Source organism: Sebastes umbrosus, chromosome 4, assembly GCF_015220745.1.
Source record: "Sebastes umbrosus isolate fSebUmb1 chromosome 4, fSebUmb1.pri, whole genome shotgun sequence".
Classification (NCBI taxonomy): Eukaryota; Metazoa; Chordata; class Actinopteri; order Perciformes; family Sebastidae; genus Sebastes; species Sebastes umbrosus.
The window spans coordinates 19,754,985-19,882,394 of NC_051272.1; the positions used below are offsets into that span (position 1 = coordinate 19,754,985).

The following is a 127,410-nucleotide window of genomic DNA, read 5'->3' on the forward strand; positions in this document are numbered from 1 at the left end:
AGAATATGTCATGATGTACTTTGTAATATTCTAAATATCATTAATCAATAGATGAAAAATAAACACAACACAGACACGGGGATACCACAGAAATTATAGTCTTGTAATTCAATGTATTCACATTACAACATCCACATGGTTCAGTTTGTGACAACTTCTAATGATCTTCAAATATATTCACTGTATGATACATAATACCAATATAGGCACTTCCAGTAAGTCTGGCAATATTGAAGCTACAGTATAGTGTCTAAATTACAAAATGGTAAAAATAAATAATGTATATCTAAAAGAGTTTTTGTAGTTTTAAAATTTCTTTACTGTACAGCATATATGTATATTGTACAAAATGGAGCGTCAACCTGCAGGAAAGTTAATTATTTGACTTTCACAAATACTGTGTGTATTTGGACGTATTCTTCCTTGTGTAGGTATTAGTACATGTGATAAGTGCAAGGTACTAGTGAGAAGAAAGCAATTATTTAATCATGTGTCAACTATATAAAAATACTCATCTCTTTTTTTTTCACATAATTGTAAAGCTTGTTTGGTTCCCATGGTTACAATTATGCTACATGTGTGAATACATATGACAATCAAATAAAACCAATTAAAAAAAAAAACACTATCGAAAGCAAGTACTGACTTAAGACTGGTGTGACTGGGGGCAAAATGCATAAATAGTCCACTCTAAAAAATAAAAAAGAGATTACCAGCAAACTAACACAGTGGAGAGAATCCCGTCACCTCTAAAGATGAAAGGCGTTGTGTGAGTGATGGACGCTCTGCTACCGTTGACAGTGAGGATCTGTGATCTGCACGCTGAGCACATGGCAGATCAAAGAGGAAGCGCTAGGAGAAATATGCTGTAGGACCATCTGCGAATAACAATTACATCTGAGTATCTGAGAAGAATTGAAGAACTACTTACTGCATCACTTTACCCTTCATTATTTCATCATCTCTACTTGTGAGTAGCCTCTACTCAACAGTAAACGCCAGCCAAATACAGGACGGAGTCACATTAGAGAGGCCGATAGAAGAATTCAAATAGACACAAACACACACTATCTTGCTCTCTCTCTCTCACACACACATTGTATTTATACGTTCACAAAGCAGGAGCTTTGGAGAGCTTCAGTTGATGGAATTATATATATTTTTCTAATTCTGGACCACTTTAGCTAAGATGTCTGTTGTATTGAATAGCTTGCCGATATAACATTGGTGATATCTCATGAGGTTTTTCAAAATGCTGAATGAAATGTATTCATTGAATGTTTCCACTGCTCAACTTCCTCCCGTGACTAAAAACATTTTGAGGAACTCATTGCGATTACGACGAAATCGCATACTATGCACTACATACCCAATATGTGTACTATCGTTCAACATACTTTTGTGTGAATAAACAGTAGTATGTATCTTTTCGGCCGCACTGAGCAGTAATTTACGTCGACACTTCCTGAGCACCTGATTCGACTGTTATCAGGCCATTAAATACTGTAGGTGTTATCAGTCGCTATAAGCACCATAGATGTGCTTCAGTAGGGGCCTACTACGCCTTCTACGTTGATGTTGTTAATGATGATGATGATCACAACAAACATAAAAAATCTGCTTCTATCCACCCTTTGCACTGCCTGTTGGCAACTGTGTCCGATCGGACTTGAAGCTGTTGTTGGCACTTACTCACGTTGTTCCTTACTATCTAGATCCTTGCTTGTGTTGTATGAAGTCTCAGATGTACGTCGCTTTGGACAAAAGCATTTGCTAAATGTAATTGTAGAACTGTAGAAAAGTGAAAGTGAAACTTAAAACCAACATGTTCTAACACATACAACTGAATGAAACGTCACGTTTTGAACACAAACAAAAAGGCTTCTTTAGGTTTAGGCAACAAAACTACGTCTTTAAGTTTAGGCAAAAAAAAAGGTTTCGGGAAAAACATTGTGTTTCGGGTTAAAATACCTATGAACACAAAGACAGCTACACATTGTTGGTTTCACACGGGGTGCAAACTCCAGTCTCCTGGGTGAAAGCCCTGTGTTTTGTGTCCCATCCATCATCCCTGACCTCCATCCCACACTGTCTATAGTACAGCACCTGACTTCTGCTTCTGCTCCTGTCATATTTACTACGGTCGTTAGAGGTCGCTGTTGTTTTCATTTATACCTTCTTTCGGTGATCTACCATGTGAATAGATGATAAAACCTACTAGTGGGTGTAGTAGGCCCCTATTGACCCACATCTATGGAGCTTATAGCGACTGAAAACGCCTATTTAATAGCCTGACAACAGTCTAATCAGCTGTCCTGAGAGCCTCCTTGCCGGTTGGAGACGTGTAACCATGGTAACCTTTGTGAGAATCAAAGTGTGAATTAATTTAAAATATATATTATGCCGAGCAAAGTGAAATTTTATACCTACAGTTAAATTGAAGTGTTATTGACGTTACAGAGCTGTCCGTCAACGTCTGCTATTAGTGTCGTTGTCACTACCGCATTGCATTGTGGGATATTTATGCCGCCGTAAAGTCCAGCGATGCATACTGTAATATTTCACCGGAAATAGTATGCAATTGGCGTACGATTGGTTTCATATTAAGGTTTCGGACATACTAAAACAATCTCACGTTTAGCGTACTAAATAGGATGCAACCAGGGTCCAAGTTAAGTTCCAGGGACTTTTTTAGGGAGCCTTTTTACCCCCAAAAAAGGCCCTGATCGGGGGGTAGTACTACTGCTGTGACCACCAGCAGCCCTCATCACATGTCATGTTGTTTTTTCATACGTCAGCGGACTAATTTGCCTAATCTTCGCAGGTCTTTATACCGTGGTGGAAACACAAACAACAGTGGGCTGAAGGAACCTTAAGTTCCTTGGGTAGTAGTAGGAAGTAGGAAGTTTCCTTCGGCTATTGTGTCTGTAATGATGATTAAAGCTCATTAGGGATGAATTGCAGGCAACATACAGAAAACATTTTGTGTATGAGATACAATGAGTGAGGCAAACCATGATCATTAGAGTCCAAAAGAAATGTTCTGATTCAGTGGCTGCTAACAAGTTTGATCTGATATAAATGATGCCTCTCTAATCAGCGGGTCAACCAATTAACTTCAACTTGTGTGGCCTGAAAGCTGCAGTTCCTGAGTTCCTCCTCCTCCTCCTCCCTCCACACTGTAGCAGAGAGCAGTTAACAGGCCATTACGGATGTTGTGCTCCATTCACCACAGCCAGGAACATTGGGCGTTATTAGAGTATGTTAATGCAGGGTACAAGGACATGGTGTTCTACAACCAGCCTGATTTCAATCACAGGAAAGCACAACCATATCCTGTCTACAGGTTGAGCTGTGTGCTGTGCAGCTTTTTAAAAGATCGGTTTGGAGGAATGAGATTATAGAGGAGAGCAGTATGAGATGAGATATCGGTGAATTCAGATGTGCATCTAGGTCATGAGAACTTGACAAGATTAGCATTAATTAGCGTTAATTCATAACATATTGCCTCGCTGCACTCGTGTGTGATAGAAAGTTGACCTGCCAACTCAGCGTGGAGCACTTTACTTATTCAACTCAAAAGCTACTGATGGTCTCGCAAACACTTTTTCTATGTAAATGTGAATTATTGAAGCAAAGTGGGATTTTGTCTCCCACTCAAGCTACTGTGCAGCTGGTTATGTAATTGGTTCACCTCGTGGCTTTTTTTTGGTTGAGGGGATATCATGTGACTTCAAGTCTTGTGCAGTAATGTTATTTTATGTTAAATTCCATTTAAAAGAATACGTTATAGAAGTGGTGTTTTTATGACTGTTGGAAACTCTTGGAGAGCACTTTCTCTTTGCTGTTTGAATCATTGATTTCAACAATTAAAAGTGCAGTGTGTAGGATCTGGCGGCATCTAGTGGTGAGGTTGCAGATTGCTACCAACTGAAATTTCTCCTGTGTGCCAAGCGTATAGGAGAACTACTATGGCTGACGTGAAAACGTGAAAGCGCGAATGGCCCTTTCTAGAGCCAGTGTTTGGCTTGTCTGTTCTGGGCTACTATAGGCTCATTCTAAGGTAACAAAAACACAATGATTCATATTTTCAGGTGATTATACACTAAAGAAAACACACTTATTAATGTTATATTCCATTTCTGCCAAGAGATTTTTACACACTGTTCCATTAAATGTCTGGGGTGATGATCGCTCAAACTAACATTTAGACATTGTTTTAAATTTTGATCTTGAATTTAAACATTATTTTCACAGTGATCGTGAAGCAATAAGAAAACAATGACACAAAGATGTGTATTATGGGTAGACAATGTCATGACTGACTATAATCACATTGGGCTATTAATGCAGTTATTTTCAACCATAAAAAAGCAATCATGGAACAAAAAATGTTAGGGCCAATGTTGGGCAAAATTCCCATGGACTGAGTGTGAGTGACAGACTACTGGGTGATGGGAAATTCCAAATGACAAATTTGATGTCTCAAAGAGTAAAAGTGTGATTAAATAAGACCTACTGCTGCCATCAGCGTCATCTTAGCCATTACTGAGAAGGTAACTCACTGCAATACATATCCATTTCATTAAAGAAAGAGCAGTCTTTTCTACTGGCCTTGAACCAAACACTCTTTTATCAATCTTGACTAGCTTTCAAACTACATTTTTCTTGTGTGTACATTTCTTGCAGAATAATTTCCCTGTGTATCATCACAGCAACAGATGTGATTTATCAGATTGGACTTGCAGAAGACTCTGACTCTGTCTGCTCTTAACTCTGAGAGAATGAATGTCTCCCTGAGGTGCCAGGAGAAGAACTCAGACAGATTCACTGTGTTTATCTGCAAAGATGTTATAATAGTCAAAGGGGTTGTGACATAAACTTCACCCTTTTATGAACATTTTCTAAACTAGCTTACTATCCCTGCATGTTTGTAACCATAACTGTAACTTACTGTCCTCACAGGGGATACAGATGTTTACTTTGAATCTCAACAGTTGAGGTTTTCCTGAGGGTTAAAGGTCAGCATCATTTGCAGGTTTTTACATAATGAGGACTAGTGAGATATAGATTATATTACAGCACACTGAGTCCAGATACAGAGTCAGAGAGTCAAAAATGGCAAAGAAAAGACAAAGGACAGTGTATTAAGCTTGTTTCATGCTTGCCGCATTTGCGAGGGCCGTGAGTGTCCTCACGGCCAAAGTGACGCCACACCATCAGACACACCACTTCGTGTGGGTTCTCGTCCGTCTGCGCACATCGGAATTTTTCTGACTATGTGGACGCGGATGGGCGGACAAGATGGAGAACTTTGAGGAACTTTGAGAATGTGTGTTTGCCGCGAGGAGAAACCCACTCAGATCCAAACGTTTCCTCCTCACGATTCCACGTCAGCTCATGTCTGTGCGTCCGTCCTTGCGAAAGAATAACCAAAGCTTTAGTTAGTCTACCTACGGCCATTTTCAAAGAACTTTAAAGGAATTTACATTTTATTTATTTTAAGGACTGTTAAATAGATTATGCTTTCTGGTTCTTTATGTTTTTTGAATGCAGGGTTACCTGTTTGGTTGTTTTTTTGAACACTTTGGTAGTATTAGTGTATGTTCTGTGTACTGGTCTTTGGTCTTGTATTCAGCACAGATTCATTTCCAACAACCGTCTGCTGCTTTGTCAGTGCAGGCCTCTGGACTACAACATTTGGGACCCTGTAATGACCATATACTACATGTATACTGTATACATGTATACTATATTTACCTTGGGGCTGGAGACCAGAGATGGCACAAATAAACCTGCTGAATCTATCTATGTCCTCTGCGGACAGATTGTACATTTGAGTGCACTAATTTAAACATGCAGACACACACACATTCACGCACACGAATACAGAGTGTAAGGAGCCTCGAGCCTCCTTCCTTAAAGTAATATGGCTACACCTAATGGTATAAAGTACTTAATTTGGCAACAAATGTAAAAAAAAAAAAAACAACATTATTTGATTTCATATGCTAAAGCCTACGGGTGAGTAATTAATTTTGGCAGAAGTTGAAAGGAATAAAAGATACGCCAATGTTCCTCATTTGATTGACTCCCTTTATAATCCATATATAGAAAAAGAAAACATATTGTGGCCCATGTGAGGCCTCAAAACTCTTGCTAAAATTGAAACACAAGTACAAGTAACTGTGATGTCTATATAGAATTGCATTCAGAAAATAATTATGTATAAATTGGCAGCAAATTTCTGCAGTCCCGTGTTACCACGTTGGGTTGAGGTCTGTGCGAGCAGTCTGCCTCTTCTCTTGACAGTAGCAAAAGAGTCTGTATCCCAAAGTACACAAAGAATCCTGTATTGCAATATGGAAAGCTCCGTTAAATGTTCGGTGAAACCAGATATTCAGATAAAATGTGTAAAGCACAAATTTTCCCACCCTGTTTTTTTCTGTATAGGCACACATTTCCCAAACATCTACAGTGTTGTGTCTAAGTGATGTGCTGGCAAAGACAGGAGTCAGTCGATAGGATAAGAAAACAAGAAATACTTCTTCACGTCCTTGCCCAAGGGCTGTTTCACTGTGGGTCCCCCTCTGCTAGTTCCTCTGGAGGTTTAGAGTCTTCCTGCGGAGACGCGGGCCACTCTGGTTCCTCCACTCCCTCCTCTGGATCCTCTCCTTCTACTAGCTCCTCTCTGCTGCCCGGCTCCTCTTCCTCCTCGTGAATGGCCAGGATTGGCTCGGCTACATTGTTTAAATGGACGGATTCTGCTCCTTGGCCCTGTTTCTGGGCCTCCTCTGCGATCACCTTCTTCCACATCTCGTGGTTCTCCAGCAGGTGGTGGGTGATCTGGCAAAAGACTTTCCTTCTCTTCTTGGACGTTCCTTTTTCTGGAAAAGAAAAGTGTGATTACATTTTTTTTTGATGACCAAATTGAAAAGTAACTTACAATTGCAGTCACTCATTAGCAAGCAAACCCACTGCCTCTAGTCTCTGAACAATAATTGGTCTCTCTGTCAGACCATGTGGTCAGACAGTTACACAAGAGCAGTTTCAGATGCCTCCACCAGTGTCACTCACCACTCTTAGAGCCATTTAAGATGTCTTTCTTCTCTGTTTCTTTATTTGACAGTGACACACAATAAATACACACTGCAACATGTACAGTGTTACTCCCGGGCTGCTCTAGAGAAAAACAGCACTGACTTACCTTTGTCTTATCTCTGAGTTCTCAGTAGCATTTACAGTAAACAATATTGTGATCAGAGGCTTTGTAATCCGATGTTGAACTGCAATGTTTTTTAAACTAAAAAAATCTGCTAAACTAATTTATTTTCCAAAGCTACGGTCTCCCCCGGGTCCTCGGACCGCGGCCAACACTGTTTTGCAAGACGGGCTTCACTAGTTATAACTTTGCGGTTTGGGCGCTTCCGTGTAGTTTGTGTTGGAGTCTTGTCTGAACAGCGTAGCCACATGCGAGCGCGCATGGGACACCGACCCGCAATGATTTATACGTGTAAGAAGTTACAAACAGTCCCTTTAAAGGACTTGGGCCAGTTGGAGTGTAATTGTCAGGTATTTTAGCAATGCTCCTGCGTACCATTAGACCGGCGCTTTCGTACCACCAGTGGTACGTGTACCACAGTTTAGGAATCACTGTTTTAGACCATAGTGCTTACGTGATGCTTCAGAGCTGGTGGACGTGTCTTCCTCTGCAGTGTCCTCATCATCCTCCTCCTCCTCCTCCTCCTCCTCCTCCTCCTCATTCTCCGTGATCTCCGACTCCTCTGGGTTGGGTTCCACCCATCGTCCAGGCATGAGGCTGGCTGAGTCGTAGGAGTTGCACAGCGGTCCAACGATGTGTGTGATGAACGATTCCTGGAGTTTGGCCAACTGCGGTGCCGCTCGGTCCATGAAGGGGCTGACGGCAAGGCCCTGGCTGGACTCCTCATCGCCCTACATAAAGCATGACCCACATTAGTGCACGAATGCCAAGACATGGCATGATTCAACGTTTCAACACGAAGAACGGAGTCATTCAGGCCACAGTGAATAAGTGGGGTAGATGTCAAGCCTACGTCTTTCAGCTCCTAAGTTATTTGTTTCACAATAAGCGATAGGTTTGAGTCTTAATAGTGGAAGAATGGGAAGGTTGGTGCCTCCTGCATCAGAGAGGTGAAACAAAAAAAATCATTTGAGGCAATGTCAGCACTCAAAACATAGTGTGACAGCTGGAACAAAATAGTGAACCTTAAAGCGGAGTCAAAATCCTCCATGAAAGACATTTACACAAAGGCCTAAAGAATATAAGAACACAGAATATAAAAGTGGGGCAGCAGCATCTATGACGGCCGTATGGATGATACGGAATAACAGCTATTGTAAGGTTTCCTGGTTGCCTTGGTAACTGACCCCAGGTGTCATCCCATACACTTTACATACTTTTGTTCCAGCAGAGCAGCAAGCTGCTGATGTAAAGCATAATGAGTGTCGTCAAAAAGATGGGATCTGAGATGGATCTGCATCTTCTTGGACTTTTTTGACAGCTGTCGCCATGACTACATCTTAAACAGATGAGTTCAGAGGTGTTGCGAGGTCAGCTTTCTCATGTCTTTGAGATATGTTTAAGAAACAGTGTTATGAACACAGTAACCAGTTGTATGCTAACTGATCTCTCCAAATAAATACAAGGCAGTTCATATTTGGTAGTAGGACATATGGTATATAATAAGTGTAAGCCTCTGTAAGCCCAGAGATTTATCCAGTATTGTGATACAGATTCAAACACACAGATCCTGGTTCACACATCATAATCAATTTCATAAAGCCTGTCAGCATTGCGAACAAATCTTACCCTCGAGGCTCTGTCGACATGGTTTCTATTGCTCCATGACGTGTCTGTGTTATGATAGTGTGTATGCATTGTATAATGTACGTGCCTGAACATGTTCTGTATTGCTTTGCTGCTTCTTTTCAAGGTTGTTGGTCTCTCAAGGCTGTCGGGTTAATCAGAGGCTGCTGCTCCACCTGAATGACAGTTGCCTGGGCAGCCTGCCTGCGTCACCACATCTAGCAACCCTAAAACTATTGTCACTGAAGAGCATTTCTGCTGCGAGGCTCCCCCATAGACCACAGAGAGGCTTAGAACATGCTGATTGTGTCACCTATCTGAAGTAGCAGGGTACATAAGGCCAGGCCTGAGCGTGACCCAGAGGCAATTAGCTGCCATTCAGTACCAAGGGGACATACTGTACTGTAACAAAGGTCACTGAGGGCGGCATTAGGCTGAAGGCATGACTAGATTCAGGTGATTATAGCAGCACTGTACACTGCGACCTCTTTATTACGTACGCCTGTACAATCTAATGCAATCCAATACAACTGTTCTGCCATAAAGTTTACTTTTATTACGATGTTTTTTAGTCCTAGAGGTGTTAATTCAACTACTTGTTTTAGCATTGTAGTCATAGTTAGTGGAGAAGTTGTACTGGACTGCATAATATTTATAATATATTTCAGCCTCGTTGTGTATACTCGCTTCATGCGACCGTGGTGTAGTTCGTTTATAGCCTAACGTTAGGTTTTTACTTCTGGTGATTGCATTCGCACTTCAAATATTATAAAAGTGGTCATTCGTGAAGATTATCTTGCTGAGCAAAACGTGTAAGTATTATAAACGTTTGTTTGCCACAAAGCTTATTTTTTGCAATAATCCAAAACCCAAAGGAAAAATCCCATTGGCTTTTTGTGGAGGGAACCTACAAAAATACATCACCCCTTGAGCACTCAACAAAAAGCATACACTTGAATGTGGTGTATTTTGGGCAATGTCAACAAAAACTGAACATTACGAACTTTTGTAAAGGTAGAATTTATGGCAGAGTTGTTTTGTTGTATTGAATTGCAATATATTTTATGGGTATACCTAATAAAGCGGCCACTTAATGTATATTAAAAATGAGGTCACATTATTTTATTACAATGACAATAAAGCAACACATGCGTATAAAGCATACATGTGAATCATTAGCACATTATTACAGTCAAATTTACAAGAGACCTTTACTATCTCTACCTTTCCTTTGGCTTATGTAAATAACATTTAAATGTATAATGCAAAAGTAGAACACATAACCGAACCAATGCATAAATCTTGTCATGGAAATATGACGGCGCCTCACACAATAACAGCTCCCAGTGGGAGCGCTGCCATTATTATCTCAATATGTCAGAGAGACTGAATGGAAAATGAATTAGAGGGACCAAAAGCAATCAAAGTCTACGCGGAGGAAGAAATAAAGAGAGGAGGATTGTAGTTTAGCTTCTGTACTTGCTTCTACGAGTTTGAGACTAAACTCAGCATGCTATCAGGAGTCATCCTGTTCTGCTCATCTCTGCTATTTGAGAGAAAACTGTGTAATTAATTCAAGTAGTTTAAATATATTTACCCCTTGTCTATGTGTATGTATGTGTCTGTGTGTCACCGGTTAGATTTTTAGGTCGGAAGAATGACGAGTGACCTTAATTTGCATATTAAGGACCTTCTGGTTGGTTCTAAAGTGAAGGTTCAGAGGTCGGTTTCAGGGTTGAAGTTAGAATTATGAGTAGGATGGGCATGTTAAGATTAAGATACTGCATGTAGTTGTGGTGCTGAAAGGATAAGGTTTGTGACATTCTATATTTATTTTACTCATTATTTTTAATAAACAAATCCCATGAAAAGATCAAAACCAAAAATGCATTAGTCTCTCTATCAGCTTGTTTGTGGCTCTTAGCACCATGCCCATTCGTTGTGCAAGAAGTAAAGCTAAACAAATAAGATCAGAAATAACCGTAAGACTTCATTTTACAGGTCCGCAAATTTCATGGTAATTAAGTGATAATTAGCAAGTAACCTGTTAGAAATTTCTTTGGAATTACTGCTAAATTACCCCAATGTTTACCTCTAAATTTATCGAATTTCCCAATAGCTGGTAATTTATTTAATACATTTCCAGGAAAAGAATACAGAGTTAATTGATCTGCTTTATTTCCATGTCTGAAGTTACTTGCTAATTATCACCTAATTACCATGAAATTTGCGGACCTGTAAAATGAATGATTTAATTTTACAGAGGTACTTTATTGGATAGTGTGTTATACTGCGCAGGTGTTTGTGTTGTTGTGTCCCTCCTGCACGTAAACAGTACATTGATCTTTAGTTTAGCAACTACAAACGAGGTCCAAGTTCCCCTCAGAGACGGTTCACACACCTGTTCATAGAACTCGTTGACGATGCCCTCTGTCCACTGCAGATGCAGGTCCTTGCACTTCAGAGGCCCATTGATGTCAGCCAGCTTAATGCACATCTGGCAGACCAGCAACCTGTCGTTCTCGTTGGACCAATCAATACCTGTGGATGGATCATCACCCACCTAGGGGATCAACAAAGAGACATGTTGACATTTAACATATTCAAATATGATGTGAGACAGCACGTGATATGTAGATATTATGTAAATGTGATGCCATTGATCTGTTGTTCACAGATTGTGTATTCATTTTAATGTCTAGAGGATTTATTAACCAGGGAGAAGACATACAGCCAAACTGGGACGCACTGTGGATTACAAACTTAAATGGATAGTTCGGGTGCTTTGAAGTGGGGTTGTATGAGGTAGATGACGTAAAATCGGCACACCCCCAGTTTGGGGAAGCAGACAGTAGTACCAACACGGAAGCAAAGCAATGTACTGCTATCAATAGCATATAATCAATATCAGTTTAAGTGTATGCTATATTTTGAATATTTTCATCGCTTTACGTTGCCGTCAGACAGTCCTTTTCGACGGGGAACAGAAGCCGTTTTATCCATCTATGCTCACGCCAAAGCCACCATACTCCATTGAACATTTCTTTAATTTTACCTCGTTGAACACGGGGGCTGCTGGTCTACCACTGCCTCGATCGGTTAGTTTGTTTGTGTTATAGTGTGACTTTGGTGAATCCAAATTAACCAAAGTTACACGATAACACAAACAAACTAACTAACTGATCGAAAGCGGTAGACCAGCAACCCTTGTGTTCTCCAAGATTAAATTTACTTTTTATCAAAAGGAGCCTGGTTGCTTTGGCTACAGCATAGATAACAGCTTCAGTTCCCCTTCGGAAACAAAGACTCCTGTCTGCTTCTCCGAGCTGGGGGCGTGCCGACCGTCATCTACTGTAGGTAATGAACTATGGATAAGTACCTCATACAACCCCACTTCAAAACACCTGAACTATCCCTTTAAGGCTTTAATTGTAGCTTCCACCTCTATCATGTGTTACATCAGTAGACTTATCCTGATGAAATGTGGTTTATTTAAAAATGTATATGTTTTAATTACTATGCTTTAAATACATTATGACCACTAACAGTTTGTGTAAGATATAACTAATTATGCAATTCATGAAATGTTTGATTATCTTTTTTTTTTTTTAAAGTTATTTTTTTGGGGGCATTTTCCATTTTTATTGACAGGACAGTGGATAGAGTCTTGAAAGGGGGGAGAGAGAGAGTGGATGCGGAAAGGGCCACAGGCTGGATACGAACCCGGGCCGCCGCGGTCAGGACCAAGCCTTAATACATGGACGCCCGCTCTACCAACTGAGCTAACCCAGGCGCCCCTGAAATGTTTGATTATCAACTAATTTCTACAGATGTGGCAGTTAAAGCTTGCTTTAACCTCAACACTTTGAATTAATTTGTTATTTCTAGTTATTCTTCATGAGCTTCAGATCGGACTCCAAGAGTCTTATCATTCTAACCTAATAATTCAGGACGCTGAATAGATCAAGTGAGAAACTTGATGGGTACTTCGCAGAAAGCTAATTTGCTTCCAGGAAGAGCAGCGCACCACAGTGAGACACACTGCTGTTACTTTTACTGCCAAGCCAGCAAGCTCAACGCTAGCTGACAGGCCCTGGCCATCGAACACCCCCACTGTACTAATACCCACAATGGAAAAACCCAAGACCCTCAAATCCAAAGCCAACAATCTGTCTGCACTTAAATGAGTTCTTGAAAAGCTGCAGGAAGCTTCATGTTGTTGACATGAGCTGAACGTACTGCGAGTGCTGCAATGTTCTGCACAAACAGACTTGTTCCTCGAAAACCACTGGACATTAACCTTTAAATAAAGCTTTTCTTTCAATATTAAAAGAGCTGATGTATGAATGTATGAGAAAAGCAGCTGAGACCTCTACAGAATACACTGGACTGAATAATACTGGTACCATTGAAAGTTAACCAGACAATTAATTATTCTGCCAATCTAGTTTCCAAAGACAACAAAATATAATTACTATTAAAAGTTAAACTTTTCACTATCTGAGGAGAAGTATTCATAAACCGGTGTTGACCTATAATCCCGAACCCACAAAATTACTTATATTATAGGTCAATAAACAATCCGAGAAGTTTTTAAGTTCATTGTCTAATCTACATTTTCAAGGGATTTAAAGGTGCAGTGTGTAGGATCTGCCGGCATCTAGTGGTGAGGTTGCAGATTGCAACCAGCTGAAACTTACATTTTCCAAGCGTGTACGAGAACTACGGTGGCTGACGCGAAAACGCGAATGGCCCTATCTAGAGCCAGTGTTTGGTTTGTCCGTTCTGGGCTACTGTAGAAACATTACGGCCAGCTCTGTGAAGAGGACCCGCTCTGTATGTAGATATAAACGGCTCATTCTAAAGTAACGAAAACACAACAATTCTTATTATCAGGTGATTATACACTAAAGAAAATATACTTAATATTATATTACATTTCTGACAATAGATCCCCCTAATTTTGACACACTGTTCCTTCAATCACCATATTCATAAATTACAAACTACAGATCTAAAAGTCACATCTTTTGAATACTTAATATCAAACAATATGGTGTTTTTAGAACTACCTTGGCATTGAACTCAGCTAGGAAGTCAAAGTGCTTCTTTAGATCAGTGGCCAATATGGCCTCAATGACCAGAAAACGGAAGCGCTTGAACTCCCCGTGGTCCAGGTTGACGAGGAAGTTGAACTCTGGCCGCGACATGAAGAGGTTCCAGGCTGAGGCAGCGTGGTGGTTTTCCAGAACGGATCGATCATTGTAGAGCACCGCCTGCAAACACACAAGCACTTTACATTTACATAAACAAGTACAGAAATGCCTGTATATGATTCCAGCAATCCTGCACATGCAGTACTAAAAAAAGAGACACGATGATGTATATCACTGGTTCCCAACCTGGGGGTCCCGACCCCCACTAGGGGTCATCAAAACTTCACGGGGGGTCGCAAGGCCCTCTTGATTTAGGGGTGTAAGACAACTTTCTAAAAACAGTTGGGCTTTATCGCAGCATTTCATTCATTTCTGTTAGGAAAACTAAATTAAATTGTTATTTTTAAAATTTAGATTATTATTTAAGATATAAACAGGATAAGGGAACGGTGAAGACCTGAACACAAACTATATTCACCTTCCCTCTCTGCTAAACAGCCTCGTCCTGCATTAGAAAAGTACGCAGTTAAAACAACCAAAGAGCTATAGAACAATGGTGAAGTGTCAAAACTAAGAAAACACTGAATTTGTTAAAAAAGAAACCTATTAAGTATGTGTGATTGTTAAAAAAAATTAAAAAAAACATGATATAGACAGAAATTGTATTAAAAGTTCCTAAAAATAACAGGAAAACTCATCTCTGATGACATATTCACAGGAAATAATCTGCTCAAAATTCATCCAAATTGCTTGTATTACACAAACTTCCCGCAGTTATTGTGTTCACTATTTGGGTGAATTGTACAGTTTATCAGTTGTTCTGTACTATTATTGTTATGTATTGAATATAATATGAAAAAGCTATGAAATATGTCAATTAGTCAGTTTACTCAATGATAGAAAACGGGTCCCTTAAGGAAAAAGGTTGGGAACCATTGATGTAGATGATTAAAATGTTGCTAGAGTTTTACACAAAACACCATATGCTTCCAAAGTATTGTCAAGAGAATTAGAGCCACTGTACTACATGGCTACTCTCTGATAGATAAGCATTCTTTCAGTATTATGACAGCATGTTTACCCAAATTTATGACGTCTATCCAGAAAATACTCGATAGATCTCAACAGAACTTTACAAATCCAATGCTGACATTTCCTCCTCGTTGCTTGTCAATTTCTAACAAGCAACGAGGAGCTACTGATTCTGCTGTCATCAACTCATTATTTGCTTCAGCTCTGCCGGTGCAGTTTGGCAGTGAAATAGACAAAGTAGAAGAAAATTGCCAATCAAAATGATCATCTTGTTGATTACAAAGAAAAACAAGTATTGTAAAAGTAAATCAATCAAAGTCACGCAGTTCTCTCTACAACAGGCTGAATAGCATGAGTACCTGTGGGGCGCTGGTAGCCACGAGGAAAGCGTTGGTCCGTCCGGGGTGGTCGTAGTCGTGCATTGCGGCAGCCACATAAAGGGCCATGAGCTCCAGAGCCGGTATGAGGCCTGACAGGCAGCCGTAACCGTCTTCTGACACAGTGTATGTCTTTGAAACCAGGAAGCCCATATGACTGTGTGTTATTCCACTGTCAGAGTCTAGCCGTGGGGGGACAGACAAAGAGAGGTGAGAAGCAGCGTGGCACACATGAGGCACTCTCGTGTGCACATGTGCCTAAACACACACACACACGTCTAAAGCACACACACATGCAGTAACACACACTTGAACATTCAAATCCACTTATATGTGGATCAAAGGGATGGCCCTAGTAAGGCGTACAAATGAGGTTATGGAAATATGGGTGAGAGGGAACTCTAATCTGCCTGCAATTTCATGCTGTTCCAGACTTCAAATAGTGTTTGGTACGTAAATGCAAGTGCCAAAAGCCTGAGTAAGATAAGACAAACTGGGAGTAGGATAAGAACACACACTCCTGCAGGTTTGATGCTCCGACATTAATGAGATGGCTCACAGTAAAGCTGCAGGCAGATGGAAAGATCTAAATAAAAAAGTCTGGCCTACATATAGACAGTCTTTATGTGGCTTAACAAAAGTTAGAAAAACTGAACAAAAAGGTGTCGGGAGCTTATGTGTTCTTATGTGACATCTTCCAACACACTGTTATGGACTGAAAGATTCACATACACACCAGCACTCACACCAAATGTCTGCATGTATGTACTAATGGACCCACCTGAGTCACTGGCTGAGCCGTGGTCAGTGATGAGGCTGGGCAGACCGGGAACAGCCTGCGTAGTGAGGTACCAGACTGCATGAAGCACATCTGTGGCGTGGACCCTGTTGTGATCTGGGTCAGGGAAGAAAAAAAAAGTATGTTCAGTGTGTGTGATCTCCTCCACCAGGGTGCACTGTTAGGCTGCTTATGTTCCTTGTAACAACATAAAGGTTACACACACTCATATATGATGGGATGACGTTTCCCTCTAGTGGTTGCTTTCATTGTTACAGCTGCAAACAAGGTTATAAGTAAACTGATGCAAAATGAAAAACATGAGGAGAAGGAGAGAGATGTTCGATCTTACATGGTATGTCTCTGTAACCATTCTCAAGGGCATGGAAGTAGTTCATGAATTCATTTACAGGGATCTTGAAGGTGTCAAATAGGCCGGTGTCTTCAAAGAGCCTGTAGGAGACCTGAAAGACAAACATCAAATTGTTAAGAGAACTGTGAACTTGTCTGTGAACATCACCAGGCTTGAATAATCAACACATTACAGTTATTAGTTGTTTTATTTTAGTTTTAGTTACTTTATTAGCTACACATGTACAATTTAATGCAATCCAAACACCTGTTCTGCCATAAAAGTTTACTCTTATGATGGTTTTTAGTCGTCGAGGTGTTAATTCAACTACATGTTTTTGCATTGTCGTTATAGTTAGTGTGGTGGTGTTTGTAATATTCTGTATGTAAATACGGTAGACAACAAATAAGAAACATCTCTCAAATAGAGCTGTCAAACAATTAAAATATTTAATTGCGAATCGCAAATTAATCACACATTTTTTATCCATTCAAAATGTACCTTAAAGGGAGATTTGTCAAGTATTTAATAATCTTATCTACATGGGAGTGGGCAAATATGCTTGCTTTATGCAAATATATGTATATATTTATTACTGGAAATCGATTAACAACACAAAACAATGACAAATATTGTCCAGAAACCCTCACAGGTACTGCATTTAGTATAAAATATGCTCAAATCATAACGTGGCAAACTGAAGCCCAACAGGCAACAACAGCTGTCAGTGTGTCAGTGTGCTGACTTGACTATGACTTGCCCCAAAACTGCATGTGATTATCATAAAGTGGGCATGTCTGTAAAGGGGAGACTCGTGGGTACCCATAGAACCCATTTTCATTCACATATCTTGAGGTCAGAGTTCAAGGGACCCCTTTGAAAATGGCCATGACAATTTTTCCTCGCCAAAATTTAGCACTTGGGGCGTTATTTTTCTCGACAAACTAGTATGACATGGTTGGTACCAATGGATTCCTCGGGTTTTTAGTTTCATATGATGCCAATATCTTCGTTCTAGCTTTAAAACTGAGTCAAGGTTGGTGCTCCCAGTTATGCTCACCTGACTGAGGATCCGTCCACATTTCCCGTTGGTCTTCTCCATCAAACTGAAGATGGGGAAGTTCCAATTATTTAGCTGACTCGTCAGAGGCTCCAAATCCTCCATTACTAACGGCTCTGGAGCCAGAGTTGGTTTGTCCTGTGACAAAAGCGGTAAGACAAATAGATACGATGTTAATGATGTATGTTCCAATATGACTGTGTGATTGTAGGTTTGTTGTTGTGTTTCATTAACAGTCTGGCCTTACTGTACCTCAGGAGGTATTAGTGGGTGGAGGATGACATTCTGGGCTGGGTTTTTTCCTTCCTCTGTGTCCTCCTCTGTATGTGCTACATCACTGCTGTCACTGTGGTTGGCTTCGTGGGTGCTGTCGTAGTCTGATGACACCAGCACTTGGTCCTCCGCTAGTAAAAGACATAAACAATGATAAGTCACACTGCGGCCTACAGTGAGGGAAACCGATATCCACAATGAAACTGATGCCACATCTCTGGTGGCAGCAGTGCTTTATACAATTCAGTTCAATTCAAAGGGGCTTTATTGGCATGGGAAACATACGTTTACATAGCCAAAGCAAGTGTGAAATAAAAACAAGTACGTACAATAAGTAAAGATCTACTACAATAAAGAAACGTGTAAACAGAGCTGTGTAACATTGCAACATTGAAACCAAATATATAAATAAAAATAAGTAAAGTTTAACTTAAAAATACAAACAGAAAAATGTTGCTCTTAAAGATATATACAGTATATACAGATACGTAAAGTTAACTTAAGATAAAAATAGAAAAATGTAGACTGCATTTAAAAAATATAAATACAAATAAGTGAGAACTGTGTAAACACTGCAACATTTTAAGAAATGTACATATATACAGTAATCTTAGGTTGTATCATCACAAAAACTAGTATGTCTGCACTTTCAAAGCTGGATTTCTGACTGATCAGTTGTTGAGTACTGGTGCAAAATGATGACTGAGTTAAGAATTTCTTGCCCTGTGACTATTGCTGCAACTAATAATTATTCATTATTTCATCAATATTTCATTGTCGATTAATGTGTCCATTATTTTCTCGATTAATCGATTAGTTGTTTGGTCTATAAAATGTCAGAAAATGGTGAAAAATGCCAATCAGTGTTTCCCAAAGACCAAGATGACGTCCTCAAATGTCTTGTTTTGTCCACACCTCAAAGATATTCAGTTTACTGTCATAGAGGAGTAAAGGAACCAGATTTAAGAAGCTGGAATCGAAGAATTAAACTTTTTTTCTCAAAAAATTACTCAAACCAATTAATCAATTATCAAAATAGTTGGCAATTAATTTAATAGTTGGCAACTAATCGATTAAACTTTGCAGCTCTAAAAAATAGAGAAAAGCTTCCAGATACAAGAAACACTGGAAATGTCACACCACTACAGAAGTGATTAGTCGGGACAGTCATTTGTTTGTTTGGGGTTTTATGCAGCTGAACAGTAAGGAACATGCCTTTTTATTCTTTTGTTTTGAATATGTGTACTCTATATATTAGGCTCCTATAGCAGTACATTGTAATGGGCACAGGCATACAGTATATTAGTATAGTATATATTCACACAAACACTTTTACTATGAGGTAGTGTTGGTAATGATAGGAGGAAAGAAGACTGAGAGCATACCTGACCGTGGTATCCTGTCTCCCTTGTCTATAGACCCCTCCCCATGGCTCAGTCTGATGTATGGTCTCCCACAGCTGCAGACAAGAGGGGGTTAACACGTTAGAGATAAAGTGCAGGAAAGGGAAGTGTTTCATTTAACTCCATAGCGTATGTTGTAATGCTTTGGTATTTGCAGATGGTGCTGTGCTGCATCTTTGACTACTGCATATACATGTCAAGAACATGTTCAACCTCTATAAGACAACATACTGAAAGACTGTTAAATGTCAAAAAACGACACATTATCAGGGTCAATTTTATCCTCTGTTCAGACATTCACATACAAATATGTATTAAAACATCAAATGCTAGAATCTGTTTTGTAGTTTTAGCAGGATAAGATGAAATTTTAATCGGAGTGTCTATTTGCACCCAGGTGAGAATAGTCAATCGGAAGCTATTCAGCTATTTACACCTAGCCAAGCTACTTAATTTAACAATAGTTAGCTAGCCGAATGGCTTTCTGCCCTTTTGGCAGGATATTTAGTAGTAGTAGTAGTAGTAGTAGTAGTTGACTTGTTATTTTCAGTTTTCAGTCAGTTTGGTTAGGTTTTGGCAACAAAACTACATGGTTAGGTTTAGGAAAAATATACATCCAGTACATATACACATTCAGTATCTAATGTGTGCCCGGGTCTGGTTGGCTACGGACAACTCAGTGCTTGTCTCTACCATGCTACATTCACCCGGGTGTAAACAGCCACATTAGCTATTCCTCCCTGGGTGCAAATAATACTACTGGCTACTGACACCTGGGTGCAAAAAGCATCTGCCAATTTTAAATACTCTTGTGAGGTGTTTATCAGATTTCTATGTAGTTAGTTTTGTTTGGCAGAACAGATGGTTAAAAACCAAAATCAACAGAAAATGCTAAAATAAAAAACACCGGGGGACAAATGCAGAATAGTACTGTACATGTGTGTTTGTTTGCAGAAAGCAGAATGTGAAAGCCTTCGCTGTCTGTAGCCGCGCCAAAGAATTGGGAATAATGCCATTCCCTACATCTGTCTTTGATGTCGAATCAGTCGGCAGAAGTTGTCAAGAAAAAAAAAACTTAATGAGATTCCTACTGTGCTGTCCCCACATGAAACAGACGCTGTGCAGATGCTTCGAGAAGAATACTCATTAATGGAGTTAATGGATGCACACATTAACACAATGCAACGAGAATAAACAATGGAACAAACTGGAAACAGTTGCTGGTACTGGCGCTTTTGTAAATGACTCACTAGAAAAGTGAGCCCACCCTCTTTGAGCTTTATGACGAATCAGTGTCAGCCTCCCCGAGCTGCTCTCAACAGCTTTTCCATGTTTCTCCATTGAGGCCGATGTCAGGCTGGAGGTGGTTCCAATTAAAATACCTCTCCCTAAATGTTGTAAAACCTGCCTTCTCAGGGCAGGAAATGCCTGCCGTTAGAGCACGGTGTCACAGGGAGCACAAAGCCCCGTAGTGTGTCTATCTCCTTCTGATAAATTGTTTCTTGAACACTTTTGAGCTGCACCCAGCCCGCCTAATGGCCCCGAGGCCCCAACAAAGGCAGTCCTGTTGTGTTTGCGTGGCCAGGTTGGACCACGGTGTGTAATGCCTAGCAGGTGTGGAATATAAAATAGTTTGATAGTTTGGCGGGCGAACAGTTAGTATATTATTGTCAGGGGGGTCTGGGCAGGCAGCAGTGCTTGGCTTAAAAGGTTTACTTTTAATGAAAGTTGAAGAACTGGCAGACACTCGTCCTATTCTGCTAATGCAGCAGAATGGCCTCGGCTACCGACATCGAGCCTTCAGCACTGAATGTAAATAAGAAGGTTTTCCCCGGACGAATCTGTCAGTCATGTATCAAGTGACTCCGCTTTTATCACAAAAAGCCTCTTAAGCGTAGTTACAGTAGTTAGCACTGTAGTTACAGTAATTTAAATGTCCCAGTGAGATGTACCTACAGCATGAAGAGAAAATACACTTTCCTGTATGTTTTTGTTTCAACACTCTCTCAAAGAAATATATTTTTTTGCCTGATACTTTTGAGAAGAATAAAACTGCTGCCTGCAAATATGTTTGTTCCCGTGGTTTGGATAGATTTAGGCAACAAAAACATTTTGGAAATTTAGGAAAAAAGCATGGTTTCGGTTAGATATTGAAAAAAAAGTACTTTCTCGTGCGTCAAGTCACTGTGGAGTTTTTTATACTTTAACCAAAACCATAATTTTTCTCCAACCTTGACTAAGTGCTGTGAGTGCTTAAACACAACCATCAAGACATTAATGATACTGTTGTTGCTACAAGTGGTTACCCTATTTAACAAATTAAATATGTTGTCATTCAACGTTTTACGGATAGGTTTAGGGCCGCAACTAACTATTATATTATTTCAGTTGATCTGCTAATTACTTTTTTCGATTAAAGCTGAAGTAGATTGGAGCAAATATGATTAAAAAAAGTTGTTTTTATAAAACAGTCGCTATATCCTGACAGTAGTACATGAAACAGGTAACCTGAAAAAAATCATGTGCCTCTGTGTACTCCGGTGTCATCCCGTGCTCCTAACCGCATCTGCAAGATTTCACATACCGGAGGAAAACAAGCAGTAAGAGCTGATCTGGGATCTTCTGTCCATCTGCCGTCTATGAGAGCCGGCTGTCAATCACTCGCGAACTCCGACCAAACGGTCAAACTAGGCAGCGCTGATCAAATATGCATCAATTTTATGTTACAGTAATGCCTATATCTCGCCTCAAATGTTTTCAGAATCATCTTGTAGTACACGGTTTAGCTGTAAAATGAGAAAGTTTGTGACCTGTCAGCCAAACGCCGGTCACATGACCGGAGCACAGCCAATAGGAACGCTCTCTCTCTGAAATGACCTGTGATTGGCCAAAGTCTCCCGTCACCGTTTTTTCTAAACGTGCTTTTGCTGTCGTAAAATTAGTAGTTTATAAACATAATGTGTGGGACACAAGAATAATGCAAAGGTCAAAGGTCAAAATTGGTTTCTTGCCTTGCACATAATTTTAACAAATATAAATACAGCTAAGGTCAGTTGTCAAAGTCAATTGGGAGTGTTTCTCTGAAGTAGAAAAATGACTCCTGTTCTCATACCAAAGCACCATGGCATTCTCCAGAATAAACCTTCATCAAGTTAATTATCCTGCAATAGGAAATACTGTCGAAATTGTCTGCTTTTTCTGAGAACAGTCTCCTCCTTCCATGTTGCTTATCTTAATAGTTTGGAGCCATGCAATAAGCTCCGGCTGGCCTCTCCGCTGCAGTTTACTCCCAGTTTTTATACTCCGCCACTCGCAGCAGGTTGACGGATTACCGTTGGTTCAGAGCCCAAACGGACAGTGTCCAAGCCACGATAAACATAGCAGCCATTATTTCTGCTTCCAGTAATCTACCTACTCTCCAGCCAGATGACGTGAAGAAGATAACGGCATAGTGGCCGGGGCTGAGGGAAATGGAAGGTATTCAATCGCTCCCCTTTTTACCGGGTCCGTGTGATAAAAGAAGCTGATATTGTAGCTTTGAAGTTGGTGTTATTCCTTCTTAACAATGTACGTCACTGAAAGCTGACATGATGGAAAAAGGAGGGAGAAAAAAAAGAAGCCTAATGTCCTAATTAAGATTGTACAGATTTGATGATGGAGCAGAGAGAAGGCAATTGAAGCCATGTGTTCACTTTCTCTTTCCCTCTTCCCCAACCATTTCTGCCTCTCACTTTTCTGATGGGACTCATTACATATCAGGAATGATTATTGGTGTTTTGTTTGATCTGTGAATAAATTCATATGTTACTGTGTCTTGGCCAGCTCTCAAATGGAATAACAAATACACATTACAGTGCATAAATTACAAAAACACTCCCTCCTACTCCCCAAAACTTGTGATTGTTGTGTTAAAGCCCACTTGAGAGATGATGTTTTGGCAGGTTGCCGATTGCTAAGAGACCATCACAGGTTTCTCCTCAACAACAGCATGTAGACGTCAATATGGGCCCTGTTTAAGTTTAGCCTTAACCAGCTCTCTTTTTCATATTAAGCATCTGGAAAAGAGCCAGATGCACTGAAACAAAATGTAAATTAAGTGTTACTCCGAAGAGAGCTCTCTCAGCTGCAGTAAACCAAACCCAGAGACTCTCTGTACTCTCCAATTGTGTCTGTATAACCCCTGCCAGAAGAAGCAGCTGTGACAGTGTGTCTAAGTGTGTGTGTGTGTGTGTGTGTGTTAATTGTGAGGTTCTGGTGACTGGGGAGAGGCCCAGGTGTTTGTTTATACTCACACCACCATAAGTGGCCATAGCGGGGGCCTGCTGCTGGGCTGCTGGGCTGCTGGGCTGAGCTTTAAGAGAGACCAGGCGACGGGGCCTTTGTGTACAGAAGCTGCTCCGTGTGCTTACATTTACAGAACTTGTTCAAGTATCACGCTGTCATTGTGCAAACAGACCCAAACAGGCCACTGACAGACAAAGCCCACCACACTGTACTTTAGAGGGCTCGAGACGCAAAACAAAACAGTGTGCAGATGTTTTTTTACTCAGCGCAGTAAACAATATTATTTAGAACTGAAGGTTGGGTATACTGTAGTCACCAGATGTAGAGTTTTCTAGTATATTACTAGGGCTGTCTTGGTGAAGGAATTTACCCTGCGGTGATAATGATTGGCTCCACAGCATCCCACTGTTGATGTGGCATGCGGTATTATTGCAAGTTTTGTTTTTTTGCAAATTACTTTATTTTAGGGATGCACCGATACCAGATCGGATATCGGGCCGATGCAGACTCAAATAGTTGGATCGGGTATTGGTGACAATGGGGCCGATCTATTCAATTCAATTCTATATGTATATACCATAGTATATATTATATACTGTAATTTGAATTCCTCTATAGTTTTGACTAATTTGTTGTTCCATTAAAAAAGTTTACACCTGAATTGTAGTTCCTGTTAATTTTGAAGATTTTTTACCAAGTGGCTGGAGTACAATTTATTATTTTAATACAATTCAGTAAATTTTTATCTAGCCTAGATAGATAAATAAGTGTCTGTAAGTCTGTAAAATATCAGAGGCACAGCAGTCTTTGTTTTGTCATCATGATTAGTGCCAGGTCACGACCACTATGGAGATAAGTGATGTTAACTTTTAGTGTTTTTATCCTGCGTTTGCTTCGGTCGTATCGCATCTCCATGTCCCATGTTGGATTAAATTTGTGTTTTTTTTGTATTAACCTTCTTCTTTTTTTGTTGTGTAAATATTTTAACAAGTGTGTTATTTATTGATTGTTTATGACAGAATAAAAAAAAACTAAAACAAACCACTAGTTTTTTTTTTTTATCAACCAGCAGATACACAATGTGACAGTTATGTTGTTCACAGATACATAATGTGTGCTGAAGACTCCTCTCTGACCAAAATTACATAAAAGTGTGTAACCCTGTGATGAAATCTTATTTTCTCAACACATTTTATCTTTAATTGTTCAGTAACAGATTTGAATAAATAATTAAAAAACATAATTGTATCTCAGAATATAAGTGCTTTATCATTAGTATGAGTTATATGAGGATGTCACAAAGAGCTCTTTCAAAAGCATCTCTACAATTCAAAGAATATGTTTGCTATGAATCACTTAGAAGTTCACCCCTACAGCAGGCTAGATGGACAGATTGTATTTTATATATTTTGTTACTGATTTGATGACAACATACGATACATAGCCAAAAGTACATGGAAACTTGAACACAGTACTTGATCAAACACCTGAACGTGACCCATGTGATTGTTAAACATCTCATTCCAAAACATGAATCTGCTTTATATCGGCTTCCCACAAGATTTTGGAATCAGACTATTGGGATTTTCTCCCATTCAGCCACAAGAGCATCAGTTATGTTGGGCACTATGTTGGGAGATAAGTCTGCATTCATATTCATCCAAACAGAGTTTGGTGGGGTTAAGGTCTGGGCTTTGTGCAGGGAAACCTGTTTGTGCACGGGGGCACTGCCATGCTGAGACAGGAAATGGCTTTCTTCAAACTGTTGTCACAAAGTTGGAAGCAAACTATGGTCTAAATTATCACTGCATGTTGTAACAAATATGAGGAGGCAGCGGTGTCTACATACTTTTGGTCTTAGAGTGAATTTATGGAAGCAGTATTTTGTATATTAAACACACTGCAGTAGTTCTTGGAGCAGGTCAGATGTCTGCAGAAGAGTCGATTCATGTTCCATACACATTACTTTGACAATAGCTAAGATGAATACATTGTGCAGTTACTGTGTCACATGATCCGTCCGGATAGATGCAGCATGAGTATACTGTATATACAAGCTATACTCAGTACAATAAGCCAGTATCCTCCTTGACTTAGTCACCAACATAAACCCTTTGTACACCTGACCTGATTGGACAAACTAACCACCTCCTGCCCTGTGATTGGTCTTTGCTTCTAATTTACAAACTAAAAAAAACAAACAAAACATGACAACTCTTCTGGAAACATCAAATGTCTGCAAAACTATCCACCCATAATTCATTTCTAAATTAATCTGAAGCGGGAAATGGGCCATGCAGTTGCAGAGTCATGCCTCATTTTAAAGCGGCGTGTTAGTTGTTATCTAAAAGTTCACTGATTGGTCCAGTACAGTAAGTATGTGAGCGAGCTGATTTGAATCTCAAGTTCCAGACATAAAGCTTGTAGTGAAAACTAAGTAACTCATGAGATGTATTTTTTATTTTGGAAATAAAACTTCATGTATTAGAATGAAATATTTCTTAATACTAGCCTTAAATATAGAAAGGGAAAAACAAGATCTGTCTATTGTTGTTCTGTATTTCTGTACGTACACTTCCAAACAAATGCAACTGAACAACACGGAGATCATCATCTGTTGAATCTGTTTCCAGCGCGTCTTTGAGTCAGGCATCAGACATGACTTTCTGACATTCTTCTATTCATTAAGCTCCAGCTTCAGTTTAGAGATCTGACAAAAGTTCTTTTGCAATATTTGAAAAATAAACTAACTTTGTACAACAACACGTCACACATATATAGACAAACCTACACTACTGTATTAATGTCCCCCTAGTTTGCACACGACAAGCATCCGCGACGCTGCCTGGCAGCCCAGAGACGCAGTGAAGCGTCTGTATTTGCAGACAAACGCTGATCTCCATGAGAGGACTTTCATGCCCGTGACAGAAACTCAACAAGGGAGAAAGTGAATCAGGTAGATGAAACACGAAGAGACTCTTTCTTGTTGAGAGAGAGTTAATATTTTAACGACAGGGAGCATGTGCTGTCTGGTACCGCTTGTGCATCCGCATCATTGTATGCACGATAACTCATATTTAAGTATGTGCAGACATGCACAGCTGAAGATTTTCAAGCTGAATCTGAATCAAAAAGCATGAGCTGTACTAAGATTATCCAAACATAACGTCACAGTAATCACAACGTAATTGTAAGGAATGCAATCTCTGCACTGATCACAGTAAATTATGCTGAAATATTTCACTTAGTAATCATAACTACTCTAATAAATTAAGAACCTGTGTTTATTCTAGATTTAATGCCTCAATGTGATTTACTAGCAAAACAAAAGGCAGCAGAAACAAACCCAGTTATTTGTTTTGTTTTCAACATTGTTGAGTCGTGACATTTCTACTGATTCACTGCATGTGTATTAGTCCTGTCTGAACACAATGGGCCAGATTTTTCAACGGCTTTTGCAAAACAAAATGCATCCAAGCATAAACCCCAGCACACAAATACAGTACATGCTTTCATGCACACACAAACCCACTAATGCACACAAACACTCATCATCACTCACACACAGCCTGCAACCTTCTCTATCCCACATCTTTCCCCTAAAAATTATGCAAAATACATGTGTGTATGCATGTATATGTGAAAGATGAAGATGGAGTCATGTTTTTTTTTTCCTTCCTTGTTCTCTTTCTCTGTTTGTATCACATTTTGTACCGATTTATGATTTTATTGCAATAAAAGTATATGTGTTAAAAACCCCCACAAGAAATAAAAACGATATCACATGCATATAGAACCAAGATACTTCTGTGTTTCGTGCTATCTTTAGCGCAGTGTGCTGAGAGTTGATGTGAGTGTCTTAGTTATTCAGGTTAATGCGTTCGCCTTTGGGGCATATTTCCTTTCTGGCTCCCATGCACACACATCCTCTTCCGAACTGCTGCACCATTACTGTTCACTCACTCTGTCTTTGGTATAACTACAGCCACAGTGCTGGGAATAAACCTCTAAACCCTTCAGAGTGATGTGTCATACTGTGGTAGCCATTGTAAGAGTCCTCCTTTACCCTTTAAAACTCTGACGGCCTGCCGGCGGATCCAGATGCTATCCTGTCTTTCAGAGTTTGCTGTGGGAAGATACGGGTATCATATGAAACTAGAAAACCTAAGGAATCCACTCGTACGAACTGTGGTGAAGAGGAGGTTGTGTTGCTCTGGCTCTATCTATCTGGCGTGGAGAGGAGGTCGTGTTCTCAGGCTCTGTTTGGCAACGCCGGGAAGTTGCTTGACATCTCCCTGGATCCACCTTCTCACATATGTTCACATTATATGTATTATTTTTTTTTGTCATATGGATTGTCTACGTTGTATTTTCATTTTGCTGTTACTCTGTACACACGACATCTATTGCACACCCTTCTCTGTTGTTCTTCCATTTTTTTTCCCTGTTAAAAGGTCTTTTTTTGGTTACGTTTTTCCTTATCCGATGAGAGGGTCGCACTGTAAAGGACAGAGGGAGTCGTATCCTGAACAGATTGTAAAGCCCCCTGAGGAAAATTTGTGATTTGTGATTTTGGCAATACAAATAAAATTGACTTGAGTTGACTTGACTTGTCATAGTAGCATGTCGGGAAGATCGCTAAATAACGCTACTAAATTTTGGAGAGGAAAAACTGGAATGGTGATTTTCAAAGGGGTCCCTTGACTTCTGACCTCAAGATATGTGAATGAAACACATTTATACTGCAGATCCAATGAGCCCAATTGTATTCATGTGTGATGATGTTAGTCCCCAGAGTAGCCATTTCATTGTTGTGAGACAATTTTTAAAAATTTGACTTCATTGTATAAAATGACCTGTAGTGACCTCTAGGATAATCACAGCCTCTTGAAACTTTATAGTCACAAACTAGAGACCTAGGGCATTCAGAGGATGAGCTTTCCTAAGAGATTAACAATATGGGGGTTTCTGAGCAGTTTACACGACAGAAGTGCTTGCCATTCAATCGCTGAAAAATGCAATTCTTGCAGAAATCTCCAAATGTCAAAAGTTTCTGTCGCCAAATCACAGCATGGCTTTTTCTTTAGTATTCTTCAAGGTCTTGGTGTCTTAATGCGGTATTTCGGAGGGACTATTGATCATTTTGATCAATTCTCAAATGGTAAAAAAAGTCAAATTTAGCACCAAATCTGTGTAACAAATGGTATCAACCCAAAAATTGCTGCAACAATTTATGAGACATAATAGAGTATGGGAAAGACCATCATATATTTCTATCATGTTCTAAACCCTTATACACTTTCAATATTACATTTAATTGATTGATTCATTTATTAATACATTTTTAATTTTAATTAATGACTACAACAACTTCAGACACAGCGCTGAGCTGCATCTCAAATTAATCTACAGGTTCCCAGCTTTCAGATGATGTACACCACTTCTATGTGACATCTACTGTTGACTATTTATCTCCCCCTGAACATCCCCTGTCCCTTACACCTCTAAAGAGAGGGTGGAATGGTAAGGGGTTAAAGAATTCGTACCATAGTTGTATATACAGTACAATGTTGCACAGTAGGATCTAATTAGTATATTGAAATACAAAATTCAAGGCTTTGCAAACTTTTTCCATATAACTTCGTCTAAAGAAGGAAATAATAATACAAAAAATAATGTAAAAATGGAACTGCATTTGCTAAATCTGCAATTGGAGCACAAGTTAAAGTAGGTTTCTGAGGATAGGAGAGGTGTATGCTGTCATTCAGCTGTAGCTCAGGTACCTGCAGGTGAGTGCTTCATGGTAGGGTTTGATGCTGGCGCTGCGGTCCCTTCGGACGGGCCCGGGCTCGATGGTGGGCAGGCCAGTGGCGGAGGTGGTGGTGGTCCACGTGGAAGAGATCCTCCTCAGAAGACCAGGGTGGAGACTCCGCCTCAGACGCTGAACACACACAGGAAATATACAAACACAGTTAACACTACAGGAAAACCCTTCTCATCACTTTTTTTATAAATGAATAAAATTCTCACCCTTAAGTAACCGAAGGAATAATAATAAAACATGGCTGTAGTTGTGTTGGCTTTAAAAGTACTCCCACCTGTGAGATAAGGTTAATGCTAATTCGCTTTGTCTGTAGTCAAATTGATCATCCAGATGAGACAGTTGTTTTTCTTGAATCTGCCCAAGATGAAACAAATGATGCAGCTGATATAACCTGCAAAATCTTTCATGAGGCACGTTAATTTTTTCCTTCATTGGATCCAAAGAGAATCAACACTGACTGGAGGATACTGGCATGCAGCTGTGCCAACGATGCCCCTCATGGTTCATTATTAGATACAATGTCAGTATTGCGTTGCACAGACACATTTCATCATAGGGACTCTGCCTCTCATTCTCTCTGTAAGTCTTCCTTTGTTTCATTCTCTCAGTCTTTTTCTTTTATCTGTCTTTTCTTTGCTCCGTCTCTGGGATTCCCAGTGGTCTGTGCCCTTGTGACGCCTCCATCTGTTCGGTGCCATGCAGCAGCTTGGCACAGCAGCGCTAAACATGGCAGGCGTTCTCTCTCTCTCAGTCCTCTGCAGGGTGACCTAGTAAAGATCGCCTCAGAATCCTGAATGAGCCCATTCACAGCGAGGCGTCAGCGCAGGCACACACCGTCATACACGCCGTCGGTTTAGGTCACTTTAGTGGACATTTCACTGATTTCCAGTTACTCTGGAGGCAATACCATCAAAATTGCCTGATTTTAGCATGTGCTGAATTCAGTTGCAGATGAACCAATTTGTGAAGGCAAATGCATACAAACAAATACACACACATACCTACGAAAGAGCCATGCACAATCAGCACATACTATACTATATGTACACACACGACAAAGCACACTTAAGTAAACAAAACTGCAGATATGCAGATCCACAGAACCACACAACATCCTGTGTATGATGGTGTCATGATTAGAATAATGTATTACAAACATGTGTTGTATAGTGTATACTAAAATATGCATTTAACTCCTGATTTTGAAAGTGGAATAATGGTGCTATGGTATGATTTTGCAGCACCATAGCTGCGTTCTCTAATGAAAGCCCTGCAGACACACTCCAAAAGCAGAAACACACATGACAGACACACACACACACACACACATCACCATCGGCAACAGCTTGGCAAAAACCAGGCCATCCTCACAAAAAAAAAGAAAAGAGAAAGTACAGCTGATGCCTGCTGCTGTCAGTGTTGATTGAAGTCTATAACTGGACTTATCTCTATAACTGTTTTGATCAATTTAACTTCAACTATTTCCTAATTAGTTTTAGTTTGTTTGTTCATGTTTTTGTACAGTATGTGCTTCTAATGCAGTGGCTTTTTGCAGCACAGAGAACATGCCCCGTGTTGCACAGAAAATGGGGTTTCGGAAAAGGGCTTGAAAGGCATCAGCATGCACCACGATGGACATCAAACTCTTAGCCAGGAGGCAGAAAAGCAAGCGCAGGGCTTTCCACTCCCGCACACTAACCACCTTCACTCCTCCTGCTATTCTCCTGCAGTTAGAGCCGGGCACGTCGTCTCCGGGGAGTCTTAATGAGTGCAGCCTCACACGGCCGCTCCACGGGCGCAGTTTGTCTTAGCTACTTTTACAAAGTTCAGACGATGTAAAAACAAAAAAACACCTGTCAGCCAAGCGATCGGCTTGATGGCGTAGCAGCCATCGACCACACGCCAGCTACCAAGACAGCTGGGACAGGTATCTCCCTCAGATTTATAACAGGATCCATAATTGTGGTGGGGGGTCCAGTTTTGTTGACGCATACTCGTCCCTCTTTGTGACCTTTTGAGAGATGCGTTCACCTTCATGTTGCTTCTCCTCTTCTACTCACACACACTCTCACACACACACTCACACACACACTGTCTGGCTCTGCACATCTGTCATGTTGACACAGCTGTGGCTATGAAAGGGAGAACAGTGCTCGGAGCAGTAGACGCGCTCTATTTTTCTTCACTCAACTCTATGAAAATACACTCCTTCATTAGATGCTAAAAGCTCCGAGAGCAGGAAGCACTCATTAGCTGAAACACGGGCTAAAAGATTAACATGTGTGTGGAGCGCTGTGTGGCGTATAAATCATTTGGCCTTAATAAAGTGGACTGCATTTCCATCTAAGGAATATTTCAGTGGTTTCCAAAAAAAAAAGTTTTACGACTGACTTTTGATATTTGGGATGAAATATCTTCACTTTCATCTAGACTTCCTGCATATCTTACCAGTTACATGTAAATCATGACACATTTATGTCCTTACCTTATGGATGGATGTCTTCTCTCCTTTCTCCGGTCCCTCCTCGGAGTCGGAGAAGATGTAGGCATCGCTGGGGCTAAGCAGGAGGGCAGGGCGCGGCCGGTGCAGCGGCTGGAAGGTGAGCTGGGTGGTCAGCAGGTTGCTGACGGCCCGCAGTGAGGTGCAGGTGTTGGGGGGCAGAGAAGGGTCAGCCAGCAGGTCTGAAATCAGTCCGTGTGCCTCTCCCATCACTGCTATGTCCACCATGACGGTGGTGCCTGATGACTGTGGGGTGACAGAGGAAGGAGAAAATAAACATCACTGCTGCTGAGGCTAATGGGAGCTGATGCTAATTAATGGCTGGATGTGATATTATGCAGCTTCTCGGTGGCAGGCGTGAAGAGCAGGTGCGTAAACTATGTCAACAACTCCCGTGTGAGGACGTAATGTGGTTAACGGTGACATTGGCATCACTTGTGTTGTTTATCCTACAGAACTGGAAGTCAATCTACGCTGAAGTTATACAGCAGTTTTTGCATGAAGACAAACAGTTTTAACTCTTTTCTTGGTGGAAACAGACAAAGTGTATTTAGTCTAATACGATTGTTAAGTACAGTTCTGAGGTATTTGTACTTCAAGTTGCACTAATAAATATTTTTTTATATAAACAATGGGTCATATTACTTTTACCGTTTTTTCCATACACATGTGCTGGCTTGACTCAACTCGGTTTGACTCGGCACATCAGACCAGCACAGCATGAGTTTGCATCTCCATTACAATAGGGCTACCCGGTTGAAGGTGTGTGAGATGAACATTTAATTTCCTAAATATTCTTCACAGTAAAAGTCCCCCGTTATTTTGTTATTTAAAAGCTTTTATTACGAAGCAGCAAAATAAGGAAATGTTGGGGTTTTTATGTGTAATGTGACAGGTCTTGCCCATAGATAGAAACAGACAGAGAATTATAACTTGACTCTACATCTTCCCTCATCTCTACAGAGTGTTTTGGCATCTTTAGCTCATTGTTTTTGTTTTATTGTTTTGGCTCAGTCTCATCAGTGTTGTTTTCGCCTGCAGCAGAAAGCTGATAGCTCATTGTTAGATGTGTTTACAAGTGCAGTAGAGCACACTTCTGGCCAAATGCAACTACATTGATGATGCTGACTGTGGTTAGATATACACACTAAACACTGCTTTTTAGTCTGATATGAAGTTACTCTTAATATCATAGTATATAATAATATAACACAAATGGAGCCATTTCGCCTGCAGAACGAATACTTTCACTTTTGATACTGTTATAATTATTATTTTGCTGGTAATTATAAAAAAAAAATTCTTTACGTAACATTTTGAACGCAGTACTTGTAATGGAGTATTATTGCATTGCTGTATTGCTACTTTAACTTAAAGGTGCAGTGTGTAGGATTTGGCGACACAACCAACTTAAACCTCTCCCATGTGCAAAACGTGCAGGAGAACTACAGTGGCTGATGCGAAAACGCGAATATCCCTCTCTAGAGTCAGTGTTCGTTTGTCCGTTCTGGGCTACTGTAGAAATATGGCAGCTGACACCGTGATGAGGACCCGCTCCGTATGTAGATATAAACGGCTCATTCTAAGGTAACGAAAACACAATTCTTATTTTCAGGTGATTATACACTAAAGAAAACATACTTATTAATATTATATTCCATTTCTGCCAAAAGATCCCCCTAAATGCTACAGTACAAACTGTTCCTTTATGTAAGAGATCTGAATACGTCTTTCACCACTAGTCTTTCTTTACTATAAAACATTATATCACAGCAACAGCTACGGCTGATACAACAAAGACTGATTTGAAAACACAGTCTGCATTCAAAAATGATGTGGAGCAATTGTCCAGCAGTTTACAGAGAAGGTATTATATGAGGACACAGCCATAACCAAATCATGTTTCAAAAGTGCAAAGGGAAAAACAAACATGGCACAAAGTACAACAAATGATACCTATAAACAGTACCCAAACACAACAATATGAAAGTAAGAAAACAATAGACAATTTACTTTGGACCACTACCATAGGGCATATATTCAATCACAGTGCCGGACTGAGATTCTGCCAAGCTTTGTAAAGTGTATTATAAGTGTTGCATCACACGCACGTGCACACTTACATCCACTCACACATCAAAGACTTTACTTTCCACCTTATATGGCTCCTTTTAGCTCAGAGACAGCAAAAACGTGAGGAGGAGTTGACAGCCTTTTAGATGAAAGTAAAAGAACAACAACATGAGGTTCAGAAACAGCTGTGCAATACATAATGAATGGACTCATTAGCAAAGTCTCAGCTAGTATCCAACCTTTGACTTCCTCACTCCTGACCCCTCAGATGGCCAACAGCCATCGTCTGTTTCTGCCGGTCTGCTTTGAATGCACCAGCCTTGTGTGAGCCTCCTTGTTTTTGCAGGGTAAAGGGAAAAGTTCACAACCCACTCTTAATTGCTGAGCCTAGAGCAGTTGAACAACCACAACTAAACACAGGTCAGATCTTGGCTGCCAACAAATTTATCTAATAAGCTCAGGAGTTGCATTTTTCCCCAAAGAATGTTATCTGATTTTTCTCCCCCGACGTCCCATTCACTTTGACACCAGCTGCCAGGCACCCTGAATTATTCTGTTTACACTGGCTAAGTGGCAAGAGGTTGACCTGAACAACACGTGTGAACACCTTTCATTCGCCTCGACTTGTGGGAACAGCGAAGAATTCACATTTCATTTTCCTAGTCGTATCAGATAAGTCACTGTATTTATGCAGTTTTTTCTATTGGTCTGCAAAAGGACAAAAGCCATGTGTTCAGCGGGTGTGAGGGCATTCCTGCACACGTGATGATCCACACATTTATTGACAAATCTGACACATGGTCAGCACTGGGAGCAAGTTAATCTCTTTTAAAGACAAGGAGACGTCCTGTGGGACGGCTGATGGAATGTTTCTGGACAGACCACTATTGTACTCCTCTCCTCTACATCTTCTCTTCTTCTTCTCCTCCCTCTCCTCTTTCCTATATTCTGCCTTAATGCCTGCTGTGAGGACGAGATGTAAACACCTGTCTCTCAGCTCATTTGCAGGCTGATTTAGGGGTTTGCTACAGAGGGGGTTTCAGAAGAATATAGCTGCTGGAGAACATCTGTCTGGTCTCAGCATCTCCAAACACGCATGCGGGCAAGCACAAACAACTTGTGTGCGTCTTCTACAACTTTAAAGGGAACCTATTATGCTTTTGTACTTAATGTGTTATAGGCCAAAGGGAGTTACTCTTCCACATAGAAACACTGATCCTGAACTGCCTGAAACGCCTTGCTTGAAGTCCTGCCCTTTCTTCTGTCACGTGGTGATGTCACCAAGTAACACATTTACATAATACCTGCCTAGCGGCAAGTAGGGGAGGGAAAAAAAATAGATTCACCTCTGTAATACTGATTTTTTTTTTTTTTTTTACGATTTTGAAATCAAATTTTTTAATGCCAGAATCTATATATTTGCTTCATTTGAGTCTATGCAGAGGTAAAAGCTAGTTACCGCTTTTATTGTTGTAATCTGAGTAACGTGACGTCATATACGTTCCGTCCGTTCTTCAACCAAAACAAACCAGCCGACCGCCGCGAGCCAAAACGGCGGAAAAAATCTTTGCCTATTGCGTTACCTCTAGCACGTCAGGGCTGTAGGGAGCTGAACATTAGTATGACATCACAGTTAAAGGGGCAGGACAAAAGATTCTTGTGTTTTCGGCTATGAAGCAAATCATTTCAATGCCAAAATTCAGTGGCATCCCCCTAAATCTATATGACGTAGTATTTCTTGCCATACAAGGTGTTTAAAAAGTGTTTTTAAAGTATATGCGATATGTTGCACGTTGAATACCCAGGGAGTTTCCGCATAAATACGACCTGCACCCTCACATATTAAATCCAAAGTGGTAAACACTACACATACAGTAAAGTATGGGAACACTTTGGGTTTCACACACTGCAGGAAAAGCAGAGCTAGACATCATGGCTAAAGCTGCATGCTAACTCTGTCACGGACAGGAAACGTTATTGTATCGTAACATTAAGCCAACTGTCACTCTCATCTCCGTGGTCAAATCAGCCGACGCTACAACAGTAGAGCACCCATATACTGACATTCAACTTAAATGCATTCAAACGGCCCTGATGGAGCTGACCATGGATGTTTAAAGAGACCGGACCTGATGGAAGAGCTAGCATGGCTAGACTTGGCGAAGTTAACGCAAGTATACTCGTGTGACTACGTCCAATTTTCAAAATAAGGTGTTAACAACGGGAACTCTATATACAACATACATACATACAGTATATGGAAATAAGATTGATTGGGTTACATTCACCAGAAGTATAAAACATGACATGTCCCTTATACATTAAAAAGAAAATACCACTAATTTGTGAGGGACATGTCTTTATTCTTTGATTTTTGGGTTGCTGGAATTTTTTTTTATAATTAATGCCTGACAATGACTGATATATTTGACTTCAGGACATCTCTGACTACATACATGCTGAAAATCAAACATGTATACTGTATTAATTTAGATATTTTCCAAATTAAAAGTCCCTAGAAGTGTACGATTCAAATTTTTCCCATGGTCTAGTGTTTAAAAAGTTAACAAAAATCGCAATAAATCGTAATATCGAATTGCAATACTTAAAATCGCAATACACATTGAATCGGCACCCAAGTATCGTGATAGTATCGAATCGGGAGAGCCCTAGTGGCTAGTTTGTTACGCCCTCAAACAAAGCTAGTTAGGGCGGAGCTGGAGCGTTGTCTGAAGAGTTTGGTTCGGTTGACCAATCAGGACAGAGGGCCAGCTGACCAATCAGAGCGTTTCAGACAGAGCGAGTGAAAAGAGGTGCTGCAGCACAGTCGGTATGAGAAAAATAAAGCGTTTTTTGAACATTAAAGCATGTTAACATGTTCTAGTAGAAACCCCAAATACATGTATGATCCTGAAAATGAGCATAATAGCTCAACACAAATCGCAAGTAAAAACAAGCGTTGCAGAGACTAAGACACACAAATATACGGTGACATTCATCATCCTGAGCGTGTGCACCCAGTTAAACACATTTTGCAAGGAGGATGAGAATTGCGTCACTAAACTTGACTACCTAAAATAATGGACCTGAGTGGCCATAAAAAAAAGGAGGGAATGATGAATGTGCTCAGTTTGGTTTTGCACTGGGAGCAAGCCACTTAGTGCCCAAAGCCTGACATGAAAAATAAAGTGTGGTGAAAGGCTCCAGGTGCATGGGTAGGTATTTGAGATTTGGGGACACAGTGGGGATTCTTGCTTCCACTGAATTTGTACTATTCTTATTGACCTGAAAAAATGGCAATACCTGCTCTGCTACAAAAAAACAAGGCAACATCTTGCTGCAATATAAAGAGTGTGCTGTTAAAATCCTCTCTACAGAGTGATTGTGAGACGAGGAGTAAGAGTGTTTTGACTACAGAGAATAAAGAATGTGAAGTCCTGACCATCCCTGGCGCGAGTTGTGTATTGGCTGGAAAACATGTCCTGATGTTCCTAATCTTCCAACAATCTACAAACTAAAACTTAAGAATCATCAATGGACATCCTGTAGCAGATCGAATTGTGAGTAAGTTACATAATATCACAAGGTTATATAAGCACTTCCTGTCAGGTTAGATGATCAGTTTCATTCATCAGCCACAGCCACTTCTGTAACAGCCGGCTTCAGATCTCATACGAGCCCCACACAGTGACCCTCCGTCTGGGGAAAAAGCACTGAGAGTATCATAGAAAAAAGCTTTTAGACAGATGTTATGATGGAGCTTTTCAAAATTCTTAATATTTTTCTGAAAGCACCACGATGGATGTTCTTTCCTTGGTCACATCTGCAGTATTTGTTATAAATGCTGTAATTAAAATCAACGTATTTTAATGTTCCAGTGAGGCTGTATACTATATGCGTTTAATAAATTATTTTTCTAAACGGTTCCCTAAGCTTGCATGACTTACACCACATTCATAGTAACACACATTCACATCTGGGAACTGTCAACAACCGTCTACCACACTGGCTCACACTCCTCTCTGTAGAGCTTTCTCTGATAAATACACCCTTCAGAGAGTTGTATGTGTGGAGGACATAACTACTTTAAATTACAGAGAAGAAAAGACAAAGGTTACCCCTTTGATCATCGAAACAACAGCTTCCTCGGTTTGAAAATGACTCATCATTTCTCTGTTTCCAAGTGAGATGGATCAATCTTTCTTTTTAAAGGAAGCATACACACAGTCGGTGGCCATGAAAAAAGCTCGCAGCAGCACGTTGGGAGAGCGACAAACTGACAACACCTCATCTGGATCACTGGATAAACTGCTCTACAGCAATTTACACTGGATTTTGGAGTTTGATTTGGGGATTATTGTAACAAATGCTGTTACTTTTGGACAGTGAAAACAACTATGACCTACTGTCCTGACCAAGCAACACTAAGAAGGTGTTAGGTATAGTTTGACATTTTGGGAAAATACACTTATTCACTTTCTTGCCAAGAGTTAGATAAGAAGATTGACACAGTACCACTCTCATGTCTCATGTCGATAAATATGAAGCAGCAGCCGGTTAGTTTAGCACAATGACAGTAAACAGTTGGTAATAGATAGCCTGGCTCTGTCCAAAGGCAGCAAAAACTGCCTACCAGCACCCCTAAAGCTCACTAATTAAGTAAGTTAGTTATATCTTGTTCGAAAACCAAATTGAGGTATTTCCAAAAATGTTGCTTCAAAGTGGCAATAGACATTTTTTTTTGCTTTAAAGATACAGTGTGTAGCATTTAGCGACATATTGTGTTGTGGTTGCAGATTGCAACCAACTGAGTACCCCTTCACTCACTCCTCCCTTTCCAAGAATGCGTTAACGTGAGCCGCTGAGTGCAAAACTGTGGTTATGCCGTTTGCCTCCCCGTCCTTACCGTAATAACGCCACTTTAGGAGAAACGGAAGTCAGATGGCGGCTGGCGGTACCACGGGTTTACACTCCGCGTCTCACGTTACCGCAGTTTCACAAGCGTATCAGAGAACTACAGTGAACTTCAGGTAATGTAAAAACGTGAAAGGCTCTCTCTAGAGCCAGTGATTGGTTTGTCCATTCTGGGCTACTGTAGAAACATGGCGGAGCAACATGGCGGACTCCGTGAAGAGGACACGCTCCCTATGTAGATATGAAGGGCTCATTCTAAGCTAACGAAAACACAACAATTCTTAGTTTCAGGTGATTATACACCAATGAAAACATAGTTATGAATATTATATTCTATTTCTGCTAATAGATCCCCCGATATGTTACATGCTGTTCATTTAACTTATCATTATGAAATAAATGTTGATTACATAACGTACTGTATTGGCCATAGAATAATGACACCATCTACGTTTAGATTGGTTCCCTATAAGCCTCACTTTCACTATGCAATTCTGTCCACTGGGTACGATCTCCCGGGATAATGAAGGCTTGATTTATGGCACAAAGGAAGTGTATCAAGCATTGTGCAACCAAAACAGGAAGAGCATAGCGCTTTGTTAGCTATCCCCAGAGTGTCATTGTAAGTTCTTTGCAGCTCCTATCCCTATAGCGGAAATGGTGGACGGTGGAACAACCGCAGTAACTGTGGATAACAAAATGCAGTGTGTCCTGTGTTGTTGGTATTTGCTAGACTCTGAGGAAAACGGAAAGCGATCCGGTTGTCTTTGGGACAGCGGTGCCAATAATAACACCACTTTAAGTAAATGAAACAACATACAACGCTAGTGCTGCACCCTAGCCTATGGGCCGATGTTCTTATGGAAGGAAAAGTGAATGATGATTACAATTTCATAGCAGTTAATACATTTCTCAAGGGCACCTTAACAGTTGGGTCAATTAGAGAAATATTTATTCCATTTTTAATACTTTGGAGCCTATTTTTGTGCCGTTGCGGATTAACTGTGGTGACCTTGTGCTATTCAAAAAGTAATATTTTTGGAGCATGTGGATTGTTTCCTGCTTGCAGCCATTTGGTACTTTAGTGGCTGGCCAATCTTTTGCATTTCTTTTTTGCCAATCTTATGCAGGAAGCTCACTGATTTTAAAAGTTCTGACTGATGCCAGCCTTGACACACCCACTGATCCTCCTAATCCGGCCACTCTGCCAGCACCTCTGGTCACAAATATACCACAAATCTGCGTGATATTTGGTCACAAGCCCCCAGCGTTTGTTGACATGCTACATTTGATAAAGCTGACTACCAGCATCAACAAACAGTTTTTATGACTCCCCAACAAGCCGAGCCATCTACTAAACCATGCATGAACATTCTGTTATGACATTTTACTATGAATAACAACAGTGTGCATGATCAATGGTCTTAATTGCCTGTGTGAGCACAGTTTGGAACAGTACGTCAATAGACATGCCATAGATTAACACCCGCTACAGCAGTTCATGTAAACCAAAGCGAGGGCCAGTCAAAACAAACCAGCAATCACTCCTGAAAAGTGAAAAGCTGTTTGTCCACACAGCGTCTCTGTACTCAAGGCCCTGCTCTGCTCTATGTGCAGCTTTGGTCGCAGCAAAGACTCATCAAATAATATCTGCAAATAACTCTTAGTGCTGGTTTATGCCTCATTTCCACATACGTATGCGAGTCAACCGGAAGTTCATTCATTCCTATGGGAACCTCCGTGATCTCCCGTTTGCAAAACTCTTCCTTCCTTTTTTTTTGGGGGGGGGGCGGGTTGGGGCGTAATTTGCCTTGAGTACGTTGACATTTTTTTTACTTTGGCGGCTTTAGTTTTGTGAACTGTTTTGTTAAAAGACGTATGAACCACTATGCATGCACTCTATGTTACACAGATAAAATGCTACCTATGTTAGCTAGATATGCCGTCGAACTTTCACTTTCACTTTTCACAAAAAATATATAAATGTGACTCATCTAGACTTGATGGCGAAAAACAGAAAGTAACTCACACGTTATTGTCACGCAAATCCGTTTTAACGGCAATCATTTCTTTAACGCATTAACGGAACTTGCGATTTTTAGGTTGTAGCGGGCTCAGTTTTAAAGCTAGAGTGAAGATACCGGTATAATGTGAAACTAGAAAACCTAAGGAATCCATGTTATTCTAGCTTGTCGTGAAGGAGGCTACATAACACTCCAAACTTATGCCAAATTTTAGTGAGGAAAAACTGTCATGGCCATTTTCAAAGGGGTTCCCTTGACCTCTGACCTTAAGATATGTGAATGAAAATGGGTTCTATGGGTACCCACAAGTCTCCCCTTTACAGACATGCCCACTTTATGATAATCACATGCAGTTTGGGGCAAGTCATAGTCAAGTCAGCACACTGACACACTGACAGCTGTTGTTGCCTGTTGGGCTGCAGTTTGCCATGTTATGATTTGAGCATATATTTATGCTAAATGCAGTACCTGTGAGGGTTTCTGGACAATATGTGTCATTGTTTTGTATTATTAATTGAGTTCCAATAATAAATATATACATACATTTGCATAAAGCATATTTGCCCACTCCCATGTTGATAAGAGTATGAAATACTTGACAATTCTCCCTTTAAGTTACATTTTGAACAGATAAGAAATGTGTGATTAATTTGTGATTAATCTCGATTAACTATGGACAAACATACGATTAATCGCGATTAAATATTTTATTTGATTGACAGCCCTCATAAAATCACTGTTTTACACCTATATAGTAACTTCTCTCCCATATCTGCAGTGGCGTTTCTATCCATCTGTAAAGAGATGTATATCATGGCGCTGAACACGAGGGGGCGTAATCCGTATAATATACGGATTTACGAACACAAAACAAAACTGTGTGGAAATGAGGCTTTTGACTCGATATTGTAGCAGATCGATGGAGTGAGGGTCATCGACTCGAAACATTTAATTCAAAAGCTTTTGATGAATTACTAACTCATACCACACCTGTTCATGATATATCTAAAAACATATACAAATGATTTGCTAAATGCTGGTATGCATACATGCATGTACAATATTTGCACAAAAGGTACTTTTTTTATGTGAAACATCACACATTACAAACAACGTCATAGACATCAAGTGTTGCAACAACACTCAGCAATTGCAATATGATGGTTCGTGTTCCTGCTGTGTCCACATGTTTTTGCCAACAACTCTGCCGAAGACAGATGAAGTGCATTTGGAGCAACAAACAAAACGCTGATCCTTCTGTCTAATTGTGATTATTAATGTGATACACAGACAGAGGGGTCACATTTTTGCAATTTCTGAGAGGGTCCACTTAATGCACTTTTAACCCCTCGGCTCCCTCATCTAAACATACAGTGCTCTTAGCCTCCAGTAAAATACCAGTGATATGTGGGTCATCTTAAAATTGTGCAATGGTGAGAATATAATGCATCCCAGCGGAGAGCTAGAGACTGGACAAATGCCTCCGGGGCCTCTTGGAGAATGAGAGGTATTTGTTTCTCTTAGTAAACACATTGCAATAATGTAAGCAACTCTCATAAAGCACACAGATACACACACACTGCGCTGCTTATTTTGCAATTAACCCCCGCCCCCATACAAACCCTCACACTCTGAGAAATACAGGAATGTGCTGAGCAAGAAGCTGGGGAATATATAATATAAAAAAAAAATACTTCAGTGAGTCCGTTATTTTTTCTCAGGTTGATTTCATTTACACAGAACTCCCTGCATGTTTGAAAAATCATTACCGTGCAGTTTTCTGTTTCAGTGGCGGTGCAGTTAGTGTAATGGCCCTGATTACATCTGTCGAGATGGATTAGCTGAAAAGGAGCCTCGGAGATGCTGATGTTCTCCACTTAAAATAACAGAGCAGTGATACAGTGTGAATCACAGCAGAACCGTAACACAAAACTCCACTGAGACACTCCTTGCTCCCTGCCTCTGCTCCTACAGCCAAAGCTACGCCCAGCAGCGCTGCACTTCCCACTTCCCAACCAAACCCACACCGCGACCCCACTCCCCTCACAACCCCCTCCGACAGCTCAGACCGAAGCCATGCTGAGCCAGGTCCTCGGCTGCAGCCAGGATACAATTACACGCTATTACATATTTTATTAAAAGGGGGTGTGCTGGGGGATGTGGGGGGTATTAAAACAAAACAAAAAATAATAACTGCCTCATTAAAGATTTACTGGGAAAGGTCAAGCCAATTGACCCCTAACATGCAGCCATCTCATCTCCAAGGAGAAGCTTGTTTTTCCTTGCACATATTTCAGGGTGTTTGATTCCAACAAAGGAGCCAAGTAAGATTAAAAAACAGAGCAGACAGACCGGTAGAGGCAGAAGCAAGCAAGAAATGCTGGCATAAAGGACAGGGCAAACAAAAGAGATGCATGAGGTAAAACAGATGGATTATGCTCAAGGATTTACCACACGGTACAAGTGGTTAAACATATATCCATCATCAGCACAGCAGCGGGCACAGTCACAAGTTTTTAACTAACTGAATAGGCATGCTATAAATAAAATTAAAATGTCATTATATTCCTCACTTTCTTTCTCAGGTGTTTTACTGTTGCACGTCATAAAAAGTTGGAGCTTGAAAACTGTTAATGCCTCTGTATGATTTTTGGCAGATCCAATTACTTCAAGGGATGTAAGAAAATAATGATACACATGAGTATCCCGATATTATGTTGTGCAATACTGTATAGATTCTCCAAAACACGGCATTGATTTTTAATTAACCTTTTAACAATCTGATGGCACGCGGTCCGGACCGGCCGCTATTCAATCTTTTTGAGGTTGTAGCGAGCTCAGTTTTTAAGCTAGATGGAAGTTTGCATCATATGAAACTAGAAAAACAAAGGAATTCATTGGTACCAACCATGTCATGCTAGCTTGTGGCGAAGGAGGCTAAATAATACTCCAAACTTGTGCTAAATTTTGACGAGGTCAAACTGCCTCTGACCTCAAGATATGTGAATGGGTACCCACGAGTCTCCCCTTTACAGACATGCCCATTTTATGATAATCACATGCAGTGTGGGGCAAAAGTCATGCAGTTTTTTGCATGCAGTATAAATGTGTTATTTGCGCCTTTTCTAAAATGATGTATTGCTGGTGTGTTCTTTATAGTATGACTTAAGTTTTCCAAAAATGAAATAAAAAAAATTGCAATATATCACCTTGCTTACAGTATCGCAATATATCACAATATGTTGAATCATTACCCCAGTATCATGATACGTAACATATCGCCAGATTCTTGCCAATACATAGCCCTAAGTACTTCCCAGGTTGAGGACATGTCAAAAATGTAGTTAGTTTAATGTTTTCAGCGTTAAATGTTGTCTTAGAAGAAAAGGACCCAATTTAATGAGAAAATACTCTACAAGACTGTCGTGATGGGACCAAGCAGAAAAAATGACCAGTGACCTTTTACAACCCCCAAACCCAGCAGTTTAAGAAACGCTGATCTCAAGTGTTTGAAGTGCTCACAGTGACTTTGAGAAATCTTCAATATGACTGCAATGTCATGGCTCGTCTGCCTCACAGACCGCTCTTCCAGCCTTTCTGTAATTTAGAATAACAGTCACAAGATCTGGGGCCTACAAACACTCTTTTCTCCGATAATCTCCCCGGGTAATGTTCCAAAACCAATGTGTTTTCAAGTCGAATACAAATATTTAAATAGCTCTTTCCATACATAACTTCACTGTCAATTCCTAAGCTAAAACATCCACCAAAAAAAAACGTGGTTTGGAAAATGAGCCTGCTAATGTGTGCATGTTGGCGACTAGGACAAAGCGGAGATCAATCAAACGCTCTGGTCACTGGCTAAAGAGCAGAGTGTGTGATTTACACACTCTACGAGGTGCCATGAAGCGCTACCAGCCTCTCTGACCAACAACCTGGTCCAGGAGAGCAGAGCCAAGGGAAAATAGCCACGAGATGGAGAGGGATGCCAACATAAGCCTCGACTTCTTACACGTCTTGTCAGTCGCTGGACTATTACAGGATTCCACTGACGAACGCAGAGCACCAGTCCAAATAAAAAAAAAGACTGAACTGACCACTGAGTCTAAATGGCAGTTTAGGGAATGCATCAATCAAAAACTATGTGCTCGCCTACAGAACTAACCCCACATAACAAATTGATATGAGCCTTGGACAATATTTCAAAAGGGTAACGTGCTATTTGAAAATGTCTCCGCTCAAAGGGGATAATACTGAGAGGCTGATTTTGGGAACAGATATTCTGCTATGTGAGTCTTAGCATCTCTAGAAAATTACACAGTGTGTAATTTGATTTCAAGCCCAGCCCTGTGCTGCACAGTTATGATCACTATTCATGAAATATCCCCTAATTCCCCCCCCCAACCATAACATTTATTTCTACCAAAGCATACAGTGTCAGCACAGATGCATTGTCTATTCATTTCTAAAGGATATCCTCCTGATAGCAGAATGTAGTACAGAACACATACTGTATATCAGTGGTTCCCAACCTATTTTCCTTGAAGCCCTCCCTATTTGTATCTAATAAAAGCTGACCCCACACTCCCCAAATGTTCTCAATTTGAATAAAGTGGTTGTTGCTAGACCGCCCTCCCACGGCCTGTCTTTGTGTGCGGCAGGCGGGAGAGCAAATCGTTTTTTGTCCACAGTGGAAATGTTGCTTTTGAAAGGCTAAATACCAACAAATATGGATTGAAGCAGAATATTTTGTTAGATTAAAACTAGAGCTGTCAAAGTTAACGCAATAATAACGTGTTAACACAAATTCGTTTTAGCGCCATTAGTTTCTTTAATGCATTAACGCAATGGATCTTCTGGAGATTGTAGCGGGTTCAGTTTAAAAGCTAGAGTGAAGATACTAGCATCATATGAAACTAGAAAACCCATGTCATAGTAGCTTGTCACAAAGGAGGTTAAATAATGCTCCAAACTTGCGCAAAATTTTGCATTTTGCAACATTTGCATAAAGCAGCATATTTGTCCACTCCCGTGTGATAAGAGTATTATATACTTGACAAATCTCCCTTTAAGGTACATTCTGAACAGATAAAAAATGTGCGATTTTGCGATTAATCGCAATTAACTATGCGCAATCATGCAATTAATTAAGATTAAATATTTTAATTGATTGACAGCCCTAGTTATAATTAACTTTTATGAACTGAGAACACAATCTGAAAGGGTTAAAGTTCTACGACGAAAACACAGACAACTCCCAGACCGGACAATGCCGTAGTAGCGACCTGTCAATCACAAGGTAGCCATGTCCTAAAGCATACCCTCCTTTATGGTCTATTTGACTCTAAATGGGACCATAATTTACTAAATGAACATCATGCTGCATTGAAGAAGACTTGAAACTAGCGATTGAGACCGTAAACTCATGTTTACAATGTTTACTGAGGTAATAAATCAAGTAAGAAGTAGGGTCATTTTCTCATAGACTTCTATACAATCAGACTTATTTTTGCAACCAGAGGAGTCACCCCCTGCTGGTTATTAGAAATAATGCAAGTTTAAGCCACTTCCACATTGGCTTCACTTCTCAGACCCGGAGGTAGCCCACTGTACAGAACACGCACTGTATATGACCATGCCAACGCCAAGGGCATTATTTGTTCTTCACGTACTCCAGAGCTCTGCTCTGTGGCTCTAGTGCAGCTCAATACACCAATTCCCAAACAAGCACACATATTCTCCCCCCACCAAAGATGGGAAAGGTAACCTCAAGGATGTGCTTGTGTGTGTCTGCCCTCTACAAGCTGTGCCCGCCTGTGTCCAAGCCTTTAATGGCTTTTCCAGCACCATACAGCCAAATCACAGCCCTGCGTCCTTTAGACTAACAGAGAACAACAAGGACTCTAGTGGGAAGTGACACCTCTGGACATGCTGTTTAACCAGGCCTAAAATGAGTGGGAGAACGGGCCTGTTAGTGGTAGGATTTCTGCTATTTGCGTCATTTATAAGGTGTGTGTAGGCGAGTGACAGAGATCAGGGAGCTAGTTCCTGTTTGTGTGTGTGTGTGTTTTCCCGGCAGCTGTTTATCATTATTGTTATTACTAGTGCGTCTCTTTTTGTGTGGACATTGCTAACCTGTGATCCTCGGGAGCCTCTCTTGTGGTCCCATTCGGAGCGGGGGAGCATCTGTGGGAAAAACAGAGACAGAGACATGTTCAAACCACAAGCCCTGAACATCCTGTTCCTGTTAGCGTCCTACAACATAACTCACAAAGGCGACGCCATAATGGAGATATACTGTGCTGTAGCAGAAAAGAGGAGGAGCAGTGAGTGGTGATGCAAAGAGTCGAGGAAGTGTGGGGGGAATGGAAAACGCTCATAAATGCAAAAATGGGTTTTGTCTATTTTTTTTTTTCACTTTCCATTAAGCGCAGACGTTTAATGCAATTTCACAGTCAGGTTTGGTTTACTTTAGCTCCTATTCACTGCCTAAGGGCCTGGTGGAGGCTGAGGATTTTTACGCTGTCTAATTACCAGCCACTGTGTCCTCCCACAGGCCTCGTAAACCCGTTTTCCACTTTCTTGGGAGTCACCGAATGCATCACTCTGTCACTGATTTCTGGTGAACACGTTGCAGGAGAGCCAATTCAACATTAAACCCCCCCCTGCCTCTGTTAGGGCTCTCTGCCCCAGAACTGAGAAGCCCTGAGAAGCCCAGTATGTCGTTGTGACAAATTGCTGTTGCACACACTGAGGCAAGGGGGCTCAGTATAACAGCCAAATTGATAATTCAGGTGTAATTTACTGTGTCAGAGGAGGTCATTGAGTTGTGCCATGCAGTGAGTGAAAACATGAGGAGAACAGTGGGTTTCGGTCGCCAGTGCTACGGGCCTGTCTGGACAGCAGTGGTTTCCAACGGTGCTGCTTAGTTCTAAACAAATAGTGAAGTAACTGTTCCTGCTGCTTTATTATAAGTATAGTTTGTACATTTTGGACTGTAGGTATAATTGTACTGTATATTTAATCGATCATCGTAAAAAGCTGATTGAGAAAATATGTTTTCAGGGCCTTTAAAGACCTGCACTGTAAGAAGTTGGGAGTCTTAGCAGGATTAAAGCTGCAGTAGGTAACTTTGAGCAAATATGATAACAAAGTTATTTTTTTTATAAAACTGTCACTTTATCCTGATAGTAGTGCATGAGACAGATAATCTGTGAAAAATCATGTTCTTCTGCCTCCTCCTAGTGCTTCTAATGGCATTTACAAGATTTCACCGCGCACGAAAACTACCAATCAGAGCCGAGGAGTCTCTACAGCAGCTGTTAATCACTGCTCGCGAAACTTGTGAACTCCGATCAAACTGTCAAACTAGGCAGCGCTGATAAAATATGAAACAATATTCTGTTACTGTAATATGTATTTCTCTCCTCAAATGTTTTCAGAAACATCTTGTAGTGTACTGTTCAGCTGTAAAATGAGAAAAATTTGTGACCAGGCCGCCATTTCGAAAACTCTTGAGCCAAAACCAAGCACCAACCAGCGGCCGGAGCAAACTTCCACGAGCAGTGATTGACAGCTGCTTTCGGCTGCATTCACACGAGATCAGGATGTGCAGCAAAAACGCAAGTTTTTCCATCCATTTTGAATGGGGGTAGTGCATTTTGGGCTGCAGGGGGTGCTGAAAAACGCAGCGGCCTGCGGCGCAAAAGTATAAACAGAATCAACCTTCGGAGAAACACAACCTGATGTCACGCTGCGGTGGCCAATCAAGTAACCGGTGATTCAGAGCTGTGCATCCCAGCCATGAGGGAACAAAAGACATTAATCGTCGCAGTTAATGGGCCATTAAAGTGATTCGCCGAGACCTCCGCACAACCCTGCGGAGAATCGCCGCAACACCTGATCTCGCTTGAATGCAGCCTCAGAGACTGCTCGGCTCTGATTGGTTGTTTTCCTTTGAGCATGTTGAAATCTTGCAAATGCATTAGGAGTAATAGGAGGATTTTTTTCACAGATTATCTGTAAATGCAATGTCACGATATAGTGACCGTTTTATAAAAATTACTTTTTATCATATTTGCTCAAAGTTACCTACTGCAGCTTTAAATCCTGTGTTTTAGGCTCCAATGGCTCCACAAAACGGTGGTGATCCTGACAGTAAGCAAACAAGGACACCATCATAACCATCACACACAACACAATGCACACTCATTCATCAAGTACAGACAGCTTTTCCGCAGTTTGACATTTAGGAGTTTAAAAAAAATGCAATATGAGGGGTTTGCCCTTTCTCAACAAACATCATCTTCACTCATCCTCCATTTTTTAGCCCCAGGACGGCAGCTATGAAGCGCCTGGATTCTCCGACCGTCAGCATGATAATATCTGTGAGTCACTTTAAAGCTCCATCAAGCGTGCGCGTACCTTCTCATGCATTTAACATAACCTTACTGGATGGATAAGGAAGTCAGCAAGCAATCAGCTGTGTAAAAGGCTCATGTATGAGATGTAAATTACTGTGAATGATAGTGTTAGCCAGCCTGTGAGCTGTTTGTCTTATTTTACTGCTCTGCTTTTACAGTATAGGAGCTGGCAGCAGCTCCTCTGTGGTCGCGGCGAAGTCCTGCTCCATTAGAAGGTCCTAGAATCAGTGAGGCTCTCCAGGCGCACACACACACACACACACACACACATATAAACAGCCTTTTCGGTCTTACGGTCTTATGTAACCCAACCTTTCATCTCCATACTCTGAGAGACAGACCCAGACTACACAGAAGTCTACATGCAGCCTTTGATGTGCCAAAACAAAACAAAAAAACACATAAAATCAAAGCTGAGCATAAAATTTGAGCGGCGCAGATAGCCTCTCGCACAGAGTGACTTTACAGACCACAGTGGAGTTCACTTCCTCTGAGACTGGCTCAAAACATTTATCAACAAATACATGTGTATGGTGTGCTACTCACTTACTAAACCAAACAGTGGATGCAGGCCGGTGCCACTGTGTTTGAATGTTTTTATACCAGTGCTGGAAAATCAGTAAACAAAATTTTGGTGTTAGTGCTTTCAAGCTTCAAAGCACCGGTATTACAATAAACAAGAAATTACTGGAACATCATCTATTTTTCGACGAAAAACAACAACATCAATCACGAATCAAAAGAACCCCAGCAGAACTAGACAAGAACATTATCCCTTACATATCACTGTAAAAGACATATGCCAATACAAAGAGGCTATACGTCTTTTGTTCATACCAGTTAATCCTTTACAAACGGTAATGATAAAAAAACAAGACAAACTAGAGACCATCTTGCGATGGGATCTCACCATCTGCGACGCCAAATGGCCAGGGGCGTAAAGTTGGAGGGACAATGGGCCCCTTCCCACTTCCTACCCCCCTACTTTCTGTGCCCTTGCTTGGACCACATTAGGCTTGCTGCGGTAGTCGGTGTTACACGTTTTTTGGGCACACACCGATTACATTACTTGCCCACCACCCCCACTGTCATTTTGCTTTTTTTTTATAGAAATAAAACCCATTTAATTCATTTTCGCATATCAGCGCCATGTTATCAATACATAGTTGGACGACGGACGCTACAAACTGAAAGTTAAAGTGTCTGAGAGTCTCAGCACAGAGTAGCAGGAGTCAGATTTCACACACACGGGACGAGAGAGAGCTGACAGACAAGACGATGGCGGAAGATTTGGTATCAAAGCGAAAAGCAAAAGCGCCTATTTGGCAATACTTCAGATTTAAACCCAATGTTATAATCGAACCATAACGTTAAAGGCCGTCCCAGTGCGGAGGATGAAGCGGTCCCAGCTGGTGTGCGTGGTGCAGCGGCTACAGGTGGTAACCTGCAGCCTCGCAGCGAAAGCTCGACCAGAGAGGCCAGACACACAGCCACCCAACGTTAAAGATCAAAGTAAGCGCACTACACATATTGACCGTCATCTTTTCTTGTAAAATTTCCGCTGTGTTGTCAGGAGTTTATTAACCGGTGGGAAAATTTGCTCACTGTGACATCTCTAGATCTCAAAATTATAAATTTACATTACTATTTTATACTATCTTATGCTTATATGTACTTTAACTGCACTATTTTATGCGTTAGATTATCATTTTGCTTTTACATTTACTTGTGTGATTTTTATATATAAATATTTTATGAGCATTGTTGAAGGAACCTGAGACCAACGATTTTCATTGTCAATGACTGCTTTGCTGGAATTGACAAATGACAAATAAAGAACCGTGAACTTTGAACTAGACCACACCCATCTTCAAACTTGGCCTCAACTACACACCTGTTGTGACTCTATCGCGTCTACAGAGATAAAAACACCTGGCAAAGTCACCACTCAAAATCGCTTCTGTGGTAGTTCCTGCTGCAGTAGGTGTCTCCAGCACCACATTTTGCCATGATGATACACACAGACATGAAAACAATACCAGCTACACACGGTCACGGCCGGTAACAAAAAGTGTTGTTCGAGCTTTATTACCTTGTTTTGCTTCAGGAGGACGGAGAAGATTATACTTAAAACATATGACAGTTCAGTGCCAATATTATGTCTAAAGAGGTAAAACCACACATGAATGATTTCTTAGATATCTCCTGGTTTTTCATGGACATGCTCCAGGCAGCATAACACAGCCGAAGCAGTAAAATTTCCAAATGGATTTATTTTTGTCCTAAAGCTCCAGTGCACCTACTGGGAGAAATAACAACTTTGTAGAAGTTATGCCCTTTGTTTCACCCTCTGCTAGATTCATTACCGACCCATAACTCAGAATAGGTTCAGGTCTAGCAGTGGCTTTCCATCACTTATAGCAACGCTGATGATTTACAAGAGACTGAAAGCAGTCTTCAGGAGAGAAAAAAATGCTTTTGTGTCTTTGAAAGTGGAAGTATGTCTTTCAATCACGGCGCAATAGCTACCAGAGTAACACGACACACTCAATAAGGTCTGAGGCATTTTTATGGGACTCTGGCTCCGTTGTGAACGCATTCTGGAGATTTGCTGTACTTTCATGATCCAGAGTGATGCTCTCGAGAAAGAAACAAACAAGGGAAAGACATGATAACAGTGTAGTTCAGCTTCATGTTAATAGAAGGTGCAGCCGAGTAAAAGGATCTCTCCATAAAATGAATAGGAAATGATAAAATCATACTGAGCTCATGAGCTCCCTCATCTGCACCACTCGTCATGTTCCATTGATTGAATGATAAACTGGATAAAATGTATTATGATATAGTGATTTTGGCATTGTCAGCATTAAGGTTTGGTCTCCTTATATCTTTTTTTCAGTAGGTTCGGCCAAGTTTGCATTCATACTACAGTACTACCACTTGAAGTGGCAGAGACTGGAAGTTTGTACCATTTTTCCAGTACTTTTTCCCACTTGCTAACTAGTTTTCATGCACTTTTACTCTCCCAAACAACGTCTCCACATACAACGGTTCGTATGATATCTTACGAAGTTATTCTTCAGTTTTCGTGCATTTTCCTATGAACTTACACCGCAACACGTGCCAATTTCCGCTCGTTACATGCATAAAGTATTTTCACAACAAACTGCCGTCTTCACAGGAAACAACTTGGTTAGGTTTAGGTAACACAGCTACTTAGTTTTAGGAAAAGATCGTGGATGTGGCGTTACTTAAGTACGGAAGTTAATTAACAAATAAGTCAAAGTTTGGCTTAAAATACAGAAGATGCATAACTTAAGTACTGAAGTTACGTGACTCACACAGGATACAAACACTGGTCTCCTGGGCAAAAGTCTGGTGTTTTTTGATCCACCCATCCACCCCGACCTCCTCCCTACACACTGTTTGTCGCTCTTTATACTTCCTGGTTCACGATTACGTGGATTACATACAAATTGATTTTGTGGGATATATATTAATAACAGTTCATTACTTTTTGTAGGTATAGCTACGAACGGTGTATGTGAACAGCCTGTTTCAAGTTACAACTGCAGTGGTACCCCCCATAGGGTTCAAGTTCTACTGTTGGGGATCAATACATCCACCCCAGTACTGTGCCCACAAGACTAGAGAATAACATTTAAAAACTTCATCAACAATGTGTCTTTCTAGGAACTATGTCCCGGGCACTGTGGAGAGCCCACAGACCTCACTGCGCTCTGTTTTCTTAGGATCTATTTTCCACCTAAGAAGCCTGTACACAGTGAGTCACCGAGACATTGTTCAAAGCTCTTAGCACCAAAAACTAAATTCAATTCACCGCCACTGTATTGGGGTGGAGGCAGAAATTTCATAGAGGAATATCTCAAAACATGGACATATTAAACCAGAATATACTGCATGGCTACATGCCACTAGAAGTAAGTGAGAAAATGATGTTAATCTCAGAACCCGTCGGCTTCCGGCCTGAAGATACATTTCTGGGGGCAAGGAGCTATATTTTTGGGGTCCAGGTGTAGCCAGTGGATAGCCGGGCCAAGACTGGAAAATTTGGCAAAACCTTGCAAAAAGTCTTGTGAGACTTGCTGCCCAACAACATAATCTAACCTTAACTATTCCAGATCAATGCCTAATCTTAACCAGCTTGCGAGAGTTTCCCAACTCGTGGGTTACCTTCTGGACACGACCCTTCCTTTCCTGTGCACTGCTCATTGTTTACAGTCTGATTGGAGATGAGATACGACCTGAATGACCGGATTGTTTCACAAGTGACCAGTTTACAAGCTCATTTTAAACCAATAAAAAGCTAAATCATTGTCAGACGATAGCCGGTGGGTTCCCAGATTGCATTTCTGCCAATGCATTCCGCCTCTTTTGCGCCCCACACGGACTGTTTACCTGCATTCAACCAAAGCCTGCTCAAACATGATTGGTCAATACTACTCGGACTACAAACGGTAACCAGAACGCTTCCGGTACCAAAATCTTGTGCCGTTGCCTACAGATTGTACATGTGAATGCAGAATCTATTTATAGTGATTACCTTGAAGGAGACTCCACTCTGAGCCTGTTAGTCTTTGTGGTGCAAAATTCACTTTTTGTTACCTCGGTTGCTAATTCCTTTTATTAAATCAAATAATTATGAATTTCTTACACTGCACTGTAACTTATATTCTTGTATTTTATAAATGTCTTATTGTATTTTAGTTATTTGTATTTAATGATGAGCAGGGAGAACCCACGGTTTGCTGTTTAGGCACTGATGTAGAGTGAGAAACCTACAGTTTGCTGTTTAGCGGATTGTTTGCAGCAACTCACTAATTTTCTCTTTAATTGTAGTTAATTTAATGTGTTTCTCGATGCTTTTAATGTTTCATGTAAAGCGCTTTGAATTGCCTTGTTGCTGAAATGTGCTGTATAAATAAACTTGCCTTGTCTTACCACGGATGGTGTTTCATTGCTAAGCTGCAGCAGAAGGATACTTCCTCTAGTTGCACATTTGTTGCAGAAACAAAACACTGGCAATTAACTTTAACACAACTACCAGGACAAAGATACGGACTGGATTCTGGTAACTCAGAATGATGAAACCTCATATTAGTTTTGTCTTTTTGCCCAAAACAAGGACTGGGCATCTTGTCCCTAATTTCTTACAGTATGTTCACTCTAATGGAACTGCTTATGTTACGGAGAAGAGGGATGTTTACATATTTTGTATATAACCTGTGTCTCGGTACAAGAAGTCCTGTCTTTTACTGTCCAACTTGATGACAGTTTGCTTATATTAATAGGAGTAAAGGTCAATAATGAGAAGGATACTCCTTAGTAGATGATATGAAAATGTCAGACATACAAAGAAAGCAGCCAGCCAAAATATGCCCACTGTCCTCTGTAAAAGAGCTGCACTCAAAATAGTGCCAGCCAAGTAAACTCCCAGCCTTCCTCTCACCCAGAGTGTTAAGAGGGCAGCAGCGTGGATGCCAGTATGCAGCCATGCCCCGTCCACCGCCATGGCTCCGAGCCACAGCCCGCAGCAAGCTGCCGTGCCTCTGAGGTGCTGGGTAAACACCACGGTGTCAAAGCACAAACAAACTACTGGAATATGCTTGTTGTTTGACTTGCTCCCGCCAGTAACCAGTTGAGAACCACTTCCCTGTGGGTGTGAAGTGGTGGGAGCTAAAGCACCCCATACTGAAGTCACCGACTTACTACTGAGCACTTTTCTAAATCTGTCTGGAAAGGGAACCGGAAACTGCCTCGTCCTAATATAGCTCAGCGCTAGCAGTGTTTCTTAATCATTCATTCATGATCGGGCCTTCATTCTTCTCTGCCTCCCTCTTTCTTTCTTACTTTCTTTCTTTCTTTCTTTCATTCTTTCTTTCTTTCCACTGCCTCCCCGTCCTGTTTCGTCCCTCATTACTGGCTTCATGTGAGTGGAGTTGATGTGTGTCTACTTGGATCTTCAGTAGCTGTATTAGCTTGTTAGTGCACTGGATTTTTTACTGGGACCCAAATTCAGTTTCCATTGAGGACACGGTTACAAGAAGTGCCAACTAGAGCTCTCCTGGTCGAGGGAAGGGAAGCAGAAAAAGAGAGAGTGCTGATCTTACAGTATGGTAGGGTTAATTAACGGCCGGCATATCAGTCTGCAGGATTTCCAGTCAGCTTGACCCAAGGGCTTCATGCACCACCTCTCTGTCCAATTAAACTCACTATGCTCTCACTTACATTCAGGTCTGCAAAGTCATGAATTCACAAATATGCCTACTTATATAAGTGCACACACACACACACATGCACTCAGACTCACACTCGCTGCCCCGAGGTCTCCGAATTTTTTCGTACTTATTCCCCCTTTGTTCTTTTATCAGTGCTCTCCGTCAATGATACTCTGACGTCTGCATTGCTTGACTCAGACATCCCCGCACTCACTCTCATTTCAACCGACAAAAAGAAAGTAGGTCAGATTGGACTAAGTCCCACTATATGAGGGCTTCAGAAATGACAGCGGCTTAGCTGTATAAGGACACCATCAAGGCAACAATCAAAGATCCTTGTACTCACTTTCATGGTTGTTAGAGCCACAGTAAACTCTATATTGCTCATCACGGCTTTGGAAATGAGGTGTAATCTTCTTTTGCACCCACAGGTGGAGGTGTTCTCATGATTAGTGTCATATAGCTCTCTTTGGGAAGCTGTCCTTCTTGTTTTTATGAGTTTTTTTTAGAGAATCATGGCATATATTTACAGGATTCCCTTCTTGGATAATGGAAGATTCTTTGCTGCACAGGTTGGAAAAACTAATGCAGTATAATACTTAACATAAATTTCAACATCTCCATTAAACTTGAGTGCAGGAAGCTTTTATAATTGGACCCTCTGGTTTACCTGGTGCTCTTCATCTATTTCTTACTCTGATTTGTCGACAGATAAAGACTCTCTTTATAACTATCAGCCTTTCAGATTTCTAAATTTAGCATTTGGACTACAGAAACAGCCTATGCCTTAGATTTCCATATGACAAACAGATATAAAAGATGGAAATGAGAAGTGGATTTGTGTGAGTCTTCATCTTCTTTCTATCCATAATTACTTTCTTACTCTTTGTATTTTCCACTCTTTTTCATTAAATAAACTATCACCCTCCTTGGAAAATCTCTACATAAGCTGTCCTCGATTTAATTGGACACAAGGCAATAGCAATGCTAGAAGGCATGGGAAAATACACATTAAGTGCTGTGAATTAATAGGGGTGTGTACAGTATACAGTAAAACTGCAGTGTGGAAAGGCTCTGGTGCAGACAGACACAAATTTCAGACCCAAACTGTCTGGCTCTTTGTCCAGGTGACTCCAAAATAAAAAAACCTTGCCACGCCTTCTCCTCTGCCACATCACACCCCGAGCACGGCCAGCCGTCCACCGGGAGGACACTTAAATAAATAAATAATTAAATAAATCCTTCCCCGCCTGCCTGCATGCTGAGGGGAGAGCATGGAGAGTCATTCCTATTCATGCTGGCTAATGTTTTACAGGTTTTACCGTGGGGGTCAGTCATCGTGGGTCATTTGCGTCATCGCTGCAGGGAAGGGAACTATTGAGGTGGGCTGCCAAAGCGGAGGGGGCCGTGTGCAGGGAATGAGGAACACACTTGTGTGTATGCAAAGATTAGCACACACACACACACCTAAAAGCCGTTTGGCATCCACACACTCTCACATTCCCTTTCTCGTGCACCGGCAGCCTGCAAAGCAAACACGCACTCTTAATGAGCACACTTGCATGTGCATTAACAACATGCACACATATAATCCCATGGTATATCTCACGCACCAACACTGCATCTGCACTCTGTTTACCCCTCCCTTACTCTTCACACTTTCTTACTCAGACTCTGCTAATTTCTGAAGTGTGACTAATGGGATTTATCGTCTTTTACGTTTCCTGGGAGAGACTTAGCCTGATCCTAGAAGAAACCCAGTGTTTCAGTCTCTACCATAGATAGATCTGTCGGTCTCCCGGGGTGACAGCGCAGGCCGCAAGGATGCCGTGGCCCAGAGAAAACCTCAATGGGAGTACCCCATATTCTGACCTCAAAAATGATCAAACATGACTGCAAGAAATGCGTCACAGACAAAGCGAAAACCTCCTCATGAAAGCCTATACGGATAGTATAAAAAAAAATTTTAAAGCCTCATTCATGTGGCTTCATGATTAAAAAGCATCTTTTATTTTTTGCAATCTTATTTGTGTTTTTCTTTGCTTATGCGATCTGGCCAACTCCTTCTCAAGCAGTTCGGCTCCCAGCTCTGCACATTTCAGCTGGGTGAAAAAGAGGGGGATCTGGCCGGGTAGACCTGGCAGCCCACCTCAAAACAGCAAGCCAACGCCATTAGTGTATAATGGTCCAGTCAGGATTACTGCCGGGGCCTGGAGAGCCGAGAAGGGAACACAGCACTCACTTGTTTGTTTGTTTTACAAGCCTCTGCTCTGTTCAGTCTGCAAGGTGCCAGTGGGCTTTGTGTAGCTTTAATTCACCGTTGTGTCAAACGGTGAACAGTGTGACAACATTAGTGGCTACTCTACGGCCACAGCACGATGAGTTATGTCAGAATAAATAGGTTATGACACTGCTTTTCATGTACTAAGTCTAGGGATGCATCGATCCGATTTGTTCAGTCCCGATATCGATTTGGGTATCGGCTGATACCAAGTACCGATCCGATACCAGTGTTTAATTAATAAGCTTTATGCCGTGTGGAAGTGACTGGGATCATTATTTTATGTGTAAGGCACTATCACACTATACTATAAATTTGTAAAACAAAATGCAACTAACGATTATTTTCATTGTCGATTAATCTATTGATAATTTTCTCGATTAATCGATTAGTTGTTTTGGTCTATAAAATGTCAGAAAATGGTGAAAAATGTCGATCAGTGTTTCCCAAAGCCCAAAACGACGTCCTCAAATGTCTTGTTTTGTCCACACCTCAAAGATATTCAGTTTATTGTCATAGAGGAGTAAAGAAACCAGAAAATATTCACATTTAAGAAGCTGGAATCAGAGAATTAGACTTTTTTCTTCTTAAAAAGTTATTCAAACCGATTATTTGATTATCAAAATAGTTGCAGATTAATTTAATAGTGGACTACAATAGATTAATCAATTAATCATTTCAGCTATAAAAATAAATACATAGATAGAAATTTACTGAATTGTTGTTAATTATTAAAATAATAAATCATGCACCAGAAACTTGGTAAAAAATCTTCAGAATTAACAGGAATCACAGTTGAAGTGTAAATCTTTTAAATGCAGCAACAAATAGGTCAACAATTAAACAGGAAGTATAATTCCAGTATATAATGTATATCATATATAAACATAGAATTTAATTGAATAGATCGGTCCCATTGTCACCGACACCCGATCCAGCTATATGAGTCAGTATCGGCCCGATATCTAAAATCAGTATCGGTGCATCCCGCACTAAATTCCACTTCTCCTCCTCGCGCTGTCACTCATTCTGTGTTCGATACATTTCCCCAAAGGTGACAGCACCTGCTTGTTGATTGGGTAATTACACACCCATCAAGGGAACAACAAATTCTCCATTATGTGATTTTCATATGTCATCGGCCCGGCTTCGTGTTCATCAAAAGAAGATGGACAGCGTTGAGATAAAGAGTGCATTTCCCCATCATCCATCAACTCGGTGATTCAGCCCTTCAGCCTCATTCAGCCACTTGGGTATTTTCCAGCTGAGCTTTCATTACAAAATGGGAAATGGTAATATTGATTTATGTGTCTTCTTAAAGACTTTCTGTCGCCTTTATGAATTGCATTATGAAAGGCCAGAGGATTAGGAGTGTAACCACATTTGACTCTATTTTGTTGCTCACAGGTCTTATTTAAACAATGAGGAATGGATAGATTTGTGCCGGTTTAGCGCACAGAGCAGGTCTCACACAACAGGGCTGGGTGTTACAGTTCCACTGTAAAATGTTTTTATGAAGCCATAAGTCTGACTGGGACAGAAGGCAATATTTCTTCTGGAGGAGGCGACCTACGTCAAGAGGGGGATTTCAAAGTTAATGAACAGTTGAACAACAAAACAATTTGGACCTGACCTTGACATGAGAACTGAAGCAGACGCACTGAACTTTTGAATCAAGTTAGTTTTGGCGTAATGATGACGTGCGGAAATCTACTATTTGATATTAAACTATTCAAGCTTCGAGCTTTGCAATAAGATAATGAAGTGAATGGGAACACAGAGTTCAGTCAACGGCAACGTGATGAAAGCAGTATGGGAATTTGTGCATGCATGCCTCCAGTGCATACATTATTTCATCTTTTATTCACAGGCCTGACTCAGCTAGGTCTGTGTTCTGTGTTTTGTCTGTGCTCATCAGAGAGAGGACCACACACACGTACGCATACACACACACACACATACACGCACACACCTCCCCCCCCCCCACTATTTCAGCTGCACGTAGAACATTTACAATCCCATCAAGATTCCCACAGGACTCCAGTAAACACAACTACCCGCTCAAGCATATGCCTTTAAATCACATCCCTAACATCCTTTATAAATCACTGCTGTAGAAGTATAAACGTACAGTCAGGACAGCACCTATGTACTGACTGATGTACTCAAAGCGTGCATGCGCATGCATGAAAGTGTGCGAATGCCAGCCGCTAATAAACAGCATGTGTACCTGACTGTGTGGGGGCATAAATCTCTGCTTCCTCTTTTTGCAGGTGGACGGATTTGCATTACAGAGCCTAGAAGAGGCTCGGGTCAGCCCCATGGGCAGGTTTTCCACCATTAGCTTGTAAAACGCTTGCTTTGTCAGTGAAATTCCCAGAGGGCTCTGGTTCCCCACGTAAGAGGAATGCAGGGGTCTGCGGGGACCACGAAGGTACGGGGGAACAAGAGACGGCCGTCCGTGACACACTCTGGTGGGCTTCTCTCTGTGAGGCAAAGCAGAGAGCCATTTAAGAATGGACCATCATGCTGATAGGCATCCTGGAAGCCTGGCTTAGAGCAAAGCAAACAGGGGGATAAGATATAGGAGATGCTGGTTGACCTCGGGGGAAATAGGCTGCAGGCTCCATGAGTGACAGAAAGCCATCTTCTTCGATCGCACCTCCACTGAGGCTCACTGAGGCTTAGCAAGCAACACACAATATATACTATTCTAAAGCTCTCTGTCCCACACGCCTAAGTGATATATGATGTGATAATAACCAAAGATACAGTAGTAATAATATGTTGTCACTGTGTCGTGCAGCAGTTATGCCTTTGCTTTGGCAAACGTATATCATGATGTATGGTTTCAGTAGAGCTCTAGTGACAACAACTCTGATACTGGACCACCTGGAGTGATTGTTCACAGGCCCGTTACACAGGTACAATTATTTCAAACCCTGAATTTGTGCTTTATATGTGTTTATGTGCGTGTAAGCCAGTGATGGAAGACGTATATCTTTAGGAAAAACTAGTAAATTATAGCAGTCCTGTCTCCTAAAAATTACATTAGGATTATAACTAAACTGTATTCTCAATTACATTTGGAAGGAAACGTATTTTGTGGCGGATTATGTTTGTCTTTGACGTATCACAAATATGTTTGTAAGCCCGCGGATGGCCGCAGCGAGTAACGTAGTACAACGAGCAACGTGCAGTGCAGGTGACGTAGTATATATACTGTTAATGAAACACGTGGAATAAAGTGAAAAAGTCAACTACTGGCGGACGGGCGGATGAGGAGGACTTTAACCCAGGAGACTGCTGTTCATCATTTTAAGCCCAACCATGATGTTTTTAATTAAACCGAACACAGTAGTTTTGATGCCTAAACCTAATTAAGTGGTTTTGTTGCATTTTTTGTTTCAATTCACAATGTTAACCACATGTTTAAAACTGTGACCGTAATTCAACATGTAATTTAGAATGCAGCTTACTGTAGTTGTATGGGAATGTCATTTTGTAGGAGACGGGGTTGGTTAAAGTGTTCAAAAAAGAAGTTCTGCATTAAAAATTGTACTTAAAGCAGCATCTTTTTTTCTTTTTTTTTTTCACCACTAGGGGGTAGCACAACAGGCTGTAAACTGACCTATTCACATATTACAAAGTTATTATGGTGAACGTGTTAGCTAACAGTTGCAGATTCAAACATCCAGCAGATAGAGTGCCACCAGGTGAATATAAGTCCAATATTCACTCTCCTTTTAGCTCTCTTTTGGCCTTCACCAACTTTTGGGGAAGATATCTAACTGCTTGACTATGTTCACTGGCTTGTCACTAACTAATTTTGTCTATCTCCAATTTGGTGCTGGGCAAGTAACGTACAGTGAGTAATAGAGCTTGTTTACTGAACACAGCTGCCTGCGATGTGGGTGATAAGAGCGGTGAACTGCAGAGTCAGACTACAAGTTACACCTTTCACATAGTCATTTGATACATTGATAACATAAAAATATTCACTAGTGCAGCTTTAAGTAAAAGGCGGTATGTTTAACCAGCGCAATGCACTGAGGCCACGTTCAAACCAACTTCAGCGGCGCATATTTCTGCTGTTTACCTCGCCATTGTTACGACCTTGTTGCATTAATGTGTAAACAGTTCTCTAATATTGTACTCGGTTGAGGTGAAGCTAATTGTAACTATTTGTGTCTTACCTTATAATCTCAATATAAGTTTTGTATGTACAATCCTGTACAATTAGTAGATAATACTGTAACTGGCATCAGATGCCTATAGTGAATTAAAAAGCACAATATTTCCCTATGAAATAGAGTGGAGAAGAGATACAAAGTGGCGCAACATGGAAATATTCAAGTAAATGTACTTAGTTACATTCTATTGTTAGCACATGAGTGAGTTTAAATGCATGTTTGTGTGTTACATGTTTGTATATATATAAGAAAGTTGTTCTTTTGTGTGTTTACACTGTAGGTCTGCGAGTTTATCCATGTATAGGTGTACAGTAAACATAAAATATATCCCTGCTCTGTATACAGGTTTGTGCATGGCTCTGTTTTCATGTCTGCGTGTGCATACAGATGTGTAATAGTGTCCATGTATGCATGTGTGCTCAGGATCTGAAACAGCATTAAGGCCAACCACAAGCTAGAAAAACATTGTTAAAAAACTTTGTTAGTCTGCTGTTTAAACATGGAAGGAATCCTAGTAAAAATACACAAAGCGTTTGTTTCTTCCTTTCACAACGTGGAGCAAAACTCTCTTGAAGGAACACTTTGCTCCTGGATCCTCTTGATCAGAGCCACTGGTGCCACCCACATACGCACACACACACACACACACACACCAGGCCAAACAGCTACTTGTGTTTACCTAGCCATGTGACTGAAGCTACGGTACACGCAGTGACGTCAGCTTACATTCCTCACATTCATCAGTCTCAGTTCTCACTGATACTGTCTCAGATGCTGAAGAACAGAGGGAGCAGAGATCATACATTATAAAAGCGGCAATCACTCACTAAGCCTGTGTTTGCTATATTTATCTGTTTCCTGATAAAATAAATAAGCTCTACGTTGTGTTTGCCATCTGTTTTCATAAGCAGTTGTGCGCTCATGAACAGCTCTTGCCTGAAAATAGTCTTCCTGTTCCACTTAAAACATGGAATCCATAAATAATTGCAAAACTGCTGTCAGGAGATGGATACAGGGAACAAACAAGTCACTATATAAATATGCATGAATACTTCAGTTTTAAACTGCAGTGTGTTTTGTTTGGCGTCGTGTCTGCGGCGTATTGTTAAATGTATTTTTCTCTCTTGTATTATAGAGGACAACCGTGGAAATGAGGATCCTACAGTATCCGATATGTATGATAATGTAGAGTAAAGTGGTGCAGCATGCAGTTATTAGATTAACCTATGGTGTGAAAAGTTATGATAAGTTAGGTGTTTGATAATTTGTTTCACGCTGTGGGCTGAAAGGTCCAGACTACTAAAGCAAACAGGATATTAATCTTTTTTGTCCAACAGTTACAGCTACTCAACGCCTACCAAACAACATGGTTTATAATATAAAAAGATCTGTCGTTGCTTTTGGACTTCAATATCTTCGAGGTATGACCAAAAACACTGAAAGCTCAATGCATGCATGTATGTAGGCCTAATGTGAATAATTTAGTAGTCACAGAAGGGCATGCACTAATCAATAGGGTTTGACATTATGTTAGCTTTGCACCATGTGCTCAGAACAACCCTGTCTCGAAATGACAGTTATATACTGTACAACTAATTTGCAGCAGTGAATGTGTTTTCAAGGAAACGTAACGCAGACAGGACCGTTTATATCAACCTAATGAGGAGAATGTTAATCTGACAAGTCACAAAATATTCTTAACATATTAGCAAAATGTTCCCAGACAGAAAATGTATTTAATTTGCGCTCATCCACTTTTGCAATATAATATCCACTTGTAGCATGTACTGTAAAGCATGACTAAACTGTTCAGGCACTCATTGTTAGAGGTAAGAGACAGATTGTGGTCTTGGTTTAGTATTGAAAAAGTCAACAGTGCATGTTTACTTTATTAACATTTAACCAAAACCACACCTAACCTTAAACAAAGTGCTTTTTTTTTTTCCAAATTCAACCACACTCGGGATTCAGGATGCAATCCCAGTCTGCGGCGCAACAGTAATAACCTTTGTACGACCCCTATCCACACCTAACCACCTCCCTTCGGGGTTCATGTGGTACAAAAACATCAAAAGCACCTCCTTCAGAAAAAACAAAAAATAATGCGCAAAGCATTTAGCGTGCAATAAAAACACCTTTCTTGCGTTTGGCGTGTCATTTGTACGCCATGTAGTCTGTACTGACTGCAATGTAAACGCATCCGTTTAAATCCGTTTAGAGACCGGTGTTTTGTTCTTTAAGTTACGTTAGTTACATGTTTTTTTAGTGACGTTCGTGACGTGTTTTCGGTACTTATGCTACGTTGTTTATGGTCTTATTTTAAGTCCAACCATGACATTTTTCCTAAACCTAACAAAGTGGTTTTGTTGCCTAAATCTAGGTGCGGACATTACCGTAGTTTTGTTGAGTGGCGTACAAATGACGCGCGAAAAGACGCAGAATGTCCTTGTAATGTTGTGTTATCTGTACGCCTTCCCATGAGACCAGGTTGACAAATTAGTATAATATAAAGGTAATTTCTCTGATTTGTTAATGTGTATGTGTATGATAAATTTGATAAAGAACATGAAAACAGGAAACACCAGTGTCACTTTGTTGTTGTCCGTCTTGTTCCCTCTCCTGACTAGTTTTTCTCCCTGACATGGTGGCATACTTTGCATTCTGTTGCTGAAAGCCACAAAAACTCTCACAACAGAGAAAGTTTAAGACAACATAACTGTAAAAGGGGCTTCTAAACTCTTAGCCTATCCTAAACAGTCCACTCCACAGCACAGCTGAGGAAACAATTTGCTGAGACCTTTGCCTTTCACATTCTGCTCCCCACGACACGGTCCAAAGACACCGCAGAGCAGCGGGCTCATCTTGCTACCATCTGAAGCAGCAGAGAAAACAAGACGGAGAGCGTGATGGAGGCTGCGTTTAACCTCGCTCTGTCATTACACTGCTCAAATCCTCATTTGTTATTCTCTTAATTGGCCAATCAGTAATGGTGGCAGGACAATTAATCACACAATGAAAAGAAAGATGAATTCTGGTTTTAAGGTTGTGTTCAGCAGAGGTTCACATCCCGTAGAAGTCCGACAAAGTGGGTCTATAGCCCGAAGCTAGTGTGACTTCTCATCTGTAATTGCCGTAATTGCATTTTCCGTAGACCATGTAAAAGCAGAAACAAATAACGTCTGCTGCAACTCTGGATAAATTACGACCATCAGCCAAGGTTGTTTTCACAATCCTGGCTCCAAAAATGCCCAATTGGAAAGGATAATCCAGTATAATGGGAAGTAGGTCCATTAATTAGGGAGGTAGACTAGAAGAGAAGTATCATAAAACTGAGCCATAAACAGCTTGTACTGCACGGTTGATAAGGCTGTACTGTGCAAAGGCTTGTAAATACAAAATGGCCACCGTGGAGTTAAAAACTGTGGAAATTTAAAGCAAATGGTCATTTTTTTTCCATCTGAAAAATCTGCATGTTTATTATCTGCATGTGCGCATTAATCTAATGGAAAACAGATCTCAAAACAAATTAGTTCTCCCCATATAACCTGATTAGTACAGCTGCTCCAGCCTGAAGCAAATGGATCTGTGCAGACAACCAGCGGGGGTAAAGAGGAGGGGGAGTGTGAACGGAGGGATCTGTTTGTCATCGCCACTGTCACACTGTAAAGCACCGAAGACTCGACCGGAGGAAGAAACTGCAAACAGACAGACCTCACCCAACCTGCACCCACATCCAAAACATTCACTGTCAGTGATTACAACATTACAGAACTAATCACAGCAACAATAATGAGCTGTCAGAAGTTGGAAGCCAATGGCTAAATGGCTCCTGTCAGGTCACGGGGAGATTGTTTTAGTAGAACAGTGCATTTTCCATGTGTCACATTTCATTCCAATCTTTTATACACTGTGATACCAACTGGTGGATTAACACTGATGGGCTGTGACACGACAGCAACGCTGATGAGACGGGTTCACTTGAAGGAATAGTTCAGTATTTTGGGAGACATTTTTGTTTTGCTTTGTTCCAGAGAGTTAAATTAGAACCATTCTCATTTCTGTCCGTTGAATATGAAGCTACAGCCAGGAGACGTTAGCTTCATTTAGATCTCGTTTCCACACAGTCTTGTTTTGTGTCCATTAATCAGTATAGTATATGGATTACACCCCCTAGTGTTTAACGCAGGGAACTACATCTCTTTACGGATGGATAATAGGGATGCACTGATACCGTTACTGACACCGGATCGGATATCGGGCCGATACTGACTCAAATAGCTAGATCTGATATTGGTGACAATGGGGCTGATCTATTAAATTAAATTCTATGTTCACATACTATAAACACTTTATACTGGAATTTTAATTCCTGTTTAAGTTTTGACCAATTTGTTTTTATTGCATTAAAAAGGTTTACACTTGAATTGTAATTCCTGCACATTTTCATTTTTTTGCCAAGTTGTTGGTGTATGATTTATTATTTTAATAATAAATAACAATTCAGTAAATTTTTATGTATGCATATTTGTTTATTTGTTATATTTTGTTTTACAAAGTTAGGAAAGCAATGTTTAAGTCAAACCTGAAAAAGTGGATAGAAACACCACAGCAGATATGGGACAAAAAAAGTCCATTTTGTTAGTTTTATGCCGTCCAGTCTAGACGAGTCACTTTTATAAAACAAATTTCTAAGGGGAAAAAAAATGGCATATTTATCTAACATTGGTAGCATGCTAACTTTGTAACATATAGAGTGCATGCATAGTGGTTCATAATGTTACATCTTTTAACAAAATATTTCAGAAATCTGCTGAATATGCCGTCCAACTTTTCCCTTTTTTTCACTTTCACTTTCATTGTATGAACAGAGCTGTATTACATTCATCAGTCAGTTACTAATTCGCTAATTCGACAAGGATTTTCGGCCCACAGTGCATACAGTCGGCCGAAATCTACAGCAGAAGTTAGATTTTTTCAAACGTACTCGAGGAAAATGCAGGTCTGAAAAAAAAAACGAAAGGAGGAGTTTCGCAAACACATCGGAGATCACGGTGGTTCCGATAGGAATGAATGAAGTTCTGGTTGACTCGCATACGTAGACAGAGCTATGTGGAAATGAGGCGTTAGCATAATAAAGATTATTTTTTTTTGTATGGATTAAAGAAATGAGATATAACATGTTAATTAATGAGCTTAAGAGATGCTGGTCGACAAAGCCAGGCTCGCTGTTTCACATGTTTCCAGTCTTTATACTAAGCTAAGCTAACAGTCTCCTGGCTGTAGTTTCACATTTAACAGACAAATTTAAGAGTGGATTCAATCTTTTGATCTAAATCTTGGCAAGGAAGCGGATAACTGTATTTCCCAACATGTCAAACATCAAACTATTTTTTTGACAATGATCCTCCCCGCTTTCCAAACATTTTTGTAGTGTGTGAATCCATCCCGCCTGGCTCTGACGCTCACCTTGTCCTCGTCCTTGACTGGATTCGATCCCTCTGCTGAGCTGGCAGTGCCACGCTACACTGTGTACGAAACAAGGGGACCTGTGTTGGCAGAATGGGCCTCGCCCCGGGCAATAACGCCCCTCAACTGTGGCTCATTGGGTTATGGTTCGATAGTGCTCCCAGGCTCTCGGGTCAAAAACTCCAGTCACATGCAACAACGCACTAATGGGTATGGCTCTGTCTGCTCCTGGGCCTCAGAAACAAGTCAAGGGCAAGTCAGCCAGAAACCCAGCCGTGACTCGGGGCTGAGCTGTAAGGCGGCACTTTTTTATGGCCGTCATCTGGTAAGGCTGCCTTTTCTGGCAAACCGCACAGAATCGCACACACACACACACACACTCATGAACTACCCCTCGTGTTTCCCCTCTGTCTGCCTCTTTTTCCTCTCTCACACACATCCATGGAGACACACACACACACACTCACGCGCATGCACCTGTGTCAGACGGCCTGTTTTCCACTGGGGTCTAATTGATTAGAAAATGAAGACGGACGCCTGTGTGAGGCGAGCCCTGTTGATTAGCAGAGACATAGAGTCTATTACAGTGATCCTGCTCCCGACCCAAACACATCTACCAGTCAGTCTTCAATGTTAGCCACCAATCACACTCCTGACTGGATGAGTGACGGAGACGAGTATCCACATGACAGAGCGGCGGCGGCGGCGGTAGATCACTGCTGGTTTGGGAGACAGCAATACCCCTTTCCTGAGCAGCGATACACCACTTTCAACAGGGGAAGGAAATGGGTTGGAAATGGACAGAGTAATGCTTTCAGCCCCGGCCTCTCTGAGCAATGACAACAGACATAACACAGAGCCATTAACGGCTTCACTGTGGGAGTGTTTGGCTAGCCAGACAGACCGGCCGCTGCTAGCTGGAGATTGAGGCTGGCCTGATTATTGACATTTTGATGGTTTTCAGGCTTGGAAAAAGTCTGACTCTACGGAGCTCTGATGCTTAAAAAGCTTTTGCTGAACTTTGATGTACCCTGGTTATTGGAGCGGTGCATCAGATGTATCTGACTTAATGTGAAACTCATTACAAACGAATTAATAGAGTATCTGTGCACTCAAGCAACCATAAAATTAGACAATTCTTCACAATACTCCTTTTTTCAATTCAGGAATAAACTAAACCTGAACTTGCTCTATTGTCCTCTGGCACCCTGGGGAGATGGCTGGAGCTGTATTAATCATATGAAGGCACGGATACACGAGGGAGTATGTTTCCTTTTCATCCGAGCCTGTCCTCTCACCAGAGCGAGGAACGAGTAAGGAAAAAGGCAAAACTGTGAAGAGGAAGAGCCTGTAGAATAGAGAGGGGTCGTCCGTTCAGTGGAATTCAACGGTGCATGAAAGGCAGGGAGAAAAATGAATACATCTGGCGTGGAAATAGGAGAGGTGGTTTGTCGGGCATTACAGAGTTTGGAGAAGAGAAGAAAGGGAGAGGGGAAGGGAGAAGACAGAGTAAAATGGGGGCTAATCATGAAAGAGACAGAGCTGGGAGGCAAGAAGAGACATGAGGATGACTAAAATAGGGACAGTGAAGTCAGAGAGGGAGAGGCTCAGAGTGAGACACAGAGAGATGGGGATGAAATGAAAAAAAGTGGAAGGTAAAAGAGAGCAAAGTGTGCAGCTCTAATCATACGAGCACATTGTGAAACTATAGATTAGGGGGAGGTGATTTTAGCTCCATCCGGAGCCGGAGCTTTGAGCGCACACAGGACGAGATGTGGGGGAAAGAAAAAAAATGAACGCACCTCCCCAGAGTGGGGAGCACTGTGTTACCATGGAAACAGCTCTGACGTCAGAGCAGGCATTATGTGATTACTCATAGAGTCTGTTGAGGAGCGGGCCAATAAAACAGGGACCATTACTCACACACAGGGAGATGGCCGGAGCTCAGGTTACACACATGCTTGCATTATGCACACACACACACACACACACACACACACACACGCACACTCGCATACACTACACAAATAAAAGCATATGGAAACACACTTGTATACACACACAAACTCATTCTCACAGCTCCACCTTAAATAAAAAGCAGACTGATGATAAACTGCATGAACATTTTTACAATCCAGACTCAGTAAATTCGTCACACTTTTACAAGGGCTCCTGATTTGGAATGCAAAACGTGCAAATTCAAGGTTCGCTTGATAACGTCGGTGCTGAGGAATGAAACAATAACCTGAACACTCATCGCTCGGCATTAAAAGCTTGACATGAGTGTCCCCTCGTTGACTGCAGACCACAAGTCTGACTCTCCGTCCCGACAACGAGGAGCACAAACACGACCTCGTCGGTAGGCTACAACCGCAACCAGGATATCGCTGGCAGAAATCTGCGTGTTCTGCATTCCACACACTCAGACCCATGTCTGACAAAGTACATCAAACACGCACGCTGACATGTACACTATTGTGCGTCACAAAACACACATACGCACACACAAACACACGCACGCACACACGCACGCACACTTCCTCTCGCCATCTCCCACACATTCTCCACTGGGAGTTAAAACACTGTTAGGGCTGATAAGGATCCAGGCAAACAGTGTGGATAAACAGTCACTCTGGTAATTAAGAACCTCGGGCCTATCAGAGAAGAGTATGCCGAGACAAACATGTGATCCAGACTCCATTACTGGGGCCGTACACATTCCCACCACAAAGACCATTAGGTGGGTCCAGACAGACGGCGAGAGTCACCAGAACTCAAAATGACCATTTCGGATAAGCAGTGCACAAAATTAAAAAAGCTGCACATGTAAGCCTATATTTAATTAAACAGCTACGTAAAAAAGTTATCGGACATGAAATATGTACTAGAGAATAGCAGTGAGTTGAAAAGTCATGATATGAAGAGAAAAGAGGCTTTTCTGTTTTCTTGTGATATATTTCAAACGTATTTTGCCGTTGAAAACTGACCACCTTGGCCCTGCTTTTGACTAGTGAATTCCCCAATTAAATTTATCTAACTATAAAGCAACAAATCTCTGTCTGTATCTCTGTGTAATATATGTGTGTGTGTCCTTCGCATATCTCAAGAACCGTTCATCCGATCTACTTCACACTTGGCTGGTGTATTGCTGGGGACCCAAGGACGTGCATTGTAGAAGTTGGTGCAATCTGGACACGTGCTCTGTGCAGCAGCGGGGAGGGAGCATCTGCCGACTGAATCAAGCACGTCGTCTGCAGCGGGCCTTTACAGGCCGCGGCTCATTGACTGTAGTTCACGTTTGTGATGAGCGGTTCTCCTGGCCCGTTCTCATTTCCAGGGCATCAAATACAGATTCTTTGTCAAGGCCGTCGGCATGATACCGATGCACAAGGCACCCTTGGGCATTGGTATGAGATGCACCAGGTATTCCATTAACTATAATGTAAACCCATCCGCAGCAACAGTAAACGCTCAGAGAAAGTGCACCGGGAGTGCGGTGACGTAGTTTAAAGAGTGAATAGACACAGTGGGCGAAACAAACACAAGGCTTTCATCAAAGAAACCAATGTTGGTGTCCTGTGCGTTACGTTTCAATTTCACGTTACAATCAGCTGAGTGTTCGTGTCCTGTGCTCACAACATTCAGTTTCATTTTCACTTCACAAACGTAGTAGTTTTAAGCCCTACCATGTTGCTTTTTCCTAAACCTATCTAAATCGTTTTGTTGCCTAAACCTAAAGCGACGCCAAGGGGCGTGACAAAGCGGCAGTATGTGACGGGTTGGAATGAGAACGTGTTGGTTCTCCACAATGCTGCAAGCAGCAGCACTTCCGGGGACCAAACAATCAGCCCGTTCCCAACAGGCAATCGTTCTGAACATCGCTCGCTCTACCATTTTTTTTAATACCTCTTTTGTCCTGGACTGAGAGGTGAACAAAAAAAAATCAACCAATGTGTTACAGAGCTCTTAATAAGGCGAACAAGACGCATTTTTAAAGTCAACCACATCAGTGCTGTGGTCTTCATGTTGATGTGACGGCCTTCGAGTCAGACTATTTTCTTAAACAAATTTTCTTTTACGTACAGTACTCATAATAAACACAGAGATATTCCCATTTTTTTAAAAGATAAAATATATATAATTATGAGCAAATGTCTTGCCAGGACATCAATTCTATTCCAACTTTGAGTTTCATTTTACAGTGAAAACGCATCAAATATTGCAAACTGATGCCTCTTTTCATTGTTTTTTCTTGCAGTGAGTGAAACAGATTAGCAACTGTTCAAAAGACACACAGTAACTGCAGCTCAAGTCAGAAGTATCTGTCTCTCTCTGTTTGTACATGAAGTTACATCATGTGTGAGCTTCATCCAGTGTCAGTCTATCTTCCTCTGCAGTATCTGTATTTTCAACTGTCCTTAATGTGCATGACGCAAGTTCAGTTATTGCATTTGGGACAAGTGCTCCATGTCACTTCTCTGCCACAAATGTGACTGAGCTCTGGCCAAAACCTGATATACTATACTCTGCAGCATCACTAATCTGGTTACAATGATACCATATCTGACTTGATCTGATTACAGGCCCAATAGCTCTCCCTCCCTCCGTCTGTCCCTGCAAAGTGTGTAAACGTGTCTTATTTGTGCAACTATTAGCAAGCACACATGTATACATCCATGCATCATGGAGCGAGCGTGTGTGCACACCACGTGTGTGCATGTGCTGAAACAAGCTGCAGTCCACCTGGCAGGCCAGTGAACTTAATGAGTCTCGTATTCATGCAGCATGCGCAGCCACATCCGCTGCCTGAAGCTCTGGCCAGGTGCTCTGACACAACACATATTCAAACAACGTGAGCAGGATCCTCCCAGAGGGCCGTAGCTCTCCTAATATCACCGTGACCAACAGCATACCACCCAGAAGCAACGGGTTTCTTTAAAACGTCGCTCTAATAACATGACCTGACTATAACTAACTTTTTAAAATGTGGGAGGCTCTCTGCCAAAAATGACTGGAAACAGGGTGATTGAGTTACCTTTCCAAATGTAATTTATTACTGACTAACTTCTGAAAAGTATAACCACATTGCATGATCATATTGCTTTCAACTGCATTTATAAATGTAGCATATTAAGTTAAATGGGCAATCTACTCCAATTTCATGGCAGTAAAATGATTTAAGGTACTCAAACTACTACCAACCTAACTGAATTCATGTTCAGTTACGTCAAATGTTGTGTCTAGGATCTTTTAATCAGTGCCCTTCATAGGTGGCGATTTATGTTTTTGCCCATGGGTGCCCAAATTTTGTGAATCTCACCAAAGTGATTAATTGTCACCAAATCCCCTTTATTGTTATTCCGGAAGAAATTTTCAACATTTTAAAGTTAAATGCATCAATCTGGTGTACTTTGAGAGCAGAATTAAGAGGCTAGATCTATGAAGAACTTGACGGGCCGGGTGGGTTGCCCACAGGAACACTACGGAGCCGCGAGCCACCTTTACACGCGCCATTCCAATCCAACCTAAGGTAGGTCACGGCGGAGGAAATGCTCCTGGCGAGGGCCAGCCAGCACCGGGGGAGAGGTCCCGCGATGGGATCCTCCCACACCAAGCAGCCGTCCCTGACTCCGCAGACCCACCCGTTGAGACATGTAAAAATATTTTCGGTTTCATTATGAACAGTTCAATGTCCGTTCTGCGCCTATTCTATTTCTATGGAACGAACCAAACATCTGCTCAACCCAGTATTATAATATCCCCAAGGGTGACTCATTGCCTCACAAGAAGTCAAGTCAAGTCATTTTTTATTTATATAGCCCAATATCGCAAATCAAAATTTGCCTCAAGGGGCAAAAAAGCTTCCTCATATTCACCAGTTGCCAGTGCAGTAAAATATCTGTCAAATAAAACAAATATATATAAAACATATGGGAGCTTCATATTCAATAGATGAGAAAAGTGAATAAAGCCATAAATACAATGCAATACAATCATGTTTCATCCATTACACATTTAACAGGAATGGCTCTATGCAGTCTGGTAAAATATAACATTGAGAAAAGTTCATAGATATGGGGGCAGAACAGTTGGCCTAGTAGGAAGTATACTGGCCTGGACTGGATCCATGCATGGTCCAGTCAACTCAGACCTAGCAACACAAATATACTAATGAATCACAGCTGCGGGGTCTAAAGAGGAGGACTCCTCCTTTCTTTACTTCCCAAAGATCTTTGCAAAATACTCCTTTCTTCCTCACTCGCTCCTGTTCTCTCACTGAAGTCCAGTCGGTAGACCTGCACTCTAGAGACCCATTTTCAGCAGCCATTACAGTAGGGTGGGCTTTTTTTCTGCAATAATAACTGTGTGCTACTGATGAGAGGCCTCTCAGAGTTCACTCTCTCCCACACCCTTTACTCATGAACAAATGTCAAACTTTTCAGAGCTTGTGATTCAAGGAGTGACCCAGCAGGAGAGGAGTGTTAGAATGAGGGTTTAGGGTTTATTTGAAGGCCGCAGGGTTGCTGTCTGCTCCAACCTCCAGCCAGGCCATGCGGATATGAACGACTTGGCCAGAGCAATGCTACCAGGGAGGCGGTGAAGGGCACTACAGGACTTTGAAGTGTGTGTGTGTGTGTGTGTCCACCATGCATCATCTCCCCTAATGTTTTCTCTCAAATGTGACCCCTGGTTCCAGTTCCCTTCCAGCAGCTGACCGCCATATGTAAAAGGCCCGCACAGGTCCACTGAATCCCTGTCTAATGGGCTGCACAGATGCCACTTTCCTGGAACAATTACTCCTGTGTGTGTGTGTGTCCCTGTCTTTCTCCGTGCAAACAGTCTCACACATTTCCCTCAATATGTTTCACCACTGTCTGGAAACAATGAAAGGTGCTGCTGGGCGAGAAGTGGGGAGGGGAGAAGAAAAAGTGGAAGAATTGTGGAAAATGGCACGGTGGGAGAAAGGGAAACACATAAGGGGGAAAGTTATGCCGCTGTTTGGATAAGCGTTGTTGAGGGTAAGTAAAAAGGGAAGTACGTAAACTAACAGCAGGTCAGTCGTGAGGGGAGGAGAGAGTGAGGGCAGATTATTGACTTAATGGCAGAATCGAGGCTGTCAAGGGCTTCAGAGACACTGTTTGTGTAGTTTGGACTGGGCCTGGTAGAGCGTGCGGCGTGATGATGGAAATCTTACACTCACTCAAAACAAGCCCGCTGACCTTTTCATCTACCGGCCACTGAATCAGTCTTAACATTCTGCCAACGTGGAAATGAATGAGTGCTTATTACATCTGTGGCAACATCACAAGCTCCGGCCCCATTTTTACGCAGGTGTGTGTGTTTCATGAATGTGTGTTTGTAGTTCCTTTCGACATCCAAACGCATTCCTGCCGTCGAGCGACAATATCGGCACACATGAGATGAAGCAGAGATAATCTTTATAAGCATGAAACATTGTCGGGTCTGCTCTCAGCTCGCTGTGCATCAGCAACAGCGTATACAGCCGCGAGGAGCAGGGCGTGACGAGAAACGTAAAGACCTCAGTCACAGTAAATTGGGTTGCTTCTTGAAGGTGACCAATCTTCATTACCACTGACATTTCAGAAATAATGAGCTCATCATAGACAGCGCGAGCAGCCTCTTGCTGGGGGAGGCACCATTTTGTTTTCTGGACAATTCTGAACACATACTGTAGAAAAAGGCCTGATGCAACATCTGCCTGAAACGATACGGCCTCTGACTCGTCCCCGGGGAAAAAATAACAAATGAAGAGGACACGGCTGCCAAAACGGAGCCAGATTTAAACCTAAACAATATCAAAATATAAATAGCACACAGCCAAGTTTATGATTGAGCTCAATATACATGGATGCTTCCCTTTTCCATAGATCCAAGATATTCAGCAGATTGTTCTCAGAAATTAGGATGTGACTGTCAGCTGTGGCTTGGCAGAAAGTGTAAAAATGTAATTTTTGGAAATGGAGAAATGCTCTTACCCCCATCATGGACAGAGAGACTTGTTGTATATGCAACAAAGATGAAAAAAAACAAAAATATCTATCAAAATGTGTCCAAATGATGACTAAGAAAATGAGAAAATGCCCTGAAATTAGTTGTTTATATAGAGAATAAGTCAAACCTGTGATGTTAATATAAACAAATCACATTAACTCTCAGATTGCAGACTGGACCAACTACTTTCTCCAACAAAGAATTTCTCCAAGCATCGTGAACATACTTTATCCACGATTTGATTTAATCAACTGAATTTTCTGAAATGCCAGAATGTTTTTTCCCCTCATTACCACAAATGATATAGAGGTTCGGTTACACCACAAATTGTGACGTGTGTATCAGGTTTAGGAGGTGAAATTAGATTAGATGAAACACTATCATCTCCCACAGGGGACTGAGTTTAGATGTGTTGGCACATGACAAACCAATGAACTGACAAAAAAAACATTGATTGGAGAGCAGAGGAATAAAGCAAATACTGCAATAGCTGAGTTTTTGGCCACTTGGACACTTTGGCAGCAGAAACAAGCTGTAAATACAACAGTGACATATCACCTTTTGAATTGATATGCCGAACATGCTAGCAAATGTTGCGTATTTATTTCACACGTTGAGCAACATTAGCATTTATTGGAGACACGTTTAAGTCACCGGACAAATGTAATTCCAATATTCACTGTCCTTTTAGCTCTGTTTTTGTCTCCAACAACTCTTTAGGGAAATAATTGGTTCTTTAGCTGCTAAATGCTTCACTATGTTCACCAGCTAGTCGCTAGTTGTGTTTGTCTGCTGTTTGGTGCTGGGCAGGTAGTGTACAGTGGGTTTTTGAAGGCTTTCCCGCTGAAAACAACTGACTGCTGCAGCTGAAACAACGCAATGAGAGCTGTGAGAGTGAACCAAAACGATGTGCAACTGCTCGTATGATATATTACAAAATGTTATTCCTCATTTTTTGTGCATTTTCCTACAAATATCGAGCAACACGTGTCAAATTCCGCTCGTTACATGCATACAGTCTTTTCAAAATATTCCATCTGCACAGGAAACTACTTGGTTAGGTTTAGGAAAAGATCCTGGTTGGGGTTAAAATAACTATATGGAAGTGGTGTTGCTTAAGTGCGGAAGGTGGTTTCACATGGGATACAAACACTGATCTCCTGGGCAAACCATCCACCCCAACCTCCTACTTATGCTGCGTTTGTCACTCTTTATACTTCCTGGTTCACGATTATGGAGATTACATACAAATTGATTTTGTGGGATATATACGAATTACAGTGCTTTAGGCCGAAAACCAAAACTATGAGTTGAAAGAAGCTAAAAAAAACTGAAGGGAACTACAGAGTTAGGTAATTCTCTGTGCTTTCATAACTACAAGTGACACCTTTCTTGTTAGTAAAACAATTAAGATAATATAAAAGCAGCGATAGAATGAGCCCAGGAAGCTTTGGTTTGCATTTTGTGGTGCTCCAGTGGGAATGCAGCAGCATGATCTACCCAATCTCTTGGAACAAACACTACGATAGGCACCTTTACATTTTCAATAAAAGGTGCAAATAGCAGAGAGATAAAGAGAGCCTATTGCACTGTAACACGTCTAACGAACTGACAGACCAGAAAGAAAGGCATTATGTAAGGTCTGAAAGCGCCAGAGTGATGGCAGAGAGAAGGAGGAGGAGATTGCCCCTGGCTGACGGGTAGGATGGAGCCAGTGGAGAACGGAACTAGCAGTTCTTCTCTTGGGCCCAACATCACCTCGTCTTCACTTCATCCACCTTACATAACTCGAGCAACGTAGCTGAAAGGCATTAAGCTGCTTCAGGTTCCTCTCTGCCCCTCTGAGACCCATTTAGAGAAAACCCACCTGATACGACCTAAATGACCCACTAACACCCTCCCTTTTGTCACGCGGTACCTTTTTTACAAGCGCACACGCTGACGACCACATCAGTTTGCGTATGTGCACGACCACAAATCCAAATGAGACCCGGCTAAAGTTTCTGTGCCGTTGATTCTTTTTCTGTGGGTATTTTAATGGAAAATAAAGGCAGGGTAGAAAGTGTGCATGCAGGGGTAGGTGCGTGTGTGTGAATGTGCATGTGTGCGCGCAGGCTCATCTGTGCAACATCTGCTCAACCAGCCCAAGGCTCCTCGCCTCTTGAGAAGTGGGTCACGTTTCCCGATGACGTCAAAAGTCCTTCTGCCTCTCCAGTTTGTGGAGCTTTGCCAAAACCACCACATGCCATTCCTCGTCCTTACAATGGAAACGCTCTCTCCAAAAGCCTTGATGAATCACCTGCCAAACCTCTCACAATGCTTAAATCTCAACACTGAAGTGGGTCTGACCATGACAGCAAGACACAAGGTGAAGAGGAAAAAAACATTCTCACATTAGATCGAAAAGGAGACCGATAAGAGAGAGGTTCAGAACGGAGTGCTATAGGAATGAGTCCTAAAACCCGGAAATGAGTTAGCATTTTAGCACTTCCGGTTTCCTTGTCTAAAAGTCAATTATTTTTTTGAATGGGTTTTTAGTTAGATGCCTGAAATAAGGTCTGTGGTTAACACAAGCTTAAGAGATTTTAACGTCAGTAAATATCACACTCATTTGTGAAGATTATCTTGCTGAACAAAACTTGTAAGAATCACAAATGTGTGTTGGACATAGAGCTTATTTTCTGCAATAATCCAAAAACCCAATGGAAATATCCCTTTGGCTTTTTTGTCGAGGGAACCAGGGCGATGCTAACTTCCTAGTCGGCCTACAAAAATCAGTCATCCCTGGAGCTCTCTATTACAGACTGACTGACAATGTTGGTAGCACTGCTCTATAAAAGACCGGATCTGCAATGTGGTCTCAGAGCTATCACTGTGATCCAGGATCTGAGGTTGCTAAACTGCCTCAAGCCTGAAGACCTGACACTAAACTCTTTCCACTGTCCACGGAGAGGACAGATCAGGGAAAAAGAAAAAGAAATCAGAGAGGAGAGGAGAGGAGAGGAGAGGAGAGGAGAGGAGAGGAGGTGTTCGGTACAGTAGGTGTAAAGATTTCATTTAAGCTGTCCAGTCCCGGAGGAGACAACGCGGGGATCAGCCAGAGTATGAATGGAACAGCAGCTAATGGAAAACATTATGGAGAGAGAGGGTGTAGAGAGAAACCTGAGGCACAAATAACCATTAAAATAAAGGCTCAGTACGCCTATTTCCACCCTCTCTTTACAACCCGGAGACTTCTCAGAAACACACAGAACGTGTGTGTTATCTTGGTGGACGAAGGGGCTGCGGATGGGGATGCATTTGAAGTTTTCTGAAACAATGCCATGCGTCTTACCTACGACGCTCACATGTGTCCATGGCATGTCTTTTCTCATGTCTTGTTTTCCGGGCGAAGATGTGAGTTGAACCAGCAGCCACGGCTTGTACATAAAGCAATTAGCTGGTGGTGAGCTGCTTGGCTATCTTGGGCAGGAAGGAGTGCATGGAACCAACAGCCCACTATCTCCACTACACAGAACTTGTCACACACACACACACACACTCACACATATGCACAGAAGAGCCTGCTGTTCATAGCCATCGATTGTGGCCCGAGTATAAACGGATGTCACCTACACAAGAACACGTCAGCCCTGACATCGTTTAGTGTCTCCAGGCAATGCAGAGCTTAGCAGCAACAAATCAATGAGACCTTGCCTGGCCAGTCTGCTGGACAGTGTGTGTGTTAGCAGGTGGTTACAGTGTATAGAAAAGACGTACTGGAGGGGGTCATCACTTTATCACACTCCTCACGGACAAAAGAGCAGGGGGTCTGAGCAGGGTTTTGGGAAAACGGACAGAGGACAAGCAATAGCTCCTGCCTTCGTCTCACCAATTCTCTAACAACCAAGCAGAGACTCACACTTTCAAACAGAATAATACCGTGAGTAGTTGAACTCTTGCCTGTGTGGGAATATCTCGGGGCCCTCTGGATGTCTTGTCCTCACTATGTTCCTAACAAGTGGACGTCAGCTTGAGACGACATTCACTTTAAAAATTAAATAAAATATTAATTATGCTTAGCATTTAATAAACATTTTATAGAGTCCCACATTAAACTTTGCAAATATGTTAAGAAGTTATTTTTATAAAACTGTCACTATATCCTGAAAGATCATCTGTGAAAAAAATTATGTTCCTCTGTGACCTCCAGAGCTCCTAATGGCATTTGCAGCAGCTGTCGATCACTGCTTGTGAAACTCGCAAACTTCAATCAAATACGAATCAAAATTCTGTTCTACCTATTTCTCACCTCAAATATTTCCAGAAACATATATTTTATTACACCGCTTTGTTGAATACTCAATTCTGATAGGTCAATCACAGCGTTCTACGGTCTGTTATTTCTTTACAACAGACCGTTGCTATGAATAACAGACCGTTGCTATGTATAACAGACCGTTGCTATGTATAACAGACCGTTGCTATGGGCGCAGTTCTGATGTATTAAGTAATTAGCCGTTTAATAAGCAGGATAATGTACAGCTAGCGGGTCATTGTTGTGAAATAAACCTCTTCAGGGCGATGCAATCCATGTCTGGGTTTATTTCACAACAATGACCATCTTGCTGAACAATTTCCCTTACGAAGCTGTTTAGCTCTAAAATGAGAACGTTTGCTCCGATACAAACTAATTTTATAACTAAACAGTACACTAAAATATGTTTCTGAAAACATCTGAGGCGAGAAGGCATTACAGTAACAGAATATTGCTTCATATTTGATCAGTGCTGCCTAGTTTGACAGTTTGATCGCGAGCATTGATTGAACATGACAGCTGCTGTAGAGACTCCTCGGCTCTGATTGGTTGTTTTTTGTTCGGGCTGGGTGCAGACTTGCAGATGCCATTAGGAGTACTAGGAGCACACAGAGGAACAAGTTTTTTTTTTTTCACAAATTATCTTTCTCATACACTGTCAGGATATAGTGACAGTCTTATAAAAAATAACGTTACCATATTTGGCCAAAGTTACCAACTGCAGCTTTAATAAGTGATAATGCCCAAATGTCAACACACCTCTTTCTACAAGGAATGGTGCTTACAAAATACAGAGAAATAGGAAACACCAGAATCACAGACCAAAAATGTTTCTAAAACTTTCAAAAGAACTTCTGACTGCTTTTTAATTTTTGACTTCATTCCCAATTTCTTGCTATTTTTAATAAATAAAAATAGCTAATTTCCTTGAGCTGACCATATGCGGTTTCTGTTTGCAGAGTGGATTCAGAAATGTGACCAAAGTGACACAAAAATAACTCCAAACTGTTAAATTGAGCATCATAACCAGCATTCCAACATCGGTATTTGTTCGTACACGGTGTGTCCATAAAAATCTTAATCATATAGACACTGTATACCATCATGCAAATTCAGCACAACACTACGGCCATACGTTCTGCTTTTAATATCTGACTAATTGAAAGTGACTGAGCAAAAACAGCCCTTAACCCAAACCCTAAGACTCTCGCCGCTGCAAGGGGTGAAATAACCCCGACTGACTGACAGATGTACAGACGGATTTTTTTTTTCTCTAACATATTTAGAGAGTAAAACATGGCATTGAGCAGGGAACAGCAGAAGCCTTGTTGGCTGCAGGGACAGACAGGCTCATGGCGAGCCAGTGAGGCAGCGGGCTGGACTGACGGGGAGGGCTCACCAGGCAGAGGTTACAATAACACATTTCCTTGCACCACGCCATCGAGCTAGACAGACATGCAGCCTGCTGACAGAGAGAAATATTCTACTTTTTACTCCATTTAATTGAGAGCTACTTTAGTTACTTTACAGATCAAGATTTTATACAAAACATGAGATCAGTTTATAAAATATAATGCATTCTGACAGATTAGATAGGCTTGACGTCAACAAGATATAACATGCTTATTGAATTTTTATGAATCAGTAATAATAATTACATATATATATGTAGGCTACTGTATAAATTGCTGCATAACAACTACAGTTGTTTTTGATACAGTACAACTTGCTGATAAAACTTCTGCACTTTTGGATGCATGACGTTTTCTGGTAATGGAGTATTTGCATGTTGTTGTTGCCGTTTTTTCCCAAGTAAAGGATTTGAATACTTCTTCTGACACTAGTATTTTGAAAGCAATGTGCAACAGTCCTGTGGTGACATGGAGAGGTTGTAATGTTTAGAGGAAAATGTATGCTGTATGAAGAGTTTGAATCAGATAAAATATATGCATTAGCCTGTCCTTTTGTAGCCATAAATAACCAACCAGGCAGTGGATTACTAAATACAATCATCCATCAGTGAAAACAGCCTCCCTTGTCATGCTCCTGAAATATATAATCAATTAACAGCTGACCATGTTTGGATTTAATGCACGGCCCCGGTCAGAGGGGTTCAAAATGTTCCTGCTTGTTAAATGAATGATGACAGCAGCAGCAGCAGCAGTGACTGTGGCAGTTGCATGAACTTAGTTTCAGACTCGTCTTGGCTTTTTGTTTGATTGTCAGGTTAGACTAGTCTACTTAAGCCTGTCTGTTGAATAAATATTAAGACTGACTTAATTTGAGGTAGGAAAGTTAGCCACCTCTCCCCCTATCTAAAGTTGTTTTCACACTACGAGCATTTTCAATGGACAAGAAGCTACAAACTGACACCCGACAGTTGTCACTGCGTGACGGGCGTGATGTAATACAAATAAAGTTGAGCTGGTCTCAACTTTTTTTGGCGCTCCAATGACGCTTTGAAGCGTCAACCAATCATATGTTTTTATTTCAACCTGTTCATTTACATCTAAAAGAATGCCGTTAGCCAGTTGCCAGTGCTATTTAACAACTACATCAACGAGCGCTTGAGCAACACTTCAACGGCTACTCACCGACAATGTAGTCGGCCATGCTGGCTGTTTTGTTGCTTTTGACGCTTGTAATGTGAATGTGGCATAAGCCTGTGTTGAGACATTTGTTGCTATGGCAACAATCTGTTTAGTCAGTTAACGGTTTACCCATTACTTTTACTTTTAGCTAACTATTTCAACTGTTTATCCATAATTTTTAGCTAGCGTTGACATTTAACTTTTTCTACTGCTTATACATTATGTTTTTGGATTCTTGTACCATATTCTTGAATTGTTTCTGAACATCTTTAACGGTTCTAACAACCATTTGATTCGTCTGTTTACCTTACCGTACCTTGTTATTTTCTCCCATAACTTTGTTATTACACCCATAATGCATTGCGCGACAGGCTATCTAAGTCGGTCTTACATTAGTCACTCATAGGGAAGCTTTATGTAACAGGTAATTTTATGTGTCTATAGCAAGTTAGACTTTAAGTTATATTTAAGACAAAGAAGACTGGCCCTAAGTTTGGTTCTATTGGAGACACAATGGCCAGACTGGACCTGAGGGCCTTGCTGCACTTCCTCTCTGAACACCAATCAAAGGCCATGAGATCAATGTTTGGGACACCGCTGTCCCAGATGTGCACGTGAACACTCCGAGACGGGAAATCAACAGTTGTTTCTCCCATTTGTTTTTCACACATTCTACTGACTCCAGCTATTTACGTCTAGGACGACTCTCCCCCCTCTCTCTCTGCTTCTACCTCCCTCTCACAAACATGCACACATACACACTCGCGCACACACTTCCCGGGGCGATGTGAGAGTGTCTATTCATTCGGCAGAGGCCAGCTGCACACCTGGTGACAGCCCAGGATGGTGGTGTTGGCTCAGGTCAGGGTGTGCGGGGAGAGGAGGGCCGGGAAGGGGAGGGCTGGGTGAATGGGCCCACAGGCCTGTCCTTCAGGGTCTGCTCAACCTGCACATTCCAGTTCATTTAGCGCCGGGGCAAGCACAGGAATGTCCCCGCATGTAAGGGATCACTGTCTTAAAGGTGGGCTCCTCGTGTGATTGAAAAAGCCCTTCGGGCGAATAAATAGAGATGAAAGCTGAACGTGCTGCGTTCACTTCCCCGAAGTGATGTGCTGTCCTACCGGATACGTACTGGCACCCATTAACCTGCTCATCCTTTAAAGGGCAAAAGCATTGCTTCAATACTGCAAATACAAGGGCTTGTTTCGCACAAAGAGTTGGGAATCGAACTTCAGTCATTTTTGATTCTGATCAAAATGAGTCGCACCAAAAACAAAAAAAAATCTAAAACTGTTAAGTACTGAAAGTTAGCGACGAATGCTTGGATAAATTCATCAGATATTTTTGGTCAATTATAGTTTTTCCAATTTTAGACTGTATTGTATAGGGAAACCTCTTGTATGACTGTTTGTGTTAAGATGTTAGACGTTAGGCTTCTTTTGCTAAATAATAAAAAAAGGGTTTGGTAGAAAATGTTCTTATTTCTCAAATCATGATTTTACCAATTTTATTTTAATTTATTTTAGCAAGGTGGCACTAGGATGGAGCAAGATGGCTATAGCTGCACCCACCAAGAAATGACCCGATGTTTGACATACGAAATCCTGTCTGATTCGCTTTATTTGAAGCGGTTTCTCCTATTCTCCGTTGATCCAGTCCAATCTGGAATCACCCGGGCAAGTTCGAGATGTACCTATTTAAGTATACAAATTATTCAGCTTGCTTTGGTAAATAAAAAACGTGCCAAAATGCATTGTTTCATCATCAAACAACCTCGTCAAGAGAACTAGAGAAACTAGTGAAAATGAGGAAGCCAAGACAGGCATAGAAACAAAGAGTCAGAACAGCGGGGGGAGACCACCTGTGACAGGCTACAGTACAACAAACACAACCATCATTTGAAGCTGGAATGAGCAGTATTTCTGTCACTGAAGATGCAGCCTTTGGTAGGCATTTCCTGCTGTCCCTGTCTGTGCTGTTTGTTTGTTCAGACGTGTAATTTCTGTGTAATTTTTATCGTTTTTTTTGGTCAGTTTCCAGAGTTTTCTCAAGTGGACTGTTGTCTGTTTCTACATTTGTCTGCCTTCTGTCTGCATCTGGGTCCTATCAACCATTCCTATCGAGTGCTGAATAGTATTATTCATTTTTAAATGTTATATTTGATAAAGTTGTGATAGTTATTGCTAGTAAATAGTAGTTTACTAGTATTAATAGTAGTCAGAAGTCGGAACTGTTTGTAGTAGGCATATCATACCGTACGTGGAGATATTCCAATACCTTTTTTTTTCTTCCCATTACCGAGTACCGATTCAATTCCAGTGCATTAAAAACAAAAAATAAATTATTGTTATTTTCTAACAGCTGTATACAACTAACCCTGTATGGATGTGATATGATTGCTATCATTGTTGTATGGCCTGGCTCAGCTTTGTAAAAACATGAACAAATACAGAGAATGAATGAATGCCATAGACAGATGACAGATTTTCCAGTGTCAAATATTGCCAGATTGCTGACATTTTTCTAGCTCCAGCTAACATTACCCTCTCCGCTAGCACCTGCCCAATCGGTATTTTGCAGGTGCAACTCTCAACAGAGTTGACAAAGAAGGGACATGGTTCACTCGTTAGCTACTTCCATTAATCAATTTCAGATGTAGCGATCGTTTTTCCATAGCTGATGATGCAAGTAGCTAATGAGTGAGCCATCGGCTGAGCATTTTGGCAAATTTTTCTTGGGCGCTACCCACATAATCAGCTGTGCTGCTCATCCCACAAATGCATGATCCTTACAAGTTGGACATCATTGCGAAGGTAAATAAACAGGCTTTCCAACGATGTAAAATACAATGCCAATTAGAATTGTAACAACAGAGAAATAATCCACCAAACACAAGTTTCCGAACTTTGTTTTTCCAGTATATATAGGCGCACCTTAACCACACAACGTGATTGGTTTATGATTGATTTGGCCTTTTCGCAACACATGTACACAGTACCGATCGGACAGGATGTATGGATCGGGTATAGACTTGCATACTCAATTTAAGCAGTATTGGAAGCATTTCTGGGATCGGTATCGAAACAACTCTAATCATACTTGAAATTGGCTTTCAAATACCACACGTCTGCACATATCCTTGTTAATTCATGTACTTACTACCTTTTTTCCTGCTTGGGTTTTGACAACATCTAACATTTGATAAGTTTAACTTCAACAGTTGTAAACAAAAAAAAGAGTTCTGTATAGATACTTTTTTAAAGCAAATTATCAACCAAAGTATCGTTATGGTAACGGTGCCGAAACTCATGCCTCATACTGGCTATAGTATTGAAAAATCTCCAACAATACCCTGCCCCTATTCACACATACACTTAACGCGCATATGCAAACGTATCTTCAGAAACACACAAATACTCTCTCTCCTCTCTTTCTCTATCTTTGCCTCTCACACACACACCAACACAATCATGCACAAGCGCACACACACACGCATGTCCTGTATGCACACACACATTTGTGCCAGGAACATTCTGTTCACCTCCATCACTGAAAAAGGTCTCTTATAGTAACACAGAAAACTTGAGTGACATAATTGCCTTAGTCTAGAACAGACAGCAGAAGAAGAAAGTACAGTGTGTAATCTACCCTTCAACACACACAATAAATCCATGATTCGCCTCAGATTCTACTATTCTATTCAAATGTGAGGCAGTTATTGGGATCCTGAGGTGTTAATATGGGTGCTGTGTGTCAGGACCGGAGGCCTGTGCCTGTCTAGCAGTTCCAGCTGCGTTGGGTTGTGTCTGTGGTTTGAGGCCCTCCGTGTTTCTACGAGCGGATTCAACCTCTCAGCCTGCAGCAGCTGGCAGCCATCACGCTGCTGGCAACACACACACGCTTACATGCACACACATGCTCACACAGACGTCCTTCCATAATTTCCATGGTAATCAGTAGGGAGCCAGATCGTGGTCGTGCCAGGGGTAGGGAAGAGAGGGAAGAGGGGCACTCAGCTTAGTCCTGGACCTCTGGTTTGGTCGGCTTATAGGTGATCAGAGAGAGCTGTACTCTTGTTGCTGTAAATGAAGGTAATGAAGGGATTGGACAGAGATGGATGAGCCATGTAATGTTGAGTTTAAAGGATAATTCTGCTTTATTACAACTTGGGTTGTATTTTTGTAGTTTTGTCCATCGTTACTATCGCTAATAACAACAATGTTCTCATAGTTAATTGCTGAGATCTTGGAACACATGGTGCCTTCAAATGAAACTCGTGAGCTCGTGTTTACAACATGGGAAGTCGTGTACACGATATGCTTGGTCAAGTAGTTAAGCCGTGAAGAACATCGCTGCTATGCAACAGCAATATTAACGTTACTGTCGGTGTCTAGAAGCCACAGAGGCTAACAATTTAGCAAGTTAGCAAGTGGGTAACATAATGCAGGAAATACAAAGGCATAATGAATCAGAAACTTTCCACTTACGAGGTTGTGAATACGACATGAAGGGGGCGTTCATATGGACTCATCTCGTTAACACGGTAAACACGACACCATTTGAAGGCACGAACAGTAACTTCACTAAAAAGAGTTCAGATGGGGCACGAAGCAGGCGGTCACATGATCATAGTTTTTAAAGGAATAGTTCAACATTTTAGGAATTACTTGCGTTTTCACTGTTTATACCACTGTCATGATATGAGGCTCCAGCCAGCAGCTGATCAGCTTAGCTTAGCATAAAGACTGGAAATAGAGAAACAGCTAGCCTGCTAGTTGTTATATCGTGGCAGTTTTTTAAAGATTAGAACAGAGTCAGGCCAGCGGTTTCTCCCTGTTTCCAGTCTTTATGCTAAAAGCTAAGCTAATCAGCCACCGGCAGTAGCTTCATATTTACTCATAGACCGTATATAAGAAGTGGACCTAGTCACCGTGATGTCACCCATTGGTTTGTGGACTGCCGTTTTGAAGCCTTGTGTTCAGCATTTTGGCCGTCGCCCACTTTGTTTTTTGCAACCAGAAGTGACACAAGAGACAAAAACGCAGACAACACCCAGACCGGACATCGCCGTGGTAGCGACCTGTCAATCACAAGGTAGCCATGCCCTTTCTTGCTTTATTGTAAATCAAGTGAGAAGTAGGGTCATTTTCTCATAGACTTTTATACAATCAGACTAATTTTTGCAACCAGACGAGTCTCCCCCTGCTGGCTATTAGAAAGAATGCAAGTTTAAGCCACTTCCGCATTGGCTTCACTTTTCCGAACCGGAAATTGCTCACTGTATTTACCGTACAGACATGAGAGGAGTATTAAACTTATCATGTAACTCTCAGCAAGAAAGTTTACAACAGTAATTCCCAAAATGTCGAACTATTCCTCTAAACAAACCCCCAGTTTAGATCTTTTTTGGAAGAGAGGCTAATGGTAAAATGATTACCCATACTGTTTGTTGTAAACATTTATCACATTTCACATGATTCTTGGCTCAACCTTAACCAAGCGTACTTAAATTATTACCAGCATTTCAGGTGCTATCACTTTTGATTTTAACCCCAAATAAAGTGATTGACAAAGTCTGGCTAAACTGTCAGTTAGTTTACAACCTCTCTAATTATCTGACTTTTCATTTCTTGCCGCGTCACACTATTAATATTACTTTGGTGAGTACAATTTTATCATAATAGACTGACATGTTTGCCAAAAGTATGAAAATGAAACCCAGGTTATTGTAAAATGATCCTTTAAACATCAGGGAGCTGGCCATTGCAGCACTGTCCTGAACTTGTCTGCTTGGTGAGACAAAAATGTGTGGGCAAGTAGCTCTTGTTTATGCTGCCACAGACCAAAACCCAGTGTCATGTGGCTTCACGCTAGGTAGCCAACATGGTAGCGGTACTACAGTACCCACACAAATCTGGAGCACAAGCATGCTCAAAGTTGCTGCATCAGTCAAACGTGAGACTCTTCCACCATTCATGGGGGTAAGAGTAAGCCTGCTGTTTTGCCTGGCTACCAAACAAAACCTTGAATGACCTACTTTTTTTCCTACCCCTATTCCTCCACCCCTTGCCTCCTCACACACGCACAGCACAGCTAATACACTGGGACTGAATGGGGATTGAAAGTGTGAAGTGGATCGCCCAATCACAAGACACACAACCCCATGCTGATATCAGCTTCCTTTCCAGACGCAGGGGGAGGCTTTCAATGAGACCGTTTCTAACCCAGAGGCCAGTCCAGTGAAGAAAAAAACATCATATCCCACGAGGCAATGTGTTTAGAATATAAACAAGCTGTTTGGGATGAGAGTGCGCAGTGGCCCAGTGGTAAATCACTGCCCTACAGCCTATCAACAACCTCCTCCATCCAAAACACAATTCAATTATGGACGGAGCAGCTAAAATAGAGTAACAGGAAACATTTACAACGGCAACAGTAATTGTGTTTGGATCCCATTCCACAGGAAGTCATTACCATAGATTTCAAGAATATCTTTATCATCCAAGTTAAGAAAGAATTTCCTCCTCTGGTTGGGATAATATTTGTGTTGGTGTCAGTGAGAGGACAGAGAGCAGAGCGCTGTGGAGAGGGATGGAGCTACTGACAGAAAAGGGAGTGGCTTCTATTAACGCCTCATAAAGAGAATCATCGAAAAAGCAGAAGTGTCTCGTTGATGTCTACTCCCCTTCCCGGCTAATCCGCTCAAACTTCGCAGCTCAGGTAGTTAAAAACCTTTGATGCGTGCTGGCAACATGGCAGCCTGCTTTCCTCTGCTTGAGAGGAAGTTCTATGACAGTGCTGCTGATGTCTGCAGCAAGAGAGCCTTGGACTCAAATTTCCTTACACACTGTGAAAAGCGATCCACACCTCTTCCTCTGCTTCAATATCCCCAGCTGAAATACAGAATACCGGCCTGTCATTTTGTATTAACCCAAGAAGAAGAACCATCCCGCAGAGGCTCCCACTAACTGCTATCAGATCAGCTGATAATGACTTTCTTTTATTACGCTCATGATGGGAAGGACGACCTCGGCGTTGCGAAATGCACCTACTTAGTGAGCTGATAGACGCTGGCAGCCAATTTGTAATCAAAAGGAGGGAAAATGGCTGTTTATTAAATCTACAGTCTCAGAGCATGCTTCGGAGGAGGGCAACAAGGCAGCTTTAAGGCTTGCGAGGAAGAAGAAACAGAGGGATTCCTCTTTGCTCTATTTATTTTCTGAATAAACTGTTTTTACACAGTGACTGTCAAACTGAAGGGCCTTTATATAAGACTCCAAGGTCTGTGGGAGAAGCTTCCTGAGAAAAAAACAAAGTTAAGTATCAACTGTAAGCCTTCCTGTAACCTCACACTATTCTTCACGCACTTCAGACGCACGGCACTAACGCAAACATTGTCACGTCAACGAAGTGCAGATCTACTCCTTGTCCCGGTGCTCTTACAGCTTCTTTAAAACATCATAACTCTATTGAGCATAGCAAAAGCACAAACATCATTCAGCCTCTTTAGGTCATCTAACTGTGAAGAGGTTCCTGGAACATTTTGGCCACGATACTGCCGTGCAGTTAGCCTATATTTTGTCCTCGAGGCAGAGTCTCTGCTGTTGCCGTCACCATGTGGTGGTTGCACCCCCCCCAACATGCGTCTGACCCCCCTTAGGGAGGCCGGAGCCCCGTGTGAGCGAGGTGATGACTAGTGTGGGTCAGCATGGGCTTGTTTACACATTACAGACCACACAGACAAGACACGGTTAAGACAGCATATGTATGCCATGTGTGTCTCAATTACAGGCAGGCCACGGCTGCTCAACTGCTTAGCACCGACGCCAGAGATGAGAGCGAACGGTGGAGCACTCAGGTTTCTTTACAGACAATGTAGTATGTTCTTAACATTCACATACTATCAACACAGATTATAACTACTGTCTTTACGTCCCACAACAGAAACATGTAATAGAGGTCATCTCTCAGCAGAGGGCTCCAGCCTGGCCAAGGTGACAGAATCAGAGATGCTGTAAATGTTTTGCATCTTGGCATGATATTGTCTACTTTGTTTGTCTGGTAGTGCTCAGCTTTTATTGGGACATTGCCGCAAGAAAAAAAAAAAAAAATCTAAAGCAGACAAAAACGTGTTAATTGCGTAGTTGCATCGATGGGAGCTGTTTACGACTAATGTCTTGATTTTAGGGCTGTTTTTATTGTTCTCTGAGTAACTCCATCTTGAATCCCTTAAAGTAAAGGAGTCTGAATCCAAGCGCAATGGCATTCATGCTTGTACACATTTGTTGCCTTTGAAATAGTGCATTGCTGCGACTGAAAAGAAGTGGATTTATTACAGCTTGGCTGTCTAATGTTCACTCTTACCATAATGGATACCATACTGTGTGAATTGACCTATATTCAGTTTTCTTTTTGTTTTTAATGCATAATCACATAGATTATAGATAGGAGGTATAACTTCATTATGTAAAGTAATTACATCAAGGTTGTAGTGGGCTCAGTTTTAAAGCTAGAGTGAAGATACTGGCATCATATGAAACTATGAAACATAATGAATCCATCAGTTCCAACCATGTCATACTACGTCGTGACAGAGGCTAAATAACACTCCAAACTTGCGCTACATTTGGCGAGGAAAAACTGGCATGATCATTTTCAAAGGGGTCCCTTGACCTCTGACCTCAAGATATGTGAATGAAAATGGGTTTTATGGGTACCCACGAGTCTCCCCTTTACAGACATGCCCACTTTATGATAATCACATATACAGTAGTTTGGGTCAAGTCATAGTCAAGTCAGCACACTGACACACTGACAGCTGTTGTTGCCTGTTGGGCTGCAGTTTGCCATGTTATGATTTGAGCATATTTTTTTATACTAAATGCAGTACCTGTGAGGGTTTCTGGACAATTTTATCATTGATTTGTGTTGTTGTTAATTGATTTCCACAATAAATATTCACATACATTTGCATAAAGCAAGCATATTTACCAACTCCCATGTTGTATGTCCCAAGAGTATTAAATACTTGACAAATCTCCCTTTAAGAAACATTGAACAGATAAAATGTGCAGATAAAAAAATGTGTGATTAATTTGCAATTAATCATATTTAACTATGGACAATCATGGGATTAATCGCGATTAAATATTTTAATCGAGTGACAGCCCTAATAAACAACAATGTATACTAAATGTATTGTTTTCTTTGTGTATGTAAATACATATTTGTAAGGCTGAAAAAGTACATTTTTCTTTCCATCATTTGCGACATTGCTCTTTAAAACACAGCAGAGCGTAAAACAATCTGCCATCTGTGCACATGCTTGTTTACAGCCATACAGTAAGTATTTAATGTAAAATACACAGCCGGCCATTTTCCACCTCATCACTCACTCAAAAACAAAGATGCATCTTCACTCCATCACGGCAGCAAACCAACGACTGCATATCAAATTAATAATGATTGACAGTCGAATAAGCTTAAGCTGAGACATCAAACCCGAATCAGAATAAAGTGCAAACTGTAAAATATCTAAAGAGTCTTTTGATATCCGATTTGTGTATGTGCACGAGTGTGAGAGTGTCACCACAAAGAAAAACAAACAAGCGCACTACAACGCTAACTGGCCCTGAGAGCTGAGGGCATCTTTCAAGTGGCCGGGCCGACAGAGCGGCCTCTCATCTCCCAACCTGACCGCACTCACAGGTCACAACGAGAGCTTTGATCGCTCCAGAAGTCTGTTTCCCATTCACATGCTCAGCATGCTCATTGATTTTCCATAAGGAGGGCCGAGGAGCTGATATGAGTCTGCTTGAATGAAGCCCTCCCCCTTCTCCTTTAAACACAAGTATGCATGTGTATCAGTATCAGAGGAGGTTTAAAAGCCAGAGCTGCTACATTCCTGGAGTTTAAGGACTGTGAGCCGCGATAGGTGATGAGGAGCAAGTGGTATTAAAGTCCAGGACAGAAAGATAATAATGCATTTGTCAGTTTCGTGGCAGCAGCTCAGAGATCATCTGGGGAGAATGTTTGACATAAATAATTAGGGATGAGATGAATCATTGACATTGTGTCCTCAGCTTCCCTTTCTCATCAAAGCTGTTTCTAAAATAGCATCCCTTCAGCAACAAAATACCACATTTGGTATTTTATGTTCAAATGACAGAAGAGACTTGCAACTACACTGTATATACAGTATTTTCACTACATGAATAAATCATCACCTTGGTCTGAGGGGTGCAGAGAAGAAATGTGGAAAATGTGGCTTAATTGATAATTTTAGTAGAAGATAACGCATATTTTTCTATTTTAAAAAATGTTGTTGTAATGAAGCATTACTGTATATAACAATGTTACTGAGAAGTTAAAGTAGAAAAAAAAAAGTATTAATTTTTATATCTACATGTTTGCCTGCCAATGGCTTCAAGTATCAATCCAAAGATGATCCGTGCAGATCAGAGCAATAACAAGTGAGCAAATCACACTCAAGCAAAGTGTAACATCCACAACTGCAATGTACAACAGGAGCATGACATGTTAACACAAAATAATAATAATAAAAATAATAATAATAATAGTGTATTATTATAGGTATTAATATTATTGACTCAAGCAAACTGTAACATCCACACTCCAATGTACAACAGGAGCATGACATGTAAACACAATAATAATAATAATAATAATAATAGTGTATTATTATTGGTATTAATATTATTAATATTATTATCAATAATATGGTTGTTGTTGTTGTGTGTTGCACTACACTAACATGAAGTAAAAAAAAAAAAAATACTCTGTAATACTAAATATCAAATGCATTAACAACCATAATAATATGATGCAAATAATAACAGAAATTTCTAATAATCAGAGTCATTAAAGGCCAACACTCCTTTTTTTTAAAAATTGCAATCACTGCTCCCTCCTTTCTTTCTTTCCTTCAGCCTCAAACAACTAAACTCATCACTATAGAAGCAAAGAAAAACAAAGGCAGAGAAATAAGAGAAGTTGAACGGGACAGAAACTTCTTACCTGGTCCCTCTGGATGCATGGCAGAGAGGTCCGGCGATGTGACTTACTGTTGGACTGACTGTGTGCCATGTCTGAGGCTATCACAGAACTGGACCTCCTGCGCCTTTTAAACACAGGCACCTCTTCCAGGCTGGCTCCTCCAGTCACGGGGGTGCAGCCCTCCTTGTGTCTCCCTTGGTGGTTGTTTGGAAGGAGCTTGTCAGCATACCTCGCCAGCAGGATGCCCAGCACTCCGACCAGGTACGCCACGTACGGTCTCCAAGTGGCGCGCACTTTCTGCAGCGAGAAGAGCGAGATAGTCCTGACTAAGCTGATGAAGACGACCACGGATATGCCCTGGTTCAGCCGCGCTACCATGAGTGCGCCGGTGGCCACGCAGACGAGAACGACCGCGGCTGAGAGGAGCAGAAGCTGCTGCTCATCGGTCCGGTCCAGGAGGAGGAGGCACCGCGCTGCAGCTTCGCCCAGGTGGCACAAGGTGAAGAGGCAGAGGGCGGTGTGGATGAGGACTCCACACCGGAGCAAGTAGACGCCGAGCCAGAAGAAGGCACACACGAGGGTGAACAAAGGGGAAACACAACTCCAGCAAGTTTGCAACAGCTCCGCCAAGCAGCCGGAGACGAAGTGAAGAGGAGACTGTGAATAGGAGAGTTTGTAGTCAGCAGAGAGTCTGCTGCTGCTGCTCTCAGCTCTCCAGTCTGCACATTTGACCAACAGAGCGAGAAAAAGCGACCCCACACACACCGCACTCCGGAGTCTCTGGCAACTCCATATTCTAGTGAACATCAGCCTCACCCAGGACTCGTACTCTCGGTCACGGCACAGTGGGAAGACACATGTTTTCACATAACAACCATTGCTGAAGCCTTTTTTTTCACGAGTGCCGCTGCAGTGCGCACCGGTGCTGTCAGGTTCTGCAGGCATCGCCATCACCATCACTCATGGCTCACAGATATATGAAGTATGAGGAAGTCTATAGCAGTGTGTGCTCATGGGACAGGACATGAGTTATAGTGACAAACATAATTTATTGTACGCGTAATGAAAAAAGTATCCAGTCTCCATTTTACGCACGGACATGTGGTGCCACTGAACGCGTCCTTTTTTTGTTTTTCCAGGTGATAAACAGCTATGAAAGGTAGTCTGAATGACAGAGTACAAGTCAGATGTTATTCAGATCTAGGGCATTGCTTTCCCTGCACACACACACACGCGTCCTGCGTTGCCCTCATTCCTTTGTGGAGCTCCGTCTCCTTTGACTTCTGCTGTCCTTTCTCTTCGCTTTGTGGCTGCTCCTCCACGGCCCAGTCCAGGCAGCAGCAGCATCAGCAGCAGTCTTTGCAAAACATCAGTCCCGTTCCGTGGACGTGTTATTCAGCCATAAAACGCGCTCCGTTGTGTGTCCATTGTGTGTCCATTGTGTGGCCACTTCCCGGTCTCTCCTGAAACAGTAGAGTAGAGGCTCCTCTTGTTCCTTTCGAGGATTAAACGCTGCTGAGGAATTTGAGCAGTTTTGAGCGAGATCCCGTCAGGTTATTGGGGTTTTGTCACCAGCTCTCCAACCAGCCGCGTGTCTCAGCTCATTCACACCCCCGAGTTCCGACTCCACACACAGGGAGCAAGATATTGCAGCAGCAGTGAAACCCCCTATATCTCTCCTCAGCACTGCCCAGCAGGCGTTGTCCTCATTATATCTCACTTATTTACATTTATTCTATGCCTTGAACATTTTGAACACCTTATTTTTTTGTTGGTAAAAAAATATACTTATGTTTTTTTTTTAATTATTTAAACAGCAGCAAAACCCTGTTTTGTATTAAATGGGGTTGACCTATATTTTCCCAGTGAGTTGGTGTGTTTAGGAACAAACATTTTAGGCCATGCTTCATCTCAATAGGTGCGTTTTGATTTGTGGTTTCGGTGGCCATTGAGCCAACCCTAAGGGCTTTAAACCTGCAGTGGGCAGAACGTTTTTGGCATCATTGGGCAAAAAGTCCATAATAACCTTTCAGCATATTGTAATTCAAGTGCTCTGAGAGATAACTAGACTTCTGCACCTCCTCATGGCTCTGTTTTCAGGCTTTAAAAAATCCATCTCCAATCACAGGTCATTTTAGAGAGAGAGCGTTCCTATTGGCTGTCCATTCAACGGAGGCAGCTGTCAATCACTCGCAAACTCCGATCAAACGGTCAAACTAGGCAGCGCTGATCAAATATGAATCAATATTCTGTTACTGTAATGCCTATTTCTCACCTCAAATATTTTCAGAAACATCTTGTAGTGTACTGTTTAGCTGTGAAATGAGAAAGTTTGCTCCAGCTGGTGGGCGGTGCTTGGTATTTCCTCAACAGATCTTAACATAGCTACGAGGTCACAAATGTTCTCATTGTACAGCTAAACAGTACACTACAAGATGTTTCTGAAAACATTTAAGGCGAGAAATAGGCATTACAGTAACAGAATATTGATTAATATTTGATCAGCGCTGCCTAGTTTGACCGTTTGATCGGAGTTTGCGAGTGATTGACAATTGTTCAGAGATGGCAGGCTCCAGGCCGGCTCTGAGTGGTTGTTTTCCTCCCGTCTGTGATATCTTGCAGATGCCATTAGGAGCACCGGAGGACACCGGAGGACACAGAGACACATGATTACTTTCAGATTACCTGTCTCATGCACTACTGTCACGATATAGTGACAGTTTTATAAAAACAACAGTTTTTAATCATATTTGCTCCAATTCAACCCATTGCAGCTTGAAACAGGCCTTGAAATGTATCTTTAACTGTGGAGAAGTGTCTCTAGATGCTGGTGGGAGAAATGGGACCTCTTCTTCATGCAAACTGTTTTTGCTGTGAAACTCCCAGAATAGTCCCGTGGTTGCCCTCCAGCTTGACTCCTAATGTCCCCCACTCCACCAGGTCATTGAAATATTCATCCCACTCTAAGTGTCACTGATGATGTGTTGCATCACAGTGGAAAGTCTCCATCAATGTTTCAGCATGCAGATCTCTTCCGTGTGCATAAGTACAGATTCTGTTCACAGTTGACGAGGCACACGTGTGTGCACCCTCAGATGTAACGCTCTCATGGGATCACATACCCTATCACATCTATAGACATCTACAGCAGAGCAAGCTCACATCTGCTGATGCACACACAAAGAAGCTGACGTACATAATGTGCATATAACTCCTTTTTCTCTCTCTCTCTCTCTCTCTCTCATTTTATACTGTACATTTATCCCTGAAGCTCTTCAACATTTGGTCTTCTCACAGCATCTAAATGAAGATGCTCAGTCATGCCATGCTCCTGCTTTTGCAGCCCCACGTCCTTCATTAATTTATGGAAATCCCGCAGCCTTCAAAATTTGAGAAGCAGCATATTTAGCAGGATGTCAGTGATGCTGATGTTCTTGAAATCTTGGGCTTTTTTTGGCCCAACCCCCCTCGATCCTCTCTCTACCTGTGCTCATCCCCCATGCAGGCTGAGACAGGTCAGCACGACTCTTTCCATCCACTGGTGTAGACAGACAGAGTCCTGTGTATCCCTTGTCGGTTGTGATTAGCGGGGGAGCACGGGGAGGAGAAGAAGCGCTAACAGAGAGCGATAGGAGCAAGAGGAGGCCAGGTCCTGTCCATCACCTCTCAGCACATGCTCACTGAGTGCCAGACAGCTCTTTCAATGCAGCGCATCACATGGGACAGCTGCCGGCTCCAAGTGTGAGCAGGTTCTTGCGACAACATCTGTGTTTTTTTCACCTTATCAAAAGCCTGTGGGTAACTTTTCTTTGGAAGAGTTGAAACAATGCTGCTTCATGTGACTGGTTTATTTCACGGATGACAGGAACAGAAATGTTCCCTCTTTACAAACAGAAGATAAAGAGCAAGACAAAGGAGAGACAAGTTGAAGTCCGCCAAAAAACAGGGATGTGGAAGGATTCATTTATCTTGTAGGATACCGGGGTCCTCTTTTACATTTCATAGGCAAATCCATCATGTGAGGGGCAAAAGGTTGTCCAAAATAACTATCCGCGTGTGGTAATGTAATATGAAATGATGCAAGTTATGTTATAGGCTCGAAAAGAGAAACGTGACAGTTGTGCCAGATGTGGAATATCTGGAACAACGCATGTTATCAACTGTGAAAGCCAACAGCTGTCCTTGTTTTCCTGCAGACTGTCAGAGGCGAGGAAGAATGAAACTCATCATCTTCCCCCTATGAAAAGCATCACTTTCTGGTTCAGATGAAGATGAATCACTGTACAGTCCTCAGCAGCCACTGCACACAGCATCTCCAGACAAGATCATTGTGATTTTTTTCACTCTCTAAAAAGACATCTAGAGGCCATTCTGAATCACTCGTAAGAATTTTAACAACTGGGGAATGCACACGTAGCCGCCTCTTACCCTATTTGGCAATGTCACGGCCCATTGTAAAAGAGGAATCTTTTTATGAGGAGCAGTTCATCAGACATCTGGTTTGGATGTTGCATGGGGGGGGGGAAGGGTCAGCTGATGTGACCTCGCTCAGACCTGTGCTGGCCTCTGGGACGGCGGCTGACAGATCTGATGTATACTCAGGAAGTGTGAATGTTCTGCAGAGTTGTCTACCATGAAACCACTTCACCCTGCAGCCCCTATACGCTCTGCTCACATCCAATATGAACACACTTGATCTAAACTTTGGGCAAATCTGGTTTTAAATAGCTTTCAGTATTCTTAAATATAGCAATACATCAAGCGCAGCTGTCTGTTTGATCACACTTTGGCAGGAGTTGTAATGAGAATACAGCGTGATCCAGAGCTGAAAGACTAAGAAGGAACAGAAGGAAAAAGAGAAGAGGAGCGGGTGAATGGAGTGATGGAAACAAGTTTACATTGTGTTTGGCACTTGTGTGCAGAGTGGGATCCATCGCAGCGTGTTTACCAGCCCTCATGGGCAATGGTCGGCTTGTAGCCAAGTTTCCACTGTGGTGCTGTGGACACCCGTACACACACACACACACACACATAAATGCCCCCGCCATCGTATACACGGACATGCACGTGCACACACTTCCTGACTCATTTATCCAACCTTAGACGCTGGACACCCGGAGGAAACAACATGGATCTGACCTGACGTTGTTACCCCAAACTGTAATTAGTCCGTGCTATCTTGTATTACACAATCAGGGCAAAAATGGAGCAGGTACCTACAGCAGAGCCAGTTGCATTATGTATGAGTGTGGGTCAATGATTTCAACATCCACCAAAATGTTCCCATCAATATTCCAATTTAAATCATGTACAACCCAGGGATTCATTGGCACAGGAGAGCTGTAGGATTGAGATGTCTGATACAATTTTTTTAATCATATATCTACTGACATAAAACACTCAAGCCAAAGATGATGAGACAAAGCCAATACTATCAATGCAAACTGGAATTCCCCTCCGGTTTAATGACAAATGCAAGACTATGTAATCTAGGCCTGCATAACGTGATTAATCGATCGACAGAAGATTCACCTGCAACAATTTTGACAACACAAACATTTGATGGTCCCAGCTTCTCATGTGTGGACTAGCTTTTCCTTGTCTTACATAGTAAACTCAATATCTGTGGCTTTTGGACTGTTAATCGAACAAAACAAGGCAACTGATTACCTTGCACTTTAGGAAATCCCAATAATTTTACAGTTTTCTAATGTTTTAATGACAAAACAATGACTCAATTAATAGAGAAAATGATCTGCAGCTGAATCAATAATGAAAATAATCCACTGCTCACAGTCCACTGAGGAAAGGAAGGCCCTGTCTGCCACCTTCCTCCTGTGTTTGTTGGTAAATAAAACTGCTGACTCTCTAGACATGGCTGACTGTAACACACTGTATCTAGAAGAAGGGTTATAAAATGTCACACCGAAACAGGTTTCTATATACAGTATATGCACACACACACACACACACACACACACACACAGGGGTTTAGCAGATGGATTTCTGAAAGGTGATGCCAGTAGAAAATAAGTTTGTACAGAGACTGCCAATAGTTGTTTTGGTTTTGATTCAGTATCTTAATTGTTGCTCATGTCACCGCCTGAATATTTCCTCTGAAATTACATTCAACCAGTGGGACACAGACTCTTTACCCAAACACATACTAATTAAATTATTCTGGCAGCTCTAGGTCTGATTACCAGAAAAGCAAAATGTAAGATCTTTAACGGACTGTGAATGTAAAATGTATTTGTAGAAAAATATAATTACGACTAAACAAATCAAGAAAGTGTTGACAAAACTGCTTCAGGAGAAATGTTTGTCGTATTGATGCAGCCCGGTCTCTCCCAATGGCGTATGAATGACACAGTATTTTGTAAGTGCAATGCAATAACAACACCTCTGTTGCTTTTGGCGTATCATTTGTACGCCAAGTAGTCCGTACTGACTGCAATGCAAACACATCCACGTAAATATGCTAAGCTCAGAGCTAGTGACGTAGAATAAAAAATGACAAAGACCGCTTATGGTGTACGGGAGGGGAGGTGGATGAGTCAAACAAACTCAGGACTGTCAACCAGGAGGCCGGTGTTCAAGTCCCAAAGTGTTGTACTTCTGTTACTTTGTTTGTGCAAGTATTTTACTTAGTTTACGTACTTATTTTAAGCCCAACCATGATGTTTTCCCTAAACTTCACTAAGTGGTTTTGTTGCCTAAACATAACTATGGCCGTTATCTAAGTTCTCATGGTTTAATGACACGTGAAAAGCCGTTTCACATCGTTAAGGCCGTGGCGTACAAATGACACACGAAAAGCCTAAATGTGTTATCATGACACATTTCCATACTCATGTTACCTTGTTTACGTACATATTTTACTTAGTTTACATACTTATTTTAAGCCCCACCATGATGTTTTTCCTAAACCTAACAAAGTGGCTTTGTTGCCTAAACATAACTATGGCCGTTACATAAGTTTTGTTGCTTAAACATAACCGCAACCGTTCCATGGTATCTACATGGAGTTAAATGACAAAAGCCGTTTCACAACGTTAAGCCTGTGACGTATAAATGACACATGAAAAGCCTAAAATGTGTAATGTATCATGACATGTCGTGCTACTTATATGCCCTCCCATAAGATCGGGTTCATTGATGGATGTTATTATTTAATAAAAGGTCAAATCATAAGTCATAACACCTGCATATAATCAGTGGTGGAATGTACCACTGTACTTGTGTACAATTTTGAAGTATTTGAACTTTACTTGATCATTTCCACTACAGCATTACATTGCAGAGGGAAATATTGTACTCCACCTACATTTATTTGACAGCTATAGTAACTAGTTACCTTACAAATTAAGATTTTACCTTAAAAAAACACCTGATGAGCTCATAAAATATGATGCATTATTATAAACTTCCCAACAGTTTACTGAATAGTTCAAATTAGCTCCACCTCGACCAACTACAACAGTAGAATGCTGCTTACACATTAATGCATTGGTATAATAATCCAATTACATAATATATAACTAACACTCACAGGGATGCAGCACTTTTACTTGTGCAGTTTGTATTTTTGATGTGATATTGCTACTTTTACTTCAGCATATAACACAAAATTATACATTTTGTTATGGACAAACTCAGTACATGATCTCAATCTGCCTAAACTTTCTGGCATGTTTAGGTAGAATGGTTTTATATGTCTCTACCATGCTCATACAGACAGAACATGTGCACACTAGTTGGGCTCAGTTTTTGGAGAAGGATGGGGAAGAAAATTGGGATTGAATTAGAAGACGGGTACTTAATTCACTGGTGTGGGTGGGAGCACTGCGGGCAGAAAAAGAGAGAAAGTTGAAACACTGCCTCAGATGAATAATGCAATTCCAAGGTTTAAGTGGGAAAGGAGCCACAAATTTCATTGCATATATATTCAGGGGAGTTAGGAAAGTTGCATGTGTGAGTTTTGAATATTTCATATCAAAGTTTTCAAAGCTGCTCTGCCACCGCAGCTCGCTCAGACCATGTGGCAGCGAGCTGGCGTGGGACGTGCTGCTTGTCTTAGACACTAGATATCTGCTTGAGCCTGGGATTTATGCTAACCCAGGGAAACTGCAGGAACTTGTGTTATATATCTCTGTCTCTCTTGTTCTGTGGAGTACAGATTTACTTCCTAAGCCTTCTCAAATAATGCAAAATAAAACCGTAGATCATGGCTTGACACACCAGGCAGCCCAGCGTAATTGGTCTATGTTTGTTCAGGACATGCCAGGAAAAACACCGGCCGTCCACCTTGTATGAGAGTTGTCCAGCACACAAAAGTCAGCTTTCATATGGGCATCTGGGCCCGGCGAGAAAGGCCAAGGGAGCTGACTGCTCACTTTTATTTTTTCGACGTCAGTTTACATGTTTTCCTAAACATGAGGAATGCTGGGAGCTCAGGCCCAGAAACAGATCCTTAGGCTCTATTCACTTGTTAGGGAAACAGGGGGTCATGGGTAAAGTGCTTCACGGCAACTTTCCAGTCGGGAAAAAAGGATGAGGGTAATGGACAACCTTTTCCAAAAGCATAATCACAAACAACAATCAAACAGATTCTTATTGACTGCAACATACTTCTGCCTTGTTCTGTATGTTTAAACAACTAATTACCTGGAACAACCCTCAAACGGAATCATCATTTACTTCAACTGAAAGATCACGAGGACCTTTATGGGATGACAGAATCCCATGACTGATGAAACTCTTTCCGAGCCAGCTGGATGAAGTCAAAAATGTTTTTAGCTTGAAATGACTGTCGAGCTAAAAACAAGCCTTTTTTTTTAAGGCTTTGAGCAGTTGACATTTTCACTTTGTATCAACAAAATGTGATTGATAGATTATCTGTGGCCTTGAACACATGATGATTTTTTTCTACAGCCCGGTTGCACAAAAAGGGGTATGACTGACACGGTAATGCGCAAGGCATTTAGCGTTCATTAAGAGCGCCTTTCTTGCTTTTGGCGTGTCATTTGTACGCCATGTATAGTCTGTACTGACTGCAATGTAAATGTATCTGCGTAAATATGCTACGCTCAGAGCTAGTGACTAGTAGAATAAAAAGTGAGAAAGACTGGACTATCAACCAGGAGACCGGTGTTCAAAACCGGTGTTTTATTTTGTAAGTTACGTTGGTGATGTGTTTTTAGTGACGATTGTGGCGTATTTTTATTACTTATGTTACGTTGTTTCTGTACGCATTTTACTTAGTTTATGTACTTATTTTAAGTCCAACCATGACGTTTTTCCGAAACCTAAGTGGTTTTGTTGCCTAAACCTAACTGCGGAAGTTATCGTAGTTTTGTTGCGTGGAATACAAGTGACACGTTAAAGCAGCGTACAAAGGACACAAAAATCCTAAAATGCATCCTCATGACACGCAGAATGTCCTTGTAATATTGTGTCATTTAAACGCCTTCCTGTGAGATCGGGTTGTATGGTAGCATAAATGACTGAGTTTGATGCATTATGACAACACAAACTCATAAAATGTCTATTGTTAAATAATTATTTCAATATCAACAATGGATCGCATGACAACTTTTCTGCTTTGGTTCACTCTCACTGCTCTCATCAGCCTAGTTTTAGGCCGCAGCAGGCAACTGTTTTCAGTGGATAAAAAAAACTACCTGCTCTGCACCAAATGTCAGACAAAAAGAAAGTAAGCGACTAGCCGGCGAATATAGTGGAGCATTTAGCAGTTAAAGAGACAGATATTTCCCTCCGGAGTTGGTAGAGACCAAAACTGAGCTAAAAAAAGAGTGAATATTGAACACAACTCCAAATGAATTATAACGTTGCTCTGTGTATGTTGGGTGTTTAAGTGTTTGCCAACATGTTTGCCATATCAACTTAAAAGGTTGTCAGTTGTTCAACTTACAGTTGTCAATGTTGTGTTCACAGCTTTTTTCTGCTGACAAAACATCAGTTAACGCCAATGGGCAACCTCTCAGTCTGAAAAATGAAGCCAATGCAGAAGTGCCTTAAACTTGCATTCTTTCTAATAGCCAGCAGGGGGCGACTCCTCTGGTTGTAAAAGAAGTCTGATTGTATAGAAGTCTATGAGAAAATGACCCTACTTCTCATTTGATTTATTACCTCAGTAAACATTGTAAGCATGAGTTTATGGTTTCAATTGCTAGTTTCAAGTCTTCTTCAATACAGCATGATGTTCATTGAGTAAATTATGGTCCCATTTAGAGTCAAATAGACCATAAAGCAGGGGATGCTTTAGGGCGTGGCGACCTTGTGATTGACAGGTCGCTACCACGGCGTTGTCCGGTCTGGGAGATGTCCGGTTTTTGGTCTTACAACTTTAACCCTTTCACAGTGTGTTTTTTAGTTCATGAAAGTCAATTGTAACATTTTGGTCGCCTAAAAATGTCTTATTCAGCGTCCGGTTGTACTTAGCACCACCCTCTTGTGTCACTTCAAAACAAGATGGTGACAGCCAAAATGCCAAACTCAAGGCTTCAAAATGGCAGTCCACAAACCAGTCTATGGTTAATGCAGGTTAAAAAAATGTCACAAGGCTAAAAGGATGGTATATGATGTATGAATGTCCCCATTTCTAGATAAGTGTTGTATTTTGACGTTACAGCCTCATGTTACCTTACATACGGATTATCCAATAAATTCTATGCCGTGACATTTACAGATTTTAAATTTGGGGGAAAATGAGCACTGGTACCGGTACTCTGTATTGTCTCTGTTTAGGTATCAGTATCAGGAGAGAAAAAGTCAGATTCCAAGATATATATGTAATAATTTAGTGGCGTTGCAGGCTGGCAGACCACTTTGTTCTGCCGTTTATGGAGGACTTCATGCAAAGGAACCTGAAGTACACGCTGTTGGTCTTTCCAATGCCAAACACAAACAATCATCAAGCATGAAAACCTACGGAACAATTTAGGGTACCACTCAGAATCAGCCAGCAGCTGTGGGCTTTCAGTGAAGCATGCAAGTCAACTTTCCTCTCCTGGGGCCAAATCCTCCAAACATCAGACATTCATAAGTCAGGTTTTCTGAATCACTTGTCAGGTGATTTGCCGTAAAACAGGATTTAGCCACGTGATGAAAAAGGAGAGAGTGAGATTTCACCTCAATGTTGGCTGGCCTGTGAAGGGTTGGCGCTCACAAAAAAGCAGACAGACAAAGACAGCAGACTGGCATCTAGACAGAGAGACAGAGAGAAGACAGGACACCACGGCAGACTTCCTGTTCCTAAGAAGCACACCCGGCCTCATCCCGGCTCTGTCCAATCAGCTCGAATCTCACATGGCTGGTCTTCATCTCTACATTCTGACAGCGTCCTCTCCCTGTTTCTGTTTTCTTGTAACTTTTATTTGGGACAGAGGCTTTTAAGCTGCCATGTATCCCCCACTGTTTGTACCGTTTATCCTGGTTGCCATCACAGAGCATGGCGCCGGCACACGTCAGGCCGTTCTTGGACCAGAGACGAGGAGGAAGTGATATATAAAGTGTGTGGTCCCTCAAGAGGAAGCAGGCAGATTGAGGCCTCAATTTACAAACTCTCACTCTCCGCTCTTGTTCCCTTCTCTATCAATAACATTTTATGGGAAACACCTTCAGGGTTGATACGCTGAACAGCGACTTTTAAGGCAACGTTTTTGCCTCTTAAATTGAGAATATAAAGCATCTCCGCCCCTTCACTTTTCTCCCTTCATCAACTGAGGAGGAGGGACTAAAAATGTCCCATTAAGAACTGCGTGAGGACAGTTGTGTAGACGGCAACAGGCTTTAAAAAGCCCTATTTAGTCTTCCCACTGGCTGTTTGACGTCATTTAATGGAGGAAAGGCTGTCTTAAGTAAACTGACAAAAATGAGAAACCTCTCTAACAGCTTACAGTTGTCATTTGGTTAAGCCTGAGCGTTGTAAACATCAGGGGAAAATCGTACATGATCCTTGCCGCTCATGAGCCTCTGCCGAGCACAATATGTGCTTTAAGTTAAGCAGAATTTTAAAGGCTGTTAATTATGTACCTCATAACACAGGAATGAAATACGTCTTACTCGATAATACCTTAACACCCTGTTATAGTTTCAGAGATCCAAGCAGATATATACAGCATGACATAAAACATCATGTCATTCATAAGTAAAAGCCTGACCCGAGCAGTAAAAAATTAATAATGAGCTTTGCAAATCCAGATGTGCTGTAGAGGTGGACTGAAGAGAAAGAGTTTGTGAATCACCTTTGTATTTTTACTTCATATTTCCTCCACAAGTACAACCGTTGCTTCTTTTGAAAATGTATTTTCCTCATATTAAAATGTTCTGCAATCTAAGCATTACTGAGTCCCAAAACCCACAAGGTGCTGCCAAGGGAAAAGGGAAATATTTAAGATGTTTGGGCTAAAATGTCAAACTGATCGCGGCAACAATGCAAACACTTTTTTTGTGTTTGTCGAAGCGCTTTATCCTCCCCACGTTTCCCTACATTTGTCTTCTTCGTGTTCACGTGTCAAGTCATTTTCTCTCAGTTGGTCAACCCCTAAATATGTTTACTAGATTGCCATGGAAATTGACATAAATATAATAGCGTCAGTTAGCAGCAGCTCAGCGAAAGCATTTGACTGGATTAATCTGTAAATGCAGCGCTTTGTTGGTAATAGGGATTTCTCTGACTGACGTTGTTTAAACAGAGATTCAGAGTTGGCACAGAGAGAGGACGCGTGTTTGATTTACCACGAAACCCTGGATTTCACTGCTATATTTGAAGGCATAACAAAAAATTAATTTCAATGTCATGTTTGCTGGATGATAAGCTTTGTCTGACTCCTCTGTTGTTTAGAGCAAAAGAGATTTGGTTCAATTTACAGTAGGCATGTGTGCCCCGGGATACACTGAACATTAGCTTGTGTCAGGAGTGTTTATAAGAAGCTGGTGCACGCACAGACACTCTGTACCAACAGATCCCTGTTACCCTTTAAAGGCAAAGCCAGCGGAGATATGTGTTATTGTTAAAATAGTGACTGAGAATTCATTCTGGGGCCTGTAATATTAAACCACATTTGCTGTTACCACCAGTAAATAGGGTGTCTCCAAACAGGCTGTTCTCAAACACCGTTCGTAACGTAGTTATACCTATGAAAAGTAATGCACTGTAATTCATACAGTATATATTCCACAAAATCAATTTGTATGTAATCCACGTAATCGTGAACCAGGAAGCACCAGATTTTCTCCCAGAAGACCGGTGTTCGTACCCTGTGTGAAACCAGAAGTTGATTTATTTGTCACGTAACTTCCGTAAGTAACGCCACTTCCTGAGTTATTTTTAAGTCAAACCACAATCTTTTCCTAAACCTAACTAAGTTGTTCTGTTGTCTAAACCTAACCAAGTAGACAGAAGTTTATTTTTGAAAAGACTGTATGCAAGTAACGAGCGGAAATTGACACGTGTTGCTGGACATCCGTAGGAAAACACATGGAAAACTAAGAATAACTTTTCATATGGTAAATCTTAAGGATTGTCACTTTAAACATCATGTACTTTTCCTCTCAAAATGATCCATTAGTAAGTATTTTTGTTTGAATCTGTAGGTCTAAGGTGAGGCACATAGGATATCAATGGCATCTGGATCCTCCTGTGTGTCCTCACATGCTTTTGTATGACCAACACATTTATAATGGTATTTACTCAACTACAGACTACCTAGGAATGAATCAGTCAGCTTTAATATCGAGGTCATCTTCTCTATGAATTTGTTTTGATGTGGACAAAACATTCTGTTGACTTTCAAACGCTATGACGCCACAAACCCCTGACTGTTTCTTTTTTTTTCTCTAATGAGTAGGCTACTACGCGGAGTACAGACATGAGCCAAATTTCTCAGAATATATGGTGCTGAAACATTTCTCTGGGTCTGCATTATGCACAAGTTATTCACGGCTCACTGGGAGCGCTCAATAATTAAAGCGCTAAAATGGCATATGTTTAAAAATTTAAACACCCCCCCCACCCCTTGCTTTACTGCACTGTTCCTCTCACTATCCCACCAGCTTAACTTGTATGTGTGTGTGTGTGGGGGGGATACAAATAACATTGTTGTCACACAGAACAACCAAAAGGAGATAAAAAAGACATGATAAAGAAATTAAAAACATCATAAAACAATTCTAAAAACATAATGTGAGTTGTTTTTATAATTTTTATTTGATCAGTATTTGACAGTCATAATTATAATAATGATTTCTCTGTCGGAAGTACGTTGGTGACAAGATCATTCTTATCTGATTTTGCCATGATAGGCTGGATTTTATAATTTATTTTTAATATTTTATATTATCTTAAAATATTAAGATAAAACACATTAATGGATTTAATAATTTAGACAAGCAAATACTGTCTCCAGTGCAGCAAACACTGAAACATTCACTGTGAAGACTGAATAAATATCTACGGCAGAGTGCGATGGGAGCTGCTGAAGTGTGTCCTATCCCTGCGGTATCAGATTAAGGGTTTAATGACTTCCAAAGGCCCAGGTCATTTCCTGTCTGCGCTGCCTGGTGCTCTCTGTGTGTTGGACTTGGACTTTCCCCGCAGCCCTCCACTCTGCTTGGCCTCAACTGGACTGTTCCCTGGGGAGAGGGCCGAAACGTAGTCCAAGTGGTAAAAGCCAAAGACTTGGAGCTCTCAGACGGACCAAACCATCAGGCCCTGGCACTGATCTAATCTGTGCTGGGCAAGAAAACCCAGCACAGCTTGTTATTACTCCGGTGCACAAGAAAGTGCTCCTTGTGCTCTGATGTTTGCCTCGGCGGCCAGATAAGCCTGCAGACTAACTAACCACTCAGGAATCCGAAGATTAAGTCTGTTAAGAAAACGTATGCCCGTGGATAGATGTATGAGCATGTAACCATGGCTGTGTGTGTGTGTGTGACAAACGAAGCCTGCAGGGATATTTGCATGTGTATGAGAGCATTTTATATTTGTTTGCATGTGCAGCTGCGGGCACATGCACATCATGTTTGGCTGATACAGCAGGCACACCATCTGGGAAGAACATACTTCAAGTTTCCTTGGCTGAATATTTGCTGATCCATGATGACTGGCAGAGAAGCTTTCCATTGCATGAGGAAGGAGAAACACTTGCTGTGTAGTGTGCTCCGTTGGAGACACTGACATCATGTGATTTCATTCATTGACCTTGGGCTGACCCAAGGTACGTCTTTAAGTCCCTGGTGTGGTAAGGCATCAGCATGTACACGCCCAGGATTTATTAGACCCGCCTAATAATAGCAGGAGGTCAATGTCCATCGATCAAATGGAAGTTAGACTGCGGCGATGAAATCATGGTATTTTCCAGCTCTTCATTGTGCGTGCTTGATTTAGCAATGCGTTGGCGAATAAATTGAACAATCTATTTGATTTAACACAGGGAGTGTTAAAATGATTTCATATTTGCATAATCATGTGAACTACAACTGGTACACCCTTTTATGTGTTATAATCTTAACAGAGAAAGCAGTCCAAAGTCACTTACAATGATGCCAAGAGGATGCTGCTGTATGCCAAGATGCTATGACCATACTGCATGTTTGTCAGCATTTAAAATAACATTTAAATAAATAGAAATAAATAAAATGAACATTTTGTGTAAAGGTAAACAGCAGCCTTAATTGATGAGCATTCAACTCCCATAAGGCTTTGACAGCGTGCTAATGGCTAACAAAACTAGGGACCATCTTGCGATGGGATCACACTAGCCGCAACGCCAAATCTGGCCATGGGCCTAACCCCTACTTCCGCGACCTTGCTCGGACCACACCCATCTTCAAACTCAGCCTTCATTTCGATCTCAACTACACACCTGTAAAGTTTCGTGACTGCATCTTGCATCACATTGACAAAATATGTCCACAGACATATAAACACCTGGCAAAGTACTCAGAACTGCTTCTGTGGTAGATCCTGCAACAGTAGGTGACTCCAGGACCACATTTTGCCATGATGACACACACACACACACACACACACACACACACACACACACACACACACACACACACACAGACTCACAAGGTGAAAACAACACCAGCCACACGCTGTCACGGCTGGTAATAACTTAACGTTCCCAAACACCACCTCTTTCTGTCATCTAAGCGCACACTGTGACAACATTGGTAAACACACGGTAAATACTACAAACAATAGACATTTAGAAGATGGTCAAAAGAGATGTGCCTGTAGGTTAGAGTAACAGCTTCATTTACCTTCAACTTAATGTTAAGAGTGGATTAAGATTCACAGTCAGCTCAACATCGGTACTACCACGAAGGACACTTTTCAAGGCCTTTTCAAAGCACACACATTGTGCATTTTCTGTTTAAATGTGCAGTGTGTAGGATTTGGCGGTATCTAGTGGTGTGGTTGCAGATCGCAACTAACCGAATACCTCTCCGCTCACTCCTCCCTTTCCAAGACTGCGGTAACGTGAGCCACCGAGTGTAAAACCTGGTAACATCGTTGACCTCGCTCAGAGGCCATCCTTATCATAATAACACTACTTTAGGAGCAACGAAAGTCAGACGGCGGCTGGCGGTACCGCGGTTTTACACTCTGCGGCTCACGTTACCGTAGTTTCACATGCATGTTGAAGAACTACGGTGGCTCTCAGGTAATGTAAAAATGCAAAAGACTCTCTCTAGAGCCAGTGTTTGGTTTGTCCGTTGTGGGCTACTGTAGAAACATGGCCATATCCAGAGATATAGAGAAATGGTATGGATTATGATTTCAAACATATTATACTCGCACAACATTTCTAATGAGCAGCTAAACCCTGTCAGCCCTGACTGCTTCAGAGACACTCAGCATGGCTGACCCTGACCTTTGACCTCTCTGAAGAAATGCCAACATACAGTATACTTAGAGATATGGTAATGAGAGAGTCATGAGAGCTCAAGGTGTAAAGACAAGAGGGTTCCTCATTGTAAGTTTTAATATTGAGAGGGTCTCAAAATATAGCCTGGGTTTGATGAGAAGTTTTATACAGACAACTTTGTTGGTAAACTTACCAAAAAAAAGTTAGGCTTCATGTACAAAACAGAAGCAGCTTGCTTCTGAGTTGCAGGAAGATGATTATTGAAAGAGTTTTCCTCTCTATCCTGTCTCATAACTGTCTCAGACCCTGAGATCCGGTTTACCATTCGCTCTCAGGTTCATTACTGGAGATAATTACAACACTCACCACTGCATTTTATACAATAAGGTTGGTTGGTCTTCCCTGACTGAGAGACATAACAACCACTGGTATTTATTTATCTAAAAAGCCCCAGTCGGAAAATTGCCATCTTGTATCTCATTTTTGGAACAGCGGTCCATACTTAACTCACTCAGACAATTGGCTGATGCTTCAGGAGGAGATGCTAAAACTGATATAGGAGAGACGGCTTTGACTGTAAGCACTCTGATGTCATGGAGTAATCTACAAAGCCACATAAAATCAAAACATGTATACTCTGTAACTACAAGATGCTGAATAATCACTTATATAGGATGTTTGCTCAGCTTACGTAGCCTGTATTAATACAGGATAAATAAAAGAAAACATAACTTTATGGAAAAAATGTCAAACTCTGCAGCTACAACTACAAGACTTTTTTGAGCATGCATCAGCTACTTTCCTGCACTGGTTGTGGCTCTCCAGCTCACATAACAGCTGCTGGTGATGCAGGTTGAGAGAGCCAGGTTCAGTCAACCGACCGGCAGTGTCTCTGCAGCATGAATGAACACTGCAAATGTGAACACCAGGAGCAGAGACAGGTTATACTGTATACAGTATCTTGAGGAGGAAAGTAGCTGGCTCATAGGTTCATTTTCACAGTTATAATACATACAACATAGAAGTAAAGAGGCTGATATACTACCCGCTACTATATGATGGCAATTCACTGCAGTGATGTTTGCTGATATGTCCTGATGAAGGTCCTTGTTGAGCGAAACGTTGACTAATAAAGCAGAGAAAAGTGTGTGCGGGAGCAACTCATTTTTTTTAAAAGTACATATTGGAGGGGATCTACTCCCAGCACCACAAACAATTTTGAGAATGTGCATGTTTTCCTCTCCTTGCTGATATAGTTGACCCTGTGATACGGCTTTTCAGATGTTTCGCTTCTTTCTCCCATTATTTTTGAAATTTTTGTTTTCAAAGTTATTAAGCATGAGGACTCATCCTTGACCTCGCTGACACATTGGTAAATATTGATACATATTCCAAACTCAAAGAAAAAACAATCAGCCCATCAGTTTAGCTCTGTATTTTGTACAAATAGTTACTTTTAGTTAGATTATAAACTTAAATTTTATACATGTGTAGATTTTGTGATTCTATCTATAAACCTTTTTGAATGATAATGCCCCCAAATATTTTAATATCACACTAATATGCTACTTTCTAGGTGGCAGAGCACAAAGTTAACAATCAAATTATAGAACACACAGCTATTAGCTCTTGTTAGTGAGGTGAGTTTTAGAAAATTTGCATCTCAAATCTAAATTATGGCAGACCTGTTACCATATTGACCAAGTCAACACAAAGGCATTTTTAATTTAGAGGTCACACAAGTCGCAGCTAATAGAGCTCTGTCCGGATTACCAAGGCTTAATTAAGATTAATTGAAGCATTTATTCCTCTCGGGTTAGTGTATAAATCAAGTGTGACAGCACAGTATTGAGTCTAGCTGCAGGGCGGGTGGGTTTTACTATAGTGACTTGACATCTACACACAAGGCCTCTCAAGGCAGGTGGTTTTAGGCTACAGGGCTTTTGACAGGCTCCATTAGGCAACACTTGACTCTGACACTGAGGAGTGAATACAGACTGGAGCTCCCAGACCCCCCTGGGTCCTGTTTACCTTTCAGACCACACTAGACGATAGTCTATCTGACAAGGAAGAATGTGAGACATACAGTCATGCTAACACTGCAGGACACCCACAGTGTGATATAAAACAATGTAGCAGCAGAAAAGAAAACTCAGGATGGGGATTATCTATGTAACAAGACATAACTGTGTTCACCTGACCGATTTAAGACTACTATTCTATCTGCTTACAGGATTCATGTACATTGTAGATGACTTCCTGTAGATTTAATATGATCAGACATTAAATCATCTGAATCATGAGTCATTTACAAACTGCTGTGGGTGATCCTGGAGTGAAAATCAAATGCTTGACCCTTCAGTTTGAGGAGGGTACCTCTGAACACAAGACCACGCTGCCACCCTGTTACCCACTAGTGTTTCTTCTGTCTACTCTTCTGTCTTCAGGGCCAAATGTAGAAGGGAAACTTTCCAGCTGGCCTGTGTGTCTGCTCAGCGCAGTAATCAACAAAGGAATCTGTTTGGTTAGCAATGTACAATTAGATGGTTTTTAGAGCGTTTTGTACGAGACTGAATTTATGAAAACGGAGAAGATGAAGTCAAGGGATGAAAAGGACGAGCTCAGTTTCTATCTTACAACTGAGATCTTTGTTGTTGGTGGATTATGATTTCAAAGAAGATAATATTTGCACAACAACACAGCTAAACCCTGTCAGAGATTAATACTGTCAGCTCTGAGACACGGCAGCACGGCTGACCCTAAACCTTTGACCTCAGAGGAAATGACAACATGCATGCATATACTGTAAAGGATATAGTCTATTTAAAATGAAAGGTTATGCTTCTCACTAGACTTCAAAAATCATTTTTGAGAAAGCTAGTTACTGTCATAGACTGTATATAGGAAGTGGACGTAGTCACCATGACATCCCCCTTTGGTTTGTGGACCGCCGTTTTGAAGCCTCAAGTTTGCCATTTTGTCCGCCGTCATCTTGGTTTTTGTCCGTCGCCATCTGGGATTTTTGCAACCAGAAGTGACACGAAAGGGTGAAATTAAGTTCAACTGAATGCTGAATATGATGTATTTAGGAGACCAAAATGTTAATATTAACTTTCATGAACTGAAAACACACTGTGAAAGGGTTAAAGTTCTAACACGAAAACACAGACAACTCCCAGACCGGACAACGCCGTGGTATCGACCTGTCAATCACAAGGTAGCCACACCCTAAATCATCCCCTGCTTTGTGGTCTATTTGACTCTAAATGGGACCATATTTTACTAAATGAACATCATGCTGTATTGAAGAAGACTTGAAACTATAAACTCATGTTTACAATGTTTACTGAGGTAATAAATCATGTGAGAAGTAGGGTCATTTTCTCATAGACTTCTATTCAATCAGACTTCTTTTTGCAACCAGAGGAGTCGCCCCCTGCTGGCTATTAGAAAGAATGCAAGTTTAAGGCACTTCAGCATCGACTTCACTTCTCAGAACTGGAAGTTGCCCACTGTTTACAGTTCGAGATGCAACTACATGACCAGATCCATATTGTTAACCTTAAAACACTGACAATCAGCTATCCTTTGCTAGACTGACAAATCTCCAGATTATTGTGTTACTTGAGAGCTAAAATATCTTGTTAATCATCACCCGGTTAACTTGACCTTTTAAACACAACAAGTTGAGAATTGATTTGTTTATATTGGCTCAAGTTTGCTTGGCCGGCTGCCTGCTCTTATTTTGAAATCAAGTTAATGTGAGGTGGAGCTGGCTGGCACAATACCATATCTCACAGAGAAAAGAACCTTTTTACTGAACTGAGCAGGAGTTAATATAAAACTTATCGAAAACATATCTGAACTCTAAACTACAGATCAAAACAAGATAGGAACTCTGCGTGTTTGATTGTGTTAACTGACACACACCATTCTAACTTGTGTTTTCTAATATAGTTGACCTAAATATAGTTAACATTAATGAATAAAATGAGATATCTCACTGTAACCTGTATGTAACTGTATAAAGCCAACTGCTACAAGCATTTTTATTATATTTTTTTCCTTCTTTACCTCCCCTTCGCTGGATGTATATAGTTGTTACGTCCTTCTCCAAAGGCATCCCTTTAAAATTAAAAGAAACTGACTATGAATCAGCCTAAATGACAATAAGGCTGAGAGACTTTGTTTTGGGTACAAGATACTTCTCTCTTTGTTCACTCTTTCCCCATGGCTTGTAGATCCATTTGTACGGCCTGTGGATGTAATAACAATCCATTTTGAATACAAAAAAAAAAGAAAAGAAAAAAAAGCATTTTTAATACGGTCCGAAAGTTCCGTTAAATTTACTTGACCAAGACTAAAGTGTTAATGATTTCCTCATTGTTTAATTCTGTTGACTTTTTAAATATATTCCATGTGTTTGCCTTTTTACTATAAGAAATAGTTATAGATTATTTAACTACACAAGTATCTTTCAAACGACCAAAAGATCTTGGTGATATCTCAGTAGCCCACATTTTCTTCTCTAAAAGCCATAATCACTGCAACGTAGCTCTATTGGTGGGTTCAGGGGAGGACTAAACATAAGAATCATCCTATACTTTTGCACATTAAGGTCTAACAAAATGCTCTAACAAAAGCCACATATAGATCTGGAGCCAATTTCAAAGACCAGGATCGAGGGTCATGTACATTTATCTACAATCAAATCAAACGAACTTGTGTAACGAACATGGCAACAACACTGGTAAGGGATGTGGTATCTTATAAAGGATTTTTCCCCCTTAACTGTAATTTGTTAATGTCTCAGGATTAAACAGAACCAACAGTGTTTACTGCTCAGCCAGCCTCAGTAAGGATCGCCCCTGTCTGCGTGTTAATTAAATACTTGTTTGGTTTATTTTCACGACGAGAGAGACGGATGAGTTCTGGTCAACTTCCACTGTTTTTCAAGGGGCCACTTCATCAATGTGTCTGTTCGTGGTCCAGATAACAAAACTCAGGCATATGAAACAAACAGCGAGTCCAAGTTTTAGAGATTTGGATGGAGCTGCCAGACTCTTGGCACCCGGAGTCCTCCTCATCAGCCGGGGAGAGGCTGGCTGGACAAATGTGAGAAACAAACCAATAGCTCAGAGAGGAAACAATACCACAGTGCGTTTAAGGCGACAATGACAAAAGTGTACGTGAAAACAACTAACAGATGGTGATTAATACGGAGGATTCAACAATAATAATAATCAGGGTTTTTCTTTTTGATCACTTTTCAACAAACTTGTCCACATTATTCTCTACACATCTGGTTAAAACAATCTCAGAATTAAAACAAGGTGCCTGACACTAAAAGAAGTCTTGCTAGTGGTAAGTCAGTGATGTCAGGAAATGTGTTTGTTTGAAAATCCATTTAATTGTTAAAGTGAAATCCATTAATCAAGAGCTAACAGGCCACAGAAGACCTTGGACGTGAGCTGAGCTAAACAATATAGGCCATGTGCAGATAAAGTAAAATCAGGGCAGCAACTAATGAATATTTTCATTGATTAAAACGGTGAAAGAATTTATTCTTATATCTTATTCTTTATATCTTCAAGAGTCCGAGGTGGTGTCTTGGTGTTGCTTTATCCAATCAGTCTAAAACATAAATATCATCAGTTTTACTATCATATATGTCAAAGTAATGCAGCAAATCATCATATTTGAGTAGCTTTTAGCATTTTGTTTGATAACATAATTAAAAATGAATTAGTTGACTGATTAGTTTTAATTCTACATAAAACTGAATAAAGGAAGACATCAGAGCTGAAACAATTAGTCAATTAATTGATTTGATCAATCTTCAGAAAAGCATGCGGCAACAGTTTTGATATTCGATTATTTGTTTAGAGCCATTTGCAAAAATGCAAAAAGATGCAGTTTCTGGCTTCTTCAATGTGATTATTTGCTGTTTCTTTTAGTATTTTGCGATGATAAACACGTTCGACTCGTGGACTGTTGGTCAGACAAAACAAAACATTCGAAGATGAAGAAACAATTAATTGAGAAACAAATGTGGAGATTAATCGATAATAAAAATAATCGTTAGTTGCAACTAGAGCTGTCACGATTTCACGATATCACGTTTTCACTGCGCAATTATCGTAGCCAAAATAATTCACGAAAACGATATTATCGCAATATCTATAGGAAATAAATAATGATAATAATAATATTAATATTATCAGTCAAATTCATCTTTAACTTTATTTATTGTGCATTTTGTCTCTTTTTTAAATTACACTCAAAATACGAGTGTAGGGAGTTGGAGAGAGAGTCTGTAACCATAACTGTATACATAAAATGATTCAAGAGACGCTTGATTATTTACACAATATTATCATTTGTGTATTACTAACATGATATTAATATTTCATCTTTAAATATCAAAGTTATCATCAAAACCGGTAAATTGCAACACCCCTGGTTGCAACACTAGAATGTATTTAGATTAATAGTAAATATGTAAATATCTATATTTAAGTCTAACACTAATCTTTATATTTAACCTCAAAGATGTCTCTAAACTATATAATAAAAAAAACCTGATGTCGTTTTTAGCACATGAGAAAAAACCTGTCAGGGAGGTACTGAAGTGTAACATCTTGATTGTTTTGTGTGAATTAATAAGAGGGTGATAAGCAGCCTCTATCAGATTATCATTCACAACATACCAACAGCAACACCACAGCACACACCCAACGTCACTCCTCTCCTCTCCAGCCGTCACTGTCACACTCATTTGAATGAGGTTCAGTTCATTTCAGCATTAGAGCGTTCACTGGAGCTGTAATAGTTGCTGACTTGGCCTTACTTGACAAAGTTTCACTGAGCTGGCAGAGATGATAGATTCTGTTGGTTGCATTGTTTTTCCAACATCCCTATTTGGCTGTTCTGACCCTGTCATTTATAATGGCCTTGGTCCATGTTTAATTCATACAGGCCCAGCGAAGCGAGGCTCCATACAGGAAGCTGGCTTTGCAGGCGACAGCCATTCCACTTTCCTGCCTCGGATATTTTATCAAGACGGAACTACGGGCCAAGATTTATGATCAGCACAGCAGGCTGTACATCAAACATGAAGGATACGCCAAGCACCCCCCTGCTAACCTCAAATTTCACATCAGTGTACCAACAACTTAACAACATCTCCCGATTATTCTCCAAAGCGATACAGCAATTACATCCCGACTAGATGCTGCAGATGTAAGTGACACAATACAAACACTAATCAGTTACTTTGCAGGCTTTATCTCCACACTGTTACTGCGTGGTGGCATTAGCTGGGCGCCTTCCAAGTTGCATCAGAGAAGCCCTCGCAGAGGTGCAAGTCTCCGCAGCCTAATTAGGCGCTCCAGTAGCTGCTGTCAACACCACCATCGTGGGCTTCAAAGCACAGGCTCAAGCTTGTGATCTGTCTAAATATTTCTTTCATGAAACCCTCGTCACATCAGGGCTGCTATCACACAAAAAAAAACGGTCAGTGAGAAAAAAGAGAGGAAGGAGGAGGAGAGATGGGAATCAGGTGGTGAGATTGAGCCAATGGAAGGGAGCTTAACCCCCCTCAAAGTATTTGAAGCTCTTGTGCATGTCACGAGCAGATCCAGAGGGACGTCTGTGATGCATGAAAATTATCTTTTCATGTGTCCTCACGTACACCCCCTGATGCCCTGATGCGGCACGGCATTGCTCCAACGGTCAAAACTGACTTGCTGTTGCCACCATGTCACACATAACTCAAAACCGATTGGTGACTAAAGGAAAGTCTTTAGTTTTGTGCTTCATCCTAAAGGATTATGTAAAATCTCGGCTATACTATATATCATACTATATAAAGAATTCGAGGAGTTCCACACGCCACAAAGAAAAGAAAGGCTTACCTAAAGAGCGAGCGCTGCGGTTTAACAAACATACTGTACAAGCAATCCTTCATAACAATCCACATTCTGCAGGGGGAGAATTAGCCTACACTGCTCGAGCTGAGGGTGGAAAGATGGTCGAGAGTGAGTGCTACAGACATTCTTGGAGTGTTAATGTCATCATGATGGCCTGACCATGGGTCCGCAAACTGACAGACCATCATCTGCATCTGGCCTCCAGGCACGCTTGTGGTCCCGTGTCTCTCAAGAACGAAGCAGAGACAGAGAAATCTGCAGTTGTTTAAAGGTTACATAACACGATATTTGGAGGTGATCTATTTCTTAGAGGGACTGTGGCAGCGGTGGCGACGGCAGCGGTGGTTGTGGTCAGGCTGGGAGATTCTTATCACATACCGGCTCTGCAGCGTCTACTGCAGCTGAAAGCGTATATGTTAAATTTCCTGAGTAAGAGAAGCAACGAGATGGAAATAAAAATGCATGCAAGAGTCATATTCCACTAAATGTAACAGGCATGAACAATAGCCTCGCTCGCTAATGTATGTTTCCTTCATGAGCTCATGTAAGAGATGGAATACGACAACATGATGCAATGTATAAAATGCCAGTGGCTGTGAGGAATCTCTTGAGACTGAGACATGCATGCATGCAAAACAGTCATATGCACGCACACATCAGTGTATGCAGTATATACATGAATGCCCCCATTAAAGTCTTATAATGCCTTTTATTGTTTTTCCGTCTTCCGTCTGGTTTGTGTAACATACTGTACGGCCATCTTTGCCAAGATTTCAATCTCAAGAGACAATCCCGGTTAAATAATGGTCCAATAAAAACTATATATATAAAAATAAGACAAATTCTCTCACACATACGCAAATATTCACAACAATGATCACACACACAGAATATTTCATTCTTGCGATGGAGCCAGCAAGCCGTCTTGGATGCCCCTATGCTAGACAAAACCTGACAAAGTACCATATAGAGCAGGGGTGCCCAATACGTCGATCGCGATCTACCGGTCAATCGCAAAGGTAGTGTGGGTAGATCGCATGGCATTATAAAAAAAAAAAAAAAAAAAAAATTTAAAATAGACGTCAGCCAACAAATTGCAACACGGTTTCACCTGAACTCATCTGGAGTGGAGGATGAGATTTTGACACTACAAGCTGACATTCAGCTTAAGTCCAGGGCTCATGGACAGTTCTGGAACTTACTCACAGAGGAAAAGTACCTCAACATGAGGAAATGTGCTACCTCCTTGACTGCATTATTCGGCTCCACTTATTTATGCGAGTCAGCCTTTTCCCACATGAAGATTATTAAGTCCAAATACCGTTCCACCTTGACTGATGATCATTTGGAAGTGTGCTTGAGGCTGGCTATCAGCAGCTACTGTCCGGACTATGCATCCCTGGCTGATTCCATTCAGTGCAAGTCATCAGAGTAAGGTAATGACAAAAAATGTACAGAGTTATATTGTACAATATGGGTTCATGCAGTTATGCAAGGTACACCAACATATATTGTACATATAAAGAATACTCAATATATTTATAAATAAATATATGTTTTGCATTTTTATAGTAGGTAGATCATTTTGACTTGGTCATTTTATAAGTAGCTCGCATGCTGAAAAAGTGTGTGCACCCCTGATATAGAGTGTCCTTCCAGTAGCGAAAGCGGGATAAAGTGCCTTCTAGAGTGCCCTTCCAGTGGAGAAAACATGATGAAGTGCCCTCTAGTGCAGGGGCTGAAATTAGCACCCGCCACACATCAAATGCGGGTAAATTGTTGGCAGTGGCGGATAAAATCGTCAGGCCATCCGCCACTTTGGCAGACAGGGAAAACGCTAGCAATGGGAATAGAGAATCTGTTCTCGTTGGTTCCTAGTTGAAGTAAAATTTCTGAGTGGCAGACAAAAACAAATACTTGCCTGCCACAGTGGCAGGCAGTGAAAAAGTTAATTTCAGAACCTGCCCTCGGGTGCCCTTCCAGTGAAGAAAACATAATGAAGTGCCTTCTAGGATATCCGTCCAATGAAGAAAACATGATGAAGTGCCCTCTGAGATGACTTTAAATTGAGAAAACATGATGCAGTGCCATCTAGGGTGGCTTTAAGATTGAGAAAATATGATGCAGTGCCTTATAGGGTGGCCTTCCAGCGGAGAAAGTGTGATGCAGTGCACATGAAAGAATATTACATTTTTTTTTTTTTATTCTATGGCTTCATTCAACATTTAGCCAGTAACACAAACTCTGACTGTAGCCATTTATTAACTAAGGCTTTGGCATTAAATATGTGACCTAGACAAGGACACCATGTATGTCAACATCTATAAGAGATCAATAGAGCCCACATGCGATCACAGTAGATAATTAACACTAGCCATTCATTATAATTGAGATGATAGGAAGTTATCAAATCAGATCAGTAAAACATTTCAGTAAAAATGTAGTGACGTCAGTAGGTCATCATAAAATCATAAAACTGTCAGCGAGTCCACAGAGAACGTTTTTCTCACAGACTCTCTATCAACAGCCTGGCAGAGTTATCAGGAGTCAGACTGCACACTTCCTCTCAGACTTTCATAAATATACTGTAGTTGTTGTTTGGTAATTCTCCTCTCACAGATTAACACTCACTTTTTAGAAAGAATATTATTTTCCCTTCAGAAAATGATTGGAGAGCTGCTTCTACTCTGCAAAACAAAAAAGCTACTGATAACATTAGAGATAAACAATGTGGAGCAAAGGTATTATATACGGCTTCAACACTAACTGTACAACTGTTAAAGGCTTACGTAATTCTAGTACTCCTATCCATGTTTATTAGGTGTTGTGATAAATTGTTTTGTTCTCTACTGTATGTTTTTTTCTTTTCTTTACCTGAAATAAATAATTCAGGTTCAAGAATTCAACCTGTTTAAGTTGTTTTACAAAAAAATACAACATCAAAACTTCCATTTTATATTTTCAAAAGCAGATCTTTCTCTCTGTCAAAAAGAACTCGGTCTTCAATAGCGAGACATAACAAAGGCATAGATGCACAGAGGCATTTCTCCCAGAGCAGCAACAAAGACTGTTTTTCCTTTCCAGCATCTTCATCATAGCAATATGATGCAGAAGCTAGACTGAGATGAGCAAAGGCTGCTGTCACCATAATCAACCCAGTCAGAGATGGGAGCATGTGTCATCAGAGGAGGACTTAAGGTTATCGTAGTTCAGGATGCTCCGCTCTCCCATTTTCTCTCAATCTCTCCGTCTATCTTCTTCCCTCTCTCTCTCTCTCTCTGTGGGCAAACAGACCCTTTCCATCAGCCTCGGCTATCTCCAAATGTCAATCAAACAGAGAAGAACTGCAGGCAACACATTTTAAACAACCATCGCGTAGTGTCAGCTTCAGATTAACCACGGGCAGGACACGGGAGATGTGTTTCCTCGAGTCCTATCAAATCAAGAAACCCTGTGAATTTCTAAGAGTGAATAAAAAAGCACAGCGAACTGTGAGGCAACATGTGCCAAAGGCTGCTGGCCTTTAGTGCGACATCAGCCAGTCACCTAAAGAACACCATGCTCCGCGTATCACCAACATGAGAAAAACAGAGCCATTAAGGAGGTGACAATTACTGCCAGGAGGCACAATGGATAAAACACAACATGTTGCAGGCCGGTCGTTGCACTGTGGCCCTGAGAATCACAGATCTTTGGTGGAGGACAACCTAATAAATCAGTTGAGTGGCTGTGCACTATATGCTTTTATCTTCAGTATTTAACTACTGCGAGCCTGATAGATGCAGGCAGTAAAGAGGAAGAGGTCTGATAAACAGTGCAGAGGGCACCACAGCAATCTATCACAGCCACCTCTGGGTTCGGCCTTCTACTGTCTTTATTATCTACCAGATCCGTGGATAACCTGAAGGGTGGCAGCCCATGAAAGTGTAGATTTCCAGGTAAACATTTAGAACATACTTGCCAACCTTGAGACCTAAAAAAAAAGGAGGATTTCAAAACCAAAGCGGGGGTGTAGGGGCCCTCCCCGAGAACAAAATTGAGATTCAGAGACTTTGTTTCCTGCATTCTGGAGACTTTTAAAGACTGAAAATAACAAAATATTCAGTACACTGCAGCCACATTTTTATGTTAAATAGGCCTACTTTTAATTTTAATTTTAATTCTCAGGAAAGAAAACTGAATAATTTGCCCCTCTGGTGAGAACTTGTGTGAATCTCTGGTATAAACTAATATTTATCAGATTTTATTCATTTGTTGCCCCTGCTTGAGTATTTCTTTCTCTCAGTACTCTCCATTTCTCTCTCCGTCTTTCACTCACTGAAGGTCCTTTCAGACACAATGCGACAACGCCACCACTGCACTCTGAAACCCATTATTTCCAATGGCTTGTGCCACACCACGGTGGCTTTTCGCTGCATTGAGCAAAGCCCAACTTTGGGCACTGCACGCTGCGATGCGCTGCGAGTGCAGCTCAAACCGCGTTGTGTCGCGAGCATCTTCTCTACTGGGAAACAACATAGGTGTAGCTGTATTGTCGTCCGAGTGGAAACAGTAGGTATACAGTATACAGTACACGCTGTACAGCGCCAGAAACAGGTTGAGATAACGAAAAGTAAAACAGTTTAAAGGTTTGTCATAAATTGGGAGAAATATGGGAGAAGTGTGACCCCAGGAGGAAAGTGGGAGTCTAATAATTTGTGTCAAATTATTAATTTCTTTAGTAAGTAGCCATGTAATAAGCGGGATAATGTACAGCGAGCCAGTCATTGTTGTGACAGAAACCCCTGCGGCATCGCCCTGCCGGGGTTTATTTCACAACAATGACCGGCTCGCTGTACATTATTATCCCTTACATAATCCATAGCTGCAAGTGAATGCTCTATAATGTAACAATTATGTTAGACTGACAATGGACTACTTAGCTGTTACCAAACCAAGCTGTCATACTCCATTTCGCCCATCTCGGATCCATGAAACTACAAAACAGGTGCAAGTGCCAAAAAAAATGATTTGCCTCTCTGACGGCTGTGCACCTGCACTAAAGCAGGTTTTTTTTCAGGCCTTGAGCAGTTGACCAAGGGTTTTCACTTAACAAAAGCAGATGTGACAGATAATGAGTCAGTATGCTTCAAAAAGAGTGCTTGTAGGATTGTCTACCAGCATCTGGAACCTCTCGCCACACATTTCCGATGTCGGGATTTTTGCAACTTTCCAAAACCGACAATCCCACAAGTACGGCCACTTCACATGATGACTGGCCAGGTGTGTAAAGGCGTGAAAGTATGCGGGATTGGAACTTTTCTCTCAAACTGTCCCTTTTCATACTTCACACAACTACTTCAGTGACCATCATGTGTGCATCATGAAAGCCTTAAAGGAATACTACTCCCACAAAATGTCCATGTGAGTACGGACGAGTAGTGTGCCTGTGCAGGCATGAGATGTAGTGGCGAAAGTGTTTTAAATAGTAAGATTCTATTGAAAATGCATGTGTTTGGGAAGTACAGAGCATATGACTGGATAAACGAGACTTGGATTATACTGCACGAGTTATGTGAGAGTTTGTAAACAGATGTTTTTATATGGTTTTGCTGTTGTTAAACTTGGACCACATTTACCTTTATTCATCAAGGATTCACTCTGTTATCGGATTCTCTGTTCACCGAGAAGGCAAGCGAGAAAAACTAAGCTTTCTTCAAGATTTCAAGGTAACACGCGGTGAGTAATTGATATACAAATGGTCATTTTGTGCGTGAAGTGTTCCTTTAGGATCACAGCATGGTCCTTGCTCCAATGCGTGTGCCATCTCCTCTGCAGCTGTGTGTGCAACAATTAATACGTACACTCTCATGAGTTGTGCTCTCTCTGTGCGAGAGTTACCATTACACCCTGACACTGTAGTGGGAGCTGTGGACAAATATACATGTACAGCAATACACAGGAAGACGTGATGTTTTTTGTGTCATTTTGTGCCATTGTACAACACACGGGTACTTCCTTCCTCAACGTTCTCGTCTTTAAAAATACATCGGCTCTCTGGTTACTGGTGTGTTTTGGAAGGACGTGAAAAGACAGTGATTTGGTCGTGGGTTCCACAGGCCAGCGAGTCAATCATCAACAGTTGGCAGCGCCGCAGACTGCCGTTTCCAATTTCAAGAGGCACACGCCGGATTCCCGTGCCAACCCCAATTAAGCAGCTGCGGAGGTTTGAGGGTACACACGCGAGTTTGTCCAAAAGCATGGACCATTATCCAAATTTGGACAATTCATTGCATTACTCTCTTTGACGCCAGGTTTCTCACCATGCCCTTGAATGTGGCCATTTGGAACAGATATAAAACGTTTGCCTTTGTACTTAAATGGTAATTTAGAAGCTTGTGAATCAATTACACAGTAGTTTGAATCACTATTATATGGTATCAATCTGTAATAAACAAAATAAAAGTACTTTTTCCCCAAGACACAGGACAGCAGGTGTAATCACAGGGACAAAACCCCTTAGAAACATCATCCTTCTTCAATCAGAATAATGGCTTATTGTCAGAAGACAAAGTTTGGACATGCTCTGGGTTTTTATCATCTGTTAACATGAAGTGAACTGGGCAACAACTTGTAATCAATTAGAAGTCAGTTTAACATACTGCGAGCTGCCATTTGCGAGGGGTGACTGATGAAACTGGTTTCGGGGGCTGTCTGCCTCTATAGTTCAATGACCTGTTTGATTCCTCTGGCTCAGTAAGGAGAGGATCTTGCCAAAGCAAACCGAGGACACGATTATCTGTCTCCCATTTTAAGCTCTGCACTAATCTCTCTCCTGTCCTCTTCAGAGTCACTACATTTGCAGACACTTCATTCTTTTGATGTCGAGAAAATGAAGAGATTGTTTCCCAGCTCTGGCACCGTCTCCTGTGACGCCTCTGATCACTGCGAAGAAGAATCAAATTTTCACTTGTATCCGTCTGCCAGGTTAACAGCCAGGAGCTCAAGAGACAAACTCCCCTTTTTCAGATCGCTCATTTCTCACTGATCACCGTAAAGGAGTGGACTAAAGGCTCGCTGGCACATCTGAGACCACAGAGGGATTGTGGCCGCTGTCCCTCTCCTTTCTCTGTCCTTCCTATGACTTACGATCAGATGAAGTATGAATCACACCAGCAGGAGTGAGTGAGATCCCAAAAAGAGAGGACAGTTATCACCATACTGCCTACTGCCTGGTGCTGTGTCACAGCTTTTGAGCAATCAGGAAGAAGAAGCTCAGAAATAGAGCGCTCCAGGGATGGCGTGTTTTTGTAGGCCAACCAGGAAGTTAGAATCGCCCTGGTTCCCTCAACAAAAAGTCTGGATTTTTCCATTGGGTTTTGGTTTATTGCAGAAAATAAGCTCTGTGGCAACGTTTATGATACTTACACGTTTTGTTCAGTAAGATAATCTTCACAAATGAACACCACTTTTATGATTTTTGAATGCATTCGCCAGAAGTAAAAAGCTAACGTTAGGCTATAAACAAACTACACCACGTCGCATGAACGCGAGTATACACAAGGCTGTACAGGTGGACGAGCCGGCGTGAGGACGTTTAGTAGTCTCATTTAGCCACCTTCTTTAAGACACATAAAAGCTTAAAAAAAGTGGGATATTTACTGACGTATTTTATGTTATAGAACAAAACGTTAAAATCTCTTCAGCTTGTGTTAACCACAGACCTTATTTTAGGCATCTAACTAAAAACCCATTGACTTCCAGACGAGGGAACCGGAAGTGCTAAAATGCTAACTCATGTCTGGGTTTTAAGACTCATTCCTGCAGCACTCCATATGTAAGGATCACTCTTGTATCTTTGAAGCTATTCCTATTTCATTCATTCATTCAGTTTACATTATTCTCTTTGATTCATGTGGGTCAGACAGAAACGGAGTCAGGATCATGTATGATTGCATATATTATAATAATGTGATTTGTATGTATCTCACAATTCACAGCCAGAATCCAAATCATCTTTCAATAACATCAAGGTGCACTGCACATTATAAGATGTGACAGGACAATTAGATGATATAAATTCATAAAATTACCATTTAACCTGAGCACTTTCTATTTTGATAGTTATACTTTGATTATTTTTGGATGGCCGTCTAATTCTTGAATCCATCGTGACAGAACTGTAGTGCGGTTTGAATCTTGATGTGAAGCATTAAACAACGAGCATTCTTCATCTGTGTCCATAAATCTATTTTCGGTGTCACGTCTTTACGTATGCCTCTTCTAAGATGATGAATATGTTATGATGGCGAGAGCTCTAATGTAATCAGAAGTGACTGTCAGCATTCTCAGGTGATTTCCTGCCACCCGTTCTCCGTGTGATCAGTTCACTGTTTCACTTCTGTCAGTTGTCACCCTTCATGCTCTCATTGTTTGTGGAGAATTGTTTATGCTTCTGAATTACTTATAGGTTCCTATAAATCAACGACTGGTACACTGATAAAGATCATTATAGAAGAGGCCGATGCATGTTGCATATTCAAAGAGAACCTGATCACAGGTGCAGCTACATGTGAAGAGTTGTTTCATTCATCCCTCGTGTGTTGCATAAATATGGCTCAAACTACAATAGAAACACAGTGAACAGAAACAAATACACTGAATGCATATTGTTACTGTAAGTGTTGTACTGTTCACTACAGTGTAGACTGGCAATATCAGGTCACAGTGAAGCACACAGTATTTGGGGAAGGTGTCAGGCAACTTTGGATGTACAAATGATGTACATCAGCTGACTCATGCAACAGAGCCTGATTGATATCCGTTTATATGACAGACATAGTGGTATCGGTGTATTTGTCAGCCAATAAATAACAACAATATACCTACAATTTACACAAACCTTAAAGGAATAGTTAATATAATTTCAGAACTAATAAATAACAAACATATGACGTGATGATTAATGAGCTTTAGAGGTGCAGGTAGTCAGTATTTACCTGTTCAGACAGAGCCAGGCTGGCTGTTTCCTCCTGTGTCCAGTCTCCGTACTAAGCTAAGCTAACCGGCTGCTGGCGGCTGCTTTATATTTAACAGAAAGACACAGGGTTGTAGTCAAGACCAACTTAATCGAGTCCAAGTCAAATCCAAGACCAGGTCCAGTCCAGTCTGAGTCAAGACCA

At 41.2% G+C, this 127,410-nt stretch overlaps 1 protein-coding gene across 2 annotated transcripts; it reads right to left on the minus strand.

Moving 5' to 3' along the window:
* Positions 1 to 6,078: 6,078 nt before the first annotated feature.
* Positions 6,079 to 95,320, minus strand: LOC119487150 (cGMP-inhibited 3',5'-cyclic phosphodiesterase A-like). Of its 2 annotated transcripts, none has more exons than XM_037767813.1 (14): positions 93,439 to 95,320; positions 47,034 to 47,084; positions 31,873 to 32,133; positions 29,347 to 29,504; positions 19,262 to 19,335; positions 17,856 to 18,007; positions 17,604 to 17,741; positions 16,544 to 16,655; positions 16,195 to 16,308; positions 15,396 to 15,595; positions 13,921 to 14,124; positions 11,250 to 11,411; positions 7,677 to 7,953; positions 6,079 to 6,887 (listed from the first exon to the last, which is right to left on the minus strand). In XM_037767813.1, exons 1-14 carry the CDS (start codon positions 94,372 to 94,374, stop codon positions 6,574 to 6,576), a joined length of 3,153 nt encoding a protein of 1,050 aa, XP_037623741.1. In that variant the 5' UTR covers positions 94,375 to 95,320; the 3' UTR covers positions 6,079 to 6,573. The 2 variants fall into 2 exon arrangements, with proteins under 2 accessions (XP_037623741.1, XP_037623742.1); XM_037767814.1 differs by having other exon boundaries at positions 93,486 to 93,582.
* Between the last annotated feature and the right edge of the window lie 32,090 nt (positions 95,321 to 127,410).

Bases quoted from the DNA above. Each gene is read 5' to 3' on its own strand.
- LOC119487150 (XM_037767813.1), bottom strand. From the start codon at position 94,374: ATGGTGATGGCGATGCCTGCAGAACCTGACAGCACCGGTGCGCACTGC. The intron at 18,008-19,261 runs GTATGCTCTCAG...GTCTTTTACTAG, and splicing joins AGACAGGATACCACGGTCAG to CGGAGGACCAAGTGCTGGTG. The intron at 6,888-7,676 runs GTAAGCACTATG...TTTCTTTTCCAG, and splicing joins CACCAGCTCTGAAGCATCAC to AAAAAGGAACGTCCAAGAAG.